The sequence below is a fragment of the Seriola dumerili genome, unplaced genomic scaffold, assembly GCF_002260705.1.
Source record: "Seriola dumerili isolate Sdu_G_001 unplaced genomic scaffold, Sdu_1.0 BDQW01000822.1, whole genome shotgun sequence".
Lineage (NCBI taxonomy): Eukaryota > Metazoa > Chordata > Actinopteri > Carangiformes > Carangidae > Seriola > Seriola dumerili.
Window position 1 is genome coordinate 105,065 of NW_019175077.1, and position 143,622 is coordinate 248,686.

The 143,622-nt window shown below is 40.7% G+C and overlaps 7 protein-coding genes across 8 annotated transcripts; 4 read left to right on the forward strand and 3 right to left on the reverse strand.

The window, feature by feature from the left end:
• Window positions 1-3,650: 3,650 nt before the first annotated feature.
• LOC111237279 (organic solute transporter subunit alpha-like) lies at window positions 3,651-12,391 on the forward strand. The gene is made up of 8 exons (XM_022766312.1): window positions 3,651-3,892; window positions 7,745-7,896; window positions 7,981-8,054; window positions 8,327-8,485; window positions 10,348-10,459; window positions 11,491-11,637; window positions 11,842-11,947; window positions 12,123-12,391. The coding sequence occupies exons 1-8, from the start codon at window positions 3,772-3,774 to the stop codon at window positions 12,266-12,268; spliced, it is 1,017 nt and encodes a 338-aa protein (XP_022622033.1). The 5' UTR covers window positions 3,651-3,771; the 3' UTR covers window positions 12,269-12,391.
• Window positions 12,392-14,957: 2,566 nt separating this feature from the next.
• pdk3 (pyruvate dehydrogenase kinase 3) lies at window positions 14,958-25,513 on the forward strand. Of its 2 annotated transcripts, none has more exons than XM_022766242.1 (11): window positions 14,958-15,336; window positions 17,405-17,546; window positions 17,659-17,730; window positions 18,588-18,772; window positions 18,896-18,985; window positions 19,348-19,425; window positions 19,691-19,767; window positions 19,892-19,993; window positions 20,110-20,217; window positions 20,353-20,466; window positions 22,704-25,513. In XM_022766242.1, the coding sequence occupies exons 1-11, from the start codon at window positions 15,234-15,236 to the stop codon at window positions 22,851-22,853; spliced, it is 1,221 nt and encodes a 406-aa protein (XP_022621963.1). In that variant the 5' UTR covers window positions 14,958-15,233; the 3' UTR covers window positions 22,854-25,513. The 2 variants fall into 2 exon arrangements, with proteins under 2 accessions (XP_022621963.1, XP_022621964.1); XM_022766243.1 differs by having other exon boundaries at window positions 14,959-15,173.
• Window positions 25,514-27,155: 1,642 nt separating this feature from the next.
• On the reverse strand, window positions 27,156-35,349 carry pcyt1b (phosphate cytidylyltransferase 1, choline, beta). The gene is made up of 8 exons (XM_022766244.1): window positions 35,269-35,349; window positions 30,836-30,935; window positions 29,590-29,706; window positions 29,275-29,426; window positions 28,634-28,712; window positions 28,388-28,530; window positions 27,606-27,794; window positions 27,156-27,382 (listed from the first exon to the last, which is right to left on the reverse strand). Exons 1-8 carry the CDS (start codon window positions 35,347-35,349, stop codon window positions 27,158-27,160), a joined length of 1,086 nt encoding a protein of 361 aa, XP_022621965.1. The 3' UTR covers window positions 27,156-27,157.
• Window positions 35,350-36,745: 1,396 nt separating this feature from the next.
• pola1 (DNA polymerase alpha 1, catalytic subunit) lies at window positions 36,746-91,372 on the forward strand. Its single transcript, XM_022766271.1, has 37 exons — window positions 36,746-36,867; window positions 37,427-37,554; window positions 38,241-38,337; window positions 38,417-38,494; window positions 38,600-38,715; window positions 38,995-39,057; window positions 39,319-39,414; window positions 39,551-39,704; window positions 39,808-39,976; window positions 40,111-40,283; window positions 40,393-40,505; window positions 40,850-40,963; window positions 41,082-41,156; window positions 41,259-41,397; window positions 41,636-41,790; window positions 41,954-42,038; window positions 42,391-42,452; window positions 42,644-42,733; window positions 42,881-42,997; window positions 43,147-43,322; window positions 44,141-44,270; window positions 44,890-45,009; window positions 45,092-45,182; window positions 45,275-45,399; window positions 45,604-45,753; window positions 46,610-46,732; window positions 59,140-59,172; window positions 59,548-59,640; window positions 59,775-59,980; window positions 60,171-60,303; window positions 60,790-60,921; window positions 61,162-61,336; window positions 61,955-62,136; window positions 66,366-66,497; window positions 74,869-74,985; window positions 82,058-82,154; window positions 90,644-91,372. Exons 1-37 carry the CDS (start codon window positions 36,819-36,821, stop codon window positions 90,778-90,780), a joined length of 4,425 nt encoding a protein of 1,474 aa, XP_022621992.1. The 5' UTR covers window positions 36,746-36,818; the 3' UTR covers window positions 90,781-91,372.
• Window positions 91,373-96,981: 5,609 nt separating this feature from the next.
• Window positions 96,982-103,674, reverse strand: arx (aristaless related homeobox). The gene is made up of 5 exons (XM_022766318.1): window positions 103,422-103,674; window positions 102,492-103,056; window positions 100,950-100,995; window positions 98,788-99,119; window positions 96,982-98,019 (listed from the first exon to the last, which is right to left on the reverse strand). Exons 1-5 carry the CDS (start codon window positions 103,609-103,611, stop codon window positions 97,752-97,754), a joined length of 1,401 nt encoding a protein of 466 aa, XP_022622039.1. The 5' UTR covers window positions 103,612-103,674; the 3' UTR covers window positions 96,982-97,751.
• An 11,702-nt stretch (window positions 103,675-115,376) lies between these two features.
• hgd (homogentisate 1,2-dioxygenase) lies at window positions 115,377-125,328 on the forward strand. The gene is made up of 14 exons (XM_022766263.1): window positions 115,377-115,522; window positions 116,858-116,929; window positions 117,435-117,523; window positions 117,621-117,726; window positions 118,742-118,801; window positions 118,884-118,975; window positions 119,115-119,149; window positions 119,279-119,358; window positions 119,610-119,709; window positions 120,409-120,533; window positions 122,283-122,387; window positions 122,566-122,692; window positions 123,108-123,289; window positions 123,380-125,328. Exons 1-14 carry the CDS (start codon window positions 115,508-115,510, stop codon window positions 123,521-123,523), a joined length of 1,332 nt encoding a protein of 443 aa, XP_022621984.1. The 5' UTR covers window positions 115,377-115,507; the 3' UTR covers window positions 123,524-125,328.
• Window positions 125,329-125,387: 59 nt separating this feature from the next.
• ndufb4 (NADH:ubiquinone oxidoreductase subunit B4) lies at window positions 125,388-128,345 on the reverse strand. The gene is made up of 3 exons (XM_022766264.1): window positions 128,142-128,345; window positions 127,045-127,188; window positions 125,388-125,543 (listed from the first exon to the last, which is right to left on the reverse strand). Exons 1-3 carry the CDS (start codon window positions 128,316-128,318, stop codon window positions 125,481-125,483), a joined length of 384 nt encoding a protein of 127 aa, XP_022621985.1. The 5' UTR covers window positions 128,319-128,345; the 3' UTR covers window positions 125,388-125,480.
• Window positions 128,346-143,622: the final 15,277 nt, after the last annotated feature.

The following is a 143,622-nucleotide window of genomic DNA, read 5'->3' on the forward strand; positions in this document are numbered from 1 at the left end:
CTATTTTGTGAATGAAGTACATGCCTCTACACAAGTAACATGAAAATAACATTAAATGTTTTTTTAAACCTCCAATCTCATTTTTCTCTCATCAGTTTTATAATTGCGTAAAGGGCGGAGCCTACACGTAGGGGTATTTCTCTGATTCAGCACGTCTGTCCTGTCACACTGTCAGACCTGTGATGCACCAACCCACCGCTTGAGGTAATTTATTAGATTTTGTGCAACTCCCTCTGTAGGCACAAAAGGATTCATACAAGTTTTTCTCACCACAAGGTTCACCTTTCAGCCCAGTCTGTGTGTGTGTTCTGGATCAGGTTTACATTAAGGTAATCTCTGTACTCACCCTGACCACTCGCTCATTCCTTTCCATTTAAAAAAAATAAATAAATAAACAAAACAAAAAACTCCACGCTTACACCCCCATGTTTTCGTGCTGGTAATTAACAGTGCTGGTTTTCCTTCAGACATAATGTTTAGAGCTGACGCCAAACATTTCAATTTTGGTTTCATCAGACCAGAGAATCTTGTTTCTCACAGTCTGAGAGTCTCTTAGTGCTTTTTTTTTTTCAGGTCAGAGCTGGAGGCATGTTTTACGTATGCCTGTATCATTCTCATGAAGGTGGTATCTCAAATTTCTTCAAATTTGGCAGAAACATTCACTTTGACTCATGGAAGAATTCATTTGATTTTAATCCTAGTTGGAAACTTTCACCGAGCAGAGGCTTGTCTCTGGCCACTCTGCCATAAAGCCCAGATTGGTGGAGTGCAGCATTGGAGTTTGTCCTTCTGGGAGTGTCTCCCAGCTCACAGGACTCTCTGCAGCTCAGCCAGACTGACCACCGGGTTCTTGGGCACCTCTCTTACCAAAGCCCTTCTTCTCCATTTGCTCATTTTGGCCAGGCGGCCAGCTCCAGTAAAAGTCCTGTTTGTTCCAAACTTCTTCGGGGGTTTGAATGCTTGTCATAACAGGGTATTGAGTGGATTAATGAGGGACAAATTAAATGATTTTTGCATAAGGCTGCAACATTACAAAAATAAAGGGGTCTGTATACTTTCTGAATGCACCGTCAGTAGTTTTTGGAGGGAGCAGTGTTGAGTAGTTGTCTTCGTGTCAATGTGGCAGAGCATATACGTTTAGTATTTCAGCACCAGGGGGAGGACAAATTGCAAAGTTTAGATTCTGTTAGTGTGTACACACTAGTCATTATTTGCATCCACATGCTCTAAATTCCAGGAATGAAACATGACTCGATGAGAATTATATTAAGATGAAATTACAGCATGCACAACAAATGAGAAACTGTATTTAGCTGTCAGAAAAAGATAAGAGAAAGGAACAGTGAACAACGCTTTGGTTATTACACCATCCAAAACAGTATTATTTGATAAGCTCAGACAAAAAACTAAACCAGACATGTTTCCTCATGCTTTTTGAAGAGAGTCAACAATGTTTGTGGATTCAGGAACCCATACGGACCTCGACATCTGCTATCTGTCTGACACCCAGGCCACTGACTTCTAGGGATTGAGGCTGCTCATCCTCTCAAATCCCTCATGCTTCACTTTAACTTTCCTTACAGTAGTGCCTCACATGGCTATTTGTAAATCATACGTTTTTGTAAAGCATATGTCAGAATAGACGCCCGGTGTATCACATCTGTTTTGCAGATCTGTAGTAGAAAGTAGAAAACCGGCTAATACATAACAGTGTATCTTCTTAGAACAAGAACAAGAAAAACAAGCAAATAATAAGAAACATTTGCATATCAGTGACTGTATTTTTGTGTTGTTCAAATCTCGACAGAATTCTTTTACCTGTTTCATGCATATTTGTGTGTGTGTGTGTGTGTGTGTGTGTTATCTGTGTGTCCATGCACATGTAAGCTATGAGTTAATGACCTCGGTGTCAGTTTTTCAGGGAGAGTAAACAGTGACTTGTTAATAACCAAACAAGTCTTACCTACCCAAGGCTAAAGCAGCCGCGGTTTCAAGGAAGACCTTTGGATGGTTCATCCATTAAAAGCAAAGCCCACTATCAAAAAAGTGATTTCAGTTTCGATGACATAGCCAATAGTGTTTCATGGCTGGATATAAGAGCATCAAAACCTCAGTGGATGGAGTTGGTCAGCTGATTTTGCGGCATCATCCAAATGAACTTTAATCTGAATGATTATCGTACAGTTGAGAATCAGAAATACTCAGCATAGTGAACACTCATGTCCCAGTCAGCACTGATGCTGTCATAGTGTGCTGAGTTGTTTTCTTAATCACTGTCTAAAGATATTTTCTTGAGGTGACATCATCTTCACAGTCACAGTTTCTTTTTAACAAGAGATTTATTTAGATACTATATGTGCATTACTGGTAGAACATTCCCATACACATCTTTTTTAATAAAGCTGTGTTGTGGCTGAGGATTGTGCGGTAGCTTCTTGGAACTTTTCTATCAATTTCATGACCTCAGGCCAGTCGAAACAAATGATTTCAGATGAGTCTGTATCCCAAGGAACACAATCATAAGCTAAGGAGTGGCTTGACGCAGCCAACATGAACAGGACAGCTGCTCAGACTTGATTCAAATGATTCAATGGTCATATGAGGTCAGACGGATATGGATCATACTGTGCATTTTGTAACTCTGGCGAGCACAGTAAACAACATAGAGTATAACTTTACAAACATGTAAATACACTGATTGTTTATTAGGTTGTGTATTACTTTAACATAACTGGATGTGAGCATGTATATGTATGTTTTATGCCTCTTGGCTATATCCATTAATCATTCCTTAACTGTGTCTGCACATGCAGCTCAAGGATAAAGAGATTTGAGCTCAGTGCCAGAGAAAAACAAATGCCTTCATGCAAAATTAGCCTCTGGAAGCCAAGGCTTGCCTGAATGGACAGGCAGATCAAATCTGTATAAGGTAAACAAGGGTAAGGATGATGTTCAGAAACAAAATAAGATTCAGGAAAATAAGAGAAAGTTCCAGGAGTTTCTCACAAGAGACAAAAAAAAAGGATAACAACTAGGATGCAGCAAGTATCTGATGACATTAGATTTTTGTTGGTAAAAATGTATCTGTTGAGCCGAATTTTGACATCATTGCTGTTCATTATTCAGTACTGCATTTAATTCAGTAATGTCCTGGATCACAGTACAAGACTCAATTCTGTGGAAAATTATTCAAATGGAGCCAGAGGCGCAAAAAGATTTGCAGCACATGCCTCACATGACGATACCCCCTGCGCATGTTGCTACGGGAACGGGGTGCATGTGACATGAGTGCCTGCGACTTCCGCAGACACATACACACACACACACACACACGCACGCACGCACGCACACACACACACACACACACACAAAAGGGCAAAAATAACATGTGGATGATAAGATTTAATTTCTTATATGATAGACTGTTAAATTCCTAATTACTTGCATAGATCAATTTTCCATCATTTTATGCTGCATGAAAATGTTGCGAAAGCCAATAAAATCTAATTTGAGATAGGCTTGGTAAGTGCCAACCTCAAACCACAAACGTTTTTACGTCAATTATTTAGGACTTGGTGATTCGGCGACGACTCACTTTCCTATGACAGCGGGAAGGGGGCGGGTTCAGCGATTGCAACAAGTGTTTTGGGGGTACCCGGGTGGCAGATATCCCTCTGTGGAAAGTTTCAGGACGCTCTTTGGATTTCTGGACAGGAGAGCCAGCGGCTTGTGCACGCACCGAGTGTCAGTGGATGTAAGCGAGGCTCAGATATGTCTCTAAACTGTGTTTGTGATAACAGGGCGACAGGAGCCAGCATGAATAATGATTCCAACCGAACTACTGCCCGGAGCTGCAGGGAAAACACTCCTTTCGCCATCGACATCATCCTCCGTGAGTAGACACCACACATCACTCGTTTACAGGACTCCAGCATCTCAGGTCTTGTCCCAGGATCACCACCGGATAAGGGTCTTTATAGAGTGACTGCACATTGTGCATCATCAGATTTAATCCGCAGCAATTCGGTGATTTTTATGTAAGGGTAAAACGACCCCTTCAGAATAATCAATCAAAAAAAAAAATATATATATACACGAGAAGTATATGCTTAAGTTAACACATTTAAAGTGTAATTAAATTATAACAGACTACAACTTTGTGATCATATATCTAAATGTAAAATCTTGTAAAGGGGCATCTTCCCCCACTACCCGGGGAAGGTGCTGCCCTACCCGGGAAAGAAGCCCCCAGGGGCCATCTTGCTTAATGGGTCATTTTGATCTTGATCTTTCATTTTGATTTTGAAAAAAAAAAAGAACGTTACTTCAATTTTATTTTCATTTTCACATAAAAATCATGTTACATACAAAAGGGGGGCTTCGAACTCTTTCACAAGAAAGGAACTGGAACTTCCTGCAAGTCCCTGGACCCCATGTGAACTGCTGGAAGGTTGTGAGATGGTTTTGTAACGCATCCAGTCATCCTCTTGATTCGTGAAGTTATAATAGAAAGAGGCTCTTTCATATTTTCTGAAGCAGCCAGTCAAACCCTCCAGTGAATAAAGAAAATATAAACGTGAGATACTCTGTTTTTGCTGAGGACCCCCCTGCACCTCCATCAGCAGCTCTGCTCAGTCCACCCGCCCCACGTTTAAAGCACTGACATATGCACATATTAGGCAAAATTGGTATCCACATAACCAGTCAATTAAAGTCACTTGTTCAGACAGAGCTCAGTTCTCAGATGCTGGTTATGTCTTTCAAACTAATTATCAAACTAATCCAGTAATCCATTTCACTGGGTGGTGGTGTTAGTATTGTAAATTCACAATTATGGCACTGACTAATGTTGGATTATCCATTTCATTTTGCTTTTCATTTCTCACTCCTAAGAGGTTTTGCAGCCTGACATTTGCAGGATATGGAGAGGAAATCCACTTAAATAGAGCTGAGTAATACTTTTATTATCTTGTATGAAGACAATCCTGTGTTGATATGGCAAGTACTGGGGAGATTAATGACATTTAGAGATACTTTTTTTTTGCACTTTTTTAAATGTGTTGTTTAAACATTTTTCTACTTTATGATTAAGACTAAATGAAGATTAAAAAATGAACTTCTTTTTATACTGCTATATCACTGATTATGTGAAATCCACAAAGGATCTTCATTTTTGAATTTAAATAATCAATTTTAACACAGTTTTCACCATTTAGGTATGATCGATTGCATGATTGATCGTATAATAATAAATAACCATAACCAATAGGTTTGCCAGGCCAATATATATGGTTTGGCTTTACTTGTAAAAAGTCTCTCAAGTACAATCTGGACCTGTTTTGTCAGTAAGAAAATGGAAATGTGGCCAAATTAGACATCAGATAATTAAGAATACAACAAACAGAATACAGGAAAGAAATACTTTAAGTAGATGAAAGATTTTTGGAATGAACAATAAATACATTTTTAGAAAAGTGTCTCAATTATCCATTGGAATTTCAGGATTTATACCAACAAAAATAAAGTGTAACACATGCCAGAAGACTGTATAGTCAAACTGAGGATGCTTGTGTAGTATTGTGATTTTCTTTTTTGCTTGCTTGTGTGTGGTTTTGTGTACTGATTACCACCGCTGTTTTTGGATACCAGAGAATAAATGATGCAGATCACCAAAAAGCTCTAGTAACACAATTACGGGCAACATGCTGAAACCATTATCACAACCTTTGCCTTCATTTTGAACATAACTGCAGCTTGGTCATCACTTATCTTTCTTTGTCTGTGACGTCTGAGCAATTCAATTGTGACCATATGTGTCTGCTGTTTCCTCCGTTTACAGTTATTCTAGGAAGTTACACTCTGCCGGCTATTGTCTTACGCATTGCGAAATCCCACCTACATGCAATCAAGCTTCTTTCAGAATCATCACTGAGTCAGTCGCTTTTTCCACCATTAACTGCCTATTCTATTTGTTTTCAAGGCTGACTTGGAAATAAACTTGTATTGTGATGGTGCAAAGCTCATCAATATCACATAACATGAGGAAAACTCCCCAGTTTCCAACTAATGGTAAAGTTAGAGGGTCTATCCATTCACTAGCGTGTTTTATTATACGACCAACCTGGTACCCATGGCAACAGTCTGCATTTAATTTCCTGTGTTCCTGTTTTCAATTTCATGCTGCACGTTGCTCCAAAATCAACTTTAAATCATTGTTGAGTCTGTTGAACTCATAGAAAATAAGTCAACCAAACCTACACCCAGGTCTGGGGCATTATAACTGTATCACATCAGTATTTTTTTAACCTTCAAACTATGCTGCTCATATGTTTAGTGAACTCTATCGGCCAAAAGAATGTTTTCTTATTTTCTCTTCTTTATTTATTACACATTAAAGTGTCTAGAACGACTACACCTATGTTATATATTTTGTTGAGTTGTTATCTTACATTATCTCAAATGTTTCCAGAATTTTTCAAACGTAGCAAAATCCATGATTTTAATCAAGGTGATGATCTGTTTCATTTGGTCGCCTGTCAATGACATCATATCCATTCTGCGCAGGTGTCAGTGTTATGGTTGTGGTCAAAATGGACTTTTCTATCCATTTTTAAGCAACGTTTTTATTAGATCTTTGTCGTTTCAACTATGTGTTTTAACTGGATGAAGGATCTTAGTCATTGGAAGCCTGGATCTTAAGTTATCAGGGAAAAAGCTGAGCAAACGTCAGCAGCACCTCGGCACGCTACTTCGAAACATCACTAAACACCGCTTTTTATTATTGTGTTGATTGAAAGGGCCTTAGCAGCAGAAGTTACATACTGTGTGTTAAGGCCACTAATGATTTATTCAACCCGCTAAACTTTTCAAGGGCTTGATAAAGGCTCTAACAACGTATGTACCCATTACCCTCATAAAAACACACTTAAAGTTCATATCAAGTTTCACTTTCTGGAGATTTACCCTAAATCCCATTTCAAATTTAAATTCTTGTATTAAATTACATCTGAAGGTGGTGGAAAGTCTTCTGCCTTGTAGCACATTGTTACCACATTTTCCCATTACACCTGCTTTCAAGTATAGTTTTCCTTATGACTCTAAATATTTTTTATTCCTCTGCACTATCAACAGTGGTGGACAGAAGCGTTATGTTTTCGAGTTGTCCATCTGTTTGTCCCATTCGCAGGAATGCTGTGAGGGACTTTCATTACATCTGCCACAGACATCCAATGGGACTCAAGGATGAACCAATTAGAATTTTATGGTCAAAGGTCAAGGTCACTGTGACCTTTTTGGCCATAACTTTTTTTATGAACTCTTTTCATTTTATTTCCAAATGGTCAAAGGTCAGCTTTACTGTGAAGTCGTAATGTTCTGCAAAAACACTTTTCTGGCCATTATTCAATGCCCTAACTCAGGAACAGGAGGGGAGATTGTGACGATAATTCCTGCATCTTTACTGCTTGGTAAAGGCATACCACCATGAGGCAGTAGTTAAAGTTAGGGCATGTTAGAGTCTTTGCTTTAAGGCTGCTTTTTTAGTTTGTTTTACAACAGTAATTTATCCAGTCTGCCAGAATAAACATTTCAAGACCTCGATGAAAGAGCCAACAGGCTAAATACCCGTTACTTTCAAAATAGCACAAACAGAGATCATATCAGGTTTTAGCCTCTGAAGTTTTCCTATTGGGTGTGAGCTGAAATGAATTGAAGACAGCTAATTGTAACCCCCCCCCTCCCCCAGACTTGGATATCTTTGGCATCATCCTGTACTCCATCCTCACCTTCATGGCGGTGGTGTCTATGCTCGTCTTCATAGAGGAATGTATCTACATCTACAGGAAAGTGCCGTCCAATAAGAAGAGTATAATCATCTGGGTGAATGGGGCAGCACCGGTAAGACACCAGTTTCACCAGTTCCAGGGCAAAATGCACAAGTATCTTCGCATGGTGTTTACCTACTTCTTCTCTCGTTTTCAGGTGATCGCCACCATGTCGTGCCTGGGGATGTGGATCCCCAGAGCCACCATGTTTACTGATATGACCTCTGCCTGGTGGGTTCCTTTTTCTTTGCTTCTCTCTGTCTCACCTTCCATCTCGCACTGTGCTTTGTGTTTTTTTTTCTCTCACAGAGCCCTGCAGTGAAAGATCACACACAGGAAACTTATATGTCATAACCAACCGATACATCGTGTAATGTGTATGGGAGCTATGGCTTTCATTTTCTCCATGTGTTTATCCCCTCTCTTCATGCGTATCTCATTTCACTTCTCCCGTCGCTTATTTTTCTTCGTTCCCGTCCCTCCTCCTCTTACCTGTTTTGTAGCTACTTCGCCATTGTGGTGTTCAAGTTCCTGATCATGATGGTGGAGGAGGTGGGTGGTGACCAGGCATTCCTCAACCGAGCGGGGAGACACAAACTCAAGATCAGCACGGGGCCTTGCTGCTGCTGCTGCCTCTGCCTGCCACATGTGGCCATCACACGGTAAACATATGCACTCTGTGATACACTCAATAGTGTTTTCCTGCCTTGAGAACCAAATTAACACTGCACATTTTCTAACAATACCCTGGGTGTGAACATCCTCTCAGTAACACTTAACAGATGCTTATTTTGTTGGACAGCTCTCAATTATGTGCAATTTAAATTTAGAAATCTGCTCATAATATCTTTGGCATGAAAGTGTATTTCCTATCAGATTTGAGGAACACTCTCTATTGTCTTCGGGGGGGTTATCAACTATAAAGTAAATATTGTTTTATTTCAATAAAAACAACAAAAAAGGCCCCAGTGGTTTTGTTATCAACTATAAAGGCAATATTGTTTTATTTTTTTGACCCTATCTTTTTTTTTTTGTTGAGCTTATCTGTTCCGTTTTGATTTAAACTGAATCAAAAGGAAAGCAGCTGAAAGTAGAGACTACAATGATTTGCACGCCTAATCTTTGCTTAGCAAGTATGGAGTACTGACATTCGTTAAAGTGAATAAGTGCATTTTGGCAAATGCGCCAATTCACTTTTTATGAGCAGAGGTAGATGAGAAGATCAATACCACTCTCATATCTGGGCATTAAATATAAGGCTACAGCCGGCTTTGCTTAGCTTATCTTAGCGCAAAGACTGGAAACAGAGGAAAATGTAACAAAGGTAACAAAACTGCCCTATTGTCAAAAGTTCACTAATCAAGATGTCTCGTTGGTTTAATCCAAACAAAAGGTTGTGGTTTAACAGGGGTGGTTATTTGCTAGCCTATTCCTTGGATAGGGGCCATTGGACGGAGGCAGTTGAAGCTACTGCTAAGGATTCCTGTGGCACATAACCCCCCCCCCTTTAAATAAACAGATTAAATGACATGTTAAACATGTTAAATAGTGAGCTTTAGATGTGCTGGGTGTACCTTGTATCTATTTGATACAGTGTTGCTTTGATATTGAGCAATCCCTGCATTACTGATGTGGTCATTGAAACATATGGCAGTTCTAACAAAGCACAGATCCTGTGCAGCTTCTAACCACATGTTTGAGCAGACAGGTTTGTGCAGAGTTCTCTTATGTAATTTTTGGCCAGTTTTAACGATTGTGTAAACTCAGAAGTCCTCTGTCGACACAGCATGAGTCTACAGTAGATGTACGCCTCTGTGAATACAAGTTGAACACACTCCTGGTCGCTCTGCTCTGTCATGGCTTGGAAACGTATATCATACCGTAGCACAACAATCTCATTATGCTCTTTTCTAGCAGATTAAAGACTGACTGTAGTCACAGCTGCCTGATCAATCCACTCAGTTTCAATAAAGTCTGTGTAAATCCATTAGAAGCAGGCACAGTCTGTTTAGGCTAGATGCAAGTCCCCCTCACATGTTTGGTAATGGCAAACAGGTGTGCTTGTTTTCATTGCTATACATTGCTCAACATGCATTCACTCAGTGAGAAGATACTGAAAACCCATTTGCGTGCATGCACACAGCATGGATGTTGATGAGATGCAAGTCAGGACGAGTTGAGCCCTTTCCTTTTGATCCAGCGCCCAGTTTCCTATCAAAAGTTTGCTTTCAGGATGATGTGTGCTTTCTGGTAAAACACCATATCAAGGTATAATGAACCTCGCAGGGACAATCAATATTGTTGTTTTCCATGTAAGACCATTCAAATAAAGACAGTAAACACATCCCCAAGGCTTTTCTGAATTGTTCAAAACTTCCTGCAATAATAATGCGGGATAGGTTCAGGGCAATGGTGAATTCCAAAATTAACTTTCAACAGTTTTTAAAAAAAAGTTTTTAGAGAATAAAACCTTGTTCTGTCATTAGTGGCTTCCATGAACATGTTTCCTGTGCTCCAACTCCAGGCGCTCTCTCTTCCTGCTCAAACTTGGCTCCTTCCAGTTTGCTCTCCTGAAAATTGTCTTCACCATCCTTTCCATTGTCCTCTGGACGAATGGGACCTTTGACCTGTCTGACGTGAGTTGGTAACAGTTCTGAATGGCATCTCATCATCATGTTATTGTATCCCTAAATCTTTCTTGTACTATTTATTTTCCAAGCATTTTACGATTAACTGATGAGTCATAAAAATAGATGAGTTTGTGGCCGCAGCCCAGACTCCCACTGTTTATTATTACATATCTAGACTTTAAAATTTACTGTATGAAACTTACAGTCATGATGTTGCTTCAATATAGATACTAGTATATACAAATGCAATGATGTTAATGTGTAAACATCATTATTAGTCAAACATGATTATTCACAATTTATAAATCACAATAGTTCTCTCGAACACTTAATGATACAGGTAAAAAAAAAAAAACACATGTTCAGTTCATAACTAATGTATGATGATGAATATGATGATTTAATAAATGAAATAATACAGGGTGTATCATGGCTCCCTTTTACTCTCCATTAAGAAATTAAAACAATCACTATGAGCTTATGTAATTAGTTCATGCTTAATGACTCTTGAATTAATGACTCGTGCTTAATGCAGTCATTTGTATTCCACCAAATAAGCTGAGATTCACTCACTAAAAAAAACATGTCAGATCCATACTCTGAAAGAAAAATGCCGCCTCATCTCATATAAATATAAGCTTTGTCATTCGGCACATGCCAGATGTTCTTTGTGTCAGTTTTGAGATGACTTCTATTGTGATTTGGTGATACATAGATAAAAAATTCATTTGACTAGCTTACTATTCTATTTCTGCTATACCCCAGTGCTTTCAGCAACAACAAAGACTTGCTGGGTAATGCAGCAACTTGTAGTGTTGTCTCTTGTGTTTACGTCTGACAGCCGCTTCACATTTATATAAGAATATAAATGCATGACTCTATGGATTCCAGCTAACGTGGTGGCAAATGAATTAGTGTAGGAAATATTAAAAAACAATATTGTGGCTTGTTTTTCATAACTTTTTTTTTTTTTTAGCAGGGTCTCATTAGTCTCTGTCTCTGTTGTGTGTGTGTGTGTGTGTGTGACTATATTTCAGTTGACAATTACTGGAGCTGCTATATGGATCAACCCATTTGTGGGCATCTTGACAATCATAGCCCTTTGGCCCGTAGCAATCATGTTCATGCACCTGAGGACTGCCCTACGGACACTCAAGATCATCCCCAAGTACGCCATGTACCAGGTAAGGCACAGCAGGAGCATATATGCACACAAACAGCTGTTAACACACCTCATGATAGACAGCTCAACAATATAAAGCTGGCTGTAAGTAAACAGCCATTACTCATAAGATGTCAGGTTATAGGGCTGTCATAAGTTTTTTTTTTTTTTACAGGATTTTCCAGCATTGTGTTTGTTATAGTTATCAATGTGTGTGTGTTTGTAGCTGGTGCTGATCCTGAGCCAGCTGCAGACAGCTATCATCAACATCTTAGCATTGAATGGCACCATTGCCTGCACGCCACCTTTCTCCGCCGCAGCCAGAGGATACAGTGAGTCAACCTCCATTGATACAATCAATCCAATTATCCATGTGTTTGTTTATCCAATCAACAATGATTCATCCATCCGTGCATTCATTTGTTCACCAGGAGAAATTCCCTTGAATTCCTCTTTGATTGTATTCCTTCCTTATCATTTCTACCTCCTTTACTTTCTGCCCCACAGTGATGAGTCAGCAGCTGTTGATCCTGGAGATGTTTATCATCACACTGGTAACACGGCTACTGTACCGACGACAGTACGACCCCTTACCTGAAGAAGAACCCGACAACAATGAAAACACCAAGATGGCAATGCTTGAGTCTGCGTGAGAACGGTGTGTGTGTGTATGTGTGTGTGTATGTGTGTGTGTGTGCGTGTGTGCGTATATGCCATTTTTACATTCCTGCAATTATCATATAAGTAAATATGAATAAATATAAATGTGAATTATATGTAAACCAATCTTGTTGATGTTCATTAAGGTCACAGATGAAGACTGTTTGTCTGACAGGACACATGTAGCCAACTTTATTCAGTGTGATCTGGGGTTTGATATTTGATTTGTTCCTATTTTGTGTCCTCTTTGTATCATTTCAGTTTGTTTTCACCAAAGAAATAGACCATACATGTTTATGCAAGAGGCTTACATGGTAGTACTTTATTTTACAGTTCTGTAATTTCCTTAAATTTCCAAGGATGTGTCCTGGAAAGGGTTGTGGGTATTTGTATCATAGGAATGAATTGTACACAGGCAAAAGACGACCATTGGCCATACAGATTTTTGCATTTTCTACACATGGTTTAATTATCAAGCAACCAAAGAAATCACAGGTCCTGATGCCTCACTTGCTCTGGTACAAAACTACAGATCCTATCAGGTGAATGCTGGTCCTATAGCTGCCTTCCAATATAAACCTGTGGTGCCTATAGTGCTGCTTTGTTATAACAGAACTAAATGAAATAAACCAACAAAACAAATAACTAGGAACATAAGATATTATCAAAATTTAACCTAATTAAAGGAAATATGCAGAAAAAATACACCTATTAAGTGGCGCCTACACTAAGTATAACAGAATCATTCAATAATTGCTGGGTTAGTTAAATTAAGTTTATAAGCAGTTTTTGATTTCAAGACAATTTTTTTTAAAGATCTGCTGCATTTAAACCCAACTAAATATTAATTCATTCATAATTTATCATTTAAAAAAAAAGTATTTTTCATACATTTTGACTTGCATTCCTACCCGGTAAGTACGTTATACACTTAAACATGTTCAGTATACATATGTGCTGTGCTCTGACTGAAAGACTCCAGTAATTAATCAGATATCCATACCACTTTAACAGTTTTAATTACACAGCCCTTTCCAGGAACGTTTCTGTGAACCTATGGAACCCAAAAGTTAAAGTTTTACCACTTTTATTTATATCCTCTTTCTATTTGTGAGGCATTGTTGCATACATTATAATAAACTGTATTTTTGTAATGTATTTGCCTTCTGTGTTACAACCACTGATCTTTTTATGATCTATGATCCATTTGTACAATTTAAGCATTTTACTCCTCAGATGAAATTTCAAATACTGAATGACTCTGTGTGGCGTTATTTGTCACAGAATTATCCAGCTTTTCCACCCAGCTTCCCTAACTCACTCGATTGTTCAAATTTTGTGCCACTAGGTGGCAGTAGAAAATAAAATGTTGTAAACACCTTTCAACTTCAGCCAAACTCTTTCGGATTGGTGCTTAATTAACATCACCTGCCTGTTATTAGTACTATAACAGATAGTTGATCCACCAATAGTGTATGTTCAGTCTGAAAATGCACACATTAAGTCCTAGAGGAGACTAAGTTTTTTCGTTTGCGGTGCAGAGAATTGTAATTTAATGAGAAATTTTGTAGAGCATTAACATACTATAATATATATTTATTTTTACTTTTTACGTGTAGTGCGCATTGACTGTGTCTGAATGTAACACTATCTATTACAGTAAACAGCTGCAGATAGACAACCTAATGTAAACGATGTTGATTGACACGCCTCCGCCCAATTGGATTGTTGCTGTTTCTCATTTCCGTGTTTCAAACCAATCACTGTAGTGCATCAACAAGCCTAGGCCAAGTGCGGTTGAGTCGAGACTTTCGAACGTACGTGCTGCCCATAACGTCAGGTTAGCTCAAACAAGCCGGAAGTTAGGAGAATATATTTCAAAATAAAATGTTTTGCGGGCGTATGGAAATTTTTAATTTTTAAATTTTTTCTGTAGTTAATTAGTTGGCTAATTTAATGGCTAATTTGACAGCAGTTAATTCTCTAAGGGTATGTCGTCCACCCTTCTGAATTTAAATGGTCTGTAAATAGCCATCATTCTATGTTGCTTAGGCTAGTTTTTTTTTTAGTTTTTTTTTTTTATAACTTGTGGTAGATCGTTTAATAAGCAGGTAATAACTGCTTTCTTCAGTTGAAAATGTTAGCAAGTTATTTACAAAATGTCAAGGGTGAATTAATTAACTGCATTAAAAAAGGTTCTATAAGTTAAGTAAGTTCTATAAGACACCATAAAGTCTGCAGTGGTAAATGTTAAAAAGTTGTTGATAAATGGACTCTGGTCCAGATGCTCTGCAGCCCTTTTCCATAAGGCCTATTTCAAGAAATTATATAATATTTTCTATTATTCTTCCAATAAAACAGATGAACTCTACTGCACACCACATCCATATAAAACTAGATCCTTTATTTGGTTATCCTTTTCTAACATGGATATTTGCCATAAATCATGTAGATTATGAGACAATCTCTGTAGTCATTGTGGATATCTTCCTTTGTGGGGGTTTTCTGAGCCATTTTGCAGGTCTCTGTTATTGTTTGGTGTCTCTTTGGGATTATTTTGTGTCTCTCTGTGGTTGTTTTTCATCCTTTGGTTGTTGCTTTAGCTATAGCCTACAGCCTTTAGCCACAGTTTATTGTTTTTATTCTGAAAAACGCAACCGGAAGTCAGAGTTTTAACCGACTAGCTCAACAGTGTCGAGCTGATCTGAAAGTCCAACAAAATAGGTCCAGGAAGCCCTCTTGAGAGCATATTGTTGGTATCCTGTCATGTAACCTTATGGACATTTATTTATTGCGTCGTTTCGTGTCCACCGGAGGCCCGCGGGCTGGGACAAATGTGGACGCCGACGAGAGAGGAGGGCTGTCTGTGTCTGTGTCAACATTGCCGGGGATGAAATGGTCGTGTTTTTTCTGAATTTCACTCTAACGGTTAGATCCAGGCAACATTAAACTTTCAAAATGAGGATCTTCGTGTCTCTTCTGAAAAACACTAACCCCAAAATCGAGTATTACTCCAGATTTTCTCCGTCCCCGCTTTCCATTAAGCAGTTTTTGGATTTTGGTAAGTAGCAGTGCAGGGCTGTCATCTTAAGAAATGAAAAGGAAGAGAAGCAGTGGCCTTGTTTTTGCTCTTAATTTAGTCATTTCATTCACTATTTCTGTGTATTTGATGTGTCACAGGCAAAGCTCCGGGATATTCATAGAATTGTTGAAGTGTACTTCAAGCTGCCATGAAACGTTATACTTTGTAACGATCAGATCTGACATTTCAATTTGGTGTTTACTTTTAGTAACCCACTCACAACTGCACAAACAGTGTCATGCAAGGAAATGACTTTGCATGACAGCTTTCTGTTGCAAGTTTGTTCACTTTGTGGAATACATGCAGGTATTTTCATTCAGACTGGAGCAACAGCACGTATGCAGTGGAGGGTGAACACAACTAATGTTACCCAGTTTTGTTTTTTTTATTGCTCAACAAGATTTTACTCATAGTTGTATTTAAGTTTTTAAGAGGCAAAATCAGACTGCGCATCATTGTAGTTCAATATGACACAAAATGAAAGTTACATGAAGGGTCTTGTTTTATATGTGAAGTATTTTTTACTCTGGATGTTGACTCCATAGCTGTACTAGACTCTGTCAAGAGACCTAAAATGCAAGATGACAGTTATTAATTGCGTGTTTGTAGCTGCACTCGAGGCTTTTCTTAATCCACTTCTGATTAACACAGTCATCTCAGTTGCGTAATTTGTTCTCACAGCTGTGGTTTGGATGTGAACTACAGAAAGCCTGCCCTGTGGCACTTGTTTGTATTCAGCGAGTAATTCCTCGGGAGTAGTTTGTGTCAAGAGAGCAGTAGGGCAAAAGATATTGGTGTGTTTCAAAAGGGAACAAATGAGACATCATGCAGGGATCAGCAGCATTGGCAGAGTGTGTGTGTCATTCTTGGGCTGAGTCACTCTTTGGTGGTTGCTCTACCCCATTTTATGATGTACAAGGCCTCCTTTTTGCAGTGCTGAATCATGGGAACCCTTTCATTTGAGCTGAGTAGATAGGACACATCCTTTTGCTCTGACAGATCATCAAGTTTCACCCTAAGATAATGAAATGGAATCATATTGTTTCCTGTTTGTTAGACTCTAAGGTCACTACAGGTCAACACAAATGTCTTCACAACAGGTTTCCTGTAACCAAAGATGCAAATGTTTCTTTGTGTTGTTTGACACTTAACTTTTGTTCCCTTTTTAATAACTGGATGAAACTGAAAGCAGTTTCTCCAACTGACTAATTCCTGGAATTACTGGTTTTCTTTACTGAAGTTTAATAGGATTCATATGTTTATATCCATGTAAGTACTCACATGTACGCATAAGATTCTGGATTATTGTGCACACTGTAAATTACATCACGGTTGAGTAATGGATGTAAAAAATGCAAAGTAGGCGTACACATGGTCATTTTGGAGAAAGACATCAAAGATAATACCGCCGTAATTTAGTTTTTCCTGTTTGGATCAAAGGACATAAATCCCCTTAACCTTTCTATGACTCCCCCTCTCTGCTGGGTAACAAGATTTATGATTTCCTTGTATACTTCAGGCTAATGTTGGTGGACAGACAGTAAATACATTTCTAGCCAGATAGCGGAGTTTAAGGTATCATATTAAAGGTTGGAAATTGAAACCCACTGCAGCCTTCAGCAGGATTTTAGCTGCTGGCTTGTACTCTTTACTTTCCCTACCGCTTGGGAAGGGAACTTGCCATATGAAAAGTTGTTTTGATTTGACAAATAATTGACATTGGATGAAAATGAAAAAAGGAAGCTTGTAATTTAAATTAACTCATTATGTTATCAGTTCTTGAAGGGTTTTACAAGCCCAAGAGGACATGTGGTTTTCTTACTGAAAGAGATACCTTTTGTTATCTTAGTTTTGACCTGGCAACAAGAAATGGTGAATTTTTTTTATCCATGAGCCACCAGTTGTAGTAAGAAAAGAGTCTAAATCCCAAATATATTTCTTGGCAGGAAAAGTTCATTCCCGCCAGTGAAAAAAACACCAGAAGCTCCAGATATTCCATTCACTTAAAATCATGCAGCTCAACAAATACCATTGATTTTTCTCTCAGGCACGAACAATGCGTGTGAGAAAACATCCTATATGTTCCTGCGTAAGGAACTGCCCGTGCGGCTCGCCAACACCATGAGAGAAGTCAACCTGTTACCTGATAACCTGCTCGGTCAGCCCTCCGTTAGACTGGTCCAAAAATGGTAAGACACTTCCTCCAGCAATACTCTTTATATAGCTGCCAGACAATAAGGTTTATTGTGGTATTAGTGTTAAGAAGGGTGTGTGAAAGTTGCCCTTTGTTTGCTTTATCAGGTACATGCAGAGTTTTGTGGAGCTGCTGGATTATGAGAATCGAAAGCCAGAGGACCCACACGCTCTGAATGAGTGAGTTAATATTGCCTTGTTTAATGATTCATAAATAAAAGCACAGTGTATGTAAGTGCAGCCTTGTGAAACACCCAGCTGTTGTATACTGGATTTACGTCTTTATGTCCAGAGTCCCTCCTCCACCGCAGCTAATCCCCTTAGTACACACAGATCTCTGCTGACGTTACAGGTAACGCTGTGTATTTATACTATAACAATGCCCGTGTGATAAACAGCCACACATGGCTGACAAACACGGGCAGGATTGTGAATAATAATAGTTTGTTTAGAGAACACATTTCCAAGAATTGTTCAATGAAAGAACAGTGATCTTAAGTTTGCTACTCATCCTGACTGAGTATTTTACTGGGATTTTGAAATAAGAAAAAAAAAAATTGAGCCAAACGAGGAATTATAGACACAATGCAGATATTTCTTAATTCAAGATCTTCTTATTAACAGACAACAACTGTACAGAATATATCCAACATATGAAAGAAATATTTTTCCTTACTTTTTACTTGCCTGATCCCAACAATAAATAAATAAATTCATAATAATAAATGAATAAGGGAATGGAAGAAAAAAGACAGAAGGAGAGAAGAATCAAAACAGCAGCAACATCAAATAATTAGATTAAATTAATAAATCAAAACAAAAAGTATATTATGAGTCAGATTTGTATATTTGCAGACAAGGTGACAGATTTTCAGAATCCCAAATCTTTTCTAATTGAATGTAAAGCATTACCTCCTTGATGAATTTGTCTTTCCTTCATTTTGAATTTGGCACTACTGTTTGGGAATAATAAGAATGACCTCACTGTCAGTCTAATCTAATCATCGATCTCTTCCTGTTCGATTCTCTATTTCTAGTTTCCTGGAGCTCTTGATTGAGATCCGTAACCGCCACAATGACGTGGTTCCCACCATGGCTCAGGGAGTCATCGAGTACAAGGAGAGGTTTGGCTTTGACCCCTTCATCAGCAGCAACATCCAATATTTCCTTGACCGCTTTTACACCAATCGCATCTCTTTCCGCATGCTCATCAACCAGCACAGTGAGTCGCCAAAACATATTTCTTTAATCTCACAAGCGAACTATATGTCTTAGCAGTTGATTGGCTTTTGTGAAGGGCCTGGTCTGTTGCAGCTGACGCTTATCTCCATGTATTTATGTTCAGCTCTCCTGTTTGGTAATGACACCAACCCTGCTCACCCGAAACACATAGGCAGTATAGATCCTAACTGCAGTGTGGCTGAAGTCGTCAGTGGTGAGTTAAAGAAGGTCATACTCAAAATCATCAATTTGTATCCTTATTTGTTTTTTTTTACTTTGCTGCAAATATTTGCGTAGTTTTTATGGGAAACAGAGTTATCAAGGTTTTATATCACACCAGCAGTTCACAGCAGTGGCACAAATCAAACAAAACCATGCACTTCTTTGCTGAGTGGTATGTTGACATAGTCATAGTTTTTCAGGAATTCCAGCAGCGTAAATCCAAAGCTGCACTCTCGGTGACCCAGTCAGGAGTAGTAGCTACATTAGTGATCTCTCATAGGAATCTAAATGTATACGATGAAGATTATTTGCCTTTTCTTGCTGTGACTCATGTTGTTTTGCCTCTTTTATCAGATGCCTATGACACAGCCAAGATGCTGTGTGAGAAGTACTACTTGGCTGCTCCTGAACTCAAGATTGAAGAGTTCAACAGTAATGAATTTTTTTTTTTTGCTTTTGTGCAGTAATCCATCCATCCATGTATTTAGCCGTTTCTCCCTGTAATCTGTTGCTCAGCTGTAACACAGTATTCTTTTGCCGAGTCTATTTAGAGCTTGTGGGTGCAGCCTGGGAGTCCAAATTTAGTCCCATAATGATTACAATGTCTACTTTCTCTTTGACTTCAAAAGAACAGGCTTTGTGTGTGTGTGTGTGTGTGTCATCGTCTCTCACACCCATGCATTTTTTTTACCTTCAGTGAAGGCCCCTAAAAAGCCCATCCAGGTGGTGTATGTGCCCTCTCATCTGTTCCACATGCTGTTTGAGCTCTTCAAGGTGAGCGGTGCGGCATCATCCTAACTAGTTCAGCGCTCTTTAAATGTAATTAAACTGTAATGTGACTATAATTCTATAAGGACTGGTGCCGGGCTGACTTAATTAACTCTGTGGGTGTTTGCAGAACTCAATGAGGGCCACTGTGGAGCTCCATGAGAACAGTAAAGAGGGATTGCCACCAGTAAAGGCAAAAGTCACTCTGGGTAAAGAGGATCTCTCCGTAAAGGTAAATCAGACACAAATACACACGCAGAGCATCCTTGTTGAAAAAAAAATGTTGTGGTGTTTAAATGTTGTATCTGCCTGGTTTTTCTCTTCTTCTATCCTACTTTCTTCCCTCAGATCAGTGACAGAGGAGGAGGAGTTCCTCTGAGGAAGATAGACCGTCTGTTTAACTACATGTATTCCACTGCCCCTACACCAAGCCTGGAGCCAGGAGCTGTCCCCCTGGTACACACACTCACATAAAAACAAACCAATATTGACCCCCTGGTGACCATTTCATACCTTTTTTAGCTCATACATTTGTTATATATGGTATGACATCTGGGAAATTAAAACCTATTTCTTTCCTTCCCTATCCAGGCCGGTTTTGGCTATGGTTTACCAATTTCTAGGCTCTATGCCCGATACTTCCAGGGGGATCTGAAACTCTACTCCATGGAGGGTGTTGGCACGGATGCTGTCATCTATCTGAAGGTAAAGAGAGCAAGTCAAGAAGTGCATGTTGTAATAACTTTTCTCTCTCCTAAAGACATGATACTCAGACTTTAAAGTTGCCAAAATTTCTGGAAATTTGCTTATTCAATTTTTCCAAGAGTTAGGTGAAAAGATCTATACCATTTTCATATCCCTCTGTTACGTATACTGCTCCGTTTTCTTAGCATAGCATAAAGATTGGATGCAGTAGGAAACAGCTAGTCTGGTTACGTCCAAAGTTAAAAAGCTAAACCGCTAAAGCTAAACCACTAAAGGTCACAAATTAACGTGTTTTATCGTATTTGTTTAATCTATAAACAGCCAGACATCATTAGACTACTTTTCGTAACCTTGCTAGCTTGTCCTATTGCTCTGTAAGGAAGCAGTCAGTAGAAAAACATTTTCACTTCTATTTAGTTTCAACAAAACAGGACTTATCTCTATCATTCAAATGTGATCAGTGCAATAATTTTAAAATGTAACTGTGATTATGAGAGAAACAAACTAAATTAAGACTTTGAAAGGTTCTATATAAGATATTCACTGCCACAAGACGTCAAACAAGACCACCAGCGTCTCGAACCAAAACAAATGCTTCTTATCTCGTATCTTCGGCCGTACCTCTGGCCAACAACAAAAAAAAAACAAAAACCAACCAACCATCCAACCACAAACATTAACCCACTATAGCATTGTCGTGTTATAGTGCACGGCAATGTATGTAACAATGTCATGTAACTTTAACATTGAAGAGAGGAAATACCTGTTCTGAGTGAAGTTGGAGCCCCTACGCAGTTCGTAGGGCTCTCCATTTTGGAAAAGCCATACCAGTAGTGGCTCTGGACCACAGTTAGCCTGGGAAAGAAATTCAGCCTTGTACTTATCCACTGGGACCGACCCGCATGAACAACAGACACAGAGAGGGCCAGTAAAGACACTGATGGAGCAAATAAAAATTTAAAAACTTCATGGATGTTTTGAAGGTCCACTGGCTGACCGGGATTTTAGCCGGTAGTCCCCATAGCCAGTCAACCTAGGCTCTGGTCTTATCTCTATCTTTGTCGGAGGCCTTTTTAGCAGAAGAACGTGGTTTGGAAGGTCACTTTCACCTGAATGTGCCTACTGCACTGTGCCATCGCACGTGTGTGTGGTCACTATGCTTTATAAACGTGAAGTGAGTCACAGGGAGTGACTCACATGCACAACACGCATGCGCGCCTGGAGCAGTTACCAAAAACAAGGAGCAAGGAGCAGAGAAGGTCGGATTGCAACACATACAGAGACGGTGTGACTTCTCTGCTCAGGGCGCCATTAAACCACTAGATCTTTGCATATAAAACAGTTGTTTGCTGCTGTAGTATTGTTTAAATTCTGGTGTTTATAATGTTTTACAAGCCATCCTCCTCCCAAAATAAGACGCACAAATAAAAACACATAACTTCTAGTGAATCTTAATTACTAATTAACAAATTTTTAGTTCATATTCTTTAATGTGTTTGTCTATCACACAGCAAAAAGGCTTTCACCAGCTCGGCTCTCAATGTCTGTCTGATAATGAATTAATGACAGCTGAACATAATAGTCATTTTCAATAATCAGTTCCTACTTAAGTGTATCCACCGTGAGGCTTTTTAAAAATAGAAATGTTGAAAACAATATATTTAATCTCCACGCCCACGAGTTCTCCATGACATTGTGAAAACACGGTGCAGCCAGTTGTTATTATGTTAGCAGATTAGCTTGCCAGTGATAGGGCTTGGCTACCCTCACTGGACTTGCCTTACAAGTTTAGTTTTCCCTTGAGAGACTACCGGCCAAGAAATGAGCCGACACTTTTCCTTTCCATTTAACTCTCAGTCAGAAAGAAAATAAGCATATTTCCAAAAATGTTATTCCTTTGAATCTGATACTGCCATGCCCAGGGACGATTAGCTTAGCTGAACATAAAGACTGAATGCAAGAAAACAGCTTGTCTGGCTCTGTTCAAAGATAAAAAGAGTATACCTACCAGCAACTCTAAAGCTCACTGCTTAACATGTTAGACCTGTTTTTGTTTAATCTGTACAAAAAAGGAGGTGTTAGTGTTGTCAGTGCCTTAGCCAAACTAATCGTCTCCTGGTTTTTAGCGGCAAGAAAGCAAATAGGTGTATTTCCCAGATGAGAAAGTTCCTTTAAAGATAAATGCTTGTGAGTTCTCATCGGTTCTTTTTGTTTGTGTTTTGTTCCTCCATTTAAAGGCCCTGTCCAGCGAGTCCTTCGAACGCCTGCCTGTCTTCAACAAGTCAGCGTGGCGGCATTACAAGACCAGCCCTGAGGCAGATGACTGGAGTAACCCCAGCAAAGAGCCACGTGATGCCAGCAAGTCCAAATACAAAGCCAACAGATAACTCTGCCTGGCCTGCTAGCCCAGCCCTCTGCTGGGAGTTGAAATGCCTGCACTCTGCCTAGAGCATGTGTGATGAAATGTTGCGCTTGGGTAAATGCTTGGTTTAGGATCAGACTGGCTTTTACATTCCAGTGGTTAAATCTTTGGAGAAGAAGGATGACCTTGACTTAAATCTGTACCCAAGGGCAATGACGTTCATCAGTGTAGCTTTTTATTGTTGTGGCATTACCACTGGCTCTCCCACAATGGAGTTTAAAATGAACTTCTTCCAAATTTTGGATCCCCCCCAAAAATTGGTTATTTAGGTGAATATTTCCAAATGTAGACTCCATTTCTCCTCTGTCTGACCATTACTTCAACCTGGATTCACTGCATCACTGTTATCTCTCCTGTTGTCTCCCGCATAGTCGGCTTTGCTGACTAGGCCGCTGTTTCCTGTGGCTGAATCAGCCATGCACGGCTGATTGAGTGTCTTTCTCGCCATCAGTGAAGGCTTGTATTCTGTTTCTCCCTCTCAAACACAAGCAGAGTCAGGGAGTTTGAGTTTCAGTGCAAATGGGAAAAGGAGGAGGTTTGATTTCCTTCCTTTAAGAGATACTTTTGACTCACCGTACAATTAGGCCAGTGTGTCATTGGCATAGTAAATACTTGTTTTGTTTGCAGTCTATTCAAGCCTGGGAAATGAAAGAGGATTACCTATACATGAGAGACAGTGATAGCTCTTTTACAGGAAGCATTGCATTGGAAGTACACCTTATTAAAGATCTAGAAGTCAGTATTTTTATTCTATGTCATTGACAGAAAGCCTTATATCTAAATACATATACAGTATATGATTTTAAAAAAAAAAACAAATCTGCCTTGAAGGCTTTACTGGAACTTAAAGTTCATTTATAAAGGGAGAATGTTAGAAAAAGAGGTGTTTTTTGTTTAACTTTTACTGCTTCACTTTCAACCGCCCATCCATAGAGTGTTAACCAGCAATACTGACCCTCATCAGACATCTGTGCTTGCAAGCCAGCTCTGCACCCTGATTTAACACCTTACTAAAGGACCAAAGGCGCATCTGTAGGATGTTTATGAAATGCCACCATGCCAGCTTTGTCTGTCAAGTAGCTTCAACCACACCAGCATGATGTATTGTATGAATCCTCAAAGAGAGGAATGGACTTAATGCATCTCACAAGGACTGTAAATGTGGGAAAACATTATGACATCCCCTTTGTGCACCTCATCCTGCAAACATGGTGAATACACAACATTGTCATCCTAACAGTGCTTCATGCAGTCAGCCTTGTGTGTCACTGGTAGTATTACTAATCCTCACGGTTTTCTGAATGAGCTTGAACAAAGCTTGTGTGTTTTGAAAATGTGCTTTTGTTTTATAATTATGAGTGAAATGACAGAATAAGAAGATACAGCTAAAAAATAGAAAAATAATTAATTTGTGACAGATTTTAATTTATTGTATCAGGAACAAAGACAGTTAATTGTTACTTTTAATCTTTGACATCGGAACAGAAATACTTTTTATAATGTTTTATCGCTTTTTCTCTGATTACTTTTAAAACTTCGTCATTTTTCATTATTTATATGCTAGGAAGTTAAGCAGCACTGAAATCTGAGTGTATGGGAAAGACAGCAGGGGAAAATGTGGTTAGACGAGCTGAGCTCCCAACCACTAAAGCATCTCTGGGTACTGAAACATTGCGTCATACCATCCAATTTCTGTCACACGAATCATGTTCAGGAACTCTATTAGTGCACTTTACTAACTGTAATATATTTTCCTTCAAATAACTCATACAATCTATTCAGACCTCTTATCAATATTTTTATGGAAGATATATTATGATCACATCCCAGGTTAAAACTTTATAATAGCAACATCACTTTTGGAGGTACTGAAAAAGACCAAACTTTTCCAACATGCACCAAAAATGGACCCATTTGTTAAAAGCAGATGATGGGGAATTACAATGATCTGAAGTGACATCCTTCTCTCATCTCCTTTAGCTCCATCTGATGTGAAAAGAAAGGAGTTTAGATGAAGAATTTTGAGAGACGCTTCCGTATGGAGAGTTTCCTCATCCTGTAGGTTCTTCGCTTTTCAGCCACACTGTAAGATTTCATCACTGCCAATGCCTTTGTGACCTGCCAGTCTCACTGAGTGATGCTCAGTGACAAACCTGCTATAAAGGAAGTGTTTTGTTATAGGCTTGAGACAACAGTCTTGTTCATTTAAAGGCCTCAGTTCAGTAAAATAGTCATAATCACATCTAACAGCTAGCGATCAATTCCTTGATTTAGAGGCCCAAAGATCTTCCACCTTCAGTAGTTGTCAACCTTTACTGTTAAAGAATGTCTCTGTACCTATGGTATTTTAGAAAACATTGTATATAACTATGAATAATGTCTATGCTGTATATGCAGCCAGCGTGAAGTGATGGCTCTGTTTTACTGTACCTCCAGCTTAAAACAATGTATTTGTATGCATGAACTCCTCACTGTGGAGGCAGTCATGCAAAGATATGCAAATAGTACAAAATCAACACACACCAAAAAGGTGATAGAACAGTCTTATAATGTGATTCAGCATGAAATCAACTTACAATACCTATTGTCAAACCTGACAATAAAGAAAATTGCTGTTGTGTGTAATCTGTCTCAAGTTTTTGTTTGTTTTTTTTAAAATTCTGTCATCTTAAAAATGAGCAAATACTGACTTTTAATTCCATTCAGTTATATTGTTTTGTTTTATTTACATATCAAGCTGTTGGAACATTAAAATTTAAAAAATAAAAAAAGACACATTCTCAAAGTTTGTACATATAGTGCAGATTAACATGTAGTGCGTACAGGACATTAAGTTCTCTACATTGCAGTAGGGTATTTGTATTGTTCGGGTGGAGGAGAGGTCTGCTCTGCCCTGATATGGATCACTGGTGAGCAGACCTGAGCAAAGGAGTTGTTACATACAGCAAAAGAAAACATTAGGGCTATGCTCCAGCTTTTGAGGACCTGACAGTTCACCTGGAGGGCCTCAATTATTGTATATTTCAAGTATCATCAGAATACTGGAGAAAGGCTGCATCTCCAAGTTTGCCAGGTTTTTTGACAGCTGACATCATATTGCAAAGAGCGAAAAAAAAAAAAAAAAAAAGTCTGCTAAACATTGATTGACACAACATGGAAAAACTGTCAAAAATACATGGCTTTTTAATGGTGAGAATTCATGTTTCTACTAATTGGTTACCATGATTCATGATAATTGTGAGACCTACTGAAATGAAATTTGTGTGTTTGTATAGCATGTGAGTACAAATTAGAGTGATTACAATTACGCTCTAGGTGTGGTCTCAGAGACTTGGTTTACATTCAAGAAGCTATTAAATGAAGTTTGTTTCTTCTGTTTCATCACAGTCAAGTTTTTGGGACTATCTAACAGGCATTTTACAGAGTAGGTGCAGTCCACTGGTCAATACTATAGTGTGGGAACAAGTAAATCAAGGGAATTAAAGACTGTGAATCACTCTTCCTATTTTACATGAATTTGGTTTTCTTTGCCAATCATTTATGCTGAAATGGTGCAAACTAGCATTGACTATGTGTTTTGAGTGCCAACAGGTTAGCAACCGCTACATCTCCGCTAGTCTAGGGGGTTCAGTGTCTTTTATTCAATCCTTAACTGTCAGTTCAACAAGCACAAAACTATGAATGAATCCAGTTCCCGTCAGTTCACATGACCTGTTGAACTGAATGTCAGACACAATGTTTATGTGGTCACAGTAGTTACAAAAAGTCTTGGCATCTTTCTAAGAAAATGCTAAACTAAACAGAACAGGACAAACAGTGAGGTGATATTATGAGCAGGCTGTTGGACAGTCTCTATTAGTGCTGGACAATCCAAAGCAAATCCTCTCGACAGATGCTGCAAAGGATTCTGGACCGTCTTACGATATGTGACACTGTGTACATAAATCCTCATCCCCTTCTTTCTTCATCTTCCTTCTGTCTGCTGGGTTGCCCAGACAACAGAGACAGTGATGGCTTCTTAGCTCTGGAGCTCAGAACTACATCTCCCATGACCACCATCTTCACTGCATGTCAGCAACGTCTTTGAGGATAACTGTTTCAGTATCCTGCCAGTGTTCGTAGGAGTATATCTGTGTGTGTGTGTGTGTGTGTGTTTGTGTGTGTGTGTGTGTGCGTGCGTGCGTGCGTGTGTGTGTGTGTGCAGTTCTCAGGCAGTGTACTGTGAGTGGAGTGTTTTGTGTGTGCATGGGAGTGTGTTCAACAGTCCATCTACTTCTCATCTTCATCGCCTTCACTCATGCTGCTTATAGATGCAGATGCTCCTTTGGGGGAGGTCGGGGGCGACGGCCGTGCATTGTGCCAGCGTGCAGGGGGAGACGGAGGTGAGGGAGAGCGCAGGGGGGACAGTTCGCGGGGAGGGCTGTTAGAGGGCGACCCTCTGGGAGACAGAGCGTAGGACAGCATACGACCACTGCGTTCCTGGAAAACCTGTTTCTATACAGAAATAGATGAGGAGGGAAACCGTGGATGTTAGTCAGGTCCACATATCAGAAACATGACCTTAACATTTTAGCCCCACAAGTGATTTAAAATGCCTCAATTTTGTGTGTATTTGTCACACACATAACATAACACTGACATTAAAGAAACATAGTAACAATGATAACAGTCTCCATAATGATGATGAGAGTGTTTGCCTTGTTAAAGAATTAGTTACCCAAGTTCCATCCGGTCCAAAAAGTTCTAAGAAATTGCCGATAAATTCCCTCGATTTCTCTTCCCACTTCTGAATGAGGTCGTGACTTTTCTCCTCCACGCGGTAAACAAAGTGTTTGCTCTTTTCCTCAACTGTGCGAACTTTCTCCTTCATACGATCCACTTGGTTCTGCAGCCGGTACTTCTTCTCCTGAGCGGATCAAAAGGGCAGGTGAGGAAAAGGGCATGAAAAACCTCCCACCCTTTTTATGCAACTGGTTCCACTTTGAGACATAATGTACTACATTTCGTGAGTCATTATATCTAACTGAAATAGAAGTGGTCCTCGTAGAAAAAAATTCCACATCCTGGCTGCATTACAAATTAAGTAGTTTACTATTTACTATGGCTGGGAACCTTTTTACATGTTTTTCACTGCATAATTCATGTTATGTTATGTAATATTTATATTTTTGTCATTATGTAATTGCATATACATTGACTTGAAACCATCATAGACAAGCAGATGCGTTGCAAATCCATAATCAGTCATACAGAAGTGAAAAGGCTCATCTAAAGCCTTAAAACAGTGTGTATAACAGCTGAATCAGTGTAATTGTTTAAAGGACAATTAAGGAAGTTAAAGAGGAATATTTCTCCAGCTTCCTTTTATAAAAACCACATTGTAATAAGGTTAGCGTATGAACCGAAAGACTTAGCCTGTATCCTGTATTTACGACACAGTAACTGCAGCAGTCAGCATTATAGCATTATGGTGACAGGCATAATTGATTATGCTCTCACATTGATGTAGCTGACGTTAAGTTCCTTGGCCGTGTAGCCGCGCTGGAGGTTGCGTCGGGCGTAGACGTCATAGTCTCTGACAATTCTGGTAATTATGTCTGATGTTGAGATTCCCTCTGTCCGTTGTGTAGGCACAAACATCCCTGGTTTACACACGAAAAAAACAAACACAATTTCAGTTTTTTCTGAAAGAAGAACTCCACAAAGTTGTTGTGGCCTCGCCTTTCTAGAGTATCACACACTGACCTGCCTCCTTGATGTGTTTATAAACATCCTCACTTCCTGCTGAGGAGTACGGGATATCATCATGAGCCACAAAATCGATCTGAGAAACAATCAAAGGAGACGTACTGTATGGCAGAAAACAAGGGTCGTAAATACACAGAGTTTGTAGCAAAGAGTTTCCTTTTAAGAACTTTTCATAAGGGACTGGCCCTGTTGCTGTGGATTACGTCATGTTTCTGAATTCATTTACTCGCTATGTATAGTGACTGGTTGACGGGTGACCTGTTTGTGTCAGTGAATGTGAAATAAAATATTCATCAAAAAATAGGAATGTTAAATGGAACTAAATTGGATTAGACTACATTAAATTAGATTTAAATTTTACATTTAAAATTAGATTAATCCTTAAAACAAATAATAAATAATAATATATATATAGATATATAATTTGTTTATCAAATCATATACATATATATATGATTTGATAAGATAGATAGAGTTCAATTAATTAAATTAAACTTCAATTAAAAATCAAATTGAATTATAATCTGAATTAAATTGATTTAAATTCAGTGACATCAAATTAGGAATCTGAATATGGCTCTTGGGTGCTTCATACACAGTTTAACAGCCAGATACTGTACAGAACCACACATATGCACCTTGTGTTTCTCCAGGAACTCGGGTGTGAGAGTCCAGGGTGCGTCTCTCAAAACTTCGTCGACATAGCGGCAGTGTCTCAGCGCCTCATATCGTTCATGCTCCGTCATGACTGTGAAACCCTTGTACTTATGGGTCAGCTCATCACTGCACACTGTTCCATACACATCCCAGGGAAACCCCACAGAACACATTTAGACACAGATAAACAAATCTGAATGGGTTATTTTTAACAGTGGCATATCATTTTGTGTGTGTGTGTGTGTGTTTGTATGTGTGTGTTTGTATGTGTGTGTGTATCAGTGGGTCTGTCTAACCTCCTACTATGAGGTAGGTGTTGGGGAAGAGGTTCTTGGCCTGCATGAGAGCACGAGCGTGTCCAGAGTGGAACAGGTCAAAGATGCCATCTGCATAGACTCTGACTGGCCGGTCCACTGAAAACACACAGCAGGACAACAACACAGTCACAGATCAGCAAAACTAACCGCTTTAGGCCCCTATTAATCCCCTGTTCCCTCTACTGTCTATGTAATGTGGACAGTTTTCTAGAATACAGAATAATACAGAATATTATTAAGAATACAACCTGTCCCCATCCTGTATATACTGTGTGGTATTCAGCTCATTTATTTCGGAATATGCATTATAAAATCACAAAACAGAACTACTAAAGGTCTTCAAACTAACTTAAACTATAGCTTAATTACCTTTGTATTATAGTTTTCATCATTAGTAATGACATCAGGAGATCTAGGAATTGCAAGAAGCTTTACTATACTATCAACCAAGATATTATCAATCCATATATGGCATGAAAAGATACCTTCCCAAAAAAAAGGAAATACTACTGTTTGACTTTAGATTTAGTAGCATTGGTAATAACTTTGTTATTATAAATAATGTCCTGGAAAAAAAGGTGGTAAACAAGAGTAGCAGTAGTAGTAGAATCCGACGCATTCGTGGTATTAAGTAGTAATAGATCTAGCAGGAGGAGTAGTAATAGTAGTGGGGGCAGCGATAGCCATAGTAGAAGCATCAGTAGTAGTTGTGGTGATAGCAAGGGGTGTAATTTCCTCTGGGGATGGGGGAGACATTGTCCTCTCACTGTCCAACCACGAGTGTTAAATATGCTCATCCGAGTGACCTTCGGTTGCTCACAGCATTTAAGCTTTACAAGCAGTAGAGAGCGATTTTCTGACTGTTTTGCCCTGGATTTAGCTTCTCGGGCAACATAGAAGATGCCCTGCCTCCTTGGTGTGAGGGGTGCTGGGGCTGTAGTCTCATGCAGCTTGGGTGGAAGACTGCAGACACTTCTTGAGGATAGATTTATAGAATCTAGCAAATGACACTATACTTTCTACTACTATATTAGTATGTAACGTATACTAATATATAACATATACTAATATAGTAGCAGAAAAGGTAGCAGTAATACTAGGAGATGCAGAAATGACAATAGCAAAATGTAATTAGAGAAAGGAAGGATTAATGTAAGTAATGTATTGGAGATAATTGTGAAAGCTAGGCGAGGAAAAAGAAAAAACCAAGAAAGAAGATGTCAACCTGGGGTGCCTCTGCGGGCCTGAGCGATGGTGAGTTTCTCATGAGGGGCGCGACAGTCACAACTGGTCTCCCTGGCAAAGATGGCAGGCTCTGTCAGAGTCTGCGACAAAGGGAATGAGAAGGAGACTGAGTTACAGACAGATAAAGTACAGCACATTTTTCTCATTTTGGAAGATGAATTAAAGATGTAGAGGAAAGTTTCTTAAAAGGTTTAACAACATCTAAAACACCTGCATAAGGAAATCCCTAAACAGAAACACAGCCGCCCATCCCTTAAGCGATATGCAATATGTCTCTCCTTTCCAGGCTCATTTCAGTTACAATAACCTCCATTAAGTTATTGACCACAGCCAACGCCTGCTCCATACTGGGACTATGGATTGAGAGACGGACAGAGCTGCACTGAGTGTTATTGATCACCCTGTGTGTGTATGTGTGTGTGTGTGTGAGCTGATACTTCTCTGTATGTTGTCTGTGTGTGTATTAAACATGTGACAGCAAGTAGGGCCGGAGCTATTGATCTGTTGTCTCTCAGGATTAAACTAAAATGCAAAGGGAAGAATAAAATAAGATGGAAGTGGTCAATGTGTAGGTGACCTCATGTGTTGAATTGAAGCAGGAGGAAAACAATTATGGTTCTCAGATAATTAAATGTAAATGAAGGACATAAAGGAAGAATTAAAGACAACAGGACACAGACAGACAGAGACAAGAAAGGACAAGTGAGATAAAGGGCACTACTTTTTAGTTCCTGTTAAAACAGCATCAAGGTTAAAGTGCTGCAGTGCGAGCCTGACTGAAAATTTGTCTTTGTGTGCCATCTGTTGACTGCAGGGAATACTTGCTGAATCTCATTCACACCAGCAAAATAGACTCCGAGTCAATACAGAGCAGAAAGAGGAGGATGAAAAAAAAAAATGTCTCTGAGGACATGACAGGCAATTGACGTCAAAATATCCTCCAGGAGCAACAACAAAACCACAGTGAGGCCTGACGACATGTTCCGTGAACACAGACAGGGATAGAGCAAGGAAATGGGAGGCACAAATGCAGGAAAGTGGCAAATATCAAATCAGTGGTTTTGAATAGCGCTGCAGGTTTGGAGAGTGAGATTTAACAAGTGAAATAAAGCTCCAACCCCGCGCTGAAGGGCAGACAAACATTTCTTACTGTACATAACTCCAAGTGGTATCTAACCACGCAGACAGGTCTGATTTTATTTGCAGAGGTTTTGAGATTTATATCTCCACCCCACTACCCTAGAGGTAAATTCATTTTGTTTGTAGTGCTCACTGTATTGAAAAAAGACATTAAAAAGTTCAACAGCAACATCTTCTCTCAGAAATACTGTCCCTATTAATCTGGGTATTACACAGACTTTACTGTCAACAGTTTTCAGGACTATTTCTTCATGAGAAGGTCACTTCAATACTGATTAAAAAGATGTAAAGTTATGATGGTTTTATTACAGGTTTTTATGCCACCATACATAATTGTGCTAAATCCTTTTGATGGAGAAAGTAACCTGCCACACTGAGGACAGTTGTTGTGTCACTGATCTCTAATAAACATCTGGTAGGTGCTATGCCTTTACTGCAGCTATTTTAACCCTCATGTTCTGTTGGTGCTTCTGGAGAGTTTTAAACTGCTCAAAGAAAACATTATTTCATCACCATGACAGTTCATGCCGTTTCCTAATTGAATTGCTTATGAATTCCTTATGATTTTGAACTGATAACATGTCGACTACAGAGCGTGACCCGAGCTGTAAAACAAGGTTAAATACAATGGATTTCCATCTGCTCTGATCTGTGATTGTTTCACGAGAGGTCTCCATGGAGTTTGACCTCACTGGGGATCTCACTGACCCCAAACACAAGTAACATCACTATGTAGGATAACATATAGTTCTGCACATTCGCATTAAAAACACACAAAGCACAGCCAAGCATAAAGATGCTCATGTTACAACAGCTGTAGTTGATGAAATGCCGTTTTGTTCTCACTTCATTATGTGAATCGCTGAAACGTGAGAGATGTGGGCAACAATTCAAGTGGATTGGATGTAATTGTCCCTCACAAGTAGCAGCATATATGTAAAGCAGCCAACACAAAGGCAAGTGAAGAGTTACAGCTACAAGAGGAGTTGAAGGCATTAAATTTGCCAAACATTGCCATACATATCAGACTCCTTTTATGTTGTCTGCATCCTATTTAATTCGACATTCTTTAATTGGCTTTGAATATCTTGTTAGTTAACATTTCAACATCCCAGTTTACAGTAAACAAGTATTAGAATTAAATTGGAGCCATCAGAGCTGCAACAAATCAGCAGCCACAACAAGAAGGTGCTGAGGGAGAGTCCTCACACCCATGAGTCCTTGGGCATGGTGAAATCATAGGGGGTAGCTTACAAACATTTAGCACAGAGCAGATGGTAAAGCTTAAACTAACTGACCAGGAGCACACGGGATGGCGAGAGCGCGCTCAGTAAAACCCACTCTGGCACAAGCAAAGAACATCTGGCATAAGGAGGATTAAAGCCAAAAAAAGAGAAACACGGGAGCACAGGGCACAAGGAAACAACAGCAGCAAAGACGAGACTGCCTCACAAGCCTAGAGAGAGGATTGAGTGAAAACAGAGAAGAGGTAAAAGCAAAGATGGAGAGCTTGGTGGAGACTAACGTGAATGCCAGGATGTGGAATCACACCAAAGAACAACAGAGCAGGGGTGAGTATCCAAACAGGAGGCTTTATGTCCTTACTGCTGCAAAGTCCCTTCAGCAGGACATCTATGCTGAGCTGTCCACTGTGTAAACCCCCCCCCCCCTCCTTTGGCAGAACACACACACACTGTCCACTCAGCATTCTGAGCATCTCCCACAGCCACATGCTATAGGGGACCTGTTTCGTAACAGGGGAGAAAGCAGGACCCTTTGTCTTCCTCTCTCTCCCCCTGTCACATACATTCTATACACTGCAAGACATCTATACACAGGAATACACACAAACACAAAGGCCCTACCGTCCGGGGATGGGGGCAGGTGTGCTCAAGCTCCTCCATTATTCCCAAAGACTCATGGGATGCGGCTGTGGTCCCTCAGTTATGTGACTCAGCATCAGTGAGACGATGCCTCTCTCCTCACCACTCCTGTCTCTTTCTCCTTCCTCTGCTCCCCCCGCCCACTCTTTGCTCTGCCTCTCGGTCTGCCCTCCCCTCTCCTCCTCTTCCCCCTCCTCCTCCTCTCTGATCCCCCGCTGCAGAGAAGAGGATGCAGCGAAGAGCTCTCACTCTGCAGCTATTTCTAGATACGACAAATGGATAGAAGTCAGCCTTCAATTTGATGTTGCTAATGCTGCAAATATTCAATTAAAAATGTCCAAGGTTCATTTGAGCCCAAAATAATCTGGGTTGTTGTTACAATAGATTTTGCTCCTCTCTATAGATAACTGAGTACTGACTCAACCTGTAGAGGGTTTGCAATTATGTCACAATTCTCCACATCTGCTGCCAATTTTACAGATGATTACTGGACAATGGTCTATGCAAAGAAAAAAAGAAGTACTAATAACAGGTTGTATATATATATATATATATATATATATGTATGTATGTATATATATGTAAATGTAGTCCCATATCTGTAGGCCAGAAATGATCCACAAAGCATTGGCCTATGATTTGTTTACTTGTGCATGGTTACTGTGGCGAGCCCGGAAAAAGTTTTGTGAGCTGTGAGTGAGTCGTTGTGTCGATAAACGATCTCTGCTTGTTTGCGGAGTCTCGGCAGAGCTGGTGAGCTCTCGCCATGGCGACGGAAAAAGAGGAGAGAGCTCCAAGAAAGGACCAATCCGAGAGCAGCTCCAGCAGTCCAGCAGCTTAGGCAGCGGGGATTGGTGGAGCAGTCCATAGCACCATCGGTAAAACATTGCACTGACAGAGTGTCACCAACTGACCGGGCAAATGGTTTTTGCTAAAATTTAATGTAAAATTGTTGGAGTGAATGGTAAATAGATTTGATTTCTCTTATAAGGTGCTTTATCAAAGAACTGAGAGGAAAAAATATCCAGAAGAGAAGACTTGAAGAGTTTAACTTAAAACTTCAGTGGTAACCTTAGTTACACTATCACAGCGGATGAATGCATTGTGTTGACATGTTCAGTAGCCTATCTCTTGTTGAATCGGTTTATATAGATAGAGAGATATAAGTTGGCTAAAGCTGTTGTTTGAGCTGTCACACCCAGTTTTGAGCAGACTCTCAGTAGACTGTCAGACTAGTGTAAAGATACAGAAAGTGTAGGGCAGGGTATTCAATAATTTGATGTAAGCAATACTTCAAACTACTCAGACTAATTTTCTAATTTTTACTACTATTAGCTACTTGGCAAACTTTCCGCTGTAGGATATAAGCAGGGCAGGGATGGGTGCTTACCTTCGGTGGTCCTCTTCTGCAACAAAGAGGCGCAACAGCTGCACAACAGGAATGCGCTCTGATGCGTCGCTGTTTCACCATGTTGTCCAAAAGCTGAACAATGTAAATATTGATCCGTTTTGTCGGTTGCTTTTCTGTCTGTTTCGCGGTTGAGTCAAGGGCAGGAGGCTATCAGGTTTTTTTTTTTTTTTCTTGCTCCAGCACAGCGGGCAAGTGCAGCAGAGCGACGACAGCCCCGTCTGTCCAGTCTGTCCAAAAGGACAGATCAGCTGCTCAGCACTGATGAGCTGCGACAACTGTGGGCCACGCTCCACACAGCAGACCGTACAGTAGAGCATACGGTCATTAGGCTGTACATTCACGTGGGCCTACTATCCGCCTATTGTACTGTAGTGGAAGACCCAACTCGCGCGATCTGCAACTCTTAGCCTCATTTTGAAATGTGAATAACGTCTCTTACAAAACAAAAAATATATTAAAAAAGAATGTAACATACAATAAATAAGGATAACATATAGCTCAACCGACACCAAAACAATGCACACCCTACAAAAATAACGACTTATCACAATATGTGCTGTTATGATCAACTTGGTGACATGGCCATAAAACCCACTATAGGCTACTGTAGGCCCATAGGGGCAGGTTTACATGAATTATCGCAGTGATCAATGGTATAAAAAGCCAAAATGAGGGGCTGAGGGGATGAAGGACAAAACATCCTTTGTGTTTTCATTGTTGGACGCACTGTAGTGTCTCTGTGGCCCCAATCTGGGACAGGAATCTATTGTACCCTCCATAGTCCCGCCTGGTCGCTATGGAAACGAACTTTATGGGGATACACAGGCATAGACATTGACTGAAAAAGACATTAATGACCTAATCCTATACTTTGAGAATCCTAATTTGAGGATCAGATTGTAATGTAATGTAATGCTGTGATTCCCTAGGAAATACAAAGGCTATACCATGAATTCAGCATTTGTGACCTCAGACAATACTGTCTTGTCCATATGAAAAAGAAAATAAAAATGGATGTATTTCAATTGGTTATTTCCGAGTTATGTAGCCTAATACAAGGAGTGAGGAGAAAAATGTACATTTACATACAATACGTACATCAAATATTCATAACATATATATATATATATATATGCTATATAATAACAATCGATATTGTAAGTTTTGTAGGTGGTAAAGAGAAGTGAATCGTGTTGTTTTTTATGGTATGATAGTATGAATAACTTACTCATAGCCCCTTAAAAAGTCATATGATAAGAGTTAACATGTCTCACGTGTTGTAGAAATACTGTATTTTAATGTATTGTGGATCCTGTTGGGTAAAAAAAAAAGACTGTACAACACTGCCACCATGCGGACTGAGCAAGCCGAGACAGCGATTCATTTTATTGGCTGACAGTTATGTGATGTCATTTCCTGCATATGACTTTCCCCGGGAAGGCAATTTGGCGCGGACTGTACTGTTGTTGTGCTGACGGACGCGGAGAGCAGCTGTCAGTCAGTAAACGTTAAAGACAAAAAGTAAACTCATGGCTCCGGTATCAAACCCAGACAAAGACATGGACGGTCCGGATGGCGGTGAGTTTTCTGTTTCACTTTACTTGCTAGCTGACTTCAGCTGGCTTGTAGAGGGAAAGCGAAGAAGTTAGCTAACACATTAGCTAGCTTTCACCGTCATACTAAACCTGGCAACAGGCTGTGGCCATTGGCACTGTGTGTTTCTATAACTTGGTCGACTTGCTAACAATTTACCTCGAGGTTCGTTGTCGATATGTCATAATGGAGGAGAACATATGGTAATGTTAGCTAACACCAGTGCGATGCTATGGTTGCCTGCCATCTTCTGTTTTGACTTCGTGACCTCTCAGACATCGTAGGCCCTGCATATATGAACCAATGCTCAAATTCATTACAAAAAACTTAAACAACCCCTAAGTAAGTATCACAAGCTTGCAAGAAGTGTGTCATGTTCATTGAGAAGCGGTTAAAAACAAACAATGCACTGCGCCTGCGCTCCTCAGAAGATTCCCTGCAAATGTGGCAGTGGAGTACTTGTTTGAATAAATGTTTGAAAATCAAACTGTTCTGTTCATACCTGCTGCGTCGTCATGTTGATGTGGAGCCTGTCTCTCCTCAGACGATGGAGGTGATGCCTGCGGTCTGGCGAGGTCTCGCTCCAGACGGGAGAAGAGGGAGAAGGTGGGAAGGAAGTCTGCACTGGAACAGCTCAAGAAAGCCAAGATGGGGGAGAAGGTCAAATATGAAGTAAGGAATCTGTGTTGTGCACGCATGTGTACGCGACAATCGATATCCCGCAATCTGTGTGTATTTAATTCAAAAATATGTGAAACCTTAGTGTTGCATCATCGTCTGACTTGTTTGGATCCTCTAACAAATTTTGTGCCTACTTCGATCAACTGTTCAGCCTGTCTTTCAACAAAGTTTTCTTGATTCCCACTGCTTCTGGATCAACATCATTGTAGTAATATTAAATAGTTACATGGGTAATATCTATTAAAATACTATCAAATTTCTCTCAAGAGCTGTTTTGAATGTGTTTTTGCAGAATTCAACAGTGGATTATTATCATTCTTAAAACATTTACACATGTTAAGATGTTCTGGTTCTCCATAAGAAGGAAAGTGTTACATTTTTTTAATAATGAAAATGAGTTCAATCAGTTAGTCAAACGACACCTATTATGATGATTGATTATCAAACAGAAATGGGCATTTGAGGGGCATTTTTTAACTATTTTTGGACATTTTATGAGATAAGCAAGTAATTGATTAATTGAAACAAATCATTAGCAGATTATTCTAAGAAAGACTTGATGTAAATGTTTGTCTTTTTAAGCTGTTCACCAACAGAGAATAGTGCAGTTGGATCTGATATTCATTCTGCCTTGCTTGTCTCATAGGCAATATTCAACCCGTGATTGTGTTTTCCAGGTGGAGGAGTTTACAAGTGTGTATGAGGAGGTGGACGAGGAGCAGTACTCGAAGATGGTACGAGAACGACAAGAGGATGACTGGATTATTGATGATGGTGAGTCTTACAGTCTCCTGTGTCCACAGCAGGAATATGTGCGATGAGAGGGTTTTTAATAATGCTTCTCTTCACTCAGATGGAACAGGATATGTGGAGGATGGACGAGAAATCTTTGATGACGACTTGGATGATGATGTAGTAGAAAACAACAAAGGTAAACACTAGACGTGCATTAGACACTAGTTCATGCATTTTTTTAGATTAGCAGTTGGAGCATGCACAGTTCAGGTGTCTGAATACATTTTGTTTGTGTTTGTAGGAAAACCAAGCGCCAGAGGAGCAGACTCAAAGAAAACTGCGAAGAAATCTGTGGTGGCCAAACCCAACACCATTAAGAGCCTCTTTATGAACAGTAATGTCAAGAGGCCTGCTGAGGTGTGTATTTGTTAGTGTCATTAACTTTCTTCAGTATTCGCTTCTATTACAAATTCCCCTAAGTGTCCATGTCTGTATATGGATGTTTTGAACAATTTTTTTTGTAGTCTTTTCTTTCTCAACAGTATGTTTTATATAACCCGCATGGTCTTTTTCAGTGGGTGAACTGACATACAGTGGTTCTGCAGCTGAGTTTGGAATAAAAGAAATCACTGAACGCCAGTTCTTGCTCCTTTTCTGCTCATGCATTGATCAGAAGTATATTTTTATCTCTTGTAGAAAGACGTGGACCTGTCCAAAGATGACTTATTAGGAGATATCTTACAGGACCTGCACTCTGAGGTTGGTACCACACCATCAAGAAAAGACAGATGATAATAATTAAACACAATTTATTGTCAGTATTATTGACTTAGATGAGGCTCTTAGTTGATTTATAATAAACAAGCAGGTCATGCTGTGCAAAAGCACTTGAAGAGGACAATGTTCTTACATCTTCTTTTTCTTATTTATAGCCAATTTATCCACCTCTTTACTGTCCATACCTAATCTGATAGGTTTTATATTTGCTTTTTAAATTTGTTTCCATCTCTCTTTTCCTAGAAACCTTCCCCTTTGGCTCCTCCGCCAGTGGTCACTCTGAAGAAAAAGAAGTCTCTTGGATCACCCATGAATCCCTTCTCTATCAAACCTCCAAAGGTATTCTTTAACTTAACAAAATTTTCTGTCATAGTTGAATGAAAAATTAAATAAAAAATATAAGATGGGAAGCGTCTGTAAACCTTTAAAAATTCAATTAATTGTAAAACATTATATGTAACCTCTGTAATACCAGGAGTCACCCTCGGCTACGGGGTTAAAGGCCAAAGTGATCCGCCCGCCGCCTCCTGACCTGACACCCAAGCCATCAGCCCGTCCTCCTCCATCCAAACCTGCTCTTCCTATGGAGAGGCAGAGGGCAAAAGTGGAGGAGCTGGATGAAGAGGAAGGTGAGGAAGCCTGAAACATGTGAAGAATGTGCTAGCTTTTACTTAATTTGTCTGACCTAGAAATTGAACACACTCTTACAGTTTGTGGCAATGTGTTTCTTAGTGAATGAAGCTCTGGCGTTTGACGGTGTGGACTTTGATGAGCCAATGGAGGTTGGACTTGAGGAGGAGAAGCCTGCAGTCACAGAGAATACTGAGCCTGAATCTAAAGTAGCAGCAGTGACTGCAGTTAAAGTGGAGCCCAAAGCGGAGCCAGAGGATCCTGCCCTCTTGTGAGTTATTTATCTGCTTAGATTGCTTGTACTTTTTTTATAGGATATATACATTTTCAAGACGGGGAGGAGATTTCGCTGGCTCAGTCTTAAAATGCTGCAGTTTTATCAAGTGTTCCTTTGTCTTTTTCCAGGCCCAGCAGAATCGGAAGCTCCTGGGGACAAGAGGAGGAGGGCGAAGCCAGTGAGGCTCCAGTAGAGGTACAGGTCGACTCCAGCCAACTCCCACTATTGGAGGGAGCAGATGGGGAGCAGGTTTTCCGCTTCTATTGGTTGGATGCCTTTGAAGACCCGTATACCCAGCCAGGTAAGTCATATTAACACTTGGAGTGGACACTCCCTGTGACGCCACGATCCAGTGATGCTGTTTAGATTTGTAAAGCACATCCTGATATTTTGATTTAACTGTCACCTAGGTGTGGTGTACCTGTTCGGAAAAGTGTGGATTGAGTCTGCAAAGTCTCATGTCAGCTGCTGCGTTACTGTGAAGAACATTGAGCGGACCATGTACTTCCTGCCTCGTGAATATGTAAGTCTCCTATTCTGTCATATGACTGCTAATCTCACTCTGATAGGACAGTTGATGTTGAACAGGACAGCTGTTCAGACCAGCGCATTTATGGGTAGAAATAATTGAGTGCTATGTTTTAAAGAACAACAATTGTTTTAATACTGTGTGTTTTGGACACATAACCTTTCTTTCTTTGTCGGACTAGATGAACCATCACTCAGATGTTTGCTCTTATCACTGTGGGGCCACATGTTGAGATTCTGAGTTTGTTGCCATCGCAGAATCTTAGTAACATTCACAGTATTTATATTTTTGAAATTTATAAAAGAAGATCAGATACGAGTTTGCATTTAAATCTACAGAAAGTGAACCCCAAGACTGGGGAGGTGTCAGAAACTCCTGTTGGGATGATGGATGTTTACCAAGAGTTCAATGAGATCTCTGAGAAGTTCAGGATCATGAAGTTCAAGTCTAAGGTCAGTACCAACCCTAGATACAAACTGCATAGTTTAGCATAATTGTATTTTTCTTTTAAGTGGCAAGTCTCACATGTTTGTACCTTTTTGTTTGGTTTCTGTGATTCTCTGTCTGCAGAAAGTGGAGAAGAACTATTCTTTTGAAATCCCTGATGTGCCCAGTCAGTGCGAGTATCTGGAAGTGAGATATTCTGTGAGTAGACACACACATATCCATCATTCCCAGATTGTCCAGGCCTATATTTGTTCTCTTATGATACAACATTTATCTCTGTGGTAAATATCATTTTTGCAGGCTGAGTTCCCTGGGCTGCCTTCTGACCTTAAGGGGGCGACCTTTTCCCACATTTTTGGTACCAACATCTCCAGTCTGGAGCACTTCCTCCTCAGCAGGAAGATCAAAGGGCCTTGCTGGCTTGACATCAAGACACCACGTAAGGGAGATGTTATGAAACTTGGGCTATGTGTCAAAGACTGATAGTAACCTGCATGTAGTTAAAATGAAGTTGCATGTAACAAAATTAATTTCAGTTTATCATACTGAGAAATGTTCCCTCTATATAACAATTTGATTCCCCTATTTGAGAAATGGGAGTAGTTGATATGAAAGGATTTAAAAAAAAAAAAAGTTTTCACATCCCTGAAAAATTGTCTCCTCTGTGTATGTGTTAGAGCTGATCGGCCAGCCGGTGAGCTGGTGTAAGGTGGAGGCTCTGGCCCTGAGGAGTGACCTGGTCACTGTGGTTAAAGACCTGTCGCCTCCACCCATCACTGTCATGTCCATCAGCCTCAAGACTATCCAGAACCCCAAGACACACCACAACGAGGTCAGAGCATTCACAGCTGCGCACACACTCAAAGATAGTGTTTCACTTTTATCAGGGTTCATTATGCATCATTGTTTAGCTGTGTTATTTTATGGTAGGTTTAAACAGACTGAAATATAAATTGAGCAAAGACTTGATGACATTGATATTTGTTCTTCTGCAGATTGTGTCTCTGGCTGCTCTTGTCCACTGTCAATTCTATATGGATAAAGCTCCACCTCAACCTCCCTACCAGGCCCACTTCTGCGGTGAGTTATTGACATATATATATATATATATATAATTTATTTATTTATTTTCTTTGCTTTTTTCATTTTAAATGAAATGTCGTAGAATTGCATAGGAATGTAATTGAAATAAACTGGAAGCTTATGGAAATAGTCATATTCAGTCGGATAAATATATATTAGATGCCAGTTTCATGTTTTGTTCTGTAGAATAACTTCCAGCCATAATGTGATATGGCTGAATATCATATTGTTCAGCCTCTATGAACATGGTGAACACATTTCAATGCTCAGTTTATCAGTGAGAATTAGAAAAAAATGGTCAAATTACAAACATGTAGGAATAGTTATTTCATTCTTTTTGTCTTTTCAGTGGTCAGTAAACCAGTTGACTGTATTTTCCCGTACGACTTCAAAGAGGCTGTGAGGAAGAAGGTGAGTGGCCACTTGCTATGGAGCTCAGGTTGTTTGTATTAGTTGTTTGTGTTATTTTCATAGAGATATTTCATTTAGATATTATTCTTTACAGATTTCATTAGACTTGAATATTTACTGCATTAGGACGCCTCTTTGTGGTCTGTGAATGTGAAACATTGATGGTGTGTCTCCCTCCCTCCCTCTGTTAGAATGGGAAGGTAGAGATAGCTGCTACAGAGCGGACTCTACTCGGCTTCTTCTTGGCCAAGATGCACAAGATCGACCCTGATGTGCTGGTGGTGAGTAGAAGATGCTGGGACTGAGTAATTCTGTGTGATTTTCTAAATTGATTAACATCCCTATACAAGATAATAGGACCTACAGGAAGCACAGATGCAGGTGAAATGGTTTATTGAAAAGAAAAAAAAAAATTGTATTTCCTGTAGGGTCACGACATCTTTGGTTTTGACCTGGAAGTGCTTCTGCAGAGGATCAACGCCTGCAAGGTCCCACATTGGTCTAAGATTGGACGCCTCAGGAGGGCCAATATGCCCAAATTAGGGGTAAGAAAAACACAAACCACTGTGATAGAAATTGTTTGATAGAAGCTGATTGTTTCTTGTTCTTTTCTATACTGTAATGCACGTCACTAAATGTTTCATATATTGTATGCGTTTGTATTTGTGCACGCTCGTGCCATATATTATTGCAGGGTCGCGGTTCCTTTGCAGAGAAGAGTGCAACCTGTGGCCGTCTGGTGTGCGATGTGGAGATCTCAGCCAAGGAGCTGATTCGCTGTAAAAGTTATCACCTGACTGAGCTGGCTGTACAGGTGCTGAAGACGGAGAGAGTCACAGTCCCGCAGGAAGAAATAAAAAATCTGTACAGGTGAATAAGTTTAAAAACACACCGGCACAGAACAATAGATTACATAAATCACATCCAGTATTAAATCCTTTGGGCTGTTGTAATGTCCTATGCTGTCTCAGACTGTAGCTATAAGTTTACAAAAAAAGTTTGTATATAAACTAAAATAAAGCTGTAGTCTACACACAGAAAGTTTTCCTTTTAGCTTTAGCTTTCAGTTCACTATTAGGTTAATGACTGCGCGCTGTGCTCATGTAAAAGGACGCATTCGCATGCGGCCCAGACCACTTATGAATATGGTCTGAGCGATCAGATCTCAAATGAGCCCTCAATGCATCTTGGGTGCGTTCACACTAGGGTTGTGTCGATGGACGATCGTTAGAACGATCACTGATTGCTCATGCCTTTGCAAATGTCAAGACAATATTTGACTTGTTTTCCCATTAATTTAGTTACTTATTATTTGTAGTATTAAATTAATACTAAATTGAATTTGCCTGCCACAATTTAACGTATATAAGGGCATGTAACTGACGCCTGCAACACACGATCACACACACACACACTCCGAAGAGATCGACAGACAGACAGAACATGTCATTCAGTTCAGTTTCTGATCCTGCTGCTTTATATGGTGGTAAATAGAACTTCTGGAGTCAATGAGGGACACACTCACTTATACTGTGTCAAAGTTTTCATATTGACATTTAAGGTGTATTGATTGATTTTGAGATGGCAATCATGCATTGATTAACACGCAACTTTTTTCTTTTCTTTTTTTTGCTGAGACATCAATGTTGAAATTATGTGTATCCTTAAAATATTTTTTTGTGCGTCAGTGACTCTCCTCACCTGCTCTACCTGTTGGAGTTGACATGGACAGATGCCAAGCTGATCCTCCAGATCATGTGTGAGCTCAACGTGTTGCCACTGGCCCTGCAGATCACCAACATCGCTGGCAACGTCATGGTAACATCCAAGAACATCTTCACTAATCAACCATACTATTATTCTTGCTCAGCTCAGGCAGAAAACTCAAATTACAACAATTAACATTGCAGTCACTTCACAATTGGCTGAATGTCAGGACATTAACATCCAAACGGCATACATGCTTAAAATGCATCCATCTGCCTCTCAAAACTAAAAATGTCAAAACAAACACACACGACAAAAACAAAGATGAACAGTCAAATTCCAAGTAGCAGCTTGTTCTCGCTTATTGTACAATTGTAGTACACATATTGAAAACTGAACTCAGAAACTAAACAGTTTGCAGACAAAAGAAAAACTTGGTTTTCATATGAATGAAGAGAAAAGACTTGATGCTTTAGTTTTTAAAAGCCTTTATCAAAGCTTAGTACCTGCTTGTTTTGATCAACCAGTTTGTTTCAGGGAGAACACAATGCACCAGGGTAAGATGACATTTTTCGATTTCAGTTAGACTGGAATATAAAGATACATCACCTCTCAGGCTTACTGCAGGCTGGCTCAGGTCTTGTCTGATCTGGTTTGTAACTCTTTTCCTTTTTGATAGCGTTATTTGCCGCCTTCTTCAATCACCTGATTCCTTCCTGTTTCTTTGCAGTCTCGAACTCTGATGGGCGGTCGCTCTGAGAGGAATGAGTTCCTGTTGCTTCATGCCTTCCATGAGAAAAATTACATCGTCCCAGACAAACCCTCTTTCAAAAAGGCCCAGCTGGATACGGTAAAGACGCACACAAACACACAAATTCCTCTTTTTTTCTAATATAGTCATGTCACCAATGTTCTTTGTTCCCTTGTCCCAGGCTGAGGGAGATGAAGATGTGGATGCAGGGAAAGGCAAGCGGAAGAAGAAGGCAGCCTATGCTGGAGGTCTGGTGCTGGATCCTAAAGTTGGTAAGCACGTGTTTGAAGTCTTACTTATTTGTGTCATGTGTCCGTGTGTTTTCATATTTCTATAACCACCCTCCGTCTCTTTTGCCCCTTAGGTTTCTATGATAAGTTTGTGCTGCTGCTTGACTTCAACAGCCTGTATCCATCAATTATCCAGGAGTTCAACATCTGCTTCACCACTGTACAGAGGGAGGCTCACAACAAACAGAAGAAGAATGAGGTGTGTCTATTTTTTGTTCAAATGCTTGCTGCAGGAGCAGGTGTGTTTGTATGACCAAATGATTTAATAATCAGACTATCTTATGAAGACCAGACATGTTTTAATTGATTAATCACAATGCCCAGGAACAAAGATGAACACAGCCTCACTTTTTTCCCCAATGAAAAGTTCCTGCTCATTTAATTCTTGTTTCCATGGTAATAGGAGGACGAGCCGGAGGAGATTCCTGAGATTCCAGATTCTGACCTGGAAATGGGAATCCTGCCAAAGGAAATCAGGAAGCTCGTCGAGCGGCGTAAACAGGTCAAACAGCTGATGAAGCAGCAAGACATCAACACGGACCTTTACATGCAGGTACACATACACTTGTTTATACAATTCAACACAACTACACATATGTGTGACAGTGTACATGTATATGTATACAGTTTTTGCATACTCATAACAGCAACACACATACACAGCCTATCCATGTCACTGACACAGAAATAAACATACACCAAGGAAATTCCTATATTTTAGTTGGTATGGATACAAACCTCTCTCTGTTTATATTGAAAGGTTCTTTCCTGTTCAGTGCTATTGTCATATGGAGTATCAGTTAGAGGGAATACTCCTCGCAAAATCTTTTGATTATTATATATTACACTCGCTCCTCGGATGCTTGAAAGGAGGCTATAAAAAGTTTGTAGCCTGCTGTAAGCCTCCTGTAAGTTCTAATCAGTTTAAAGCAATGCCATTTACAAAGACTACGGTTGTTTATTTTTTTAATGGTGGAAAAACATTTCATAACATTCACAGAAACTTCTCAAACCAGTGCTGCAGCGTAACTGACTTCTTCTCGGTCTATCTGTATGTTTTTTTTTTATGTTCCAGTCATTGTTTTCCCAAAATATGGATAAAAATACTTTGTGTTGCACTGTTGTTCTCTTTGAAATTTCAATGCTGTGCAGCGAGGAGCATATTTATTTAAGCACATATTGATGAAACGAGTGTTTGGAACATACTGAGCGCACAGATGGACAGAGTAATTTAAAAAGATGTTTAGTAGGCGCCTTGATGCTCTCTGACAAAATGGTCAACCATTTTCATTTACCTTAACACAATTTTTATCCTATAAAAGCGTAGTTACGTTGTATTTTGATTATAATTTTAAAATGTGCAAATGCTTGTATCTGTTTGGCCTAATTTAAGTCTGGTTGTTCCTCAGTATGACATCCGTCAGAAGGCTCTGAAGCTGACTGCTAACAGTATGTACGGCTGCCTGGGATTCAGCTACAGTCGATTCTATGCCAAGCCGCTTGCTGCTCTGGTCACACACAAGGGTAGAGAGGTGAGTCAAGCACTTATATATACATACACACTTTAATGACACTTTAATGAGCCTTTACAGACACACAAAGTTTTAGCTGTCACAGCTGTTACAATGTAGCTATGTCAGCTGATAACTAATACAGGTTCAAACTACAAAGGCACTGACCAATGTCAAACAACATACACCAAACCTCAGAGAAAAAAAATCTAATTCATAGCAAATGATCTGGATCTGCCCCAAAATTTAATGGGTTTGTCCCTGGTCCATGTCCCATCTCTCCACCAAGTTCAGGGAAAATTGGTCCTGAACTTTTTGTGTAATCCTGCAGACAAATAGAAAGACACGAGTGAAAACAACCTTCTTGGCAGAAGTAATAAACTGAACTAAAAGAAGCTTATGGTTAAACACAACTGGTAAATTTCATAAGGTACACACAGAGCGAGAAAGCAAGGGCATACAAAGACACAAAACAGACTCAGACTCGCTGAAAACAGAAGAAGCCCAACAGTCCTTTCGTGATTTAAATTCTAGTCTTCAGAGTGGACTGCGTGCCAACAGGAGAATGCAGTATAAGTTCAAATACTGCAATTTTCATCCACAAGAGGGCACTGCTACATTAAATTCCACATGAGCACCGCTCCTCCCTCTATTCCATTTTGTTTCAGACTTTTTTTCTCATCTTCTGTTTCTTTTTTGGTTTTCTCCTGTCTCACATTTGTCATCCTTTCTCTCTACAAAATTATCTCGTTCTCTCTCACCCTGTGCCCTTCCTCGTTCTAAATATGATTATTCCTTCAAGTTCATTTTGTCAGAACAAGAGTCCTGCTGCAGTGTCTGTGATATCAATAGTCCTGTGTAAGTATTTTCCAGTAACAAAATGCCACAGGCACACACATGAAACTCTCGCTCACCCCATGTAAAGTCTGATTGTGTAATGACTTCGTTCAACACACACAAATGGAACAACATGGGCGTGCACGCTCAATAAATTGGTGCAAAGCTGCATGTGTACTGCATGACATAAACGGCTAAATCTGGTATTGTAACTGAACACCACACACACACACTCTCTCTCCCACCATGTCAGTGGTAGTACTCATGTTCATTTAATGAGCTCTAACAGTACACATCCTCAACAGAGGCGTCGGGCTTTGCCTCAGGGGAGTACTTCATTAAGATCCCCTTACACACTCATTGTGTTCCCTAATAGAGGGCAGGGCAGTAACTCAGTGTGTGTGTTTGTTGTTTTGTCAGTCGGTTTGTGCCTCAAGTCACGCTTGTTTGGCTGACAGAGCTACATTGTAAAAGGTGTGTACTTGATTTGCTGGTACAGGTGGGAGTTTCTCCCCCTCCAGACATACTGCTTATATCTTTGTCAACTGCCAGAGGTAGATGGGTTAATTACATTTTACCTCCTCTATGCTTTTTTTCACCCAGGAAGCATCACTGGTCTCAGACAAGAAGTAGGCTACACTTCCACTGTCTGAAATGGTGCCATTATTGCACTTTTAAAGTTGTGTGCAGTTGTGTTTAACCAAATAATTTGGGCAGCTAATTCAAGGCTGCATTTCTTATTTTAAACAAAGCAGGCCATAATGAAATATAATTCCATTTTCACTCATTCTTATGTCAATAAAAACTCCACTTAAGGAAGAAATCAGCATATATGTAGCGAGGTACAACTACCATCTCCAAAAATTTCTTAATGAATTAATCTTTGTAAAACTTTAACTGAAATTTCTTCAAATAGCTGTTGTAACATAGTTCAAGTGTTCTGTAGCCAAGTGGCAGCAGTTTGGGATCAAAAGTCCGATATTTACCTCATTGTCTCTCATATATTCTTAACTGACAACAGTGTTTGCACCATACATCGCATAAAAACTAATAAAGTGATACTCATTGTTTTGTGAAAAATTGCAATATAGTGATTTACATAATATAGTAAATTACAGAAATTAAAAAAGTGAATGATAAAAAAAAAAAAAAAGAGGAACTGGAACCAAAACCAAAACATTCAAAATAGATAATAGCTGTTTAGATTCTATTTAAATACTGAAATGAGAAGTTTTATTTTAAAGCATAAGGTTGACGACATTATTCATTTTTATCATCATCATTATGTCAATAAATCCTCAATAAATCCCATTAGATGAACAAAACTAGACGGAGTCTGTTTCTTTGAAAACAAGCCACAAATATTTCTTAATAATATCATTTTAAAAAAGCCAAATAATTCTCTAACACTGCCAAACCCTGGTTTTGGCAAATGTTGCTCAAACAGGAATACATATTTATTACATATTTATTGCGGAATATTTGAGCTCCAGTCAGTATTTATGTGGTACATAATATCACTAGCCTTGTCCTGAGGTTTTGTTGGAAATGAGTTGATTTAAAGCTGCTCTTTTTAAAACCTGCTGATGGTCTGCACTGCTTTGATTTGGTTTCTCAGCCTTCTTAGGTTACCCAGTGTGCTGAAGGGACAGTAAACAAATTGGATTGTATTTTATTAGGACTTTACTGTCTCAGTACATGGCATACAGTGGCGAGTGACATGAAAGACTGGGGAGACCTGCATCAAAAGGTCATCAGTCAGATCTGAAGCCACAGGGTGCTGAGCACATAGCATAGACCTTCACTTGCTGAGGTGGCAGGATTTCCCACGTTGCACGATCTTAGTGTTTTGTTTACTTTGTATCTATGATCAAAGAACACGTCTATTTTTACTGCAGGTTGTATGTTTGGGGAGATCACTGCATCAACACGACCAGGGAGTCCCACAGTAAATAAGATATGTTGTTGAAGTAATTGAGTACTCTTGAAAGTCTGCATTTGTTTTTGATAAAAATTCTACAAAAACAACTAAAACCCTCAAATTAAATCAAAATTTCCAAATGGCTGTGATCCAGTTGGTCAAATTCAGTTACTCACGACTGTTTAAAACGGTATTAAGAATTTTTTTTACATTATATTTCAGTTAATGTAAGTAATGTATCGGATCCTGCTTTGAAGTTACAAAAGACTTTTGCTTATCTGGAATAATAAAACTAAAAAATAACTCTTATAAAACTTGGCAGGAAGTGTCCCCTGCACATGAGGTGTCACACGCTGACCACAAGTACACTGGCTAGCCTGGGCAAAGCGACGAGTGGTATGGTGCAAGCAATAGTTTGAACAAATTGGAGCAGCTTTATTGAATTTGTGTCGAGCTTTAAAGTGAAATGGCCGTAAGCCAAGTAGTTCTTGGTAGTTTCCGACTGCAGCAAGCCAGAAAGGCCAGCTGGCATTTATAGCGGGGTTTCTAGTGTATTTGTGGGTATTGCTGTTTGCACCCCCGCCCCCATTTTAATCGTCACATTTGCACTCAACTTTCATGTCATGATTTAGGAGGCTTTTTATTTTTGCAATTGTAACACGTACACTGACTGCTACTCGGTGTGCAGTGTAAATCCACCCTCCCGCCACTCAACGCGTTCCCGTAATCTGTTTGGACGAGGGTTTCGGGTGAATGTGCATGTGTTCTGTGTATTTATTGATTGGCTTAGCTCTCACCTTTCTCTCACTCTCATTTTAAATTGAGGCCTAACCCCCAGTGGCAGGGCGGGTCAGGCCAGGGGCCACAGTGGTTTCTCAGCCCGGGGAGGGTTTAGATGAGGAGGCTTAGAGGGGGATGACAGACCCTTGGCTGTGGTTCTTCTGATCAGATTTGCCAAGTTAAGAGGGGGAAAGCCCCCACTTATCAGTCCCCCAGCCCGACTCCTCTGTGTGTTTCTTGAGTATATCTTCTAACTATCCGTGTGTTGGTGTGTGTGTGTGACAGTGAATGCTCATCCATGTGTGCGCACAAGTGCTACTGGCCGAACTCTGCCCTTTGTCGGGGGACCATTTGTTGTGGCCCTCCTCTGTCCTGGTATGTGTGGGTATTAAGGGGGGGATGATGGGTATTAAGAGGAAGGTGAAGGTTTAGAATTACACAGGCGAGGGTCCACCACAGATTGATGTCCCCCTCAACCCCTCAGCGTTATTTTGAGTTCTTTTGTATGTTCGCCAGAGAACAGTTGGGTGCAGAGAAACAGATACATGAAGCACACACAAGTTACACACATGTGGTTATAATAGACTGATAAAAGCATTTGTCACGCCAGTAAGACTTTTATTGCCCACCGACTGCTGGCTGGTGGAACCTTGACTTCATCTGACAGTTTAACCTGATAAATACAGTGGAGTGTTGGACCCTATGGACCTCAGACTGTGGGACCCCTTAGTACATCAAGCTCAACATAGGAAAAGTAGAATTTTCTGCAAATGTGCTTCTAGATAAAATCAGCTGCAGGAAAAACTCTACAGCATTTTGCTGGTGACTGCCGTTAATTTCCAATCCCAGTGTTAATGTTGCTGGTCATAGCAAATGGAGAAGAACAGTCAGGAGCACCACAAAAGCTGATATGCTTTAGGGGTTGTTCCTTTTTCCCTCTGGTGTCTCTTTAAATTTAAGTCAGGACACAGGATGAATCAGAATTTTTTTTTTTTTTTTTAAATTTGCCACTTTTGGACATGATTTGTTTTAAAAATCACAGACTTCCTCTTGTTGCTGAGCACAAACTGTATGTGTGTGTTGGTGTGTATGTCCTCTTAAACGAGTGATGTTAACAACAGAGGCCAGTGGAAGCCGCTGATTGTTGCGGAACGCAGATTGGTTTGACCTTTGGCCCTTTTGCCAGCAAATCTGACAACCATTAGCAGGTGTGTGTGTCTCGGGATGGAGGATGACTCCTGAAAGCCATTCTGCTGTAATTGAGTCTCTGTCCTTGTGTTTAAAAACAGCCTGACAGGACCTCGTAGTTGACATTATTGGATGGCATGCAGAGTGAAGGATAGAAGTGGGCTTGGGTAACAGAGCCGAGGGTGTGGAGAGGTCAAAGTTTGGTTTAGGTTAAACCTCTGTGTACATGTGTGTGCATGCGGCTGTAATGAAGTCTGAGTAAATATTGTTGCCCCCGGTGTCCCTCGTTTAGGTTCTGTATCATTGCTCGTGTCCCAAGAATCACAAATCATTTCTCTGTATCAGACACAGGAATACCTAAACCACCTTATCATGTCTCGTCTGTGTGTGTCCGTCTGTCAGGCTACAGACTGGTGATGTGTGAGGAAACATTGTTGTCCCCATTTCTTTCATGCAGGGTCTCAATCGCTGCCGCTGTCTCAGAATCACGGGGGTCATTTTTACATTTCCCCGAATTAGACATAAGAATACATAAGCCTGCTTACGCTTGTGTGTGTGTGTGTGTGTGTGTGTGTGTGTGTGTGTGTGTGTGTGTGTGTGTGTCCGTTGGTGTGTGAGTATAGCAGGAGAACCAAAAGCGAACCATGCGCATGTCCGTGTCTGGGGAAATGAGGGCTGCATGTTTCCATGGTCCTGTAGTCCTCTTAAAGAGCTGGCTTTACTCCTGATAGGAGTGGACTTAACAAATAGTCACATGGGAGCAGCGCTGCTATTTTGGCTACATTAGCTTGTCTGCGAGGGCTGACAGTGGACAGGACAAGGTTTCAGAATCTAAACTGCGACTTTAGTAACACCTACTAATGAGGCCATGTGAGACTGGGCTAATGGCGGGGATTATAATTGACAATGGATTGATCTGACATCTGCTGTCTTTATCAGGGTCACTGATAGAGTTGAAAATGAGAGGATAATTAGTAAATGGTTTTAACTGACTTGGCAATTTGTATTAAAATCCTCAAATTTCTTGATTTATGACCTAATAAACTTGATCCTCTGATCTTCTTTACGGCATCGTATTCATGGTAAAGGAATTAGGAGAATGATCGAGTATGTAGCTTTAGATTCCCGTTTGTGAATAATTTTGCAATTGGTTAAATTGACATTAAATTAAATGACTATTTTGATAATTGGTCAATTTTTCACATGATTTATTAAGTAAAGAATACCAGATATTTGCGGTCTACAGCCTCTTATGTGAGGAGCTGCTGGCAAATGTAAATTCAATAAATCATCAATTGATCATTTAAAAAAAATCTCTGTTGACTACCTCCATGCACATAACTTATTTGCCTGACATTTTAAAAATTTATCAGTGACTACTTGCATGAAAGGAGATTTAGTGACACATCAAGATGTGTTCTTTCCAGCTATTAAAGGACCATATTTTTTAATTGAGCAGACAGCAATAGGATTGTTGTCATTGTCAATTTATTTTCGATGAACGCAGGCGTTTGTGATCTCAGCCGGTTGTATTAAATCACACACAGCTTTACTACGGATTGACCCTCCCAGCAGCAGACGTGAGAGCACAGCTATGGCATCTGCCAGGACAGGTGTGTGTGTCTTTGCACTGGTGTATGCAAGTGAAATCGTTTTAGCGAAAGAAGGATTTCCATTCTCTGTGGGTTGTGTGCACATGAGAGCTCACACTAACAGAGAAGAAGTCTTTAAATCTCATGCATCTCTGTATGTGCATGTGTGTTAGCGAAAGAGCGGGTCTTTGTGTTTGTGTATGTGCACACATACTGCTGCGCCTTGTGTACGTGTTGTGCGTACGCCTTCCCAGTGGTGTGTTCCTCCACAGGTGCTATTTCAGTCGGTCGACTGTCATCCCAAAATGCTTTTCAGCTGAGTGCTTTTCAAAACAATCGTCACTGGTGCCCCAGGCTCTTTTTACAAGGGCCCTCTGCCACACTGAGGTTTAACATGCCGCCTCTGATCTGCTGATCAGCAGAGGGGTGCATGGTACATGTGTGTGTGTGTGCTTGTGTGTGTGTGTGTGTGTGTGGAGGGGTTCAGAATGTAGAGACTGAGGGTGGACCTTGATGCTCTTTTGTCTGCTTATTATTCTGTCTGTATTATTTTTATTGCTTCTTTTCCATATGCAATTTGTCACTCAACTAAGCAAGTCAATTAAGACTAATATTCTGACTAAAAATGACAGCCTGGCAACAGACAAAAGATATTTTGATGAAGAGGTGGGGGGAAGTGGATTGAAATAAAGATTATATGAGAGCGACATGAAAACAAAACTCATAAATCTCTAATACATAAGGCCACCAAATAGCTTAACAACAGCTGGGAAAAGGCGGATATCACAACAAGGCTGAACCACTCATCAATTAGCATGACAGGGTGCAATAACGCACAGCTAATGGGCACACAGGTGCACATGCAAAGACATGAGATATTGTTAAAAGCACAAAATTACAAGCTATGAAAAGTCAAGTCAGAGACGGTGGGCAAATTCAGATTGTTCTTTTTTTAAATTAAAACTGAGTGTTATACTGTATGGCTTTGTAAAAATATCAAACCTCCATTTCACTTAAACCAACTTGATTTGTTCTGAAAATCTTGATTTGGGTTTATTCAACTGCACTGGTCGACTGGACAAGATTTGTTATTTATCATGGACCTGTGCTCCTGTAGTTGTCTCCATCTGTCTTGTTTTGAGTGTGACACACTACGGCAGCACCACTTAACCAAACTACATCTTTTAGCAACATTGGCAGGGGCAGGTGCCATAAAGTCGGTGCCCCCAAGTCTCAAGGCAGATTGTTGGGTACATAATGTTTTATAAAAAATAAAAAAAAAGTGGGGAGTATAAAGAAAAAATGTCAGCTATAAACTGCAAGTCAAAATCCAAAGTTCTCTACAGTGGTGTACTACTGGCGGGTCTGAAAAAACTGCAACCATAGTTTCTTAACGCTGCCATCTGTTGCAAGTTGCAGGTTTGTCTAAAATGTTTTAAGCACTTTTCAGTTTAGTGGGCCTGCAGTGCTGACAAGTGTTACTATCACATCATTTAGAAGGCACAATGTACAGTTTGTGTCGCTTTCCTCTCGACAAAACAAACACTGGTCCGTTTTAATGTTTGGTTCAGTTCGATTGGGCTGGTCTGAGACAAACTCTAGAGCAGACCAAACAACTGGTACACTTCCGTGCAGGCTCTTATATGGTTCTTTGTGGAGCGAAAGCAAAGCAGAGCAACTGCAGGCCTTTATGATGGTCGGTATGCAACATTCACCACCACCAGCTCTCAGCAAGATAAAACTGTAAAGAGGTGTTGATTTAATTGTTTTGATCATTTTAGAGGATGCAATGTGTGCTGCTGTGGAGCTGTATTGCATAATACAAAGAGGTGTGACTATTGTGTAGGCTACAGTCATTGACTTGAAAAGGGGTGGACAAAATAGTAGAAACAGCTCAATGTAACACAATACAGTGTTACAGTTTCACAGACTACATTCGCTAAAATGGTCGAATAGTTGAATCAACACCTCTTCACAGTTTCACGAAAAACCGTACATTGAAACCCTCATGAAGGGAGGCTTTCTTGCAGGATTGTTGTCAGTTTTAGCAGGATGTTCCTAATAAACTGCCAGCTGAGTGTATATTGTGGCATAAAAGAGAAGGATGAGGAGGGGTAGGGATTATGAATATAAAAAAAATCAGTTTTTCTGCCTACAAATATTCTATTCTGATCCTTCACTCTGTTGGGGGACTTGTCAGTGAGCCACTCAATTAGTGTCCAGTCTAATTACACTGTGTTAACACCAAGGAGCCTAGAAGTGAAAGGCAGAAACATAGGAAGTCATGTTTTATTGTGCGATAAAGAGAGAATTGGTAATTGGAAGATTTTAACTGATTTTATAAATTAACAGAGTAGAAAATAGGGCAAGAGAAGGAGAATCCACTTGTTGTAGATCTCAAACTGTTAAAGATCAGATCAGACTGAAAAAGTGGTTAATAAAAACTAAAAGAGAGTTGTTGTTTTTTTTGTCTAACCGTAACTCACGGGGATAAACAATATTGTCATCATGATGTCATAACTGCCCAAAAGTTCTATTTACAACCATAAAAAGCAGCAGTATTAGAAACTAAACTAACTGACGTGGTCCGTCTGTATCGATCTCCTCCGCTGTTAAATCACAGCGCAGCTCCTACACACAACAAGCAGCGCTTCAGTGACAATCAGCTGGTTGGAGTGAGTGTGTGTGCGCTGGTGTTGCAAGCATGATTATGCGCGAAACTATGGCAGGGCAAAATTTTTAGTATAAATTTAAAACTACAATGGGGAAAACAAGCCAAATATCATCTTGACGTTGGCAAAGGCATAAGTTATGGGCAGTCGTTATGATGATGGTCGTTCACCAGTATGATCGTTCATCCCTACTTCCAGCCATTGATTTTGGTTAAAAACAGCTCAAAACTGTTGCAGATTAATTTTCTGTCAGGAGGCTAATGAATTTATTGTTATGTAATTTTACATTGCAAGCCCTTTTTGATAGTTTTGTTGATGTGGATACAAAGACGCAGTCGTTTTATTGGAAAGAATTACACAATTTGTGGATTACGTGAAGTAATACGAGTCCTCTGTCGAGCTTTTTCAGTTGTTTGCCCCAGTATGAGTGGCATTCACGGTGGTGACTAGTGTAGTCATCAGAGGGAAGACACACACACACACACACACACACACACGCACGCACGCACTGTTTTTACCCCCCGGGGATATGTGTTTGCATTGGTCCATATTGTATGTATGTGTTTAAAGATGAGCGCACACACATACACAACAACACACACACACACACACACACACACACACACACACACCATCAGTTGCACACATTCCAGCGTCATGGTCAAACGACTTGTCTTTCACATGGCTCATTCCTTAAAGCAGTCTGTCCTGCTGGAAGTGACAGCATATGGAAAACCTGTCTAAATGAGTCCACACATCAATTACATCAACACATTCTCACCTCGCTCGCCTCCCCCTCTCGCCTCACTTTGCACTCTGTCTCTGTCTTTCCCACATCTCTCTATTCATCACTTCTCTGCCCTTTCCTTCCGTCTGTTCTCTGATCATTCCTCAGAGCCTCCGCTTCTATCTCTCTCCTCTTACAACACTTCTATTTCCCTGTTTTATCATAGCGAAACCGATTACAGAAGAGCTTGCATATCTTATAAGAAAGGCAAAATTTTAACAAAGATTTTCAAATTCAGTATACGCAATGAGACAATTGAAATTTATCAACATTCAGAGTTTTTGCCATTGTGCTTATGCTGAGCTAAATCTCTCATCAGTATCTGTAATAGGGGGCGTTCAGACTGAAAACAACCCTGCTTTAAAACAACGCAAGGGGCTGCTTTGAAGGTGGTGTGTTGTTTCAGGTATCAGCGAGACAACGGAAATATGATCCAGGGCCGTCTGGTCAGAGCAACGGATTTATGAATTTCAATGTTTGCGCAACAATTTATAACACAGTGTGACAGAGTTTAACTTTTTATCTTTCATTCTAGGTATTGTGAATAAACAGTAAAAATACAGCTGCTACGTAACAAAGTGATCTACGAGGACTGTGTGCTTGCATGGGTTCATCTGGCCATAGCAGCACCTTGCTTAGTGGCGCGTTGTAGAAAAAGTTATGCTACGTATCAAGTTTGTTGATAGATGCACCCCTCCTTTTTTTTTTTTAATGGGACTGCTGCATACTGGCCAATGCAATTCAAATGAATGAGACTGCTGTTGTCTGTGTGAATACAGCTAGGGTGTATCAGGTTTTTGGGGAGTGGTTCACATCAATGAACAGGAGTTCTCTCTGGCAGCAACGGATTTATAGAATCTTTTCATCAATGTAATGAGGTACCTTGATTTGTCAGGTATTTAATTCGCTGGCTTAGCCAAAAACAGACCTTGCAGTCTGATCATTTATCCATAAATGTTTTCTCAATTGTTCTAGTATAATGATACCGTAATAAATTGCTGTTATAGTAGGTTTTATTTGCACACTCATTTTCATGTTTGATACAGATAAAATGGCTTAGAACAACCTTTACATTTGCAGAAGGGACCTTTGGTTGCGGGGACAGAGCTGTCATTTGCATCTGTAGGAAAATTGCATACTTCATATGCAGGTAGTATCTATGCCCTGATTTTCCCATTCTGACCCTTAGTGCTTTATAGCCATTCTTATTTGTGGTGATTGATAAAGTTCAATAATGTTTTTGAATGTGTGGAATTTTAGGAAGTGAACTGGTAAATCTGACCTGGTGAGAACTGAAGGAGGGTATGAATCTACTTTTGGTTCACTCCTTACACAAGTAATCATTTCATCAGCTTCTTTTTGTATGTTAAATAACCTCCTCCACACATTAAATGCAGCTGCGGCTTGGATTTTAACCTGGAAGAAAAAAGCATTTTGATTAATGCCTTGAAGGCTTTTATCCACTAAAATTGCATAATCTTTTTCTTATAAAGAGATTAAAAATGTTGCAAAAAAATCATTAAATTGGAAGTCAGAAATTGTTGCGGTAGAGTAAGTTTTGCTCTGAAGATGTATTCACCTGTACACACAATCTAATTATGTCCGAAGACTGATTTCATCTTTCTCTTTCCCTCCCTCTCTTCCTCTCCTAAACCAGTGGGAGTCAGGGCAGTCATTTTGTCTGCATTAAAGCTTAGCAGCGCGATTCAGGGTGTATGTGCTTAGGCCAAAATGTGTGCGCGCGCGTGATCGTGAATGTGTGTGTTTGTGGTGAGACCTTGACCTTGACTGCAGTCCCTAATGGAGGAGGCTGTTCTGTGAATGACTCAAACTCCCCCTGCCGTACAGTGGTATGTAGCAGCCCATAAAGCATGCTTAAGTCCCACTCTGGTTTCAGGGAGTGGAACGCCTCCCCCCAGCCTCCCACCCTCCCCCCTTTTCCTGCCGCTGCCTAACCCCGCCCCTTCCTCACACTCTGAAATAGCCACGTCCTTGTCCCCACACGGAGCACAGTGTGAGTCGGGGTGTGTATATATGCGGCTGTGGTTGATTGAGGAGCAGATTGCTGGTGACAGGTCACACTGCGTTCCGTCCCTCCGACCCCCCAGATTAGCGACCCAGAGCCCCCACCCCACCCTCTGCTCCTCTGGGCCCCCACCTGTTAGGATCCCTCTGCTGCTCAGATCTCTTCCTCTTGTGAACACACACAAACACACACACACACACACACACACACACACACACACACACACACACAAGCAGAGGACAACCTGCGTTAACAGAATTCTCTTATTTGTCCGTCACTCACTCTGCGGGTGATAAAGGCCATTACACATCATTAAGGTGTGTGTGTGTGTGTGTGTGTGTGTTGCCCAGCTAAGATGTGTGTGGGTTGAAAAGACTCCTGTCACAGCACGCTCTCATAATTGCCCTCTTAGCCAATTATCCCCCATTTAAAAGCAAGTCACCTGTTCTGCTCCCGTGTCCGCACATGCACACACACACACACCGAATAAATAACATAGAAATTTAATATGTAATCGTAAGTGTTCCTGAGTGATATGTTTGTTTATTGTGCGTGCGTATATGCTGCAATGCTTCTTGTTGTCATCGGTGTCCATTCATGCCGTTGTGTCTGCTCCCCCCTTCAGATTCTGATGCACACGAAGGACATGGTTCAGAAGGTGGGTTATTAACATGCTTTTGGCTGCTCTGCATCTACTGACTTATGATCAGTAAATGTAACACAAGACAAATACATTTGGAGAACGGCTGAACAATTTGACCTTAAATCTTAATCAGTCGGGCCAGTAGTATTTTTACTTCAGTACTACTCTGTAGGTAAATCGAATGACTAAACTTACTGTTACTTACATTTGTTGGTTGTTGCAGCTTTTCTCTTAAATTTATATTTAAAAAATTGTGATATGGGAAATTTAGATTAGTTAAGAGATTTGTAATGTCAGTAAATCGGTAATTTCCAATACAAATTTGAAACTGTCTTCATTTCCTTCAATAACTTTAATACCATTGTTTCATTTTATTACTTTGTGACTTAGATGAATTTGGAAGTCATCTACGGAGATACAGACTCCATTATGATCAACACCAACAGCAGGTCTCTGGAGGAGGTCTACAAACTTGGCAATAAGGTCTGTTAGTGACTTTATTTTGCTGTGTCTGAATGTTTTTGTCACATGTATACCCAGTAATGTACATTTCCTCTTCACTTGTGTCAGTATTTGACACTTTCACCAAATGCGTGTGTCGTGTTTATTGCTCCCAGGTGAAGGCAGAAGTAAACAAGCTTTACAAACTGCTGGAGATTGACATCGACGGTGTGTTTAAGTCACTTTTATTGCTGAAGAAGAAGAAATATGCAGCCTTGGTTGTGGAGAATCATGGCGACGGACAGTACAGCGTCAAGCAGGAGCTCAAAGGCTTGGATATTGTCCGCAGAGATTGGTGTGACCTAGCCAAGGAATGTGGCAAGTACGTTAGATAGACCAAATGCATCTGTGGCTAATTTGTGTTAGCACATTAGAACAGTTGGTATCTTAAAGTTACTATCCTATTTGCATGTTAACATATACAGGGCATTACAGGGGATGTTAAAGGTATTTATTGATCTTTAATAAACAATACATCTGAATTTTATACCTCATCTTTTCTCATCTCCCAGCTATGTGATTGGTCAGATCTTGTCAGACCAGAGTCGTGATGTCATTGTAGAGAACATCCAGAAACACCTAGTGGAGGTGGGAGAGAAGGTAGCAAGTGGAGCCATACCTCTCAACCAGTATGAGATAAACAAGGTGAGGACGCATGTGTATCCGTATTAAGTAAGAAAACCTGAACTTTCTAGAGAAGAATCTCTGTCATGTGAGTGTCGCTGCCCTTTGTCAAACAGCTGTCAGCACACACAGCTGCGCTTCACAACTACAGTGTACATGGTATAAAAGTGGTCAGCCAGGTGCTGTTTCATCCTTCATAGAACACTGTATCTGGGTAAACAGGCAGGAACAAATCAGTGCAACTTAAGTCAGGCTGCTTGGTGTATTTTCCTTCTATGCCTCTGCGCCGCTGACAGCCAGGTCAAAGGCCAACTTCACTGTGACATCATAATGGTCTGCAAAAACAAATCTGGCTATTATTCAGTGCTGTAACTCAGGAAGAGGAGTTGTGCCCATATTTCCTGCAACTTGGCTGGTTGGCGGAGGCATACAACCGTGAGGCAGTAATTCTAGTTTTTTAGTTATTAACTGTCTCTTGCTCGTCTTTTTTTTCCTCTGTACTTCCAGGCATTAACTAAGGATCCTCAGGACTATCCAGACAAGAAGAGCCTCCCTCATGTCCATGTGGCTCTGTGGATCAACTCTCAGGGCGGTCGGCGGGTTAAAGCTGGAGATACAGTGTCTTACATCATCTGTAAGGTGTGTACATATAAAAGAGAAATGAGTATCCTCTCTTAAGCTACTGGTACAGTATTATTTTAAGTGCATTTTAATACGTGATCACAATAAAAATTCTGACATGTATGGAACATTACAGATTGACAATGAACACCATATAACAATGTCTACAGATACTGCTGATTTTGAGTGTTTGGACCTACAGTATTACATACAATATACAGCACTCAAACCACTGCATATCTCCCCTTCATCCCCTAGGATGGCTCTACATTGGCAGCCAGTCAGAGAGCCTATGCTTTAGAGCAGCTCCAGAAGCAGGAGGGTCTCAGTCTGGACACTCAGTACTACCTGGCCCAGCAGATCCACCCTGTGGTGTCTCGAATCTGTGATCCCATTGAGGGCATCGACACCGTGCTCATAGCCACGTGGCTGGGTGAGTTAATTACAGGTTTTGAGAGACTGTAAAAGACTTTGATTTTATTGAGAGTGGGTGGCCCGATGCCATTCAAGTGTTAAATTATGACTTTAGGAATATAAGGTTGCCTTATCCCTTAAATAATAATAAAACACAGAAAAAAAGAGAAAAAGTCAAATGTTCAATTAATGTATTTGATTAAAATCTAAATAGTGAAATGTTTTTAATTGGTGTTGACCTCAACTTACATAACACTTTGGATTCAATGACTTAACAGAATTCTCATTTTCAGTTTAGAGACAGTTCTCGTGCTATTTTATAAATGAACACTGGTCATGAAGTATTTGTGGGGCACAGATTACTGTGCTATTAATCTGACTTAATATGTTAGCATTAGAATATAGTCTGTTGACAGCTGAGACAGCCAAATATAGGAGTGTTGTAATGCTTAGTATCACAACAGTCTAATAAAAGTATAAAATAGATGTTTGATTTTTGTTTACAAGTTATAAGAGTGAGTGGTTTGGATGGGATTCTCACTGTACACACATTTGTTCAAATTACTGTAGATTTCAGTGAAAAAAAAAAATTGTAAGAGACGAAACAATTTGTAGTGAAAGCTATCATCCATCCCAGGTCTGGACCCCAGCCAGTTCCGGTCTCAGCAGCAGTACCAGAGAGAGGAGGAGGCTGACGGCATGCTGGGAGCTCCGGTCCAACTGACTGATGAGGAGCGCTACAAAGACTGTGAGAGGTTCACTTTCACCTGTCCTCAATGTGGCACTAACAACATCTACGACAGCGTCTTTGAAGGAGCTGTAAGTATACAGACAGTATACACTGGTAGCAGGTCCTACTGCTGTCCATTCTGTGCCATCTTCTGTTATGTTACAGATTTCTATGGCCAATGAGTATAGTAAGTATAGAATTTCGAAATTGTGTTGTTTTATTGTTTTTTTTGGGGGGGGGCGGGGTTATCTTCTGAAAGTTGCATGCATCCAGTTATACTTCCTGGATTCACCTGGTGCAACTTTTATCATCTGTCCATGTCAGTGATAATTTGCACAGACCATCGCAACTATGCAGACATGAAAACTATTCCACCATACACAGTGTCAAATGTGTAAACACGTCTGTGTATGCAGACACCCCATGTAGTATAAACAAATCTTGTGTGTGTCTGCTGTCTGTGTGCATTTTGACACATAATGCAGTCTTTGACAGTTATGTTTGGCAGCTTGATGGCTTACTTGCTCAATACACATGTTCTATCTTGATTATCTTGTCTACTCAACACAAAATGTTTGGATGAGGTATTCACATAAAACATTGAGTTGCAACATCTAACAAATATTCTGTCACAGATTACTTGTCTAAGTCTAAAATTTTGCTATATACTATATGTGTCAATGCACTATTAATTCTAAATGCAAACATCTTTTCTCCCAAGAGGAAGAAAAATGTGCAATTTAGTACCAGAGTTTTCATCATTCTAAAGGAAATGTTGCCAAAACAGCTCCAGACGATCATTCTTCTTGAAAGGCAGCACCATTAAAATCATCTTAGATCTAAGTGCAACATTTGAAACACATAAAACCTACACAACTGTTGCTTAGCCTGCGGCAGAAGAATAAGTTATGGAGTCAGAGATGTGCGGAACAAATAAAAAATCGCATACAAATACAGAGAAAGAATGAAATGAAAAAGAGAAGATTTCTTTTATCACTAATGGTTTGTTTCAGTGGTGTAATGGATTAATCAGCAGAGACACAGATACAGAGGGGAAGAATGGTGTTTCCAAAGGCATTTCAGTCAAACTTCCTGTGAGGGATTCATGCTTTAGTCATCCTCTATATTGTGTCTCTGTCTGTATTTTTAGACAGCTGCCTGGCTCCAAGACGGACTCTGTTTTCATTGGCATAGTTTGGACTCCACAACTTGAAAAGCCTTTCCTTAACCCCTGCTGCTCTATGGGCACACACATACACACTGATATCCTACCATTTGTCAGGCCAAGGTCGTGTGTGTGTGTGTTATCAGCTTCTAATGAGGAGCAGGACACACAGCTTTTTCTTGTCTGGATGACGCTCATAAAGCTGACAACCCTCTGTCCACTGCTGGCACAGAGAACCTGCATTAAATTAAAAAAGGAGTATTACACACATGCTCCACTAAAGGATGATATCATTATACACTTCAACAGATACTCAAACAAGAAGCAAGCAGGTTCAGTTTAAGTTAATCAAATTCGTGTTCATACACAAATGAAAATGAATATTGGCAAGGAAACAACCCGTTGCCTATTCTGAAGATTAAACAGTAGAGTGTGGTGTTGAAACGATGGCTTGTTATCTGTCAGAAAGGTTAGTGTTGTAGACATTTTTTCAAATTTTAGACTAAACTAACCAAGATTTGTCTGATTACTGGTGTTAATTTTCCACCATGCGTCAGAGTCTGGTATGCACGCACACACAGAGAAACTGATAAGACAGTAAGTTAATTAGGGTGGTGAACATGGTCTAACAGCTCAGAGAGAGGGGAGGACAGATGGGCCTTGACTCCACCACTGACACAGAGCCAGAGACGGTAGGAGGAGGCGGTGATGGAGGACAGACTGAGGAGGAAAGTTGTTTGATGGGGGGGAACGTAGCAGGAGAGAGGGATGAAAAGATTAAGTGTGGAGGAGAAAAATGATCTGGAAAGAACTGCAGGGATTTCCCTCAGTTCAGTTTTAATAGAGCACTGGGTATCCTTTGGGCTGTTAAATCAACACGATGTGAAAGCTGCACATTATCAGACCAAAGACAGGGATGAAAACGGTCCAGGTAGACAGTTGACATTGTAAACCTTTTGAAATTGCTTTACAGTTTTGCAAAAGGCTATTTAAAGATGACAGTTGGTTGGGTTTTAGACAACATGTAGAGGAGTGGGGAATTGAAAAGGATACTTCCTTGAATTGCTTTATTTGAACTTTTCTCATAAGTCTCAAAGACACTACTTTGGGTGTTTCCTACTTTCATTTAATTTCTCAATCATAAAATAACTGGCACGAAAGTGTTGGTTATAACTTGCTTGGGAGGGAGAGTTCTGTTAACAAAATCAAGTTTGGAATGAAACAAGTGAGATAAAAGAGTGGAGGTGGGAGGGTATTATGGGGGGAGAAGAAGGGAGGCTACTTTTTTCCAGAGCAGACGGGAAAGGACAAAACATGAAGAGGAAAGGAAAAGGGAGGCGAGATGGAGATGGAGAGGGTTAATGTGTGTATATTAGAAAGAGCCAAATGAGTTGATTGACTTGAACTGGCCTAAAATCTGGTGGGGTTTTTTTTTTCTCCAAAAAGGAATGATGTAAGCAAACAAAAAATCAGTGTGTGTGCTGAGTGGGGGGTGTCACATGCATTCCTGTGTGTCATTGACTTCTCTGCAGAAACCTTTTTTGCTGCTATCAATGCGACAGTTAAATGGAGTTCAGGTTGAAAGGAGCGAGTGTTTAAAGCTGTTATATTTAGTGTAATTGTTATGTACTGTGGATACTTTTTTCATTGCATTAACTATAAGCCTTGCTGTCATGTGGACAATTCAGAGGCACTGAGGTCACATTGACCTGTTTTCTTCAGGCTAGAATAATGTTAAAATTTACTGGTCCCAGGGGTGCTTTAAGCCCTTACACCTTCCACTTGACATGTTCTTTGTGGACCTTTAAAGCTAATGGCCACGTTTCTATGTTACGTAACTGACTTTTCTGATTCTGAGGTTAAAAATGCAGCTGTGATGAAATTTTAATTGCACTGAGGTTATAATAGATGCTTCATGCTTACCATTGTACAGACTCAGAACAACAGACTTTATAGTATGAAAACCTTTTAATCTATGTAAATTTGATTTAGTAAAATATGGGACCAATTGGATCGGCCTTTGCCAAGGATTGTATTGTTCTCTTAACTTCTCCTATTGGGTTGGGTATAGTAGTTTTCACTAGAAAATGGGAGGGCCTATTTTGGGTACCCCTGGGTCAGGAAGTAAAAGTCCATGTTCTTCATGGACAATGTTACATTATTCCCATCTGGAACACTTGATACTTTCCCAATTGAATCCCATTGAATTATGAATACAATTTAATGTACAAATGTGGTTCTTTAATTAAAAGCCAAAGATACAAACCTTTGTACATAAGAGTGTAACATGGGGTGTTAACTACAACTCCCCATATGCATTTTGTTAAGAAACATCCAATCACAGAGCTTGAAATTCTGTTATGCTTAGTGTGAGCGGAGGCTTAAGAATACAGTGTTAAGAAAACAGTTTATAACAGTTTATAACAGTCTGCAGAGTCAGAGAATTCAGTTTCTTATTCTGGGTCAATTTTGGATGAATTCAGCAACTATAGTAATGAGTTAAGTTCTCAACATCAATGTTCTCCACTTTGATTCATGGCTTCTTCTCCATAGTGACGGTGGCTGAAGCACGTTGGGTACTGTAGTATTAAGAGCCATGTCTGATTGATTGTTTCTTAGAACTTGAGTTGACTTAATTGAAACTAGTTTCCATAACATAAAACTTCATTATATATGGGGTGAGTCGTGTTTTTCCCTGTTAAAGAACATTGAGGATATAAAGTAAAACGTTGAAATGGGAATTAAGAGGAAAATTACAAGGAGCAGCTCCTCCTCTCACTTTGCAACCTGAGTTTTAGTACCGCTATCAAAATGTTCTTTGATACCTTACTTTGGAGCATGTAAACTTGACTTTTTTTTTTTTTTTTTAACAAAATATGTCGATGTGCTCATTACACATCGATAATAAACAACTTGAACTGCTGACTGCTGCTTTTTTGAGAGAGCACATTCAATATATTTCATTGTAGACTTTTCAAATGGTCGAAAGAATTTGGGTGAGCTGCCTAATAGACTCTGTACATCTCTGCTGCCCAGTTGTAATTATGTATTTTGAATGAGACTAAAGAATTTTTGCTTAAAGTAGTTGATCATGTTGTTGATGGTATGTGGATATGGTCTGTTGTTGTTCTCTCATAATATTCTTCCTTGCAGGGTTCAAAGTTGGAGCCCAGCTTAATGCGATGTTGTCACATCCCGTGTGGGAGCCGCCCCCTCGACTACGCTGTGAACATCAGCAACAAACTCCTACTTGAGATCCGTCGCCACATCAAAAAATACTACTCTGTGAGTATTTCTTATTTGTTTTGCAGATTGCAAGCATGAGTAGGGTTCTGGTAAATAATATAAATTCTGCAGATAACTGCTTTACATAGACCAAAAACATTCATGCATTTTACTTCTTCACTTCTGTTAAGACTTGTTAGACTTGCGCAGTGCAGCTGGCCAGCTGACCACGAGCTGTCCTACTTTTTTGCCTACTTTTTTTTTTATCTTTTTCGTACTTGAACTTATATCACCAATACATTGTCAGAACATATGCTTTGCTAGATCAGTAATACACACTGAGTGTGAAAAGGTTTATATGTTTGGTCCAAGTATTAGGTCAAACATTGGTTTGTTTCCACACCATTATCTAGCAACTCATTCCTTAAGAAATGAATGCACGCTCATGTAGTCAGAGAAACTGAGCTGTATGTGATGAAATTGTCAAAGCTTGTGAAAATTGACCTTCCACAAACTGCCTATAAAATGGTTGGACTATATTTAACACAATGAGGGATGCAACAGATGAAGTGATGGTAAGAGAAGCCATCAAAAACATGGTGGACGAAAGATGAAGGAAACCCCAGCAGGGCACTGCACTGACATTTTCAACCAAAGAGCCCATTATGCTTGCAAAATGAAAAGACCACCAGAAAGATTTGTAGCAGCATAATCCATGAAAATACTTAAATGGACATTCTTACTTTGAATACCACGGTTAACATGCACTCTGTCCATTTTTTTAGATGATACGGTGAAATTTAAATAATCCGAGAAACTAAGTTATTGGAGAATCAGCCAAGAATTACAACAAATTAAACATATTTGACTTTAAAGATTGAGCAGATTTGTGTGAATAATACAGAGTTACTCATGGCTTGAAGGAATACTTACGATGTTGGCTTATAATCTTTACATGGTTTTACAATTAGTTGATTAATCAGTTAGTCAATCAGCAAGTATTTTGATAATCAATTAAGTCATTAACATTACAAAATGCCAAACATGACCTTGGTCTTAATTGTTATGATTTGCTTTTTTTTATGCTGTCGCCAGCATGGAGACATTACGTCTATGTGACCATATTTCCTGCAACTTGACTGGTTGGCAGAGGCATACAACTGTGAGGCGGAGATTCTGGTTTTCTCTTTGCTTTAAAATGTGTACTGTCCAGATCATAAGTATTTGGACAGTTGCACATGTTTTGCTCTTCAGGCTCTGAGGGTTATATCTCCCACACAGTTCTTTCTATATTGACATAGACCTCAAATTAAAGCTGTGACTTGACACTTTAATGTAGTATCTGTTATTTTATTTCAAATTAAATGTGCAGAAGCTCAGAGCCTGAGGAATAAAAAAAAATGTGCAACTGTCCACATATTTATGGCCTGGACTGTATATTTAGGCTAAAGGATGCTGGTCAGTCAAAACAAACAATTTGAAGGCATAACTTTGAGCTTTAGGAAATTGTATAATCATTTGTCTCTTTGACATTTTACAGACCAAACAATTAATGGAGCAAATAATCTGTAGATTGCTTGATACTTGAAAATTACTTGATTTATAGAGATATTGGAAAAAACTTGCTGAAGACTTTTACATGTTCCCTGTCCAATGTATGGAATATTATGTCATTCAGAAGGACTCTACAGAGAGGCATTGGTTAAAGTTTATGTTATGCTAATGCTAGTTAGCTGGCTGGCTGGCTAACATCAAGCCCATTATTAGAAAATATTTCTAAACTTTCTGGTTTTTCTTTCCAAAAAAGTTCATGTTACAGCGGACACAAGCTTATGTAATTTGTTGACTTACTAGCGGTCGTGGAGGCCTGGCAGAGTCCTCATCAGGGTTGTAAGTGTAAGTATTTTTGCCACACAGCATGTAAAAGTGAGCTTGCTAGCCTGTGTCTGAATGTGCCGACGAGAACGGAGTTTGCGGAGAGAAAACTAAATGTACAAGTCTACAAAATTGAGCTTACTTCTATGCACAAGTTTATAGAACTAAAGTTACAGATACAAAGCCCTGTGTTCAAGTACACCTTTTTGAATGATACACAGTTCAGCAACAAATTGTCACTGTACTCGGTGCCTGACCAGCAGCTTGAGAGTGAATTAAACTGGATTCCTGTGTTGTCTTTGTAGAGGGCTCTCTCTCTCCTGGTAGCTTCTAACACCTTGTTCTTGAGAGAGTGGAATGCACTGTCTGTAAAAGTGTGTGTGTTTGTGTGTGTGTCAGGCTTACTCTCCCACAGTGCTGAACAGAAATCAATTAGTGTGGTGAATGTGTGGGGAGCGAGTCCCCCTCAACCCCTTTGTCACGATGTGTGAAACAGCTGCTACCGCTGAATACTTACACCTCACACAGCAACACATACACACTCACACACACACCACTGGAGGCTGAACAGCAGTGGACAGAGCACACACAGCGGTGCAATGAAGAGGGGTAATATTGTGTAATTAAGGATTCCTTTCAGGCCGAGGGAGAGTTCAAATAGAGCTGTTTGTCTGGGCAGATAGAGTGAAAGCTCTGCACCTCTCTCTGTGTGTGTCTGTGTGTGTGTCTGTGTGTACATGAAGATGTGTACATGTGTGTTGGCGTCCTAAGCTAGGACCACAGAGACATTAATCATTAGTAATGCCCCCCCCCCCATCCCCACCATTATCAATAAACCAGCACCCTGAGAATGGGCAAACACTTGTTCACTCACTCACTCACTCACTCACTCACTCACTCACTCACTCACTCACTCGCTCACTCACTCACTCGCTCACACACTCTCTCTCACACACACACACACACACACACAAATATAAACACACACTCTGTTGTCATCCTCTCCTCCTCTCGTCCCACTGTCTTTAGCAAAATGAGAGATTCGCTTGTTTCCTGAAACCACCCAATTCTTCTTTTTCTTTTTTTCTTTTTTTTAAACCCCTCCCATCTAACCACCGTTGCCATGGCATTTAACAAATTATTGCAATTACCCTCGTCATGCGGGTCGCCCCTGGAAACGGGCTGAGGGGCAAGAGAAGAAAGGGGGAGGGAGAGAGAAAGGGTGAATGAAGACCAGAGAAGGTGATAATCCTGTTTTGAACAAAAGGTCAAATTGTTGAATAGAGAAGCTTTGATTAAGCGGAGGAGGTACAAAGTGGAACCGTTTGAGCTTTATTCACTGTGTGTGTGTGTGTGTGTGTGTGTGTGTGTGTGTGTGTGTGTGAGAGAGACAGAGAGAGAGTGTGTTTTCTATTCACTTTAGAGCTGGAAGTGTTGACTGCTGAAGCACAAAAACCAGTTAGAGCTCTCTGGTGTGCGTGTGTGTGTGTGTGCGCGCGCGCGCGAGTGTGGTGTGCAGGTGGATTCCTCTGGCACTGACTGACTCCTGAGTCATGTCAGAGAAACTTCTCCACTGTGTTAACAGTAGAGCTGAACCGATTAGTTGATTATTCTAATAATTGATCAACAAACGTCAATCTACTACTATAAAACTATTTTAATAATTGTTTACTAATAAATTAACTGGTTGCTGCGTCTCAAATGTCAATACTTGCAGTTTTTTGATTCTTAAGTGAAGATTTTTGACTTTTGAACTGTTGGTCGGAAAAAAACAAGTACTTTGAAGATGTCACCTTTGGCTTTGGGAAGTTTCAAAGGGCATTTTTCATTATTTCTGTACATTTTATAGACCAAATAATCAATTGGTTCATTGAGAAAATGTACAGCAGATTCATGAAAACTAAATAATCATTAGTTGAGCCTTAATTAACAATAGCAGACCTTTGACCTTTTGTTGGCTAGTGATCAATTAATCATTTAGTCACTAAAATGTCATAAAATAGTGAAAAATGCTGATCACAAGTTCCCTAAAACGACCCAAAAAAGACCAGTGGTACAAAGAGCTGAGCACCATGGGAAATGAGACTGCTTCACCGTCTTTTAATGCTTAACGCTTGAAAATATATCTTTGCAGCTTCCATATGAAACTACAAGAATAAGAGGTTGTTAAAATATCAGAGCCCTAACTGTTCAGATGTAACAGAGAGGATTTGGAAGAGATGAGTGTTAAAAAAAAAAAAAAAAACCCCAACAGACAAAGAAGGAGAAGAAGAGAGAGGGTATATTTCGTGGTGGGCCCTGTCGTGGCCTGGTCTTGCCTCTGTTTGGTTAAATTATGTGGAACTCATTTGACGTCTACATTCAATGTGTCAGATATCCACTGCTATAATTATGCAATTATGAGCCTTTATTCTCTCACGTCCGACTGTACACCCCTCCCACCCCCCACTCCCTACCCTCGCTCTGGCGAAATGCCTCAATTAGATTTCCTTTTTTTTTTTTGTTCTTCCTGCCTCACTCCTCATGTGCTCCTTGTTTTTAGTCCTTTCTGTTTGGCACACACAGGTCTGCGGCACTTAATCTTAACTTATTTTTTATTTTGTGTATGCGTGTGTATGTTCAGTTTAATGCATGTGAATGGGAAGCGATTAATATGTTTGTGCTCACACTGAATTGTGTGTGTGTGAGAGAGAGAGAGAGTGAGTGAGTGAGTGTTTGAGTGAGTCCCATGGGAACAGCAGTGTGTGCCAAGGCTTGTGTCATAAGAAATACACAAAAAAAGACGGAGATCAAACAGCCGATCACACTCATACTCCTTATCTCGCACCTCCATGAACCATTGTCCTGGACATGTCTTTATCAGAGACGGTGAAGCAGTCTCATTTCCCATGGTGCTCAGCTCTTTGTACCAGCTCGATGGAGGTGTTTAGATAATTAGTCCTGGAGCTGGGGTTTGTGGGTAAAACTGTGAACTCTGGGACTTTCTAATTGATTTGGGACATATGTGTATGTTTGTGTGAACGTGTGTGTTTGGTTTTCATTTAGAGGAGATTGGCTCGTTCTCTCTCTGTGTGTGTGTGTGTGTGTGTGTGTGTGTGTGTGTGTGTGTGTGTGTGGTGTGGTGTGTGTGTGTGTGTGTGTGTGTGTGTGTGTGTGTGTGTGTGTGTGTGTGTGGTCCAGGTATTATTCATGTTGTGGGGACATAAATCTATTTACACAGTCACATTATGGGGACTTGTCTTCTATGGGATAAAAAAAATCCCCATAAAATAAATCATGACATTTTAATGTGAATACACATTTGAAGGTTGAGATAAGGTTAGGTTTAGGTTGGGGTAAGGATTGTGGTTAGGAAAGGAGGAAGGTTAATGTTAGAGTAAATCTCCAGGAATTGAATGCAAGTCAATGTAACATCCTCTGAAGACATGGAGACATAACTTAGTGTGTGTCTGAGCCTGTGTGTGTAGATTACATGAATCAATCCTCTTCCTGCTCTTACAAAAAGTAAGAAAACATCCTAAAACACGGATTGTAAGACGACCAGTTTGTCCTTAAATCCTCAAAGTTAGGGACATTCATTTTGAGATTTTTTTTCTCAAGGATAGCTGACGCTCAATAACTGACCAGATTAAAATGTACTCTTTAGAACAGACGAGTGTCTGTATCCCATTAAAGAAAATACCAATACACAGGGGATGAAGTGGACTGGAACAATCCAGAGTGTCTAAACAGAGAGCGAGACAGATGAGCACACACACAGGCAGGAAAGAAGCCCCTCCCCACAGATGATCACGCAAGCCGATGGTACTTTTAACTTCATCGTTGTAGAAGAAGCCGTCCTGCTGAACCAGGAACACAAAAAGCTCTGCTATGAATAATGATGTTATTATAAAGATGAGCGCCACCTGTGATTACAAAAAGAGCAGAGGAGCAGAATCACTTCTTGACCAGTGCGGACAAATGCACTTCTGGTGTGAACAGCCAGACTACTGCTTGTGTGATAGTCGGACTGGCATTAATCCTCCAAATGAAATAAACAGGCCAGGCAGCTACTGGTTTTTATTCAGAAATAGCAAGTCGACAGGCTGTGGGGATAGTCTTGTGAGCAGACTGTCGGATGGATATTTTAACTTTAACTTTTGAACTGATAGTATTAATTGATTAAAAACTTTCTCTAAGAGGTATACATACTCTACACAATAAACCAGTCATCCACAGTCATATATTTGATCATTCAACTCTTCAACAGTTCAACTCTTGGGATTGCAAGAAAAATGTGGAATTATAAAATCCATTGGAAAATGAGTTAAAAGATGATGGAGCAAACCTGCTGTAATATGCAAGAAAGTACCAGTAATATGTCTCCCATCAAAACAACAATCCCAAATGTCAAAGCTACTTACTTTAATGTTTTAGACAAGAGTCAGACCTCAATCCAACTGAGATTTAGTGGTAAAAATTAAAGATTCCTGTTCACTCACTGTCCCCGTACAAGTTCACAGACTTTAAGCAGTTCTGCAAATGACAGTGGAGGGAAGATTACAGTGTCCAGTTGTGTTAAAGGGGTACAAACTCCTCCACATGCACTCTAAGGTGTAATTGCTGTAATGCCATGTACTTACTTTGGATTTATTTGTACAGAATTGAGACTGTTTGTGTTGATCAGTGTGAAAGTTTAATTACACTGTTTATTCAATGTTATAAAGCACAAAAAAGACCAAGCGGGGATGATTTTTATATTTATTTATTTATTTATTTATGGTTTATTTGAATTACAGGCAGTGCTTTTGCACAGCACATATACTTCTCTTTCTTTCACCTGAGAAACAAATACAGGTAACCCTCTCCCTGTAACCAGCGACAGTTTGTCCTAGTTAGTTCTTCCTATGAGAGGTTCCTGAAGGTTTCTTCACTGTGGAAAAGATCATTTATATACTGTAGAGTTGGCTGTAAAGAAAAAAAAATATTCGTCATAATTTTTTGGTTGTTGTTCAAAACTAATCAAGAGACTAGACAAAGGCAAACATAAAAATCAATGGGAGAAACAGTGCATGCTTGTACGTGTGAGGGGGATGTGGGTAGAAAGACAGGTGCGGTGGTTTTAAAGGGGTTTATTTTGAAAGAATAGAAGGACCGAAGGAAGGAAGGATAGATAGATAGATAGATAGATGGAAGGATAGAGGAAAGAAGCAAGGGCTTTGATGGTGGTGGGTCTTATGCTCTGTCATTAGTTGGGCATTAACCCCCTCCCCTTTAAACCCACTTAGTAATGACAGGGCATAAGAAGCAGAGGAGGAGGAGGGGTCTGAAAGAATATGGGGAGATTGAGAGGGTTAGACCACAGCACCTGCCCAGGGTCACTACCTCACCCCAGGGGGTCCTAACTACTACGTTTTGGCTGTCCGCTGCTCTGCCTGTCTGACAAGTCCTCCCAGAGCAGGACCATGACACACAGCAGCTGAATACATTCAAATGTAAAGACTGAGAGAATGAGGAGGGTGGGATGTGAAGTCAGATGTAAACCTCTGTTCTTTTCCTTATGTCTTCGCTGGTCTTTTGCAGTTGTTTGTATTTTACAGCTCCTGTTTTTCTTCCTCCGAGTACTTTTCTTGTCAGTGTTGTGCAGAATTAGAGCAGCTAAATGGAAGCAACAATTTTCAGCAAAATTTCCTCATTACCAGAAACAGTTTTTAAAGTGTCTTTGAGGCAGCAAAAGTTTTTTTTTTGTCAATTTTTAAGAACACCTTTATTGACAAAATAAATGCCCACATGAATGCATTTCATAAATAAGTAAACACGAAAGGTTGTTAAGGCTACTGTGTATATCTTTTCTGATGCAAGCCCTTCTATGCTCATCCGTCGGATGGAAACGCACCTTATTGGTGTATGTGTGCGTTTTGAGATATTTACATCAGGGATCTCTTTGGACATGAAAAACTTTCTAAAGGAGTTTTGCTGTAATGGAAATTCAGAGAGTTTGATAAATGCTCTGAAAATTGTTGAATGGAAATTAACAAATGGGTCAGAGTACATTTTAAAATATTTTTTTTTTTAAAAAACAAACAATTTTTTGTTATTGTTTTCGGTATTTTATTTCTTCTTCAGAGCCAAAACCTCGGCAGAAACCAGAATGCTCACCGATTAACAACTGAGAATGGAGCGTGTTTGATCATGAATGTGTTTCAACTTTTTAAAAGTCTAGGATAAGTCATTGCCTATTAGTATGTCCATTATTACTGTGATTAATCATATGGTTTATATATAGAATGTGAGAAAATACTGAAAATGTTCATCTCAATGTCCGTTAGCCCGAGTTAACACCTTCAAATATCTTGTTTTGTCCAAACCAACGATCCAAAGCCAAAACATATTCAGTTTACGCAGATATAAAAACAGCAAATCTTCGTGTTTGCATTTTTCACTTAAAACATAACGATTAATCAATTATCTAAATGGTTGACCTTTCATTTTCTATCGCTTCACAAATTGTCGCAGCTCTACTAAAGGTTGGAAGTTCAAGACTTTGGAAGCAACTTGTCTGATGTGTCTCTGATAGGGCTGGTTGGTGTGTGAGGACCAGGCCTGTCAGAACAGGACCAGACGTTTGCCCATCGCCTTCTCCCGCCACGGACCTATCTGCCCTTCCTGCACCAGGGCGACTCTCAGACCTGAGGTAACACACGAACATCACAATTCACTCTTCCCTCTACACACACACACACAACTATGCATTCCCTTACACACTCTACAATGAGGATAACATACACAAAAACTGCTACATCACACACACACTCTGTTGTCTGAGGTTGAGATGAATGCACGCACCAACACACACTGTCGAATTGTGTATGTTTTGTCCAGGTGATGGTGCTATGGAGCTGAAGTCTCCCCTCTCATATGTGCTGTACATCTCAGCTCGTTAGTATCACATTACCACATATATACACATGGATCAAAGCAATCCTCTCTTTGTCTTCCAGCTTCTGTGTGTATGTTCGACGGCGCGTCCGTGCACACACATGCTTGCCTTCATGCATTTGAAGGCACTAAGAGCTGGATGGTAGTTTAGCCATTAAAAGCATCTGTCTGTCTAGCTCTTGTAGCTGCCTTATGAACACTTTGTTAGCTTGACCACTGGATTTAAAAGAAACACTCTCCCTTTCAATTGGAGTGTGACGGTTCAATCTATTTTTTTGTCCTCTCTTTCTCTGTCCCATTCCCACCATTCCTGTCTCAACCCTTGCCTTAACTCTCTCTTGTCAATTTTTTATCTTGCGCGCTCTGCTCCTATCTGTCCCCCCTGGCTGCTTTGCTGTGTCTGGCTCTGTGTCGACAGGTTGTAAACCAGAAGGCCAATTTCTGCTGTCACTGTAGCCACTTAGGCAGCCATTGCTGTGCCTGAGGGCCGTGGCACTTTAAACTGTGGGCTGAATAAAACATTTAACTCTCTGTGCTCACTCTTACACCCTTTCACTACCCTAAAACCTGTAGCCTGTCTTCATTTTACCTGGTTTCTGCCACACTGTTTGGCTTCCTACTCTATCATTACATAGTCTTTTTATGTACATCTATGGAGGACAGGTGATGATGGTGATGACAAACAGACTTAACCAGCAAAGCTTACAAAGTCCTTTGCATTAAGGTAGAAAAAAGTGTAAATAAAATGAGCCAGATTCAGTGGAAAACTTGGACCTAGCCAAATCTAGACTACACTGTCTATATTATATTTACTGTAAGGTAAGATAGATAGGAGTTATAGCACATTGAGAAAGGTCTTCCCTGTGTCTCCCCCTGCCTGAGGAAGGATTCAGAAAATCACCGCTGTATCCTTAAAGGTTAAAGAGGTTCACAAAGTAGAGGGAAAAGCTAAATTGGTTAAAAAAAAAAAAAAAAAAAAAAAAAAAAAGGTTGCAAACATACCTTCGAGATAAGATTTACTTTGTCTGCTTGGACGACAACAGTGGCGCATCTTATGTCGCAACCTAACTGATAAATGGATACACATTTTAGCCAATTCATAAAATTGGTATACAAAGTAGAGTGTTCATTAAATGTCATTATTAACCTAATATAGTCTAACCAGGGCGGTTCTGACTGTCTGATTGAAGCATCTCTACTCAACAGTGTGCTGGCTACAGGTAGTGTGAGGAGGAAATAAGCAAACAGGTGGCATACAGTGTTAAGCCTAGTGTTAAAGTCAGTCTGCAAAAACAGGGAGAATGAATGAGTTGAATGTGTTTCAGTGATTCTCATGTCATAAATTCAACTAGTGTGACATTTAAGCGCTGAACAAGCTATGAAATCAATGATTTAGGCAGCCGGGGCGAGTATGCAGGACTCTCAAATTGAAATGCTTTTGAGTATTTAATGCATTCTGTATTAACAACTTTCATAATGAATTCTCTATTAAGTGTAACATGGAAAGAAGAATTTAAAATGTATTATTTAGGCTGGCATGCTATCGCATGAGTCCTCCTTCAGTGCCCTTAAGCAAGATATTTAAACCTTAATAATTGTAGCTGACCCTGTCCTTTGACCTCTACCGGAGAAGAGAGATTTTCTTCCTCGGTATAAAATATAATTTTATATTTGTTTAACACTGACTTTTTTTTTTAAGTATTAGGTAACATTGTTTTCTGAATCGTGCTATTGCATAGAGATTAATAGCCCAGCAGCTTACATATTAAATTGCTGCCAATTATGCAAAGTACTCAAGAGGCCATTCATGGCTATTTGAGCTGGTGGTAGATAGACTGTGCTCAAACAAGAGGAGAAGATGAGGAGGAATCCACCAGTTCCTGCTGAGAAGTTGCTTTTTTAAGTTTTTTTTTTTGGTTTTTTTTGGTTTGTTGGAAGCACCATCAGATTTCTGTGCATCCAGCTAGACTTTGGCTAAATTCCCTTCATGCTTTACATCTGCCAGTATCATCATACATTATTAAGTTAATATCAGCACCAGCCAGAAAGACAATCAGGGTTTTGTCTTTCGCTACACTAAAAACGTTTGTTTGTGCCAGAGTTTCTGTAAAGGCGCTTCTTGTTTGTGACTCTGCTTTCCCTTTTCTCTTTTGCATCATGGTACATTTACCATCGCTGTGGGTGCTGCCTCTCCTCTCTTCACCTCCTTCCATCCGTCTCTCTCGCTCTGCCTCTTTCTTTTTATCCCTCCCTCCCTCCCTCTCTCTCTCTCTCTGGACACAGATTCAGAGCGTGATCTGATCTCCATGTAATGGGAGAGTAATAGGCACTCTGCCTTGATTGGTTGGTAATTTGGGGGAGTTATGCACAGGTGCAATTTGTAATATTTTCAGTAAATTAAATTTCTTTCTCTTCCTCTCTCTTCTCCCTCCCTCCACAGCGCTTAACTCAAATAGGCTATTTATTCTCACCCTGTCTCAAATCTCTGTCCTAACTTTCCCTTTCTTTCCCTTTTATTCAATGTTTTCTTCCCCTGCTCCTTTCTTTTCATTTTCTTTCTCTCCCCTCCCTTCCTCCTTAGCTCTTACACTCATTCTCTCTTCTCCTGGCTTGCTCTTTCTCTCCTCCTCTCACCCTCCCTTTCTGTCTCTCTCTTTTTCTCTCCTCGTTTTATTGATGTACGCTCAGGCGCCCATTAGAGCTCCCTTTTTCCCTCTAGTGGAAATTGCAGCATGTTAATTTTCACACAAATTACGGCAATAGCAGGTATCTCTATTTGATACATTATAGCGGGAGCAATCAGAGATAATTGAGTGCCTTTCAGAGGGAGACGGCTGCATTCACTGCCGGCTCAAAGCTGCCCCATTATCGCCTAATCGCTCTTTAAACACTGAATTTTGCCGAACAAAAATTCTTGTCATAATTTTGCTTAAGTGTATTTGGAAATCACAGTCCTTTGAGTGAGGATAATTGAAATCAAATCCCTTTCACTGGAGCTGACATTTCTACATTTCCCCCCAATTGAAATTAATTTCAAAAATTGAGCATGAATATCTTCAAATAGCAGGCAATTATGCCTTTCAATGGGGAGAAATTACCGGTGCTGAATCGTTGGAGGCTTGCGGGCGAGAGCACCAGTTAAATGCCTTTGTTTCCTGCCGTGTTTGCCTAGTAAAGATTTACATATATTGACTCATTATGGTGTCTTGTGAAGCTGATCGGCGTGACTACCACAACTGGCAATAATGCTCATCGCATCTAAAAAGCTCAAGAGTTTTAAAGCCTTGTGGCCTCACAGCTGAGGGAAAATGTATGTTTGTTTCTCTCCATCTCCCTCCCTTTTTCACTCCCTCTCTCTTTCTGCAGCTGCAGTTGTGTAAGGGCTTAGAGCTTCAGTTTTTACAACGCGTGTTTGCAGCTAAGCTGGAGCAGAGTATAGAGAAAAGTGTGTAATGCTGAGGCCTTGTTTGTGTCACCGCTGCTGCGATATTTTTCCTCTAAGCCATATCTATGTCAAGACATTGAATAGTTGTAGTCTTTCAGCAGCTTGCACACTTTCCATCCTCTATAAACTCTGTTGGGCCTGCTGCACTGTCTTTCCCCACAAACTCAGACATATTGTCTGACTGACTACCTTTTCATTAACTGCTTCAGTGGTGTACCTGAGCGACAGTATAGTACGCAAAAGTTCTTTGGAGGTCGGATGCATGTGTCTTTGTGTGTGTGCATGTGTGTCCCCTAAAAGGCTGAGACAGGTGTTTTTAAGACTCTGAAAAAGTCTTGAGTGCTCGTTTTATTGTGTGCACCGTTTTACACTTTTGCTCTGTGGTTTGGATCAATTTGTAAGATTTAGCCTCCTTTTCTTATTTCTTTTTTTCTTTATTCTATACATCCTGTCTCCTTGCTGTCTTTCTTCTCTCTCACACACACACACACACACACACACACACACACACACACACATCTCCCACTTCCTTTGAGCTTAACTGTGTTTGTGCATGTGTACATGCGCAGGGATGTGTATATATGTGTCGGGAGGGGGAGTCAGTTGGGGAAGGGGGAGTCAGTCGGGGAAGAGGGAGGCAAAGGAGCAAGGGGTACGAGGTGGGGGCTGGGGGGTCCTACGCTCCCGGGAGAGAGGCAATTTCACAGCTGGTTTGCTCCTTAGGCAGTCAGGCTGAAAATGCTGCAGATTTGTGGAGCAAATTGAAATGGTGTCAGAGCAGGAACAAAGCGCCGAGCTGCATGACGAGATAGGCGTGTGTGTGTGTGTGTGTGTTGCAGTGTGTGTGTTAGGGAGAGAGTGAGGTGGGGTTGAGGGGCTCTAAATTCAATAACAACCCTGTAACATTTTGGCCACGCCTTTCTGACACCTGTCAATCAATCAGTATGCAGTGACTGGCCCGCCCACAATCAGCATTATATTGTTTGAATGTGCTGCTCTGTGTTTGTGTGTTTGTGTGTTTGTGTGTGTGTGTGTGTGTGTGTGTGTATGTGTGTGTTTTATTTTCAAGAGGAAGAAGTGGTGTGCGGTGTTTGTGCCGACCGAGCTTTTCAACCTTGGCAACCGTAACCGAGGCTCCATTATGGGATGTGCATGGTTTGGTTGTTGACTAGACAGTGCATCAACGGTCAACAGCTGTGCGTGCCATGTGGGCAGCCATAGAAAGCCATTAAACACACACACATACACACACACACACTCATTCACCCACTCGCTCATATTCACACATCACATAGTTTACATTTAGTTGCATTAGATACTCTTGCCACTTGATTATGCCACAGCAGTAAAAACTGAAATTACAATTACGCACATTGCCGATTGGCAGGTATAATGGGCACACACAAGCTCTTCACTTCACTCACACACACACACGGATACTGACACACAGGAATTATCAGGGGATTCTTCCTGGTGGTAATAATAAAGCACTCGGCGCACACCTGATGGCAGTGTGGGGTCGGGGCTTAGCGTGCCCTCTCCAGCGTAGCAGGGAAATGACGAGCCAATAACTGCAATTAAACATGCAGTATAATGGCTAATCAAATTGACAGCCTCGGCTGTTCGCATGCCTCTCTCACAATGGCTTATCACAACAAACTATTATGAGGGAGGGTATTTCAGGCCCGATCCCCTCTTTTCTTTCTCTCTCTCTTCCTCACTGTCTGTGATTCTCTCTATCTCTCTCTTCTTTCTGTATCTTTACCCTTTTCTCTCTTTTGCTCTTTTTTCCTCTTTTTCCCTCCCACCACTGTCTTGCTCATCCTCTCCGTCTCTCTCTCTTCTCTCTCTCTCCCTCTGGCAGGCTGTCGTGTGGCTTCAGTTAATTGCAGTGGAGATTAACAAAGCAAGCAAATTTGTTTTCTTGCTTTACTGTGTCACACAGAGGAAGGGAGATGTTTTCAGGGAGATATAGTCCTACGAGTGGGGTGCACGTTCAGTCTACACGCTTCTCAAACTGATAAACCGGGTCTATTCATCAGTTTTTACGCCCTGTCATGATCTTCACTATGCTAAAATAATAGGAACTAATAACCTTCTTACACAATGAGGAAATAAAAGGGATGGTAGCAGTGTTGGTTTGTTAACTGTATCGAACAAGTGGTGACACATTGTGTGTGTTCCAAGTTTGAGCGAGTTTGAGGTGATAATAATGCTGCATTTATACAATCTCGGAACAAGAAAAGATTATTATCATTATTCTAACCTCAGGAAGGCTTCTCATGCATTGATTTTCATTATTATTAATTAGCCAAATATTTTCTCAATTAATTAGTTCATCCTTTTGTGTATAAAATGTGAGAAAAATGGCCTTCGCAGCTTCCCAAGGTTTAAGATGACACCTTCAGATGTCTTGTTTTGTCTCACCAACAGTCCAAAACACAAAGACTGCAGGTTACTGTCGATTAAGATTTAAAAAAGCAGCAATTTTTCATGTTTGAGAAGCTGGGCCCAGTACAAAGTTGAAGTTGATCAACCATTCAATTAAATGTGTAAACGTTGTACTTCTACATGCATTATTCCAATATGATTACCTCTCATTTCTAGCCTTGTAGTCACACCGAATAAATGGAATTTGAGCCTAAAACAGCTACTCTCCTTATGTAACATAGTTTTAGTTATTAACAAGTGAAAACAGGTACAAACAGTGTATAGCTTATTTTTAATTGGCTAAATCAGTGTTAATACCATATTTGATTAAGATGTGACTGTCTACGTTGGTTGTTTTGCCATTTTGCGACTGGTTTGTTGACGCCTCTGATAAGCCAGGTCGGTATCACTACCAATACTGAACTTATGAAGCGGATCAAGTTTTGGCCATGATGTAACCAATCCACACTGAATACAATTTCTTGGTTAACGTTATTATAAAATTCAGGATCTCTGCTATCATTTAATTTCCGTCAGTCACAGCAGGCCATCACCTCATGTTTTAAGTGCAACAGTGATCTCTGGCCTCATGTTACCTATAAAGATTATTCCAATGTATTTCATTCAGTGTGTTGAAGATGTCTTGGAATTCAGAAAACATTACCTTTGATTTGATATTACAACCAGGAAGCTGACGTTATTTTTCCCCACTCAGATGCTTAAATTTCTGGTCTAGGTGATGTGGCTTGAATGTTGCATTAGCAGAACATGAAAAGCACAGAAAAAGAAAGAAAGAAGGAGATAATGGGAAGGTGGGAGGGTAAGAGTGGGGACAAGGTTAGCTGTTTTACATTATATGAAATGTTTTTGCCATTATATTGATCAGAGTGTGTGGCAGGTTTGTTCGTCTCGTGTTTTCATTGAAGTAACACTGTTTGTGTTCTCTCTACAGTACTCCGAGAAGGCCCTGTACAACCAGCTCTGCTTCTATAGGTTCATCTTTGACTGGGACTACGCTATCGCCAAAGTACTACAGGGTGATGAGAAAAGTAAGACTACACGAACACATACATGTCACTTGTTACTGTACTGTTAGGTCTTGTTCCCAACTTTCAGAAGTCTTTTACTTCCGATTACAGCATTTATTTTTCTACATTTTGCGCAGCATTAGTTGTGAAATCAGGCCTGCATTTTTAAATCTTAAATTTCTCTTCTTTCTTTTTTTTTTTTTTTTTTTTTTTTGCTGTTTTTATTATTACATTGAAATACTGCCTTTGGGAATGAAATCAAGTTACCAGAACTACTATTGAAGTTTGAATTTTGATGTCCAAACAATGCTTCCTCACAAATACACATACAACATAGCATTAGCAATCAATGGCTCAACGTAAACCTTTTACCCAGGCTGCACTTACAATATTCACCAATGATGTGACACACATAACACACACACACCTACACACACACACACACAAAAGTAACCGAGTATGGGCATTGGATATGGGGAGGGGGGTTAAGGACATTCAGCTCCTCGAGTCGACAGCCCTAATTTGGGAGACGGATTCAATCACACACACATACAGAATGCAAAACGCTCCAATCACTGGAAGAAAGAAGGAAAGAGCCCTCCATCGCTCTCCCTCTACCCCTACCCTCACTGTCCATCTCTACTGCTTTCTCTCCTTTGCTCTCTCTTTCCTTTCTCTCTCTCCCTCTCCCTCTCTTGGACAGGCACTCGTTTGGCTGTGTTGATTGAAAACAGGTTTTAGATTTGGGGAAATGATAGGGGGAGTAATGGGCGCGCTGACGAAAGGATAGCCCTTCTCCTATAATGGGACATGGAGCGTATATTTCCCCCTTGGACTCAAATAGACGCTACTCCAGCGCTCTGGGCGCGCTCAGTAGGCGTCAGCCACAAGGCCTCTTTACCCATAGTTCTCCCTGATTGATGTCACTTGATTAGAAAGGGCCGCTGGGCCGAGTGATTTATTTATTTGATTAAATATTTATGTATGTATGTTATTTATGTATGTATGCCTGAATACTGTGAGTGTGTGTGCCAGGCTGGACCTGAGTGAGGCAGCAAAAGAATGAGACAGCAGAGGTAAATATAACATGTAATCAACAGATGACCACTCAGAAGATGGAGGGAGCTGAAATAGAGGGATTGGACCGGTGTAGAGGAGGGAGGGAAGGGAAGGAGTACTAACATGATTATAGCCTCCATTTTTGCTTTCTTTTATTTCTGTCTTTGCCCAGATGCAAGAAATCATCGCCAATCAATTCTTGACTCTCCTCCTTTCTTTATGTTGCTTTGCAGTGTTTTTGATCTGCTCTGCGCTTTCTCTTCCCGAGCTTCAGTTGTATTTTGTACCTCACAAAACGACACAGTACAGTATATTTGTTACTTTGTGGTAAAGCCCTGGAGATGTGTGCTCACAGTTTACCGTACAAACAGAAGGCCAAACATATAGTGCATACAACACGGATGAGGCAACATTACTGTAGATTGTGGTGGAGCAGTTTAGCATCTTGTCTCGCAGCCAGGAATCAGTCCAAAGACAGTGATAAGCTAAAAAGAAAGACGTTTCACATGTGCTGTCTTTACACTTCCTACTTCAAAATCAGACGCACTTCATATGCAAAGGGTTAACCTTGCAAACAATACTGTAGACCAGTGGTTCGCATTGATACACCTCAAAATATCACCTGTTTGACATGTTACAAGTTGCATATGTCTGTGAGCTTGGAGTGGTGAAGCCAATGAGTAATTTTGGCTTCCTAAATTGGTTGATTAACTAATTCTTACCTCCTGTACACTGTGACTGCTGGTTTATCATGTTTCATTCTGTACAACCTTCATCAGGCCTGAAGACGTCAAACTATTATTTCCCACTTAAAAAAAGTAAAGATTAGAGAAAAGTTCTGGGGTTCTCAAAAGTTGGTAACAACAACCCCCTGACACATAGTGAAACCTTTTGAGATTTCTGTCAATACACCCAATACAAGAGCTCATATCCCCATAGACATGCAGCAAACATTTCAGTTTGGGTTTATAATTACTACATATCTCTTTTTGTGCTGAAGTTAAACATCTGTGTGTTAAAGTTGGTGGTTCAGTTTTCTTCTTGAAATGGTAAGAAAAGTGTTATAAAGGGCTGTAAAGGATCACATATGAGGGGACACAGAACAGTTCTGGAGGGACTGGGCCACCCAGGAGCTGTGCATCATACAATGTCCGAACATCATAGTGTTTACTTGTTACTGGCTTTATTGCGCCTCCACAACCAAGTACTTTCCTGTGTTCTCTTAGCTGCCAGTCCATCAAATCACCCCCCTTCCTGTTGGAGGGTTTTCTAAACCAAAGCCCTCCGCTTTGCCCGAACGGTCCCCAAAATCTGTTTGAGAGGCAGAATATGTGGCTGCCTTCCGTCTGTAACACCCAGCACTGTTCCGCTACCGGTGGTGTGCAGCACCGCCCAGCACTCTACAGAGTTAACATTCACAACAAGTCTCCTGTTTTACTGTTTGGACTTGACTTGAGTAACAGTGACAGCCACAAGAATGTGGAGCGAAATCAGACAAGAGGAGTTTTCATTTAAATATATTTTCAGTATCAATAAGCAAATCATTTTTTAATAACAGACTTAATTAATTATATTGGTAGTTTGCATTAACTCACTGCTGTTGTTGCCGTTCTGTACATGCTGTCTTGAAGTTTACACTTAAACATAGTATAATGTCATGTTGATGATATAATGGAGGAAATAACCGCATGAGGCAACATTAGGTGTTTAGCTCATCAGAGCTCCACAAAACAACCATAACTGAACTGAAACACACATTACTCTTATTTTGATGATTATATTTACATAATTATGGCTGATAATGATATTGGCTGGTATGATTTCATACCAAGAGCGAGATATTTTCGCCCACAAATAAATAAATAAATAATGTTCTAGTTAATATAGTACTTGGAGGATTGCATTAGTGGTTTTTTTTTTTACCCAGCGAGGAGGTCACATTTACAGCAGATGTGTGTTTTCGGATAGACAGGTGTAGGTCACTGAGTTACTCAATGGTTTACATTGAATCACTGTATCTGTTTGGCTTATTTGTCTTGTAACACTGACAAACCAGTGTCTCCAGCAAATGATTAACACACACACACACACACACACACACACACACCACGGCTTTCCTCACATAGATAACAATACATGTATACACACACTCATGCTGCTATAAAGTATAGGTTTAAGGTGTTATCCCTTGGTCCTGGGGCAGTAATACCCCATATTACTGCATTACACACCCAGGGGGCACACTGCTCAGATTACAGGGAGGAGACATAGAATCCTATACACCCTACTCTACTCTGTTGTCTATGTCCACGCATAGACCGGTATCTCTGTGCGAGGGTGTGCATACCTATCGAGATTTACAACAGCGTCTTGGTTTCACCTGTGACCAGCAGAAGAGCTGGATAGACATTGTGTTAGTGGGGAGAAGTTTGAAACGCAACCACTTGAGCTCAGTAGTAGTTAACGTATGGAAGCTCTGGTCTTCTTATATGACTTTTGAGACAGGAACAGAAAAATGATTTGATCCCGCAAACAAGTATTGCCTGCCAAAGCCTGGTGTATCTTATTCCTCTGCCACACAGCTCCATAGTTGTCCGTAGACTATATATCAGTATCAGTATATATCAGTATATCAGTGAGCCACACTGTTGAACTGGGCGACTTGTTCCTCCGTTGCTGTGAACATTGTGACTCAATTTCATTCAACGTCCTGCTGCCAGAAATGCCTACCAACGCAACAAATGTGTATAAATCCACACCTGGAAATAGAAATAGTCCCCAACAGATTTACCATTTACTTACTTTAAAAAAAAAAAAAAAAGAAAAGAAAAAAAAATGAAAGTGACTTCAGTCCCACTCAAGTCTCCACCTTCACTGGCAGCCAAGACAGCGGCTCATAGTTGTTTGAACTGCTAGCTAAAGTTAGCTTAGCTAGGCTTCAACTGGTGCAGTCGAGGTGAGGAGTGACAGAATAGATGATATGAATGTCTACAAGCTTACCAGAAGTAGAAGTAGTATTTCTACAATTGCTACTCTCAGCAGCATGTTCTCAGTCTGGGGGGGGACACATAGTGAACAGAATCACTGGATTTTCTCTGGAAAAAGTACAATAACTTCTGCTGCAACAAACACTAGAAAATAGGACCAGAATCATTAGATAGTAAATAATAAATATGTAATTTAGTAACTCAAAAGGTGGATTCAGTCAGATGACACTCTTATTAAAGATTTAAGTCTTCAGTTGGAATGAATGAGCTTGAGACTGAGAGCGACTCAGAGGAGAGGAAGATTGGAAAATATCGAGAGACGAAATAACATGTTGGTTTTGGTTTATTGTCAATAGAAAACAAAGAATATCACCAGCCTTATGTTGGCATTTACTGCTGTTTACTAAACCCTTGGGCGAAAGTGTATCTTGATATTCTACAATACTTCTGTCATTTATTTTTGATGATATCTGGTTATTTATGTTTCACTCAGCCATTCACAATGTGTATGTTTACATGTGTGCTGCACATCCACAATAAAGCACATTAAAGTAAAATAGCTTCACATAAAAGAGCTCTGAGTCAAAGCTGAATGTAATTTGATCAGCTTAACTGTGTGTGTGTTTGTGTGTGTGAGCGCACATTTGCAAGTGTGCGCCTGTCTTATCTACATGTACATTGCATTTTTGTGCCTGATTGCTGCGACTAAGTAAAACATGGAGGTAATTTCATCCGCTGCAGGAGATCTCTAATAGATTATACACGCACACACACAGAGGCGCGCACACACACTGGAAAAAAAAAACATGCTGTCCGTCCCTTAGCTGGGAACATCCCGTATCAATGACTTTCAAATCATTTCATGTCACTTTTCCTCTCCCTGTATCTCCCCTGCTCTCCGTTTTTTATCTCCCCCTCCCTCCCTTCTTCAATCTATCTGTTGCCTTTCTCTTCCCTCCATCACTCCTCCCCTCCAGGTCTCAATCTTGAGTGTGGGCAGTATGATTGCGTGTGTGAGCAATAATGTAATTTTGCTGCATTGATAAAATATAAATTGTCCTTGAGCTGCGCTTTTCTAATGATCCATTTACCGACAGCTTCCCCGCCACCTCTCAGCGCTCTGCATTTGGTCCTCTTCTACTCTTCCACTCCTCTTCCTCTCACTCTGTCTCTATCTTCTTTCTCTTCTCCTCCCTTCCCTCTCCATTTTCTCCCCTCTCTCGCGCTCACTCTCTTCATCTTCCACGCTCCCCTCCCTTTCTCCGGCGATACAAAGCGGGGTGGCAAAATCCGCGGGTGCGATTGTCAAATCAATTATTCATTCTGTGCAATTACACTCACACAAAGAAGTTTCCCTGTGCTCCGAGTGGTGATTAAATTAACTGCTATTCCAGCTGCCCGTCGCCACCAGCCTAATAGAATATTCATGGAGGCGGCCGACGGAATGGCCGATCTCCATTAACTTCATCATGCTCACTTAATTACAGGCTTGTTATTGTATTTACACCTAGTTAGAGCGTGCAGAGCCCCGATCTACTCGTGCCCAGCACCGCCAGAGTGTGCATGAGTGTGTGACAACACCTAGTTAGAGCAAAGATAACCCCTGATACACTCACTGTGCGCGTGTGTGTGCTGGAGTCCATGTGTATGTGTGTGTGTGTGACAGTGAGATAGATGGTATCGACACTGACAAATTTCAATCCGATGCTATTAATTATGCAAAGTTTTCAGCATCTAAAGCTGCATTTTTCTCCACAGTATGCTTTCTATCAACATGGCATTTTCCATCTTCCATTCTAGTCCGCATCTCTTTCTTGCCATTTCCACTCCTCTCCGCTTTCCTTCATGTCTCGGCCTTCCCAACAACGCCGTCTACCCTTCTCCTTCTGCCTCACACTCGCTCTTTAAGGGAGGCTATTTATTTGAACTGCACTCCCCACTGTGCTCCGACTTGCAGCAAGGTCTCTCCCTCTTTCTTTTCCTCTCTGTGACTCTTAAATCATTCTTTTATCTGTTCGCCACACAGTGATTGAGGTGGAAAAGAGAAAGGAGTGAGGAACGAGAAGAGGGGAGGGGGGGGGAATTATTTTCTCCTACCTTTCAGAAATGATGACATGATTGCTTTCGCTTGATCATGCATCATCACCCCCTTCTATTCCCCAGATAAATAGACTAGTTTGTCTCTCCCTGCCTCTCGTCTCCCCTTTTCTTCCTCCATCCCTGTCCTTGCTAACATGAGGATTATCTGGTAATAGTTGCTGCTGGCGTTTAAGTCAACCACACCATCTTCCATGCGTGTGTGCATGCATGTGTGATTACTGTTTGTCACTTGGATGTTTTTTAGTCGCCATGACTGTGAGTTGGTGTGCTTTTTAAGTGTTTAACTACCATCAATTGTCTGTGTGTGTCTGTGTCTGTGTGTCTCACACTGTTGATCTCTGTGTATCTAACCTTTGTTCCCTTGGGCAGTCAGTGGGCTGGTATTTATCCAGCAGCCACTAATGTAGTGGGCAGGAAGGACGAGACAGGAGATAGGGCTGTGGAGATGGCGAGGACATGACAACCGGCCATATGGACTGTGTGTGTGTGTGTGTGTGTGTGTGTGTGTGTGTGTGTGCGTGTGCGTGTGTGTGTGCGTGCGCGCGCGCTCATGTCTTTGTACACAGCATGTCATCTAGATAAATTACAGACATGCTCACATATAGAAGTCAGTATAGCTAGAACTTGTCTTCTGAAAACATCTTTTACAGATGATGACTGTTACTTTTAGTGTTATTGCTGATGTTCAGGGTTTGGATTACTGCTGAAACAATTGGTTCATTAATTGATTAGTTAATGCGCAAAAACTTAATCACCACCAATTTTGACAACTGATTCATTAGTTAGTCATTCATCAAGCAGGAATACCAAACATTCCCTTGTTCCCTCTTTTTAAATGAGAGGATTTGATTTAAAAAAAAACATCCCTCATAGACAATTTGTTTTGTGCAGACAACGGACCAGAAGCTAAACATCTTCACTTTATTTACGTTGACCAGAAGTATTCAGGAATCTGAAGCAATAACAATGAGTTTTTGGCATTTACAATGATTGTTCTGTCAGTTGACTAATTCATTAATTGACTAATTGTTTTAGCTCTAGTTGCAGTTTTAACTGGCTATAAGCATCATTTTTGTGGCCAATAGTCATTTGTCAAATTCTTTTAAACAATACATTTTATTTTTTTAACATGCTTGAAAATTTTTCGTTTGTAGTTTTTTAAATTTTCTACAGTACAGGTTCTTCCACTTCAGAAAGTTTTTAAGACCGAAAAGCTGCACTTTTACAAACAGCAGTTACGATACATGTGAACATAACCACAGGAAAATGTTTTACTCTTGATCCATCCATTGGAATTTAAATTCCCTCTTACATGATCATTTGTGCACATTGTGCTTTTCTGATGCTTTTGTTTTGATTGAGCCTGATGTGTCTATGCACTTGATGTATTAATTCTGTTTACAATCAGAAGAGCTTATTGGACTTAATTCCCTGCTGATACTGTGATTGGTGGGTTTTTCCCTGGGCTGGGTTTACATATATATTATACTGATGCTGTTTGTCTGTACAAATTTTAACAGATGAACATCTGTGGCTGAAATCTCATAAATCAAGATAATACAGGTGATCAACAATGTGTGAGATTTTTTTGGCTCATTGTTTTTTATTATAAAAGATAGAAAAACACAGTTTATGATCTGTATGAGTGAGAATGAATATTGCTGTAAAATCAAATCAATACCAAACAGAACTTTCTCAAGCTCATTTCCATCTCCCTGCTTCTTCACCAGCGTCTGCTCCAGTCATCTCACTATTATTCCAGATGTAGCTTGCTGCACTCTTTGGTTTGATAGTGTGTTATTACTTGGTTTCATGATACTTCATCCACACTTGACGCTCAGTATAATATTGTAAAGATTTGATTTTGGTGGCCACCCAGCCCAGGATAGTCAGCTCTCTGTCTTCTGTCTGGCTTTATTACGGCCCACCTGAAGGGATAACAGGGACATGATATTGACTCCATGCTCTCGTTGGGCTTTTCTATCGATCTTATGATCCTGTGTGTGCGCGCACGTGTCGCCATCGACCCATCAGTCCAATTCTGTGTGATCCCCCTGCCGGCCCTCAAAGTGATAGCAATGCTGACAGATAGCATTAGATCTGTTTGCTCTCCAGTTAAGGGTGATATGCTCCTCAGTGTTTATTAGTGACAAGACAAAGGTGGTGGGCACTCTGCTCCTCTTACAGTTGGTTTCAGCAGAAGCCAATCATAGGGGTGGAGGGGGGTGAGAGTCATCCAGGAGGGAATCGCTAATGGACATGTCGCTGTAGCCTGTAGTATTGACTTTGATGCAGTTGAGGAGCTGAATGATCTTCCACTGAGCTCCGACAATGATAACTCTTCGTTCCTTTCTTCTCCTCCAGGTTATGTAAACGGGTTGTCCAAGACAAGGGAGGTGTATCAGAAGCTGAAGGAAGTGCCGGACAAAGCCTTGGCCACCAGTGGCTACTCGGAGATTAACCTGGCCAAACTCTTCCAGGCCTTCTCCTCCCTCAAGTAAAATAACACACACACGTCTGAGAAGGCACCCCCACTAAGAGGCTTCAACGTCAGACTCAAAGCTGGAGATTTGAAAATTCAACCACATCTTTTCCTGTTTTTGGTTTCTGAACATAGCAGCGTGGATGATTTCGGACTTTGACCTCCTGACCTCCTTATCACCCTCCCTAAACCTAATGGACTCATCTTAAAATCCAGTCACTTCTTTCTCCTCCTCCAGTTTCTTCACATAGACACTCTGTTCTCTCACACACACACACACACACACACACACACCCTCTTAAGGCGTGACCCCATCACCCTGACTCTGTATGGTAAAGGGGAGTAGCAATCATACCTAAATGACAGTCTATTGTGTGTGTATGGAGGCTAGCTGTGCTCAGATGTGTGTGTGTGTATGTGAGTGTGTGTAAAAATGACTTATCTTCAGAGCAGCCAGCATACTCCAAAAGCTAATTAGCCAATGATAGTGACCCCAGCCACTAAGACCACTGGATGCCTGCAGCGATCGGACACTTGTTCTGATTACCACCATTCATCCCGAGTGTGTGTGTGTGTGTGTGTGTGTGTGTGTGTGTGTGTGTGTGTGTGTGTGTGTGTGTGTGTGTGTGTGTGTGTGTGTGTGTGTGTGTGTGTGTGTGTGTGTGTGAGTGTGTGTGAGATCAGACGATGAAAGAAAGAAGTAAGGAGGATACAGGGAGTGACAGGGTGAAGGAGGCCACACGTGCTGCTCCCTCGCTCTTTTGTCTCCGTATCGAACAGCTGATCTCCTTCTCCTCCACCGCCTCTGTTTAACTGATGCCATTTCATCCATTTCACTCCCTTTTTCTTCAGCCCTCCCTCCTCTGTGCCGATTGTGTTTTAATGTGTGTAATTTTCCACATATCCAACTTGTATTGCTCAGGAGGGTTTATGTAATGATTTTTTTTGTAATGACTAGAATATTTCATGTTGGATATTTTGTTATTGATGAGAACCTTTTTGATACTAAAATCTCAATAAAAAGCTAAATGGATAAGATGTTAATCTTGTCATTTGCAGTGGGGGGGGGGGTGACAGAAATGGGTGATGGATATCCTGTAACGTCTCCGTGTTTCCTGTGTTACTGTAACACACTGTAATACAGTAAACATGACATGAAAGTGACATTTAGGGCCTAAAAATGAAAATGAGAAGAATCAACAAAATATCCCCATTATGTAGAATTGGGGCATCTTCAGCTTCATTTATAAACATATTTAAACAATATTTCTTATTGTTAATAAATCTCATGAAAAGACCAAAAGCTACAGTGAATTGATCCTGCTAACGGCTACTGTCTGTATGCAGCAGTCCTCTGTATTATAGAGCTTCACTGTTGTCCAAAAACTATGAAAAACACATCAGTGATCCTCTCTGTTGCACTTGGTGACATTTTCCTTCATTACCATAAACAAGGGGCACTGTAAATTATTTAAAGTTAAACCACATACTGTAAATGCTTGCTAATGCACCAAATGTGTATGAATCCACAACTGAAAATAGTCCCCAACAAATTCACCATGTATTCTTGTTTGAGTAATGTTTGCTAAAAACTACAGTGCCCAGCTGCTTTGAGAAATTACTGAGCTTTTTTTAAAAATTATTTTAACAAAACTACGTGACCTGTTTATGTGGATTTACATCGTTTTGTGTAGCGTATAGGCTCGGCTGACACATCATTGGTTTAAGTCCTTAAATGGGATTTGTTTGCACTAAGAAAAATAGAAGCTGTCACCGGCTTTGTCCTTTCAAATTACATTATTAATTACAACATTTTGGGGAGTTTTGCCTTACTAATGAGAGATTTCAGTGATTTCTGAATAGGAGTCAATGATATAGATAAAATCCTTTTTTATGGTATATTTAACTATATAAAATATAATCAGGTTGTAGTGCATTTTGTGGGGGGAAAAAATTGAGAAAAATTAGTAGAGAAGAAAATTCAGACAGGAATGTCTGCTTTTGGCTAATCTAGAGAATTAAATACCTGTTAGATTAAGGCGCCTCTTTACATTCATGCCAGATCATGTAAAAATCCAGTATTGCCGTAAAACTCCTGCTCACTGATATTAGAAGGGTAACGGTAAGGCGAGGTAAATGTATATTGTCTCATGGTAGAGTATATATTGTCATATTGCGCTACACTTTGAGTTCTGTATGTATTTCCTCTGCTGGAGTCAAAGTTCAGTCTGTAACTTGCTTGTTTCACCGTTTTCCTCCAAGAATTCTCATTTGTGTTAATACAGTCAAGGGATTTTTTACTCCATCCTGCGGTGTGCATTTCCATAAACACTGCACGCCTCACAAATCACTTCAAACCACTGTGACTTGTGAAGGCAACCTTAAGTGGGCTGAACACTTAAACCATGATTCACTATGCAATGGATAGAACGGGCTGTGTGTGAGAGAAAGTGTCTGAGCGCATTTACAGCCTATTGCTCATAACTTTACATATTTATTAAATCATATCAGCTCAACTACTTCTCCCACAGTTGCTTAGCCTGTTTTTTTTTTTTAACTCTGTATTTTCCTTAGACTTAATCAACCTCAACTCACAGGAGATGTGCACTGTAGGCCTGCTATTCCCACTATCCAGGCTGCAGGTTTTTAAGTGAAGGCCCCGTTTTGTCCCCTCAGTTTGGAGTAAACCCAGTCAAATTGAGTCCCTGCATTAATTCGACCCTGCTAAGCTAATAAGGTCGAACAAGTCTCTTTGTATTGTCGTGTTAAGCTTTATTGCTTGTCGTTTTGACCAGCGATGGACAAGGTAGGCTTTGATGAGGGAATTAGTCCCCTATTCTGTCCCTGTTATTCATAGCGCGGTGGAACATACAAGCACCAGAGAGGGTGTCAAAAGGAGAGCTGGTCCTATTGCAAAGTGTCTCCCTTGTTGGAGCTGAAAGGGCGTTATGAGACGATAAACCGCTTAATACACTGAGCTAATTGGATGAGAGCAAGAGAGACGGGGAATTAAGGGGCGATCCGAGAGGGGAGCGGAGTGCCATGGCCCTGCTATTCAGGTCTTTCATCGGGGCCGCGGTTCTCCGCCTGGGAGGAGGAGGAGGAGGAGGGAGGGAGGGGGAGTGGTGGTGGTGGTGGTGGTGGTGGGGGGGGGGTGCTGTTCATCAAAGCGCCTTTTAGAGCTCCTCTCCCGGGGACTGAGTGAGGACTGATCCGGCTGAGGCTGTGGAGTGATTGGGCCTATTCTCTCAGGCAGGGACGTGGTGGGAGAAACGAGGCCAGGTAGAATCCAAATCACGGTCCAAATCAAACCCAAGAGCAGGGGGAAGGAAAGGGAGAATAGGGGAATGGCGGCGATGAAAATGGGCACAAGTCAGTGGGAAGACATTTTCTGGACACCTGGGTTAACCTGTGAGAGGCGGGCGGGGGCATTAAGGCCCAGTGTATTGACACATTGAGCCAAATCATGTAGGATTTTTTCTTTTTTTTTGCAGCCAATTTGCAAGGAAATGCGGTGTGATTGGACTGTATTGACCCTTTTTATATCAACATTCATTATGATGATCATTCATGGAGCCTCATGGCCTACGTAAGTACAGGCCTGTCTGGAATGAAAGAACACACATCCAACAAGTGTGACTTTATAAATCCAGAGCTATTGCCCCGCTACAGCATTTCAATTTTCTCGCCTTTTTGCGCTGCAAAGAAAGTTTAAGCCTTGCTCCCAGCAGGTCACCCGCCTCCCGGCATTCCCCAGATATTAGGGACAAATTGGTTTGCCATTCATTAGTTATATTCACAATAAGATTAAAACTCCCCGGACAATCTCATCAAAACCCTATAGGGCCATAAAGGAAAAAAAACACACACGCTCCACTGAGCTTGAGCAAAAGAATAGGAATTTTAAAAAACATGGTAGATGGTGGTCTGTGCGCAGGAGAAAATTGGTTTTTATCTTTTCTTTCCCCCCCTCCTCCTCCTCCTTTTTTGCATTATGCTCCAAAGAGCAGCTGGGTGACTTTGTATGAGGTTGAGCGTGCGTGCGTGCGTTCATGCGTGCGCGCGCTCGCGCGCGCGTGTGTTAGGTTAAATTCATGTACAGATATAGCATCTCTCCATCCGTCCCTTATCGGATCTAATTCCATGCGTGTTTAGAGTAAATTGAATGATTAACAGGTATAGGACCTGCAGATCTATAAAACAAGAGCGCCGAAGGAATAAGAAAAGGGTGTTCACAGATGCAGACAATAAAAAGAGGGACTACATTAATCCGCGGGGTAATTTCACGCGATTTGGTCGGGTACCATAGATGGGTCAAACGGAGGAGAATAACCATTGATTGCTGTAATGGTCCTGCATCAGTAGTAAGATCCAAAGGGGGGAGGGGGGGGGGGATTTGGGGGAATTAACTCTACGAGGTGTGTGTGTGTGTGAAAGCCGTTTGATGAAGTGGTTTGTTACTTCATTAATGACAAAGGGGACTCGCTTCCATCGACACTGCATTACAGATGTTAAGACCAATTTAGCGCCTTTAAAGGGTTTTAAAGGAAGTTTTGTGACGCCCCCCCCCCCCACACACACACACACACACACACACACACATAAAGTGGGCGATCTAATTGAAAACCCCTCGCCTTTGTCGCGCGTTTCACATGTTGGGGATTAAGCTCATGAATATATGGTCAGTATTTTGTCAACTCCGCTGAAGAGGACAGACGCACGCAGCGCACTGGATTATGCACCTAATACATTCTCTCTTATTCAGGTGGAGCAGTGCGCCTACATCTCTGCTCTCTGCGGCGATAAATTTCTCATTGGAATTTTTTTTTTTTATCCTTCTAAGCTGGTCTGCAGGTATTCTGAACACCAATCTGTTACTGAGGGTGGATGGATATTTATTTCACATTCCAGCTTTCAATAACCCTCAAATGATTTATAATAGATTTAAAAAAAAAAAAACAACTCCCATAAATTGTGCTTTCCTTAAGAATTTGTGTTTTGCAAAATTATTCTTCAATGTAAGACAAAAAAACACAATTTCTTCATAACACCTTTTATTAATATTTCTATAATATTCTATTTCACATTGTTTATTTTTCCTGGTTTAGGCCTATGTCAGTCTTAAAGGAATTTGAAATAATAAAAGATAACTCATTTTACCAATGTAATTTATTCAAATTAGCATTATTAAACCAGGAAACTTACAAGCACTTAATAAGAAAAAAACTGTCCTTCACTCAGTTCCTCGGGGAAAAGTTTTGACATAAATAATTATCTAAAAACCTAATAATTCATAAACACAGGTGAAATTCTACACAGGGCGACATTCATTAAACACTACACCGAGTGCAAATCATCAAAACACGGTCTCCTGAAATATACACGACCTTGTTTTGAAAATCATCCTTTTTTTCTTCTACGCCCCCCCCCCCCTTTTTTTTTTTTTTTTTTTTTACACAATATGTACAATTTTCTTTCACACCGTCACGTCATTAGAGAAACATCTCAGGTCTCAACTTTGCTCGCGTGTCCTGGAGTCAGACTCAGCGGAGATGCCACTGCTGTGGTAACCAAAGGTGTGTGTGTCGAGGGGGTGTGATTTGCCGCTGACGTGGTTTTAAAAGACCATAAGTAACTCCGGTTTGATTCGGAGATTAAAAATACATAGGTGCGGCTGAGTGTTTCTGCTGGACAGGCGAGCAGCGTGGAGAGGTCAGGCTTGTAGAGAAGGCTATGGAAGGTCTATGGACAGGTTTCCTTTGGTTCTGGGGGCGCGGGGGTGGGGGGGGGGGGCCTCCTCCAACTCGCCTTTATTACAGACGCAGACTGGCGCAGCCCACATCAATGCATACAGATGAAGCAGTGTTAATGTCGAGCACTCGGGTTGTCCACATTTGAAGTAGCACAAGAATCCTTTCTAAAAGTCTGGGTTCCCCTGCGGTTCTTCAGCTCTGTATGCGTGCATGTTTGTGTGTGTGTATGTGTGTGTGTGTGTGTATGCGCGCGCGCGCGCGTGTGACACATAAGTAAAAGCAACCAAACCCCTCTGTAAAATACTCTGCTACAAGTAGTACTGTTTTTAGATTGCTGCCGGTACAGAAGTATTATGTAGGCCTATATATACATATACATATACACACACACATATATATATATATATAACTTATATTATTTTAACTTATAAACTTAAACTTTAAGTATAAAAAGTTTGGCAGTGAATACAGAAAATGGCCCCTGTGAGAGTTATAATACTGAAGTATTATTCCTAAGGCATTATTGTGTGAGTAGCAGGTTGTTGTAGCTGGTTGAGATGGATCTAATTTTTTCCATACTGTTAGGTAGTTCCATCTATAACAATGCTTCATATTTTGTAAGATCAGCAGATATTTTAGATATCTGAATTAAATCATTTGTAAAGTAATGTAGTGGATTTAAAAGTACATCGTTTTTCTCTGTAGTGAAGTATAAGTCTAAAGTGGAAACAAATGGAAATACTAGAGTAAAGTACAAGTACTTCAAATTTAAAGTACAGAACTCAATGTACATTGTTACATTCCTTCACTGGCGATATGTGTGCTTTGTACTGTCTATATACTATGTAAAAGTATACATTATACCTGAAGTGATGATACAGAACGTAATTTTAAGTTTAATTTATTGATAAAATCTCAAGAAATATTGAAAAGAATTTAATTTTCTAAGCTTAAAATGCTGTTATTGTTGTTTAAACAATGAAGCGTGAAACAATGTTACAATAGCTGTAATTATTATACACACACACACAAACACACACTTTTTTTTAGCTAGTGCTCTTTTGAATTTGGTCGTGCTATTTTGTTGGGGAAACATGAGGTAACAGGGATGGTTGAACACGGGACATCAGGTCATCAGCCTCCAGAGGTATGAATGGGTTTTTGGACGTGGGACAGGGGTGTCATGGAATGGGACGTAAGCCCGGGACAAGGGGGGCCTAGAGCTGGTGTTGAGTGTTCAGCACACCTCCTTCCCTGCGGCTCCGGTGGGCAGGATGTTAAGCTGGGTGAGCTGAGCCGAGTGTTCCTTCGCCTTGAGGCGCAGCGCGGCGATACTGGAGGCCCTGCGGTCTGCTGCAGCTGAGGAAGAGGAGGTGGAGGAAGAAGCGGAAGGGTCAGGGAGGACAGGCCCTGCGTGGGAGGGGTTCTCTACAGGAGGAGCAGGCTGACGGAGAAGAGCTGCAGCGGTGGAAGCACTGGTCAGGGGACCCATACTGGAGAAGAGCCTGAAAGAAGACAGAAATGTGACCATCTACAACACTGATGGATGCTAAACATGTTTTCACGGTAAAATTATTCATTACAAGATAACAAAAGTCTTATTTTTCAAACTAATCGTGCCTTATAACCTCTTTCTCCTCACATTACTCAGCGGCGTTTACTCAAAATACTGTTTGTGTAACAGCAGTATAAAGGGAAACCATTGCCTGTAAATGTGCCTCAGATGTGTTTTATTTCCTCTTAGGTTTCTCAGGTTGTCTTAAAATGATCCTTAACTAGATTTATGTCATTTATTGCATGCTGGCTTCCCTAATATGAAAGACTACATGGAGAGTACAAGGTTAATAATGCTGTATAATAGAGAGAAGGGAGCTAATTGTGGCATATGGCGTGTGCAGTGCCACCCCTCCTCACAGCTTGTCTGACAGGATCACACGTTTGGTTAATTTATTAAGGCATTTGACAGAGTGATTACACACCACTGTGAGTGGTTAAAAGTATAACATATTTATATCAGACACTTAGATAAACAGTAATGCAGTGTGACTGAGGATTACTGTAACCATCAGTCATTAGAGTTGCATGAAGTGTTGGGAGTTTATTTTAAGCTCGGTTGCGGATGTGCATTGTTCTGTACATGTGCTTGACTACAAAATTGTAGTCATTTACTGTAAATACAGGGATAAATGTGATGTCCTACAAGTACAATGATTGTTGGGCTCTGAATAGTAGACATCAGGTCCAAGGGAGGTCTGTGTATGGGTGCAGCTTACCTGCCAAAAGTGGGTCCAATGAAGGCAGGGTGGCGAAACATGGCAGCCGTGCCCAGAAAAGTGCCCAGGCCGAGCGGGGTGGCCAGGGGTGGAGCAGAGCCATTGTGAGGCGGTGGGGCCAGGCCTGGGAAGGCCGCCGCTGCGGCTGCGGCAGCCGTCCAGGCAGACTCCAGGGCTGGGTGTGGGTGGGGAGGGAAGGGACCTCCCTCCAGGTAGTGGCTGAGAGGGTGGCCAGCCGCAAGGGGGCCTGGGAACGGCAGGCCTGACGGGTGGGCCTGCACCCCGGCCTTCTCGCGCTTCCTCCACTTGGCCCTGCGGTTCTGAAACCACACCTGAGGGCAGAGATGAAGATACAGATTAGTATGAGAAGGTTTTGAGAAGATGACAAAGGCAGTAGAACATAAATCTTGGTTCTAATAAGTCAAATACTGATCAAAGTGATAAAAGAAACAGGAAAGAAGTCTAAAAAATTTTTTTTTTTTACAATAAATACATAAATAGGCAATTTCCCCTACACAAAGAGGCATTTCCTCCTGTCTGAACAGATGCTTACAAGCAAAGCTCAAGACTGTTCAGTTATGCAGCTTATACACATTTAAAACTAGGCTGTAGCTCCCTGCCCTGCTAACATGACAGCAATGTGTCATTGTATAGTTAACCAGACCAGACTCTATTCAGTGTTGTGTCAGTGTTCTCTAATAGTTGTCTAGTTCAGGTGGTGGCCAACAGGCGGAAAGTCAGGGTGAAATAACTATAGAGATAAACTGCGTCAGGGTATTAAATACTTATTGTTTTAACCCCCCCCCCCCGTCCGTGTAGACGGGCTGCTGGGTGGGGAGAGATAATTAAGAGCGGTGTTAACAAAAGATCCAGAAAATTACCGCTGAACTGGCTCCAATAACAATTAATGCGCTTTAAATTAAATTCTTAAGAGATGTAGAACAAGTGACTTCCATCCAAGAGAGTATTTAACTTTCCCACGCATCCACTGTTGCCCAGTTTGCACTGCAGAAGCACGGGGCTCTCACAATGAGCAAAATGTCAACATGAGCAAAGTGATTGAACGAACCAGCTTGAGCGACAGGGACTACACACACACACACACACACACACACACACACACACATTATTCCCAGAGGGCTGTTTAGCATTACACAGCCCCTCGGGAATTTATGAGTTTTTATCACCTCCTGATGGCGCCCGTTAAGTGATTTGTTCACCTACGGCCCCTAAAGAGACATCTGTTGTTTTACCGTCGGCCATAACCTCTCCGAGCTTCCACCGTGTTTGAACTGTCTCTCTGGTTATGAGCCCGGGCTTTCGACATGCAAGCCACGCTTTCAGTGTAAGGCGAAGGAGAGGGAGGGATGGAGAGAGCAGGATGGAGGGGTGGGGGTGGGGGGGTGTCCGAGCTTCCACCGTGTTTGAACTGTCTCTCTGGTTATGAGCCCGGGCTTTCGACATGCAAGCCACGCTTTCAGTGTAAGGCGAAGGAGAGGGAGGGATGGAGAGAGCAGGATGGAGGGGTGGGGGGGGTAGCGGGGAGCAAACACCTTTAATGGTCTGTCATTCGCTCCCAAGTGCAAAGCATCGGATCAATGCAGGTCTATTGCAATCACATAATGGGAAATCAAATAGCATTATCCCTCCCCTCTTTCTCTCCCTCCCTCCCCCTCCCCCTCCCTTCCTCCTCTCTCTTATTCCCACACACATCTTTTTACTCACACACACACACACACACACACCTCGGCCTCGCCCCCTCTCTGTCCCCTCTGATGGGAATTCAAACACCGTCTCATCCCAGGAATATAGACAGTGTTTGCTCCAGCACTAAGTGAGCTTTTTATGAATCACCAGCGTCGGCTTAATTGCCACTAAAACGTCCCCGTTCGCGTGTAATAACATTCAATAACAGGAAAGACCTTCCCTGCGCAGCGACTGGGGCCATTTAACACATTTTTACTGTAATAAATTACTGCCTCAAATTGGCCAGTAATCGTTGATCCTCAATCAGTGACGCATATCACCGGCTATTATCCAGCGCTGTGTACCAGGGACATTTTATAGAGGACATAAAACATTAGAGGATGCTGCTTTTCCCTATTTGATTTACAAGTCACAGGCTTCTCTTTCCAGATAAAGATAAACAGAGAGACACTTACTTGAACACGGGCCTCGGTAAGATCCAGGCGCATTGCGAGCTCCTCTCTGAAAAGAATTTAAAAAAAAAAAAAGAAAGAAAGAAAGAAAGAGGAAGGGAGAAAAGGCAGAGAGACAGAAAGAAAAGATTCAAGGTTATAGGCCACCGTTAGGAAGCAACGTAGAATTGCTGTTTTGTCCCCTCCTGTTGTTCACTGTCAACAAAAGACGACCAAAATACGCTTGTTTCTTTTTTCCTCCTCCCTGGCATGCAGAAAGACGCCATAGCCATATTCTATTTTCCCTGTCACGAATGGGTAGAAATAGGCCTAGTGATTGTTAGATTTTCCTTAGCCCAGGCCTGTCACTGTAACAACATAATGGTTGAAATAATGACATCTAAACTAGCCTGCCACAAAGCAATTGACGCTCCCTTCAGCTGCAAGATGGGCTTGCAGTGCAAATTAGACCTACAAGTCGTCTTAAAGTAAATCGATTGGAAAATATGAATAATCCCAATGGTTAAAAAAAGGAGAATAAAACCGAAAATGTAGGTTCTTGTGTCCTGTAGTATCTGAAAAGCGTTTATTATCAAGCATTAAACGCGGGTTTGCGTCAGAAAATAGCTCTAAAATTTTATTCATAAGTGAGTTTATTTTGTTTTTATGCCCTGCTGCATAAAAGTCCTAATAAGGTATTTTTCTAAAACAATTCTACAACATAAAACCCCCAGAAAATCCATATTATGATGCCCTGCAGTTCAGTGTGTGTGTGTGTGTGTGTGTGTATGTGTGTGTGGTTTGTGTGTTTGCGTGTGTGTTTGCGCGAATACACCTGCCCTTGGGCTTGAGGTTATAGGCCCTGACTGTATTTTGTGTTTTTTTGCAGCCTGTATTCAGTATCACGTCCAGCAGCTAACCTGAGCTACACCGGGTAATTATTCTTCCTGAGAATAATACCGCTGTCATCTGCATCAACAATAGCGGATACAGGTAACAAAATGTCCCCAATGTGTTAGCACTTACAGGCCTATTGTGTTCACTTATGCAAGGCACGGGTTTGGTGTTGGGGCATTTTTATGAGGTGTGATCCGCACATGCCCTGTTAAAGACGTGTGGAATTTGTTTATTTAAAAATAAATGCAATTAATTATCACATTCAATGCATGGAATTATTGGAGCAATTTATTAATCCTCCCTAATAAAATTATTAGAGCAAGGATGCACGTTTTTTTGGGGGTGTTTGTTTTAAACACAGCCAACTGTAGTAATAATAATAATGATGATAACAATAAAAATAATAAATTCTTATGACACATTATCATTATAGACTATAGTAATCTACGTTTTGTGTGCATTTAAATTAAAATGTAGGGTATACACCTACAAATTTGGGTTTTAATTTGTAAACGTATAGGCTATGCAAGAAAACAATAATAATAATAATAATAATAATAATAATGATGATTATAATAATAATAATAATAATAATAATTTCAGTACAGTAAAAAATTTTGGATGTAAAAACAAAATTTTTCCAGTCTTAAAATTGTCTGATTTTCTTACCTGGTGAAGACGTCGGGGTAGTGTGTCTTCTGGAAAGCCCTCTCCAGCTCCTCCAGCTGGTAACTGGTGAACGTAGTCCTGTATCTTCTCTGCTTCCGTTTCAGCATCCCTTCCTCCGAGTCACTGCCCGCAGACAGACACACGCTGTCCTCCCCGTCCCTCACGTCCCCATCCCCGGCGTTCAAGCTCTCCCTCTCTTCGTCCTTCGGGGACAGCGCTGCCGCGTCCGCGCAGTTCTCCTCTTCCTTCCCGGCGTCCTCCTCGAACTTCAACGGACCGAGCTCCACCAGTCCCAGGCTGCCGTCTTCCGAGCCCTCCCCGGGGCTCTGGTCGCCTTCCCCCCGGCTCAGTGACGCGTTCTCCCGGTAGGACTTACTGCGGCTGATGCTCACCTGCGGCGCCTGGCTGATTTTGAGGCTGTCGCTGGCGTGCTCCAGGAGAAGTCGCTCCCTGTCCAGCTTCTCTGCGTGGTCGTGGAGGTACTTCCCCCCGGGTCCGTACAGCCGGCGGAGCTTGGGTGGCAGGTGCATGTCAGCACTGAGGGAAAGGGGGTCTTTCGTTGATCCTGAGAGAGAAGCGTGTCATAGATGTCAAAATAATGAATAACAAAATGGCTGTGAAAAGCAGAGCAAACATTTCTTTTTAAATAGGTTACCGCTATAGATCTATAAACAATGTCTTCAGACTTTACAACAACTGTTAAGTTTAGAAAACATTTATTAGCCAACTATTACGAAACCAACGAGGTTATTCTCCGTAAACATGTGCTGAGTTGATGGCAATGACAAGAAACTCCTCCTGAGGCATTAACTACACACTTTGAGCATAAGACTCTTTTTTGTTAGGTCTAACCTTCATGTTTATCCTCTACAATGTTCCTAAAGGACCCATGTAGATTATTCTATTAATTCCACTTCAAAGTAAACTTACCGTCAGCCGCTTTGTCGAGCTCTCCTCTGCCGGGCAGACCCGTCAAACTTTGCGCTCCTATCAGTCTGACCTTACAGGGACTCCGGCGGCCCAGAATGCTCTCTATGCAGTAAGAGGAGAGCAGCGTCGGGGATTTACTGCTCTTCCTCTCGCCCCGGTCGTGGATATCTTCCTCAAACTGACCGCTCATGTCGACGCTTTGGTTCGTCTAGTTTCTGTAACGCCTGTCAGTCTCCCACTCTCTCCCTCTCTCTCTCTCTCTCTCTCTCTCTCTCTCTCTCCCCCTCTCTCTCCCTCTCTCTCTCTCTCTCTCGGTGTCCGGCGCTCTCCTTTTTCTTCTTCGTATTCTCTCCTCTCAGACCGGTGTGTCTGTTTGAACCGGGACCTCCTTCTGTCCTCTCCCCCCCTCTCTCTCTATCTTTCTCCCTCCCTCTCTCTCCTCTCTCACTCCTCTGTCACACTCTCAGCTAATGACGGACAGCGGCTTGGCTGCCTCGCGCTGCGCTGCGATCTGCCAGGCGCTTCTCCGCTCCGCGCGCTAGCTCAGCATACGTGTCGGCAGTTATTGCGCGCCTGATTGGCTCGTATACGTGTATGCGGGGAGAGGGACAGCGCGGAGGTGCTTTATATATTTTACGATTAAAGTTAATTTGAGGGAAAGATAGCAAAACCCGACATGGAGTTTTTTTTTTTTTTTTTTCTCCGTGGAACGAACTCAACAGATAAAGATAAAAGGAGCAATTTAAATCCTCCTTTCTCTCTTGTCGGTTTGATATTCATTTTACTCTGACATATATGATCTATGTGGTCTAACATTAAAATGTTTAAAATTTTATGATAGGGGTCAACAAAATGTAAAGTTGACTTTGTCAGAGGTGGCAACAGAGTCAGTATACAGGTGTATTTTACAACATTCATGAAGCGCAACAATGCAGCCAAACACAATAATGGTCAAATTGCAGCAGGCCACATAACACAAGATGAAAATAGACTTTTTCTCAAGGATTAGCTACATTTTTAAAAAATGGTAAAGTAGAAAAAATACTGGTGTAAATAATGATGAAAGCTGAATTCCATTCAGGTGCTTCTGTCTCAGGGCCCTATATACTGTGCATGCTGGCTCACTGTCACACTGTCATTCATGTCAGTGGGACTAAATACAACACAACCATAAAAGTGGCCTATTCTGTACACCTAGCCTAGCCTTGTTGTCCTGTACATAGGCTGTATAGGCCTATAAGACATTAGATTTTGATATTGCGTTATTACAGCAATACAGTACAGCATTAACAGTTATAGGCTAACTGTTACTGAACAACCAATCAATTCCTTATTTATGCCAGAGGATGTTTCACAATTACCTCCCTCATGGGCCCCACTAGTTTATCCTTTTTCATGTTCTTTATATTAGGCTACTATAAGATAACAATCATAATCATAATAATAAACAATTTAATTCAATTTAATAATTTAAGCAAATAGAATATAATGGGCCTATGTTTTTTGTGATGATTTTGGGGTGGACTAAATTCTTTTCACTAATTTAGGCTACTATATGTAGGTTAAATGATGAGCACATAACTGCTTTTTTCAGGTTAAAGCACTCAAACACTGCGCTGAATCCTTGTGCCAACGTGGAAAAAAAATCTGGCGCGGAGTTTGTGTTCAACCTCAGAGAGCACCTGCGAGAGCCATGTCAGAAACTGAGTCATATAGAAATAGAAATATCAAAACCAGGATAAGAATTGTGTCCTGACCTATCTATCTATCTATCTATCTATCTATCTATCTATCTATCTATCTATCTATCTATCTATCTATCTATCTATCTATCTGTCTGTCTGTCTGTCTGTCTGTCTGTCTGTCTGTCTGTCTGTCTGTCTTTTTTTTTTTCTTGCTCCCTCCCTCTCCCACCAATTGCTTGCTCTCTGCTGGAGTTGCGGATTGACTTAAAAAGTGAGGGTGGCGCGGCGGTGATGAGACGCCGCACGGGGAGCCGGGATAGCATGCAGGGACTCCGCTGTGGAGAGGGGGAGAGATGGAGAGATGGATCGAGAATGTAATTTTAAATGAAAGTCTATTTAACCCGCTGTGAATGGCATGACCCCTATCCTCGCCTCAGAGCCCATCACTGTTACAAGGATCATTTTCAGAATTCAATCCAAAAACTTCAGCAAGCTGCAATTTACTCTCTCCTTCTGTCTCTCTCTCTCTTCTTCTTCCCCTCCGTTATGTATCCGCCCGGGCTACAGCATCGCAGCAAACGAGAAATAACAATAAAATATATGTCCAGAAAATTGCACAAGTTATTCCTTTTTTTCTTTTATATGTTTTAAGCAATATCTTTTTTTTGATTGGAAGTGGGATGAGCGCCATAGATCTGTGTAAAGTTTAGTTAAGGTGCAGGCCGCTTTAGTGTAGATAAACCCAACTAACTCAGTTCTTATGTTCTGTTTTTTTAGATGCTTTAAAACGTATCTGCAGAAACAGAATTTATCAGGAGTGATAACGCCTTTTTGACAGGATGAACATGTTTGTGCAGGAGATTTTCTCTGATAAGGCCTAGACTATATGTTTGTTATCAGACAAGACAAAAATAATAATATCATTTTGTCTGCATTCATTAAATATGCAGTAGCTACTTTAATAATAATATAAGCAGCTGCAACCTGCCACCGCAGGGATGGTGTCAGAGTCGATCCATCCGCAACTTTTTGTGGTGTCACAAACTTCCGAGCTTGTTTACTTGCACGCAAATCAATGTAATGAGTGTAATAACAATATAAAATGTTATGCCTTTTTCCTGCGCGGTCACAAACAGACGTGCGTAATACAGACGAGTATTTAGAGTCGCTCTGTAATTTGGGGGCTACAATTTGATTCATTTATCCGCACACTGTTATTAACCCTGTGGAAAAAGAGATGTCAGCCGCCATTTCAGCCAGCAGGACATCCGCGCTTTGTTTAAATGCACTAATTACGCGCATACATTAGAGGGGGACGGAATAGCCTGAGCGCAATTTTCACATTTTCAATTTTCCGTCTATTTGACGTGCAGGTGAAGAGATGGCGGAGAGAGGCCGCCTTCCGTTTCAGCACCACCTCACCACCGCCTCCCCTGTATTTTCATAACATTCTAACTTGATAATATCCAGGGGAAACACCGGGTTGCATGCTTTCTTGTTCGTGCAACGCTCAGATGCCGCCGCCGCCGCCGCCGCCGCTGCTGCTGCTGTGTCACTCCGTATTATCCCCTGGAAGTCCACAGGCCTGTGCGCCCTTCTGGTGTCATGCAACATAGCTATTTATTTTACACATTTTAAAGTTAACAGGTAGATTTGTGTATTCAAAACATTGTCATTGCAGACATTTAACAGTTTTTTCATCTATGTGACGTAAGCTATCTCTGCTCCCTTTTCTGTCCATGTCTGTCCTCTCAAGTGAAGGCCAAGAAGTGATACTAATCAAGTCCATCATTTAGGACCAGCAGGTTGTGCTTTGCCTTGGAGGTTATTCAATTGGCGCCATCTCCTGGATGGAACAGCACACTGCTCTAACAGGTAAGGCCAAGTAGTTATAATATACAGGTCTGCATGCACGGTCCGTATAGGAATACATTTTATTTATTTATTCCTGTTAAAACCGACATTCCACCTGTAGGAGCCACATACCCTATATTTGCACGTGCAGGGATAGGACTAGTCAGTTGGGCGACGAACCATCCTCATGTTATCCCACAAGTTTGTTCCAGTGCAACATGTGTAAATACCGGTCCCTAACGTGCACCAACTGGCTCGTGGCCTTGGTGACGAAGACTCATCCTCCATCCATCCTCGCGCTCTGCCCTAATTGGACACTTGCTCTCTGCTTGAGAGGCCAAGCAGGAAAAAAAAAAAAAAAAGAAGGAAGGAGGAAGAGAGGGAGAGAGAAAGAGAGAGAGAGTGTGTGTGTTAGGAGGGGAGGGAGGCTTTTAAGGCGCGCGTAAGCAAAGTTAATTAGCGGTTATTAACAGCCCGCATAATGAGAGCGAGAGGGAGTCAATTTAATGACTTTGTTAGCGCGAGTTCAGAGCGACAGGCGATGATCGAAACAACAAAGGCGAGCGTGCACGCAGCCATCATCCGTAATTTCCAGCGGTAATGCGGTCTGATCAGAAACAAAGGGTTCTAATTTCGTTCAACTGACTCGATAATTTGTCCTTATGTAAGGAAAATAATTAATGACTTAATGCTTCAACAGAAGTAGCTTTCTTTGGGGGGGATTTCGGAGGCCTCGTTTGCTGGAGAAGGTCGTAAGGAAATCAATTTCCAGGCCTATAATTATTTACATCATGAATTTAAAACGTGGACGTGTGCCTTTGCTCCGGTTAGTGTGCAGACGAGTGAGAGTCTATTAGAAGAGGAGAGAAGGAGTCTCCAGATCTTCTTCCCTCAAGCAAATTGTGAATGGCAACAAATGAGCCACTTGTCATAATGTAGTACTGAAGATTTTGCGATTAGAACACAAAGACAATTATGCATAATTTGGAAGAAATGTAGGTTTTTAAAGACAACTATAAACCAAAGTCAAACCAAACACTGGGCCTAAATTTAATATGGAGGGTCATCAGTCCAAATGTGAAAGTTTTTGGTGAGAAATGATACTTGATCACACCTTGGAGCTCAGCTGAATTGATGGCCCTCATGCCTGTGCCTGTTCCCGATAATGTACCAGGTTATTGTGGCCACTGCATTGCAGAATTATCCGAGGCGTGCGCGTCTTTACGCATGATTTCATCATTCCACAGATGGGTTGAGTCGGACGAAAGATGTGAGCGCTATTATCGATTGGGGGAACATGAGCCGCCTGCGGGCCACTCTTGGATTCATGGCAGGTGCATAGGTCACCCACACGAAAGCGGCAATTTCACAGCCCCCATTGTCTCCACTGATTACTGCTTTGATCACAGGAATCAAGAGCCCGAGACTCTCGTAAACCTACCGCGGAGTCCAGGAGCTCGTGAGCTGAAGAGGTCATCATCATCATCATCATCATCATCATCATCATCATCATCATCATCATCATGGCCATCACCATCATCTGCTACATCATCACCATAACCATTATCGCCAGCATCATCACCACAAGTTGACCATACAAACCTGGGGTGCCGTGTGTTTTCACAGCCGCGTTGCCCTTTTATTGATTGCGTGCCTTAATTTTAATTCGATTGCGCGAGTGTCAAAAATTCCGCAAGAATCATCCTAGTAATGAGATAATCAAAGTAATATATGCAAATCAGTTATGTTGCCAGCTTATCAAAACCGGAGTGCCCCCCCTTGAGTCTGAAGAAGTCCATTTATTCAGTTAGTGGCAATACCTTGCGCAAATGGCGCGATGCAAATGACAGTTGATTAGACTAAATTAAGAACCTCGTTTCTCCCTGACCTTGTCTGAGTTTTATGTAAATTCTTTTTTTCTTTATTTAATGTGATTTAAAAAAAAATGCATTTTACACCTTGGCCTTTGTAAATCTGAACAATATTTTCCAGGAGAGAAACAATGGTCAACCTCAAATAACTCACTCTGTCAACAGCTTGGATGATTCTGTGCCTGTCTCTTTTCTGTCTCTCTGTCTGTCTCTCTCTCTCTCACAAATCTCAGTATATCTTGACCTCAGTGCAACTCCCACAGGGACAGAAAGTGTGCCTGTATAACTTCCTTGCTGTGGGGGAGTGTGCCTTGAAGATAGACTAGGTGTGTGTGCCTCTGAGTGTGTCTGCATGTGTGTGTTTACACGATTATGTGTACTCATGTGTGTACCATAACATATTGTCTTAGGGGACAGAGAGAGTGCAGTTGAGACTTCCTCTCTGTGGGGTGTGTGGGGCCTGTAGATGGGAAAGGAATAAATCCAATATAGATTGCAGGGCTGCGCTGCCTCCCGCTGGGGACCCTCAGACTTGCAGGCCAGGATCAAAGTGCTTTTCTCCCCCTAAATTGGCCTGAGAGGAGCAGGAGCAGCCGAGCTACACCCCCAACACTGGGACTGCCTACGACCTAATGATGGTGCTGGGGACAGACACGCATATACACATGCATACACAGTGACAGAGCTGTGCACGTGTGCACATACACACCAAAATTCACTCACAATCATTCCCAGATTGATATCACATCAGTCACACTCTTGCACTAGTCAAACACACACTTGGATGAGAAAACCACACAGATATAAACCCACTCTCCTCGTTCTCTGATGTTGAACACACTCATTCCTTGTCCAAAGACCATTCACCTCAAGTTTCCCTCTTCACATCTCAGACTACCCCTCAAAACTACCTAGCTAAACTGCAGATTTAGAGGAGGCATCCTTACTACCTGTCCACACGCTTCAGTGGGAGGGGTGAATAGTATAACTGACACCACATTAAGTGTCTGAACTGATACAGACTACTGCCCTTTGGGGAACTACAAGGAAAACACCACCAGCAACCCAATGCCATTACACTTCCAGCCAAACATCCAGCCACTGTCATTTTGGTTCTATCCAGGGAGCTAATTCTATTTGTGATGAGTTGTCTGATGTGTTGCTTGGTTGGGTCCAGAGACAGTGTGACAGAATATCCTATAGGGAGACAATTGTGGCTCAGTATGCCTCATTACCTGCTCACAGGGCATTTTATGTTAACTACAGCATGCCACTACAAAGCTCATCTCTGGAGGGTAACAGGTTGCAGAGATGAATACAAAGATATAGAACCATGCATACATATTCACAAGTGCCTTTTTTTTTACTGACAGCTGAAATTGCTTGGTTTTTGGGTGCTTGCAGGGTTTGAATAGCCTATCATGTTATTGCAGTTGCTATTGCTTAAAATCACCATTTCCAACTGGTCCTCCTATCATTTATGTACAATAAATACAGCTGCATTACCGACTTTTATAAACAATTTTTACAACAATCTTCTTCTTACAGATAGCGGAAGCTTCATCTTTCAAAATAGATTATGTTATGTTGGCACTTAGCAAGAAAAGTGAATGACCTACTCTGCCCTACAAAGGCAGAGAGCAGTAGCCTATAGAGAAGTAGAGAAAACATGTTTTTAAGTTATCAGGCTGGCTGGAAAACTATATCTGTGACACTGTATTCTATGCCTTTTTAGGCTGATTATTTCACTCAAAAATCATTGCCATACAACCTGGAAAATACATAAAAAATGCAGATGCACTTTGCCTTTTGGTGATGTTTATATTGGACCATAGGGGAAATGCAGTAGCTACCAACAACATGGATTCTATTGCTTTCTTTTCCATTTTGACTTTAACAAAATAAATAGGGTTTTGATTATTTGCAGTTCCTTGGAATTAAATGTAGCCAATCTTTGTTTTGCAAAGTGGCTACCTGTCCGTCCACTTTACTGAAAACTATACTGAACTCAATTTAGTAAATCTACAATTCAGTACATTTATTTGATTATGAGGTAGCTGTAAGCATCAAATCCCATGAACTATTCTGTGGATAATGTTGTATTTAAAATCTAATGATAGTTTCTGTTAGACTGCTATTGAGCTAGTTAGCTTTACAAGGAGTTTAGCTAACATTAGGTTTTTATTTTTGTATCATTATTGGGCTTAAATACTGAATTTAGTTATGTGAAACAACTAAATAACCAAGATGTTGGTTCATCAAACATGTTTTTCAGCAAAATCTAGGAAAAAAAAAACAACAAGTAAATTTTGTTTAGCTTTAGCTAAGCCTAGCCATGGCCATCTCACTAGCTAGCTTACACTAGCTTGTCTTGTCTTGTTGGCTAACGGTGTGCAGTTACAACAGTTTTTTGCTTACTTTTGTAGTGACAAGTTTTTAAATTAAATAAAACTAAAATGATTATTTCTGTCACATAATAATTTTTGTATGGTTCAACAGATGTCACCAAAAACAGATTCCAGTTTTAACTTTGATCAACTAACTGTGTTTTGACTTTGTTGGCTAGTACAGAGCTCTAAACATCCATTCTCTTCATGTAATCTCCTCTGCTCTAGGTGTCATTTTGCTCTCTTGAACCTACTAAGTCATGTCTCATCATGCATCATTGGTGTTCATCCACTCATCTCCTTCCTTGTCCACTCCGGCCTATCTTTGCTGTACAATCTTCTGCCTTTTCTCTGCTTCTTTCTGTCTTCTCTGCTATTTTCCACTTTGTATTTTCTCCCTTTCATCTCTGTCACGCCTCTCTTGTCTCTTGATGCTGATACACCTTTCACCTTGTTGTGTTCAATCCTCCACTTGTGTCTCTGCTATGGTGCAACACATTATATTTTCCCTTCATCAGCTCGACTGTTTGCGGCTACTTTCATGCCTTGTTTCATTTGGGGCTGTGTAGAATGCAACGACTCATTTGGAGATTGCTGTTCATGTGCATAGTATATGCTCTGCAATTATTCAGCACATATACACTATAACGGAGAAAAATACATACTAAATACATTGAATGCAAAGACAAACACACTCGGTACATAAACACAGGCCACAAACAGATACGCAACAAAATCCTTTTGACATCAATAATTGGTAAATCCTCTGATTAACTTGTAAGAATTGTCCTTAGAGTGCTTAAGTAATTGTGTTTGTGTGTGTCCTTTTTTATTGCATGCACCCCCCTCTCTTTAAAGCACATCTTTATAACCAAGCAATTCCAAAGCAATTTTCTCTGTGGGAGGAGAGTGTAATTTTCTATTCTGTGACACTGTGATGTGTAAGAAACTGGGAGCTGGCGCTAAAAGGCGTCTGTAGTGTGTGTCTTGGTGTGGGTGTGAGCCGCTTTAATGGCCAACGCGGGGCGGGTGGCGGTGGTGGTGAGCGGGTGCATGTCAGGAAGGCCATCATTTAATGACTCCCAAATAGTGCCCTCCTCGTTAGAGCTATCGTCCTGGAAACACGAGGCTGTGAACCAGGAGAGCGCCACACGCTGCAACAGTCTTTTATCTTCATATTAAACCATTTGCATAACATTACCGCGATAGATAGGATTCAGGAGATACTCAACCTACTCAGGGAGAGACAGCGAGAGAGTAGGCACAGGAGACACAGAGAGGGTATACTACATGTCCTTGCAAATCTAATCAGCGTTAAATGGAGCTGTCAGATGTGTGTGTATGTCTATGTGTGGTACTGGATGGCTCATGTCAGGAGTCATTTAACATTAAATTGCAATAGTGTGTAACAGGGCTGTAATTACAAAATACAAGAATCCAAGCTATTTCTTGTTAGATGTGACATCCAAATACAGCAGTTACCTACCAGTGATACACAAGATGAGGCCAGGTGGTAACAATTCAGAGGTTGTGTGCACTTATGTCCTTCACAAAGTTAAGTTTTAATATTTTGAGGGTTTTTTTCTTAACGTTTTAAGCAAATTGTACATAGTTATAGCAGCTCTACAGAACACAAAGAAGTAGCCAATCAGAACAAATCACATCGCTACCATTTTTTAAATTGCTGATGTGGTTTGCAATGATGGTGGACTTTTGTGTGATATCAGCAGACTAACAAAAGGCTCAATTTCATGTTGTGTGTAGGTGCAGTATCCATCTATACTGTACTGGTGGGGTGTTTTGTTTTGCTTTGCGTCTAAAAGAGTACATCCGACAGCTGCATTTCCCTCCGCTCAGAGAAGAATAAAGAGGAGACAAGAGAATCTCATTACTGTAGAGAAACATGAGCAGGAAAGTGTGTAAGCACACACTAATTAGTTGCTGCTACTTGCTACTACCTGATTAATTTAATCAGAAGTACACTTGATCCATATATAACTACCAGTATGAATGTAGCAGTCTATATGTGGCAGATTTGGCAGATGCAGTGCACTGCTTAGGCTCTGGCAGGAGCATTTTTTAAATTACTGTAACTGTTGTTCAAGGTTTGATCATTGTTTAGAAGACCGTGAATGAATTCTGGACTATATAAAGGATACATATTGTAAAGTATACTGTTTGTATGGCCTTGCAAAGGCTACAGTGTGTGCTGGAAGCCTCAATACTTGCTTGTTAAGATATAATACCATTGTGTTGGTAATGTCGAAGGGTCTACACACCCATGGTAAACCCACACAGGGGATTTTAATTATTGTACCTGGTGAGACCTCAGGACTGTGGGGGCATGTACAAAATTATTGACACTTTAAAGGTCAAGATATAGGATTAGGGGGCAGAAAAGTAGCACATATATTGCATGTATGTGAAAGTATGGGCACCACCTGCAATGAAAGACTAAAGATGTCATCACATATATCACAGAATAGTCTTTTGTGTGTGTGTGTGTGTGTGTGTGTGTGTGTGTGTGTGTGTGTGTGTGTGTGTGTATATATATGTATGTATGTATATGTGTGTGTGTGTGTGTGTGTATGTATGTATGTGTGTGTGTGTAAGAGAGAGAGAGAGAGAGAGAGAGATTGCCTGTTTATGCATATGGGGATAGACTCTGCCAGGTGAGTGTACCATTTACCATCAAGCCATTGAGTTCAGCAGGCATCTAATAACAAAGCATTTATGGCCCACTTACGCATGCATAGATATAACTGTCAGTAGGCAACAACAGTTTCCTCTCTGTCGTCTCCAGCTATTCCTGCCTTTCTTAAAACACACATCCGGATTGGACCCAAATACTCTAGAATTCTATCATCAGACTCGGGGATGAAATTAAAATCACTCATTTTCTTTCTCCATACAAGGAGCAGATCAATTTCCGGAGACTGGGACGTGATATTTTCCTGCCACTGGGCTTTCTCGTCTTTGGCACAGCACCCTGACTGCCTGTCAGCGGGGGGCCCGGGCCTGACTGCACGCCTCGCCGGAGAACAGTTACTTCTGCCGCGGCGAGTTTATTTGCGCCTCGCTATGAGAATTGCCATCATTTACCCTTCCCCAACACCTCCCAAAAAGAAAGAAATAGACAAGAGGGGAAGCGAGGCAAGAATGAGAAAGGCGAAATTGATTCTTTTTGATACATGCTGCATGGGGGACATTAGGTACCCATCGTTTGACCATCTATTTCAAGAAATGAACAGAATAAATTTTGCTTAAAGTAATGTATAGAGCTTTTTGGAGGCCTTTGCTGTTGTACACATCAAGAGTGAACTGCTCGCTGCAGAATGCAGAGGTTAGCCCGTGTATTATGCTGGTTTTAAGAAAAACCAATTAATAATGCAGCTGAAGAAGAATGATAGCTCACTTTAAATGAAACGCGTGTTAAGCCTGGCAGAATTAAGGATCATCCGTTCATCTTGATGCCACGTTTGCCATGTAGAGATTTTACTTCAGAATAAACATTAAATCAATAAATGTAGGCCATAGCCAATTTGGGACATTAAAGGCTCTATTCAATAGGCTTTTTTTCTTTTTTTGCCTTAATGTTTGTTTTTGCAGGACGTGAGGATGTGCATGGCACAATTATTTGCACAAGCAGTCCCACATGAGGTCACCACAATTTAGCTGCGATGAATGCCAATATTGTCACTATAGCAGACATTGTGTCTGTTACCATACTCTGTTAATTTTACTTCACTATATCCTACATAGGTCTTATAATGTTTTAATATGTTTGACAATAGCTACAATGAGTTTATGACAATCTAGTGCTTAGTAGGCCTATAGTTTTGTTTGTCATTTCAGGATTACAGTTGTTTGTAACCTGACAAAGCATTTCCTATGAAGTGCTAGCTTTGCTTCATGTATGCCTATTGAATATGTCTTTTTCATATATGTTATCTGTCTGTTTCACTTAAAACTTTAAAATGTCCAAGTCTTCGTTCTTGTTTGTTTTGGCTGTGACACTGGTCCTTGTTTGCGCACCTTTCCGCTCATCCAATCCGTCCTCTCCCCTTTGCCAGAGACCCCGCTGCTGCGTCACAGAGCCTGTCAATGCTTAATTAAAACCATACTGAGGAAGCGTATAAATCCAACCCCCCTTTTCACTCTGTCCATACCGGCATGCACGGTTGAAGCAGTGGACTTTGGTCGAGGGCAATGCATTAAGAGTTAGACAATAGCTGCAAATTACTTTCTAACTTTAAACAGCTGCGAGAAAAAAATTAACAGACAGCGCAATGGCTGGACTCAAGGTAAGGCAGCATTTTTCTTTCTCCAAAACTACTTCTGCTATTGGAAATACTCATTCACCAGTGCTTAGACTGCGCAAACCCAGTAAGTTTCACTATAGTTGTATAGATGTATCACTAACAAACATGCATCAGTTCCATGATATTATAAATAAAGGAAAATGTGAACTTCAGCTTATGATATCTTGCACCAGATAGATGTGCAAAAATTAAACCGTGTATTAGCCATCATAACTAACAGAAGTAGACCGGCTGACTGAAGGGAGGCGTTCCCTCCGACCAATCAGAGTGCTGCATTCAGCAGCTGCCCAGATGTGGTCTGAGATGCCTCAACACCAGCACTAACATATTTAAGTGGGAAAGATTCTTTTCAATAGAACAAACTTGAAAACCTTTTACGTTTATCATTACAATAAAATAAGTATTATTCTCATGTGTTGTAACCATTACAGCCCCCAAACCATTTATTCCAGTCCTGGTTTCACAGTGTTTTTTGTTTTATTTGGTTTTATGGTGGAAACCATTACTCAAGTATCATTTCAATTACACCAGTTGAGTAATTTGTTGTATTCAACCTTAAAGAAAGTGATGATTATGTCCAAAAGCTAGAACACTGGAATTGTTTCAGTTCTTTCTGAGATTTCTCTCAAAAATCATTATAAGAATAAACTGAAATGACTTAATATTTAATACATTATCCATGTAATATAAAAGTTGTGCTGGACTATAACTCGAAATGAAAGTGCAAGTTGAACAAAATCCTTTACATAACATTCTCTCATAAGGGACACACTGGAGCTTCCAGAATGTTTTCACCCAGGCACTTTAGACACATGAACACGCACATATGGAAACCATCCATGTCTGTCAGTGTGCTTTTTGCAGACTAACAATGACTCAGCAAGATTTATTTACCTTGTACTAAGTTCATGCTTTTCAGTGGTAGGGAAGACATTAAGTGCTGGTGATCGATACAACCAAAGGAGGATAGCGGAATAATAATCTTCTCATAACTGTGAAGAAAAAGTGTTGATCAAAATGTACTGTGGAGGATGTTAGTGTAATTAGTCTGTTTCTATAACACAATAACACAAAAATAATGGATGACTGCAAGGGGGGAAATCTGGCATAACTGCAGTTTGTTTTATCATAGATCTAATGTGAATCAATATGACAACAATTAACAGAAAGACAAGCCTTAATGACAAGCCTTCAAATTTAATTATAACCAGCATGAACACATTTATCCTGCATTACAATGAAGCTGCATGGTGTATTTTTTATTTTTCACTTTAACTTCCCTTGGATGTTAAATGTTTGTCTGTCTGCTTGTTTCAGTACATGAGTGGTTTTGGCAATGAGTTCTCCTCTGAAGACCCTCGCTGTCCCGGATCATTACCTGAGGGACAGGTAGCTCACACACAAAAGCACACTCAGGGCTCATTTTGGCATTAATTTGATCATTTATTCATTGATTTTGTGCTTAAGTGAATTGCATGAATACTTAATGCGGCACCATAGGAGTTAGGATGGGTTTAACCAACCAAAAGCTGGTGTGACTCCTCCATGTTTCATAGGAAAATACAAAAATCTGATCCTAAAAGGCACATAGTCAACTCCAGCTTGCCTTTTCCTTCCTCACATCTATTGACACTTTCATCATTATTTGACAAACCACCCTTATGTAACTGCAAAAGAAAAACCTGGATGATGTCCACAAAAGTCAAATCGTACCAATGCTCCATGTCTTAAGACTTCCACATGCTTGTATTGTGATTAGCTGAAAAAATGCAAAACCTCTCAGAATTTATTCAGAACTTTAAACAGGCCTTCCAATCCCGTGCTTGCACAATACATAACACACAGTATATAACACTGACATCCTGTCTGAACACAGTGTATTATATTTCTGTAGAACAATCCTCAAGTCTGTCCCTATGGCCTCTATGCTGAGCAGCTCTCTGGCTCTGCTTTCACCTGCCCACGACCAGCTAATAAGAGGAGGTATCCATCTCTCTCTGACATGTACATCAGCCTGTATAGATCAAATGGATCTTTGACATTAGGAATAACTTTGTATCGGTCCGTTTTCTTTCTTCAGCTGGCTCTACCGCATCCTCCCATCCGTCAAACATAAGCCTTTTACGGCAGTACCATGTGGGAATCTAACAGAGAACTGGAATGAAGTGGAGCCCGATCCTAACCAGGTACATCAAGGCTGAACAGGAAGAGTTCCTGATCATCTAGTCCTTACTTCAATTTAGTGAAACTGTGAATCTTGCTTAAGGCCCTGAAAATTGATCCAAATATTAGCTTAGTTTAGAATAAAGTCTGGGAATGGGAAAACAGCATACTATTACTGCTTATCTTAGTTTTTGTAAGGAATTAACAAAAAAAGATATAATAAGTTAATTAGTGAATTTTATAGGTGCTAATAGGTTGATTTTTCTATCTTTTGACAGAGTCAGGCTAGCTGTGTTCTTCTGTTTCCAGTCTTTATGCTAAGCTAAATAACTGCGTGTCACTGGTAACGTCATATATGGTACAGATGTGAGAGTGGTATTGATCTTGATCTCATCGAACTTGGCAAGAAAGTGAATATGAATATTTCACAAATTTCAATCCATATCTTTAAAGGAGCTATTTGTGAGTTATGCAATTGCTATATAGCCCCTGTTAGCATTGACAGCTGTTTACTTACCAGTCTTGGCAAGACAGTCATTGTTCTGTTTACAAGACAAGAGGTTATACACCCTCTGAGTAGTGCTATTTCTTCAGGGTAGACTGGACGCTGCAGTGACTTGGTATTGGAAAGTGGTAAGACAGTCCGGGTAGGGCGGGGCTAGGTGGTTAGCATGCTAAGTTGAGGACAGTGTGGTTGTCTTTTGATCAAATCTGATTATCAGTGCTGGCAACATAAGCAAAGAGCAACACAACTGAAACTCTGATCAGTGCACACTTGGTATCATGGTATCATCTTTTTCTAACTAACCAGTTATCGAAGCAAAGAAAAGTAGAAAAATGTATCATATGAAAAACCCTGAAAGTTTTCATTTTGTCAGATTTTTTCAGTTTTGTACTCATGTAGGATCTCATGGCTCAATGTAAGAATCTAATTGAGAAAATATATTTTCAGGACCTTTAATGCTTTGGAGATGCATTCCTTTAAATTATCTGTCTTTACTGAATAAGTAGATTCTGACTCTGAGGTTTCTCTCACAGCTGCGATGGCTGCCATTTACCATTCCCAAATCTACAGAGAAGAAAGTGGACTTTGTAGCTGTAAGTTTAACTCTTTTTCCCATGTTATTGTTTCATTAAAGATGGTGAGTTGATTGGGATTGTCACCATCCGTATCTTGCAGGGTCTGCATACTGTCTGTGGTGCAGGGGATGCCAAATCTCGCAATGGCATTGGCATCCATATGTACACCTGCAACACTTCCATGGTTGACAGGTCTGTATGTATTTGTGTGCAGATCTATCCCATCACGTAACAAATAGATGTATTTTCACATATCAACAGGAAAGGAAAAAAAATCTTTGATTACGGTTTGCTGATCATTTCTCAGCTCTTCAATTTTTTCCTGTTTCAGGTGCTTCAACAACTCAGATGGAGACTTTCTGATCGGTGAGGAAAAGGGCTGTTGATGTTTTCACTGTCATCTATCACCGGAGCAATGATAGCTCAATCCTCTGTCCTTCTTCTCTCTCAGATTTTCTTTTCTCTGTTGCTCTCTTTGTCTGTTTGTCTTGCCAGTCCCCCAGCAGGGTGAGATCTTGATCACTACAGAGTTTGGGAAGATGATGGTGGAGCCGAACGAGATCTGTGTCATCCAGGTGAGCTCTATGTTTTTCAGCTCCCCAGTTTTCACAGAAATCTCCCATTGTGTCTGCCCCCAAACCCCACTTACCATATTTAGAAAGACATAGTTTGGTACTTTTCCAAAGTGACCTTAAAAATAAATGACAGTAGAAAGAGTTTTGAGCTACAGCCTGACCACCAGGACAACACACGTGTTTTTTTCCAAACACATTAGTCCATGAACACAGAAGTTCCCTAACCACCACTTCTCATGTGTTTTCTCCAGCAAGGGATGCGTTTCAGTGTGGATGTGTTTGGAGAAACCAGAGGTTATATACTGGAGGTGTATGGAGCCCACTTTGAGCTCCCTGACCTGGGACCCATAGGTGTGTGTTCGTATGATGTTTGTGATGTCTGGCAATGTTGATCTGTTCGTCCACCGCTTTGGTCTAGACTAAAACAACTACTGGATTGATTGTCATGAATTTGGTACACATTCACATTCCTCTCAGTATGAATTATAATCACTTTGGTGATCCGTGTGACTTTTCATTTAATTTGTCCAAAGCTTTAGCATGCTAATATACTAAACTAGTAAGTAAATTAAACTGGTGAACATGGTAAACCTTTTACCTTGAGCATATTATTATTATTATATGTTTGACGCCTAAGTATACCCTGACAGCCAGTAGCATGGCTGTGGCCTGTGGACTGTATCTGAAATCACTTCACTCATTCACTACTCCCTATATAATAGACCATCAATAGTTTACTCAATAGACCGCAGTAAACTGAGCTTTTGGACACTTACTAATCATCATCATTTAGTGTCATCACTGATAGCTGTGGAGTTGCACCATTTTCGCATCTATGAAATGTGGCTCATTGCATTGTGTGAATTTTGCAAGACACTATATAGAGAATAAATTTCATACTTTGAATTCAGACTTTTAAATGAAACGGGGGACACTACATTTACTGCATTATGTACAGTAGTACAAAGGGAGTGACACAGCCGTAGTCTTGTTTACAAAGGATTTTTTTGTGTGTGTATGTCTATGGTTATGTTATTATATGTTTTGCAGGAGCCAATGGTCTGGCCAACCCAAGAGATTTCTTGTGTCCAGTTGCTTGGTACGAGGATCGCAACGTGTCCACAGGTTACACCATCATCAACAAATACCAAGGGAAGCTCTTCGCCTGCCAACAGGTGTTTTTTTTTTTTTTTTTTTTGTGACATTTCAGTCTGTGTGTGTCAGCACACTCACACATATCCACAGATACCGTATGACAGGGGCCAGCACATATGGCATACTTGCCCTATTACCCTATTTAGGTTTGTATTTGCTTCAGCAAACACCATCGAACCGCAACAATAACTAACAGGAAACTGTCCAAGTGAAGCATATGATCCATTAGCTGCTCCTACCGATTGAATTGCCATCCCTGATGATTTAATATGGAAGTGTTAGCTGTTATCCATTCAGCAGGTTTCCGCCTCGACTCCCTTATGAGTCTTAATCACTCATAATTAGTTAAGGCATTCTGGCGTTACAGACAGTGTACCCGTGAAGCTTTGCTTTGTAGGAAAAACCTTTCACAAGTTAAGCATTAATTTCACCATATTTCACTCGGGGAATGATCCTCCCCCTCAAGAAATGTCCTGTTAGGCGCATAATTGGATCGACACATAATGTCTGACAGGAGGTTTTTTACCGAGACAGGGAGGAGGTGGGAGGAGAGGTTTGTCAGGGGCGGGGGTTGAGGGGTTGTAACCGTGGAAACCATGTCAAACCACACTATTATTATTCATCGTAGGAAGTACACAAGGGTGAGATACTGTCTTTTTTGTAGCAAAACAAACACTTTTCACCTCTCTGGCTGCCTCTACTTGAGTATCTGCCCCTTGTTATGTGCTGGAAGTTAGAGGTGGAAGCTGTGGGCTGCACCTGACACGCTTTTCCTGGTGTCCACCCTTCCCTGAGCCTGGAGGGTGAGGCTACAGGGGTAAGAAAATAAGGACGCGAGCCTCATCTCGGGGGAAGATGCTGCTGCTCCCGTCTGGTCCTGCTGTTTTGTTCCCCTGCAGAGCGCTGAAATTGCTCAAATTAACTTATTATTTGCTTGACTGGGCCAATATGTTTGTGTTTTGTGTGCATGTGTGTGCAAGTGCTTGCTCTCCTCCATTTTTTCCCTTCATTTTAATCGAATGTAGTGGAGTTACCGCAGATGAATGTCCAAGAAATTACCTGCAATGGGTTCCCCAAAGACCTTTTTGAATGGCAACTGTAAATTGAGTGTGTTAGGTTGTGTGTGCTGTTTATTGGTTATATGTGTGAATTTACTTATGCACAGGTGTACGTATGAATATGTGTGTGAGGATTTTTTTGTCAGTGTGTATTAGGTGTTCATGTGTGTAAGTGATGCGTGTGTGTAAGGAGCTTAAAGGTCACTCAGGAGGCAGCTTGAGTTGTAATGAACTGTATTGATTTTAGAGCTCCTGTTGAATGTCTTTTTCGCAGTGACATTATCAGAACAGAGAAGCTATATAAAATTGCACTGGTTTTAACAATCAAGATAAAGAAATATCTCTGCACCCACTGTTACTGCTGCTCCCCCCATAACTGCGCTGCTGCGAGCGTCAAAATGCTCAAAGTTTGGGAAAGTTTGATTGTGAAGCCAATTACCCCATAATACCTGGAGCCTCGTATCACAAAGAACAGGGGGAATGAAAGAGAAGAAAGAATGAAAGAAGCACACCCTTTTTTCACAATCAACCCTTTTCATTATGACCAGTTTTTTTCTCTTTATGTCAAGAAGTACTCTCTCTGGGAATTTAAGATTACAAAGACATTATTCATTGTTCCCCTTTCCCTGTGAAAAGCTCAATTTAAAGTCTTTTGTGTTTGTAGCTTGGGTAGACTCGTCTTATTTGTTTTGTTCTGTGCTCTGCACGTAGGATTTTTCTCCGTTCAATGTGGTTGCCTGGCACGGGAACTACACACCTTACAAATACAACCTGAAGAACTTCATGGTTATCAACTGTGTGGCATTCGACCATGCGGTGAGAGTCATGTTTAAGAACACAGACACACTCACAGTGCTTTTCAATATACATATTGATTATTGTATTATTTTCTCCCTTAATTTCTTGCTATTTATGCCATTGAAGTGAACAGATTCAAGCCCCATAAGAAAACCCTCAAATATCACATATTGTTATCTTTATAATCTTCCTATAGGATCCATCTATCTTCACTGTGCTGACGGCCAAATCCACACGACCCGGTGTGGCTATTGCTGATTTTGTCATCTTCCCCCCACGGTGGGGTGTGGCTGATCACACCTTCCGTCCACCGTACTATCACCGTAAGACCATAGAAACACACATACATGCTTCAACTCTAAAGTGGCTTGTCCACATTTTGAAAAGAAAGAGAATAAGACTTAAAAATTTTGGGAGCTTGGTTATGAGAATGTGACTGAATTTTAATTCTAATGGTCAAATTCTGCCTAGTGAGGGTAATTTAGAATGAAAAAAAAAAAAAAATCAGCCATAACCTAACGTGTTCATTTACTCAACCAGTGTCAAGATGGAAGGTGATAACTCTCCACCTGCTGTATGACTTTTTACAACTGAGGACCCACCATAGCACCTTTTGTCTGTTTTTACCACATATCTATAAGGCCATCTAGTGGAGCTCATTGTTACAACTTGGTCTTTGTACAGCAAACTGTCCCCAGCGCAGCGTTGTGTTACAGCTTCTCCTGCTTGTGACTTTAGGTAACTGCATGAGTGAGTTCATGGGTCTGATCAAAGGCCACTACGAAGCCAAAGAGGAGGGTTTCCAGCCGGGAGGGGCCAGCCTCCACAGCATAATGACCCCACATGGTCCGGACGTTGACTGCTTTGAGAAGAACAGCACTGCTGAGCTGAAACCTGAGAGGGTGGCTGAGGGCACCATGGTAAAAAATAATTAATTAGTCATTAAGAATTTTGATTTTGCAGAACACAATGAGATATTATATCTGTTTTGTGTCATTTCCCTACTTCAGGCTTTTATGTTTGAGTCATCCTTCAGTATGGCAGTGACCAAGTGGGGTCTACAGACATGTCAGAGGCTCGACAAGAGCTACTACCAGTGCTGGGAACCTCTCCGCAGCCACTTTAACCCGAACTGGAAGCCCAGCAAAAAGTAAACAGACAAAGTGACTTATAAATAATTTTAACCAAGTACAGTTGTCATATGAAGATAAAAGTCCTAATTTCACTTTCTTCAATGTAACTACCAGCAATCCAATTTTAGTGCAACTTGGCTTTCTTTGTATTTTTTGATTAGGTGTGTTGACTGAAAATACAGAAGGAATGAAGTATGCCATGAAATTTAGGCGTTTATTTCATACAGACAACTATGATTGGAATCACACAATAAAAAAAAAAAAAACTTGCTATTTGTCATGTTAGAAATAAAAATCACAGCTAGGCTGCATAAATTGTTTCTGTACATGTAACTGCACAGGTCAGTCATGCCTTACATGTGCATTTTGTGTGCCTCCTTTACTTTGAACAGTTTGTAGATTACAGACATCAGCACGCCTTTGTTTACTGGAAAAATGAATTTTAAAGTGAGGCTGTGTAATTTTTTAAAGAAGACATAACACATTCTTCTTACAAATAAAAAGGCAAAGTCATGAGAAATAAAAGCCAACTCCTTTCAGTTCAACACAGTCATTGCTGATACAATGGTCTGGTATGACCAGTACTTTATAGTGGCCAGTGTTAACAAGCCTTAGATGTACAGTACACAGCAATACTGAGTACACCCCTTAGTAATATCACTAAAATGTTCAATGATTCAAAACTGTGCCTTTTTACAATAATTGTATTATTTTTAAGTTTAAGTGTATGGTATTTAATCTTATGTATAATTAAAAACAAACAGTTTAGATGCATTGATAGATTCACAATGAATACAAGTTTGTTCACCCAAATATTGAATGAAAAGATGACTCTCAGTTTGGCAGGAGGAATTTTCCAATGTGACAATGATCTCAAACACACTGCAAACCTATGACCTGGCCAGGTATTTCCCCTGACTTGAATCCAATAAAACAGAACACCTTAGGAGTGTTTTAAATAAGGTAGAGCAACAAAACCTTTTCCAACAAAGAGCAGCTAGAAAGAATCATTTGTGAAAAATGGCAGAAAATCTTTCCAGATTTGTGGTATCATCCAGTAAGAATGAACCTGTCATCAAAAATAAAGGCAGACATACAGAATAAGTAGAGAGATAAAAATGATTCTTACTAATGAAGGGTACTGAGTTTTGTTGCAGTTGGTTCTTTTCCAAATCTTCTTGGGCTTTTGCTAAAAACAAATAAAATTACATTAACTGGAAAGGATTGGTAGTAAACATTTTAATGATAATGAGGGGTGTACGCAGGTTTGCTGTATACTGTACATTCTTGTAGGGCAAACGTCACTGAGTCATTTCACTGCCTTGATTACTTCTCTCTCCTAGTGCCAGTTTTCACTACCATTATGCCTTAATTTTCATTTGTAGCCACAATAGTTGTTGAGAAAAAGGTAAAAGGTCTTGCTTTAAATTCTGACCTCATGCTTTACTAAAAGGTGTGAACATAATGTAACCAATTAAGTTATCACATATTTTTTTTACGTAGTTCTGATATTTAATCTGCTTACACTTCAGAGCAATCCCTTACTGCTGCCCAAACATATTGTTTTAACAGGAAGAACATCATTTTCAAATGGCAAACAGATTATTTCATGGGGTATTTAAATATCTATATATATCTCAATGGTCACTAATGATTAACACAAATGTATCTTTACTTTCTCTGTGCATATTTTTTATCGATTTGGCAAGGACTTTAGCTTGTGAGCTTACGATCAGCAACAAATATGTTGCTCTAACACCGTGTGTGTGTGTGTGTGTGTGCATTACCCTGTTTTGTGAAAACATAAATTGTGCACACATTCACAATCCCATGTGTCTTTTTCCTATCACTCACACTTTTGCCTCAGCAATCAAATGCCACACAGTTGTTTTTGACAATATAATTTTATTCGGTTAATAATAATTACACGCACTGGCATCATCACTACAACATACAGGAGGTCTTTATACATCGAAGCTCATGATGACAAACTGAATTTGCGCGCAAGGGTTCCAGCCTTAATCTGCTCCTCCTTCCTATTCTGTAAAAACAGATGACAAACAGATGATGGGTTAGTACAGTTTCCATAGCAACAAAGTCATATCACCCTCACCTCACCTTCTGGACATTTTTCTCAACCGCATGTTTTATGAGTGAGTGCTTTATGATTTTCAAGCAGTTTTTCTCCCTCCCAGCGGAGAGAGGGAGACGAATACGATCGCCCAGCAGTGTGACAATTGCACCAAATTCTTGCTGGAATTTCTATTGGCGAGGGTTTAGAGGGTGAATCTCCATGACAATGGGGAGGAAAATGAAAGAAGGCAGCATTTCAAATGAAGCACTTATTTCTAATGTGACTGGAACTGTGACAAAAAAGAAAACCAGATGAACTGTGCGCCTACACAGAAATGAGTCCCAAACCACAACTAAAAAGCTTTTCAGATGTCTATGATGCCATTCATGTCCAAGTATCACATTTAAGGTTTATTTTAGACAAAAATATTCTTGTAAATGGTATTATCAGTGTATCAGATTAGCTAATAAAACTGATATTAGTGCTGTAACATGTTAAAATGATCTCAATACTATGTTGTTCACTGCTTCATGTCAAGTAAAATCATTGATGATTTGACCACCAGTTTTGTTTTGAGTATCATAAATATTACGGCAAATAGATGCACTGAAAAGAAGATAGCAGTAGGGAATGGAAGTAAAATTCAGATGCCTGCGGAACAATGGTGCCCCTGAGAGAAAGGACTTTAATCTCAACAATGCGCTGGCATATATTCTTGTCTTTTTTTTTTCTTTTTTTACATTTGTGTATATTCAACTTCAGATCTGTTCTGTCACTTGCTTTTTATATAGCCTAAAAACGGTCAGTGGGACCAAACCTGTGAGTAAGTGGTTCCTTAAACCATAAATATTTTAAGTGTTGTGCCCACAATTGATTTATGTTTTCTTCTGGATACAAATATTAACATGTGCCACTGTATCTGTAGGACACAGCAAAAAAATATGGTGTAATTATTAAACCTGCTTCCTAAAGATGCTATATGTATGCTTCCTCTGCTGCTGAACGTGCTTCAGCCATTGTTATGTTTACGAGACAAGAGGGTAAAATATACCCTCTGAGCAGCGCTACTTCATCCTCCCATGCTAAATTAAGAGCAGACTGGACTTTACAGTGACCCACTCTCGCAAATTATTATTACACGAAGGGATGGGCTGAGGCTAGCTGAATAGCATGCTAACTTCAGTAGAAGAAAAGAAATGATTGAAATAGAAGCAAAACAAGAGTCAACATTGATGTTGCTTTCCACTGCTGGAGACAGCTCTTAGTGAGTAAAGGAATGATGTTTGATGCTGAACTTGCAACATTTCTTCTAGACTGGTAATTTAACAGCTGTTAAAGCTACCATTGGCTATGGAGCGATAGCAAAAACATTACTTATAGCACCTTTAAGGAGTCACGGGTGAGTCATGCCAGTTATTAAACAATGTGATAATCAAGCAAAAGATGTTCACTGCATCTTGTCTCATACCCTGTCAGTCTTGAAGACGTAGTAGAGGACAAAGAGAGGCACAACTCCAAACATCGCACCCAACAGTGATGTCTTGTAAGAGGGCTTGAAGTATAAGTAGGGGTTGGCGCGTGCATACACCCAGCGTGTCAGTGCAGGGTCTTCCTGTAAAGACAAAGGTATGCAATGACATTTCAATGATCTGCGTAAACCGATTTTTTGCCGTGGGAAAAAGTCAAGAGTCAAAGAATTATTTACAACATACATACAACACAAACTACAAAGTAAAAAACAGTATGTTGTCATAATAATACAAAACTGTCAGGGTCTCCTGTCCTGACTCAGGTAAATTGACTGTGACAAGTCAAAATTTCTGCTGTGAGAATTGTTTATGTACAGACATGCAAAAGTACAGGGTAGACAGAAGCAGAATTACACTATATGAAGAAACAAAATGCCAACATTAGATAAATCAAGTACATAATATTGAGTTAATATTAAATGTAACAGTTACAGGCTTAGTGTAACGGTGTTGGTGGTAGATGCACACATTTTGACAATATGAATGTTGATAAAAAGTGGGCTAACTTGCAGGGTTTTAGGAGCTGGAAATGTACCAAATACCATCACTACCATTTCAAATCATGTCTAGTGCTAGGAATATTGCAGCTTATCATTTCAGATAAGATGTAGACTTTCCCACAATATAACATAGATTACCACAGAAAGATAACTGGCGTTTCGAATTTACTGTACACTGCAGTTCACCTTAAAACTGGGTCTACAGTCTTTATACTAGCTAGGTGTTACAGCCGTCAGATGTCAGAGTAGCCGAAGCTTGAATGAGGCATTTATGAAGTCTGACAGCGTTTTCAATCACTGTGTTAGCTAGCTAACGTTATTCACAAGCCAAAATAAAGATCGTTGCGGACGTCATTTCTGGCATACAGCCTCGCACATCAACACAGAAATGCGGACAAATAAATGTGAACACTGTGCTTAATAAATTTTGGTTTATGCGACTGCTCTGTGCCCCTGACATGCTACCGTTAGCATCTCAGCAAGTAGCCTGAACCCTTTTCAAGGGTGACATTGCTAGCTAGCAGGCAGCCACTTACAATGAGCTCTTTCCTGAGCGGGTTATTGAGTTGCGTCTGATACTGCCTCTTCAGATTCGCTCGTAGTGCTGCCCTGTCTTCTTCGGTACGTCTTTGATCCGGCGAAAGGTTGAAATATTCATTTGGATCCAATGTTTTTGGACGAGTGGCCAAGGGCGCCTCTCGGTAGTCCGCCATGATTGTTTGATGACGGCAAGAATGCTAGGGCAAACGTGAACTAGTGAAATCTCGCGTTGAACGTCCAAATCGTCACCATGGTTACGCCAAACTCTCTCTCTCGCTGGATGTGTCAAATTAAACAATGAGTGCAACAAACAAAAATCGAGAAGAAGAGGACGCGAGAGCTCCCAGTGACTGTGACGATGACTTTAAATATGAAGAAGTGTATCTAGAAGACGACGGGAGTTTAACAGAAGGAGAAGAAGACTTGGAAGCGACGGTAAAAGCTATCCAAAACCGGGCAGAGGCCAGTGCTCAGGCTGCTCCCGGGCCAAACGCAACCCGCAGCACACACCAACCTAAAGCTGTGGATGACTTTTTACGCAACTTCCTCATCCAAACGGGGATGACAGAAACACTTGACTGTTTTCAGACTGAGTGGACCGAGATGGTGCAGAAAGGACTGGTAGATGCAGAGCGGGTCGGTGTGGTACCGGACGTGTACACTGACAACCAGCGCCTGGAAAGCGAGCTGAAAAACGCACAGCGGGAGAGGGAGGAGTACAGGCGAGCAGCCTCTACTGCGGCTGAGACCCTAGTGAGGGTCCAGAAAGCCAGAGACCTCCATCGGCTGCAGCATAAGCGTGTTGTCCAGGAAAAGAACAGGCTCATCGAGGAGATGAAAAAACTCAAGGTTCAATGTAACAGCTACGAGCCCGCAGTAAAGCGAATGAATGAAAAATATCAAGCAGTTCTAAAGCAGACCGTGTTGGTGACATTGGAGAGGGACAAGGCAGTAAAACAGGTGAACCGCCAGTCAGCTCAGCACAACACCGCAGGTGAACAACAAGAAACAAGAGATAAGAGCCAAGTGTCAAAGGGACAACCTCTCCAGTGACCCAACCCATCTCCTACATCTCCAGCACCTTCAGGGAGTCAGACTAGGGTCCAGCCAGTGAAGGCAAATGTCTGTTGAAATAAATACCAGGACTAGTATAACTCTTCTCATGTATGCCGTTGGTCCTCATAGTAAAGCATAGGTTTAAGGTGTCATCACTTTCCTGAAATAATTGCATTTAATAAGACTTTCTGGTTGTATTCTACTGCAGGTCAGGGGGAAATATTATAGGCCTACTCTATATCCCATTCAATTTTAGTTATTTTAATTATAATTGATATACTTCATTAAACTAATGTCATAAATATTTGTGTATAAAAGAAGATGACAAAAAAACTGACAAACAGATCAAACCCACTGTATCACATGAAATAACAGCTTTTATTCGGATTCTTTTGCCTGCATGTCAAAGGTTAAAAGATTGTCAGTTATTTTATTTCATTAGTTTTATGTTGGGCTTGTGCCAGTCATTGTCTGCCCAGTATAAGGAGGCAGACAGGTATTCAATAAATCTGCCATCTTATTCCACACCAGAAAGCCAAAGGTGGGACTCCCTCAGTAAAGTGTAAAGTTTGGGAGGTGTATCTTCCTCCTTACTAGAGGATGATATCAATTTGCATAATGTTTGATGTTAACCTTTCTCAGATTACAATTCTTAAATTCATAATCTTGAATTTAAATTGATTGATTTATCACAGTTGGTATTATCTAAATGGTGGTGTCTTGGTAATTCCCCTTCATCGTGTAGTTGTGGGACCTTCAGAGTGAACATTGCCAGACCCTCTTGGATAGCATGGGCAGATTTATGTCTGATCTTTGTGAACACGATCACAGTAGTAAATGTTCTTTCTTCTGAAATGCAATTGATCTTTTTCAAGTCTTTTAGAGTTTCTTTTTCTGATCTAGACTCCAATCAAGTTGGAAAAGTGTACTTAATTTATCAATCTGCCATTACTCTGTTGTTGAAGTTCAGACTTGTTGCATTGTAGAATATAACCACAAGAGGGCAATCTCTAGCAAGCTTTGGTTTTATTACCACTGAGTGAATATCAGGTAACTGCAACTAAATGGATTAGAAACTAAAGAAAAGAAAAATCTGGTGAGTGGTAAAGTATCAGTGTCATTTCTTCTCACGAGAGTATCTATTTTTCCATTGACAACCACGGCAATAGCACCACTACCAGATGAGTTGTGTGTAGAAATAGTCACTATAGAATAAATAGACCGCAACATACTTAAGTTATGTGTGTGGAAATTACAGTTCCAGTACCTTTATGCAAAGACAGATATGATTTTGTAGATGATCTAATAGAAAATCCTGGTTTTGGCACCATGCATAGGAATGCAAAAATGCGTATATTTTAGCATAGATATATTGTTTAGGCCCTATCTGTTGTTGCACTTTTATTCCACTAGGGGTGTATTGGTGGAATTTAAGCAAGGCTGAACTGTCACATAGCATGTTCAAAGATATCTCAGTGGTATCACAACTGGATTATGCAGAACAAAGATATACCTTCCCACACAGAAGTTCTCTTCCTCTCTCTCCTTGTACTTCATACTTGAGTAGCGTAGCTGAGTGGTACAAAGATGCTGAAAGAGCTCTTTGATCCAGAAAGGCCCGGGCGTAGCTACAGTACGTGTGACCAAATGATTTATTGTCCTCTCAGGACCTCTAAAGCACCACCCGCTCTGCAGTTTTCAACCATCCATTTATGACTTCAAAATTCAATGTGAGACCACATTCTGGGACCGACAAGCCTTCCCTCTCTCCATAATGTTCAGAGAGAGACTTAGCCTCAAATGAAATATTAATATGTTTCTGCTCTAGCTGACACCCACTAGACCTTATGGACTTGGAGTTGAACTTAGGGAAGTTTACAAGTTGTGGGCACAATAGCCACAAAAAGTTTTATTTCTAGCCTTTTTTCTTTTCTTATAGCCTGCATTCTTCACTGTCAACTCCTGCTACCACAACCCCTTCATGTCTATACCACTAAACATTTGGTATTTCATTCTTTATCGACATCAGTGATGCTGACTGAAGTTTATTTTGATGCTCTTACTCTGCAAAGCCTCATACAGATAACACAGAGATAAGATATAGATACAGAGGAAGTTACAAGCTGAGTGATAAAGAAAAAATGAAAATGCATCCTGAATTTCTATCGGCAGTCTGCGCTACCTCGCAAGACTTAATCATTCCCAGTAATCAGAAGTCAAATTGTGCTGTTTTGGTCTTTTAAAATGACTTCTACATGCAAGTCTGGCTGGAAAAGTGGAAGCAGGTTTCTTTTACGACCGCAAACTAAAACTACTTTTCTCCTTATTCTTCTCCAAAGGTCCCTGAAGTGGTTTGTAGACAGAGACAATGACCTAATGTGTACTGCTGCTCTTTTTGCACTTATTTATAATATTTCCTGGCCCAGTGATTCCATTACTCTGTTGCCCTTGAGGAATGTAACGGAGGAATGTAGTGTTCCTTTCCGCCCTTGTTTTCATCTGCAGAACATAATTGTTTCAGTTTAGAGCCTTTGTAAGTGTCACAAATGGTTACAGAGTCAATGAGTTGGTGGCTGGAGGGCGGCGTGTTATTTCCAGTCAAAATTTTGTACCATCCAAGCCCCATATTACCCTTTTCCAGCCCGCTCGTCCCTCCCCTCCCTACTGATCCTTCAGGTCTGAGGAGACATGGTGGTCACAGCCTTTATAAGAAGTTCTCAACTTTGTGGTTCCATCTTAAATGCGTCAGGCTGATTGGAATTCCTTCCTTGCCTGCCTGACTCCCCTCACTGCCTTTTCAGCTCCTCTCTCCACTGACAGCCCTGTCCACTTCAGAGCCCACAGTGACCTTTGTGTCATACCAAAGAGAAAGGAGAATGAGAGAGAGCCCACGTTTCGGCCCATTTGGCTCAGGCTGACCCATCCCTGCCTGGCAGCCTTTCATCTTTTTTCCTCTCTTAATCCTTTGTCCTATTTATGCAACTTAATTACACCAAACCTTGAATTCTGATTGATCCGAGATTACTTTAGCCTTGTTGCCAGCAATATTTCATGACTCGTTGACTCCTTATTCCCCAAGATATATTTTTTAGAAACGCTTCTCTCTCAGTTCATCGTCAGTTCTCTCTGCCATCCTATTCAAATCTATATCTGTGAAATTGATTCACCCTGTCTGCAAGTATTCCCTTCTTAATAAATCAGCTTTCCGTGGACCTATATAGTGGGCAGCGGGTCAAACTCAGCAATATTTTCTGCTTTAATGTAGTGAGCAGGACAGAGATTGGCCCATGGCAGTGACTCAGCAGGCATCCATCATTTTCAGGGAGAGCTACGCAGATGAATTGCGTACCTCTCTCTGACGGAATTGACAAAATCTTGCATTTTTCTTTCAGCTCTGCTCCTCTCAGTGCTCTGCTTTTATGTCAGTTTTCAAAATTTCTGTGGCAAAATTTGCTCCAAGCCGAGAGGCATTTATTACCTGTGAGTAACTTGTAGTGAGGAGTGTGGAGACACCTGATGCAGGGGCTGTCAAGCAGCCAATATGCTGCCACTGGCATGTGTAAAATACATTTTAGTGTGAATTGTGATGTAGATGTTTCTACCATGAATTTGGTGTATGAAATCAATCTGATAGTTCAACATTGTGGGAAAGACAGTTAGCTTAGCAGCTTAGCTTAGAATGGAAACATGGGGAAACTGCTAGCTCACCTTTGTCCGAAGATAAAAAAAATTTGCCTAACAGCACTTCTAAACTCACTAAATACTATGTTGTGTTTCATTTGTTTAAATCCATTAAAACAATCTAAGTTTAGCCCACGGTGGGAGACTTTGACCAATCACTGGTCTTTCCAGAGAGAATTCCTATTGGCTGTTCTACAAATGTCTCAATATCGGTGAAGCATATTACAGATGGAGAGAACTTGCTGTACGTCTCCTGGACAGGTAACAACCTGCTATCTTCATTTTCCTGTAATATCTAAATGTGTTGTAGTGCAGGTAGGTTATGTGAGTAGATTTACCATGACAGCAGGCGATGACTGGCTATATGTTGAATGTAACTATTAGTTTAGCTTCTCTGCTAACCATAGCCAAATGGGCTCTTGGCTGCGGCTGTGTTAATTGTTTTGCGTGCGTTTATGAAGTGTGTGCATATGCCAGTGAGGGGGGAGCTGCAGGAGGTCAGCTATATTTCCTTCAGGACCACTGACTTCTTGGAATCTTGTCGTCATAAAGTTGCCAAGCAACTAACAGAGTTTCCTCCAGCTTTCATTCTTTACTCTATGTTGAGCTAAAATAACAAGATAAATTAAGATAAACTGAGATGATAAGGTTTTGGTTATAGATTCTTATTTAGCATTCAGAAAACCCTCTTCAAAATAATGTATTTCTAAAAATGTTGAAATGTTCCTTTTAAACAATATCATTTCAATTCCTGATATTTTATCATGACGAGTCATTTGTATCCAATGGAAACGATTAGCAAAGTCATAGTGGTCTGTAATATATTGGTAATAAGTAGCCTACTAGCTACAACGTACATTGTATAGCATCAGCTTTTCAGAATAACTGTAGGCTATATGGATGTTATAGAGACTGTGACTACAAAGTTTGATCAAAATTACATTTCAGCGGTGTCAGAAACATTTGGTTGATGTTTGTTTTTAGCGACAAAATGAAGGGATTGCAGGTGGCAGACTGCCTCTGGATGTGCAGACAAAGGCTTTGTTTATAATAGGAAGCCGGCAGGGCTGGGAAAAGTCAATGAATTCTGCATTGGCCCATAAATAACACTCCCGTTGGTATACATGTTGAAAGGTCAGCTCGCTGATATATTGAGCTGACATCACAACACTGTTACTGAGGAGTTACACATATCAAACATACATCTCTCTTTCTATCCCTCTCTGCCTTTTCTTTATTAGGGCCAGAGGCATGAGACAGGGCCGGGCTGCTGTGACAGCAGTTTGAAGTTTTGACAGGCAGAGTTAGAGAGACTGTTTGGGGGAGGTGATGTCAGCCCAGAGAGGAGTGACACGGGGAAGACAGCCAACGCCCTGTATCTGATCTGATGGGAAGTGGCAGGAGATGAAGAGAAGGAGCCAAAGTGAGCCTGACAGCGAGGTCACGATTTGAGGTCGGTGGAAAACAGAGAATAGATGAGGAGAACCATTTCAGGAATACTGAACAGGGAATACCTTGTCTTGAGTGCAATCACAAAGAAATCACACTTTACAGAAAGTCTTCAGTTGATACACTTTTAGTTTCAAGATCTGATTCAAGCTGTCAGACTATGAAACAAGGTGCAAACAGGCCAACAGTTTGGCCTGATTATCAAACTTGCTACATGGATATGTCAACACAGGGATGCTATAGCTAATGTTTTTCACAGGGGTCAAAGAAATATTAATTGAAGGAAAAATGTGACATTTTTGGGAACTTACTGATTTGTTTTCTTGCCAAGAGTTAAATGAAAAGAATGATACCAATGTCTTGTCTGTACGCTAAATTTGAAGCTACGAGCAGCTGGCTAAATTAGTTAACAAAGACTACGAACAGGGGAAAACTGTTAACTTGTTCCCACTGTTTATGCTGAGCTAAATCAGCCAATTGCTGTTAGCGTCATGTGGTGTCATTCAGCAAGAAAGCGAATAAACATATTTTCCAAAATGTCAAATGTTGGCTTGTACAGCTGTGTTATATTATCCACACTTTTCACCAATGCTCTGTTGCTATTTTTCACGATTCCAGCTGGGTAGGAAGATTAATCTAACACTATGATATTTTTGGTATTTTTGTTTCTCTTAACTGGAGAAACAGCTGCCATTAGTGAACACAACAGCTGATCTGTGTAAAGCTCTCAACAAATCAGATGTGGGTAATGATTTAGAGGTCTGGAACCAGGCTGAATTTTCCTAACGGTTTGTTTAAGATCTGAACAACATGACTCCTCATGTTTACTTGGCAAACTTTTCTTTTTTTTTTTTTTTTTTAGCAATGCCTTCATGTTACCAGATTATACAATTATCTTGGTGAGTCTATTGTTATCAGTACGAATACAAATAATGGCCAAAGCCACAAAAATGAGACCTAAGCTACATAAACTTGACTAATTCTTTAGATAAAACAAACGGTCAAGTGTAGTTGCTGTCTCATAGTTGAACATACCTTTATTACACCAAGCCTCTATCCACTCCGAACGTAGAACTTGTTTGTGACTGTCTTTTCCCACATTGCATGTTGTTTGGGGTGAGCTGCCCCTGTCAACAAGAAGCTAATTCTTGTGCAGTGGTTTCTACTGCTTGAAACTGATGTTGACTGTAAGCCACTAACTACACATGAACCTGAGTGAGCTTTTATGGGAAATCCTGACATATCACTCTGCTTGCGTCATTTCCTACCACAATCCTATAGATTGAAGGCTTCCAAATTATTTGGTTAGTCATGATTATCATCAGCTTTGTTCTCAAGGGGATGAATGAACCCATCGCGGAGCGGAAACAATGCGACACACCATTACACAACCGCAAAGACTGAAACACAGCTATAAGGATTCCGTTTGTGCTGACCACACATGGTGACACATGTTCAGACTGAAGACTGAATTTAACATTAACATCACCAGAAGAAATGAGATTTTATGGCTGATTTCTTTTCATAAAGTGTCTCCGTGTTTGTGTGTGTTTGCATGTGTGCATGGTCTGCAGCTGATACACACACTCGGATACACCGCCTTGTTCCATCAGGTCATCAAGCGGGAGTTTCCCAGGACGCATTAGCCCAAGGGTACAGTCAGTCAGTGATACCCTGCTGGCAGCTGTCAGAGCAGTGTGTGTGTGAGATGATGACAGGAGAGTGAGCCGAAGCTGTGTCCCTGTTGTTGTTTCTAAATAGAAATAACAGGATCTTAGTCTTTATGCGAGTCGCTCTTTCGGAGAAATCAGAATGGCATCCTGTGGTGGTTTGTCACCAAGACGACACCAAGACAGCTCATAACCAGCTCATCTAGGTTATCTGATGATGGCTGACCAGCTCAGGACTTTACATTTCTCTATGTTCTCCCAAAGCAAGCCAATGAAGCATAATCAACACCAATTATGTGCTTCAGGGAAAATGCCACATTTATAAATAACATTTTGTTGTGTTATTTTTTCCCTTTTCTCTCTGTTTGTGTCTATAGAACCATAAAAATGACACTGTGTGTACTGCACACTTACGTCATGAGCAGAGGGCTTTGATCACTAAATGAGCTGAAGATGACTCATCCTATTCAGTTAGATTGCCTTCCACTTTTACACAGGCTCATTTTCCTCATCAGATTGCCTCATATTTAGGATTTTCTGGTGGCTTCACTTTGGGTGGGCCTGAGTACAATTTTAGGTACTCATCAGAGTAAAGTACTATTTTTCTTAGTGTTGAAACCAGGTGATTTGTTTAATCTGATATTCAGTAAATAGGTAGCGACCCAGATGCAGAGCAGCCCGCAAGGATCTGATTTTGTGCATATGTTGATGTAAGTGTCCTGGAAAAATACTCAGACTAAACTTCTGGTCCAGACCATACTGCGTTTATATGCTGGGCCAAATGAATTAAAAATGACATATTTAAATAGACAAAGTTTGACTCCTGCAACAGATGGTCTGGACTACATTTAGATTTTTTTTTTCTCTCTCTAAGGAGGAGGCTATTTCCCCCTGGCTGCTGTAATGTAAATGGATTAGTGTCCCTCTCTTAGAAAAGAGGTTCCTGCTGGTTTATTCTCCTTCCATCTTTGCCAACCATGCACTATACATGTAGGACTTGCAATATAATTAGCGACTTAGTGGTGTTTCAGATGCTTAATTTTATGAATCAGTCATAGGCACTTTTGCAGACCCTTGTGCGAGAAATGTAACGTATTATTCTGGGAAAGAGTGAGGGAAAGACTGAGCTGCTACAAGAACTGTTATACAATTTAATGTCTTAATGGAGCTCAGAGTGTAAAAACTATTATCCAATTTTATAGAGAAGGCTCCAGTGGAGCATAAAGTGCATAATATTTAAAGACGTTTACACCATATGTCTCTACTAAACTTGTTTTGAAATCTGATACAACAACACACAACATATTTCTGCAAAAATATACCCCCAATCTTCATAAGGAATCTGTGATTAAATAGGTTACAACAAAATGCCAGACAAGAATATTAATGCGATCTTTTGTGATAACATACATGCAGGAATATATTAGAAACTTAGAATAGTATATAAAAGTAAGTGCAGACAAATGCTGACTGATAAATGTAAGATAGCTTACAGCTGAAACAGTAATGGTGGACACACATCAAAATGAACATCAAAGCTGTTATTCCAAATGTCAGTTTTTCACACCAATCTTCAGTTTGTTTCAATGTTTTTGGTAAAATAAATGTGAACACACTTTTACTGTGCACATCCTTTGAAAGGATTTTTCAGGATGAGACAGAACATTTTATTTTGCAGCACTTGTCTTCTATATGCTTCTTTTGACTCTGTTGTCCTGCTCATCATTATGTGGATCTCCCTGGAGAGCACAAAACATGTAAATAATAATACTAACACATCATGTACATATGCATCAAGTGTAGGGAATTTGTGTGTATGAGAGTAAATGTTATATAATGACTCACCAGGACAGAGAAAGCCCCAGAACGACCTGACTTCCCCTTCTTGGGCGGATCGGGCTTCACCTGCCTCCTTGCTCTGGTGATCTGGAAGTGAAAACCCATTCATCACAGAGTTAGTCCTTCACAAGTGTGACATTCTTTGGGAGGCTATAAACCTTTTTTTTTCCCAGCATGCAGAAAGAGATTATGACAAAAACTTTCTTTGGAAAGACATTGCCTGATATCAAAAAATCCATTTAAACAAACAAGTACGCCAAATGGATCCAATAAAAACCAAGTAACGTGGCCTCATAACTCTGCTTGCACATCCGGCCTCATTGCCCCAGCTGTTGCTCTGCTCAGGGGTTGCCATGGAGACTTACCTGTAGGGGGGTGGATTTGTTGTTATTGCTAAGGAGGGAGAAGGAGCCGACGCGGGATATACGCTTCTTTTTCTTATTCCCGGCTTGAACCAAGTGTCGCCTGGACCTATCAGCCTAAGAAAGCATAGACAGAGGGATATTATTAGTATATGTATTGATACATACTCCACACACATTTGTGCTTGATTTGAATCCACTAAATTGAATTTGGGAAACACACACACTTCCCAGCCCACACTTCTGACCATCACATAATAGCCTTCCTCTTAGTGTAGTGCTACTCTAACATAAATGCTCTTATATGGTACTTTTATGAATTTAGTGAGCAAATAATGTGGTTTCTCTGCATCCTTCCCGGATTAATAAAGTATGACTGAAACTTCATTGGACCTCGGGCGGCAGCAGCCACCGCTGTGAACCCCTCCTCACCTCCCCCGCGTTTGGCTTCTGCTCACTCTGACTCCTGTGTGACTAACAAGAGCGGTTTACCTGGATGAGAGTGTTAGGGAAGCCTTTGACAGAGACGGCCCCGGGCAGGCTGGAGTGACTCAGGTGGGTGGGGCCCCTCCGCTCCAACTGTCTCTTACGTCTGAACAAAGCCTGCAAGGACGAGACAGTCACAACCACATCCACAACCACAGAGGGAAACAACATCTCGTCAGCTGCTCGTCTCTGTGTGATAAAGCGCATCAGTTTGAGTTGGATACTGAGTGGAACACATTATTGTTCGTTTTCTCTGTTCTGCTCTGTTTGCCCTTTCCCTCTCTTACCCTGTCCTGTCTCAACTTGCTTTATCATTCTCTGTCCCATCATCCTCACATTCAGTCTCCCTTGTTTTTATTGGCAAACTCCAGCATCGAGGGGAGGAAACTGCAAAATTATTATAGTCAGTGGCCCCACCATTTCCTGCATTTCTCATTGATCCGCACATAAACAACACACCGCTATTGATCCACTCGTTTTCCTAATAAATGGACTGTCACTTTGAGGAACAACAGGTTTCACTTTGCCAATTAGAACTTTGTGGTAAATTTATAACAACACCGGGCCTTGACTCCATCAGTGCTTTTCTTTTTTCCCCTCAAGTTATATAAGTGTGGAAATTAAAAGGTTGTTTCCAGTGTTGTATAATAACTTCCTACCCTATCTCTTTTTCCATTCTGTTGAAAACGAAGACGACTACATTAGCGACAAAATATTTGCCTCGGAATCATTTGTGATGCCATTTAAAGTGCTCGCAGTGATTGCTGTTGACCTACATTTTGATGAGTGTTTCAGTTTTCAGTCTTGAGGGATGGAATATTTTAGAAGTGGCTGTAGCACAACAGCTGTACAGTTTAGAATTGAAGGATAATTCCAATATGGATGTGCTGTCGTTGGTTTCTATGAAGTGAAGCTGCAGGGGAACATACATTGGGTGTAATGGACTACCTTGTGTCTGTCCCTTTCTCTCAGCAAATTCAAGCTTTGTCCCCACATACCAGCAAGTATAATTAACATAATTGTCTAATTCTTTAACAGCAACTCACAACCAGCATCCTCTATCTACACCACTTATTATCCCTCTGTTGTTTCTGACTTATCTTTCTGATACCATGGTGTCTTTTCACTTATCTCATACCCTCTGCGGTGCTCCTGTGACCGTGAACCAGACTGCCTCAGAGTCAGACCTGCTCTGAGCCGGTGCCCTCTCACAGTGGAAGTGAAGGATACGGACTGAGGCAATAATCTTGTAAAGGAATAAAAGTGTGTAAGTGGTGGCACATACCAGTCCTTCAGTTAATGGTAGCTCCCTCTGCTGCATCTGATCGTCATACTGAGGAAGAGGAAGAGAAGAGGGTCAACACTTGGTGTATTTATCCTTTTCAGTACACAGGTGGATTTACATTACAGCATAATTAATGTCATCACCGTGAGGTATGAATTCTTTAATAGAGAGACAAAAATATTCCTACATTCCTACTTCCAACTTCATTTAGTTTCATCGTGTGAGAGGAAGAGGAAGAGAAGAGGGTCAACACTTGGTGTATTTATCCTTTTCAGTACACAGGTGGATTTACATTACAGCATAATTAATGTCATCACCGTGAGGTATGAATTCTTTAATAGAGAGACAAAAATATTCCTACATTCCTACTTCCAACTTCATTTAGTTTCATCGTGTGAAAGTTAGTCCACTGATCCAGAGAAAACAAGTTATATTGTCATGCCTAACAAAATGTCACACTAATACACACGCACACACACACAGAAACAAACGAACAATTCTTCAGCACCCAAGTCGGTAAACGTTGCAGCATTTCTTATTGCAGGGTGGAGGTGCGGATCTCCTGGGTCTTGACGACCTCATTAAATCGAGCTGTATGTTTTGTGTGTGTGTGTGTGGGTGTGGCTATAGGATGTGCATCAAAACCTACCACAGTCCATTTGGTTTCCTGCTGTTGTGCACATTGCGTGATGATGACTCCCATAAATTACTCATTTCATGTATTCCGACACAAGTGACCTTGGTGGAACAGGCAAGCCCAAGTAAACTAAACCAAATGGAGCAAATTTAGCATCTTAAAAGATGCTGCCTCTGGTATTAGTTAGTTCCCACCACATTTAAAGCTTATAATTGTGCATGCTGTAATTACATGACAAATAATTGCTGCAGAAGAGCATATATGTGGCACAAACTCCCTCAGATGGAACAGAATTCCCAACTCATCGTCTTTCATGTGTGGGTGAAAATCCTCCTCTCTCCTCCTGCAGCTGTCGAATCCGTTGTCCAGATGAGGATGATTACTTTGGACAGAACATGAAGACTGTCCACAGAAAAATGCTAAACCACAAGTTTAAAGTATAACAGCCGGTAGCCACATGAAGGATTTTGTTCCACAGAGGCGTATATTTTTGGTGCAGAGGCATTATGGCTGTAAAAACCATTACAATGAGACTTTGTTTCTGTTAGAAAAAAAAAAAAATTACATGTCTCCACAGGTCAGGGTTAGACTGTACACGTCTCCTGCCATCCTGAAACACACTTGACCACTATCATCGTCACAACAGTCTCTTTTGAAGGAGTCAGAATGAATTTACATTTTACATTCCAGCAGAGTTACTGGCTTCCTTTGACCCACACTACTGTATAAACACTGACCACACTGTGTCTGAGCAAACACTAACTAAATCCGTATGTGCCTGGTCATCTAAACTTAAACTGAAAGTACAAACTTTAAAGATGATTTCATGGGGTGATAAGACCTATGCAAATTACACAGATGAAATCTTGGTTAAAAATAAGACAGATTTTACAGTTTTGAGTCAGTGGTGATGTAGGTTTTAGTTACAAAAATGTCTGAACTATTTGTACATTCACTGTAATTTTTAAAAAACTGAAGCATACAATTTCCTTAAAGTCAAAATCAACCTATTATTACAGATGTATCACCACTTTTCACTGCTCATATTACATTAATATCCTTTAGCATTCTTGTTGTAGAAATTGCTGATAATTCATATTCTTTTCACTTTCCTTTCAGAGAAGGGTTAGTTATTATGTTGTTTGGTCCAAGCAAACAACATTTAAATAGACTCAAACAGGCTGCACTTACCAGTGTAGTGTCACAACAAATGATGACTGACACATAATGAACACCCTTGTCCTTCACTAACTATCACATCCATTAGAAGTGCGTCTCTTACCTGTCCGTCTGCGGTCTGTTCACTGACACACAGCTCTCCCTGAGTCGCTCCTGAGCAGTCGAGGGCGTGTGACAGCAGGCTCGCCTGCAGGCAGAGCACGCACAGCCAGATAGTAAACCCCATGATCCAAGCAAGAACTCGACTGCTCCCAGCCCCTGTCAGCTCCCTGCTTTATACTCTCGGCTCTGCTAATGGGGAACAGATGCAGGGGAACTGGAGGCCATGCCAGCTTCACGCAGACAAACAGCCCACCGCAAGCCTGTGCTTTGCGCCAGCCAGTGGCCTGCGGTCCTGCAGAAACATGTCAGACATCTTGAGGGGCCTCCCCTTTAAAAAACCGTCTCCCCCTACCCCACTACCCCAACCCAAAGAGGAATATGAAGACCATTTTCCACTTATGCCTGCACGGTAACTCCTGCCAAAACTGAGTGTGTAAGTGCTTGTGTGTGTTTGAAAGAGAGTGAAGAGAGAGAGAGGAAACTTATGTTGTCAAACTTCTGTACATAACAGATGAAAAATTGGTGGTTTGGTTCTTGCAGTGTTGTGAAGAAATGCTGCATTATGCTGTGAATTTGTCTCCTGGCTCAGTGTTGATGAATCTCTGTCCTTGTGCTTTCAAAATGTACAGCGACGGCAGTGATCCAAACACTTCAGTAAGACTGTTAGAATTACAGTAATTACTCCTCAGTAGACCTCTCAGTGGAATATACAGCAGCTATCAAAACTGTCAATTCATCTTTGAGACTGCAGACTGCTGTTTACTGAGATAAAATCACAACTGTGAGATATCGATAGAAAATCATGATAAGGGTATTGTGGTTTAGTGAAACTACTCATGATCCTTTGGGAGTTAAATGACTGAAAAACAGAAGGAAGCCTTGTTTTTCACTCACATTCTCTTTAAATTGTATAGTATGTTTTACATTATCTGGCAAACATGTTGAGGGGGGTTAGTGTGCCTCTGCGGGGAGTTTATATGGCCTTTAAAACGCGGCACGGCAGAAAGAATGTATCTCCTTATGGGGCACGTTGTACATGAATAGGCACCCTGTCTCAAGGTGTATTACAGGATGGAAAGAATGAGTTGGCTCGAGCGAGAGAGAAGAGAATCAAGTCTAATGTCTTCAAGCCTCAGGCCCCTGGTCACACGGGAATTAGGACTGGAAACATGCACTGCTGTAAAAATTGTGGAAATAAGAAAGTTTCATTTCCGGTCCAAGACAAGCCCATATACCACTTTCCTGTGTTCTGGCATATCAGTGAAAGATGTGACTTCTTACTAAACAAACTTGAAAGGTTTGTGGGAAAAAAAACTGTGAAAGCATCTGCAATGTCTCTGACAATTTCCCAGTGAGTCACATTTTGAGTACAAGATGGTTATTCATCTTCATTCCTATCCAACCCCACCCCCCCTTCCTTTTTTTTACTGAGATACGTTACACACTTTGGTAGGTATTGCTGTTGCAAACATCTCCCTGGAGGTTCAGTGAGACCACTGGCTAGACAGCTGCAGGCTAATGATGTGAATTGATGGAGGGGATGTTTAGTCAGGAGACAAGAGAAGGGAAGAGTGAAAAATGACCTCAAAACAACAAGCCCTGCTTTACTTGGCAGCCAATCCTAAATGGACTCAAGTCTACAAGTGGACAAAACATGTCAGCCATTTTACCAGAAAGACCAAGCAAGTAATCATTGTCATTCATATTGAGATTCACAGTCTGTGCTTTAGT

Excerpts from the sequence above, each read along its gene's own strand:
- LOC111237279 (XM_022766312.1), top strand. The coding sequence starts at position 3,772 with ATGTCTCTAAACTGTGTTTGTGATAACAGGGCGACAGGAGCCAGCATG. Across the intron at positions 8,055-8,326 it reads ACTGATATGACCTCTGCCTG|CTACTTCGCCATTGTGGTGT; the intron begins GTGGGTTCCTTT and ends CCTGTTTTGTAG. Across the intron at positions 8,486-10,347 it reads CCACATGTGGCCATCACACG|GCGCTCTCTCTTCCTGCTCA; the intron begins GTAAACATATGC and ends CTCCAACTCCAG.
- pdk3 (XM_022766242.1), top strand. The coding sequence starts at position 15,234 with ATGAGGATCTTCGTGTCTCTTCTGAAAAACACTAACCCCAAAATCGAG. Across the intron at positions 15,337-17,404 it reads TAAGCAGTTTTTGGATTTTG|GCACGAACAATGCGTGTGAG; the intron begins GTAAGTAGCAGT and ends TTTTTCTCTCAG. Across the intron at positions 17,731-18,587 it reads GACCCACACGCTCTGAATGA|TTTCCTGGAGCTCTTGATTG; the intron begins GTGAGTTAATAT and ends CTCTATTTCTAG.
- pcyt1b (XM_022766244.1), bottom strand. The coding sequence starts at position 35,349 with ATGGTGAAACAGCGACGCATCAGAGCGCATTCCTGTTGTGCAGCTGTT. Across the intron at positions 30,936-35,268 it reads GCAGAAGAGGACCACCGAAG|ACTCTGACAGAGCCTGCCAT; the intron begins GTAAGCACCCAT and ends CCTTTGTCGCAG. Across the intron at positions 28,531-28,633 it reads TAAACACATCAAGGAGGCAG|GGATGTTTGTGCCTACACAA; the intron begins GTCAGTGTGTGA and ends TGTGTAAACCAG.
- pola1 (XM_022766271.1), top strand. The coding sequence starts at position 36,819 with ATGGCTCCGGTATCAAACCCAGACAAAGACATGGACGGTCCGGATGGC. Across the intron at positions 38,716-38,994 it reads ATGTCAAGAGGCCTGCTGAG|AAAGACGTGGACCTGTCCAA; the intron begins GTGTGTATTTGT and ends TATCTCTTGTAG. Across the intron at positions 59,641-59,774 it reads TCTACAAACTTGGCAATAAG|GTGAAGGCAGAAGTAAACAA; the intron begins GTCTGTTAGTGA and ends TATTGCTCCCAG.
- arx (XM_022766318.1), bottom strand. The coding sequence starts at position 103,611 with ATGAGCGGTCAGTTTGAGGAAGATATCCACGACCGGGGCGAGAGGAAG. Across the intron at positions 100,996-102,491 it reads TACCCCGACGTCTTCACCAG|AGAGGAGCTCGCAATGCGCC; the intron begins GTAAGAAAATCA and ends AATTCTTTTCAG. Across the intron at positions 98,020-98,787 it reads ATTGGACCCACTTTTGGCAG|GCTCTTCTCCAGTATGGGTC; the intron begins GTAAGCTGCACC and ends GTCTTCTTTCAG.
- hgd (XM_022766263.1), top strand. Across the intron at positions 116,930-117,434 it reads GATCATTACCTGAGGGACAG|AACAATCCTCAAGTCTGTCC; the intron begins GTAGCTCACACA and ends ATATTTCTGTAG. Across the intron at positions 117,727-118,741 it reads TGGAGCCCGATCCTAACCAG|CTGCGATGGCTGCCATTTAC; the intron begins GTACATCAAGGC and ends TTTCTCTCACAG.
- ndufb4 (XM_022766264.1), bottom strand. The coding sequence starts at position 128,318 with ATGGCGGACTACCGAGAGGCGCCCTTGGCCACTCGTCCAAAAACATTG. Across the intron at positions 127,189-128,141 it reads CGCTCAGGAAAGAGCTCATT|GAAGACCCTGCACTGACACG; the intron begins GTAAGTGGCTGC and ends TTGTCTTTACAG. Across the intron at positions 125,544-127,044 it reads ACGTCTTCAAGACTGACAGG|AATAGGAAGGAGGAGCAGAT; the intron begins GTATGAGACAAG and ends CTGTTTTTACAG.